Genomic DNA, 118,720 nt, shown 5'->3' with positions numbered 1-118,720 from the left:
ATCCATCGACCATCTCATGAAGGGATAAGGTGACGAAATCGACGACAGCACCTCGGTAGGTTGGTGGATTGTAGGCGCGTGCCGTTGACACTTCTCGCACTTCACCGTAAACTTCTCACAGTCCTTGACCATCGTAGGCCAGAAGTAATTGTGCCGTTTTATCTTGATCGCAAGTGACCTTCCGCTAGAATGATTTCCTGCACGCGCCGCTGTGCACCTCGTGCATTATCTTTCTTGCCTCCGGTCCCTCGACACATGTCATGAGTGGTCATATCGTGCGGCCTGAGCTCTTAATTTGTGGGTTTCCCACTTGTCGGATGGTACTTCTCCATCGGCGATGTATACTCGGATGGCTCCGAGCCATTCTTTGTCGCAGCCGTACTCCACCTCGGCTAGTGAGGCGTCTTCGTCCAGAGCGATTGCTTCGCCGCTCTCTGGTTCCTCCTCGGGAGGATTTATCAGCCAAACTCCTTCTACCTCTTCGATGCTTGGACGTTCGATGAATTCCACTGGAATTGTTCGTCGAAGATCCGGGTCTGAAATTGAGGCAAGTGCTGCTAAGGCGTCTGCCGAGGTGAAACACCTCGGGGTATTCGTGTGAGCTCGAACTCGTCGAACGTTTGCACCAAATCTCGGACCACTCTAAGGTAAGCTCCCATTCGTCCATCCTTCGTCTCGTACTCTCCGTTGAATTGATATGTTACGAGCTGTGAATCGTAAAAGGCTCTTATCTTTCAACTCCTACTCCCTGCGCTAGTCGTATGCCAGCGATCAGTACTTCGTATTCTGCTTCGTTGTTTGAGGCGTGGAAGTTCAGGCGAAAAAACTGCTCCAATATTTCCCCGGTGGGAGAGGTGAGACGGATTCCTATTCACAAGCCGTGTTTTGACGACGAGCCGTCGCCGTGCAGTATCCATACTTCGTCTAGAGTTGGCTCGGTCGTCGCCTCGATCGGAAGTTCGATGAGAAAATCTGCGAGCACCTGTGATTTTGCAGATGACATGTTCCGATACTCGATGTCGTACTCGCTCAACTCTATGGCCCATTTGGCGAGTCGCACAGATTGGCCCGAGCTGTGAAGGATCGAGCGCAGCGGAAGGGTAGCGAGCACAACAATCGAATGTGATTGAAAGTATGGACGCAGCTTACGAGCCGATACTACAACGGCTAGGGCGACCTTCTCGATCTGGGGGTAACGGGTCTCGGCATCGGTCAGTGTCTGACTGACGTAAAAGATGGGTTTTTGCTCGGATCGCTCTTCTTTTATCAGCACCCCACTCACGGTCGTACCAGCACTAATGCACCGGATCGCTCTTGGGAAGTCATCGTGTTGCACCCCACTCACGGCCGTAGCAGATACGGCGATGTAGAGGAAGAGGGACTCTCCTTCAACTGGTTTCGCCAGGACCGGCGGGCCCCTGGAAAGCTGCTTCGCATCGCTCGTCCTACTCAAACTTCTTAGTTTTTCGAAGGGTGTCGTAGAAAGGCAGGCACTTGTCGGTAGAACGGGAAATGAATCTGTTTAGCGCAGCGACTCTTCCTGTGAGCCTTTGAACTTCTCGCTTCGTTCTTGGAGAGGGCATCTCGATTAATGCCTTGATGTGCTTGGGATTCGCTTCAATGCCTCGGTGAGTCACGAAGTAGCCGAGGAACTCTCCCCAGGTTACCGCGAATCTGCACATCGCCGGGTTCAGTTTCATGTTGTGTTTGTTAAACTGCTCGAAGCATACTCGTAGGTGCGTGATATGATCTTTTTTCTCGAGTGATTTGACCAACATATTGTTGATGTATAACTCCATGGTTTTTTCGAGCTGATCTGCGAATATTTTATTGACGAGCCATTGATATGTTTCCCTTGCGTTCTTGAGTCCGAACGGCATGACTTTGTAACAGTATATCCCGTGATCGGTTATGAACTCTGTTTTTTCCCGGTCATCGGGATGCATCAGGATTTGGTTGTAACCAGAAAACGCGTCCATAAACGTTAACAACCTATTTCCCGCGGTGGCTTCGACGAGCTGGTCGATGTGCGGTAGAGGGAAACAGTCTTTTGGGCACGCCTTGCTGAGATCAGTGAAGTCTACACAGACTCGCCACTTGCCGTTCATCTTCTTCACAACCACTGGATTCGCAAGCCAGTCTAGGTATTTTGCCTCGACAATTGATCCTACTTTGAACAATCTTTCCACTTTGTCGTTAACTGCTTTAGCTCGTTTGGGTCCGAGCTTCCTCATTTTTTGCTTGATTGGTTTGAAGGTTGGTCCACGTTCAGCTCGTGACAGGTCACGTCGATGCTTATGCCTGGCATATCCTCCGCTGTCCAGGCAAAAGTGTTGATATTCTCCTTGAGGAGGGAAAGAAGTTCGCTTCTCAGAGGTTCTTCAAGCTTAGTTCCGATTTTGACGCGTCGTTCTGGACACGCTTCGTCTATGCACACCGAGTCCACCGCATCACATACCGGCTCGGTGCGCGTTTCGCGGCTCTCCGTGATCTGTAATTGCTATAAGAGTTTTGAGAGCTCGTTCGCAGGCTCTCGGTCCGTCTTCAGCTTTTTGCGATCTACATCTGCTCGTGCATTGGTGACGGGGTTCCTCAACTTGTGCTCTGCCAAGAAACACATTTGCAATTCCTTCTGGTTTCCCTAAATCGTTTTGATGCCTGCTGGAGTTGGGAATTTAAGGCAGAGGTGATAGGTGGAAGGGACCGCCCTCATCACATTGATCCATGGAGTTCCCATAATCACATTGTAGATTATTGGGTGATTGGTGATGCAGAATTCGACGATCCTAGTGACTCCGCCGGCTACCACAGGGAGCCTAATTGTGCCCATGGTCATTGTTGTTTCTCCTGAAAATCTGGTCAGAGGTTTGGGGATCGCCGTTACCTCGGAGAGATCGATTCCCATCCTTCTGAGTGTCTCCCTGAAAATGACATCTACTGAGCTCCCGGTATCGATGAGTACTCTCGCTACATCGTGGTCTCTGGTCGTCAATTTGATCACCAGTGGATCGTTGTGTGGTCTATCTATCCCTGTCGTTTCCTCTTCGGAGAAGGAGATCACCGTGTTCGGAATATCGGTCGGTTCTGTCGAATTTTCCTTTGCTTTGGCTCGGCGCTGATAAGTCTTAATGGAAGACACCGTATCTTGGTATTATTGGGATCCACCCATGATCATGTTGATTCTTTGTCTAGGCTCGGGTCATTCTTCAGGTTCACCTCTCCTGTCGCGCTTGGTGTTATCGCCTTGCCGGGGAGGATTTGGGGGTTTTGTCGTGCCGCTCGGCTCGGTTCCCTCTTTTGGCTCATTAGGGACGAGGTCTTTAAGATTCACCGCGTTCTGGAGCTCTCCCGCCGCCATCTTAGCCGTAAGTTTGGCTCCTAGAGTTTGGCATTGTGCCGTCGAATGCCCATAGGTTTGGTGATACTCGCAGAACGCCTTTTCTTCGTAGTTGGTGGGTCTTCTTACCCAAGTGTTGCTGCGCGGCTCTCCTATTCCGCGTCCAGCGCCTACATGGTAGTTTTGGACACCTCCGCTTCTTGGTTCGTCCAAGCTCTGCATTGTTGCGTTGTTTGATGGATTGCCTTTCTTCGAGGGGCGCGTCAAAATGTAGCTTCGGATCGCTGCTTTCGCTGCTTCGTACTGTGATAACTAAGGTTTTTTTAGCCTTAGATGGGTTATCAATCCCCTTGTCAAAGTAGTATAAGGGGTGTCAATCCATATGTGTGGTAGTTAGGCACTAGTTTATGTGATAGGTTCTTAAGTCAAGTAATCAAAGATGAGTTTTGTGAAACCAGCAACAAGAAAGCATAAAACAAGAAACAAACAAGCTATGATTAATGAACTAAGCAAGCAAACAAAACAAGATGATGGTGATTAAGCAAATGATAAAAGCTAAACCTCTAGATGTGATCATTGATTAGGGTGCTTTAGATATTGAATCATGATGCTAAGAACATAATGCAACACTTGCTACTCTTTAGTCTAGGCTTCTTAATCAGATTAATTCATTCCCATGACAATAATCCCTTTGCAAATCACTTAATCAAGTCTAACAACCATTAGATATAATCAAGCAATCAGCAAGCATAATGCATCAAGCCTAATAAGTGACCAAACAATCTCTCAACCAAGAAGACTGAATCTTATACAGAAAGACATAACAAGCAATCACATGATCTCAAACATTTCAACTTAGAACTCTAATCTAGACTAATCCTCTCATGAAGGCATTAATCTCTACACTAATCCACTTTCAAACCAAATCATCATTTGTGAAATATGAATCAATGAGCATTAAGAAACAGTTCTAATATGTCATTCATGCATTTAACAAATCATTCCCATGATGAAAAAGGCATAAACCCTTAAGTTAGCTCATTCAGGCATTTCATCAAACACTTTTGGTGCATGAAATGCCTATGAACCCAGATTTCACTTTCCCAAGGAAATCTGGCATTAGGAGCAACTAACTAAGGAAATGGAATGAGAATCTAAACCCTAAACATCACCAATCAAACATCTAAGCACCCTAATCTACACACCTAGAAGTTTAAAAGATGACTACTCACTAATCATGAAGAACACATCTAATCTTTTGCAAGAGATGATGTTAATCATGATTAGAAGCAGAAATGAAATGATGAGATGATGACAAACAGACTTAGATTGATTAAATCCTTGAGATCTCTCTTAATCCAAAACGTTTTTACACTAAAAAGGAAAGAAAACTAGAGAGAAACTAAGAGAGAAGATGATCTCCTTGGGTTTTTCTCCCAAAAAACTATATATACCTAGTGCTAATGGACCGGGTCAGCCCAGGACAAACTGGGTACTGACCCGGCTCAGTTGGGTCAAGTGGGAATCCTGCGGGTCAGTCCAGTATGTCCCAGGTCGCACACCTAAGTCGCAGTAGATGAAGACTTGTCTTGTGAAGCCTGAATCGCCTTGTCTTAGCCGCACGCCTAAGTAGGAGTGTTTTGCGAGTGTTGCTGCGGCTTGGTCTCCTTCCTCTCCAACTCGCAGGGCTAAGGCGGTTTCTGGGGAATGTACAAACTGTGCGGGTTGGTCTCTATTGCACCTAGGTCGCAGGCTCAAGTCGGAGTGATTTGCGAGTGTTGCTGCGGCTTGGTCTCCTTCCTCTCCAACTCGCAGCATCCAGAGCAGCTTAGACCACTTCGCATTCCGGAGAGTGTAACTCCTATGAGACTTGTCCGAATTGAATGATTTCGGTTGCAGAAGACAGAGGACTCATTTATCTCGAACTTTGGTGAAGAAAGCTTCGGTGCTTGGGAAGTGTAAGGCTTCCTGGAGGGCACATCTTTGCAGTGCATGTACACGACCAGAGAGAGGCGTCTAGACATGTGTCCATTCCGGAGACTGTATCTTTCTGCTCATAGATCCGAATTGAATGCTCTTGGACGTTCTGGAAAGAAGGCTCAAATGTCTATGGTTCTCATGAAGGACCCGGAAACTAAATCGGCCTGGAAGTGCACCGTCCTTCGCATCCTTTAGAACTGATCTGCTCGGTCCGGAATACCTGCGAGACTGGGGTTCCTTCCGACAAGCTTATCTCTCTGCTCACGCGTCCAAATTCCACGATTCTACTTGCTAAGAGACCGTGATGCAATGCTCTCCAACTTCTATGAAGCACCCGCCGTCTGAATCGGACCGGAAGGCTCCCCGGACAGGCGATCATTCAGGGGTATCGGATTGCTCCGGAATGAGTGCGAGACCTGTTCGTCTTCCGATTACCATATCTTTCAGTTCTGTGGTCCAAATGCCTTGATTCCAACTGTTATGAACTCTTGACTCAATTATCTCCAATCTTTATGAAGACTCCGACAGCTAAATCTGACCGGAAGGTTCCCCGGACAGGCGATTTCGGAAACGTGTCTGCACCCGGAGATTTTGGCCGAGAGACTTGACCGCGGTACGTGTTATTGGCCGAGAAAGCTACCCGCGGGAAGGATTTTGGTCGAGAACCTTCGACCTTCAGTACACCATTTTGCCGAGAAACCCAAAATTGCTCCTTTTCACCATTTTTGATCATTCCAACTCCATTTCTTCATCTGAATCACATCATCCACTCCAAATTGGCTCCAAAAGCACCTGTTTAACACTCCAAAACATGCAAAACTCTCTTGGACCTAATGCAATCTCCTAAGTCCTAAAACAATGCCTAAAGACCTAAAATGCATGCAAATGAGACATGATTTTGACTAGAATATGTACATTAAATGATGCAATTTATGAATATATCATACTGCTCTTCCAGATTTTTCATCTCTTCTTCGTTTACAACAAAGTCTGACGAACAATGCAAGGCATCTTGAATCGTTTGTGGCGTATTGAGGGCCATTTCCCGTCGGAATTCAGATTTGTACCACAAGGACCGCTTCAGAGCCTAGTCGCTTATTCCTTCTACTCTAGATACGACCGCCTTGAACCTTGCCATGTAATCCCGAAGCGGTTCATTCGGTCCTTGGGATAGCATCCACAGGTCAGCATCAGAAGTTCCTTTATCCATGAACATCGAATATTGCTTAAGGAACAAAGCGGAGAGCTGTTGGAAACTGCCGATTGAATTGCGCTCCTGTCTCGAAAACTATTCGAGCGCGGCTCCCTTGAGATGTTCTACGAATAGTAGGCAATATCCGGCATCTACTTCCTTTTGTCAATTTGCAGTACAAAGGGTATCAATCCATCATGTGTATACACTAAGATGCAAGATCAGTTCTTAATTCAAGCCGAATGAGTGAGGTTTTGATGTTACTTCCACTAAACAAGCTTAAAACAAGAATTAAAGCTAATGATCAACTTAAACAAGCAAGTAAATAGACTAAATGAGATGAGAATGTATAAATGATGATGAGAAAGGTCTTAGACGTGATAGTGGATTAGGGTGCCTTTGGTACTAAACTAATGAGCTAATGAATCATGTGATCAAGCAAACCATTCAACTTAAACATCATTAACTAAGCTAATTCTCTCATGAAGGCATTAAATTCTATGCTAAAACAGTTTCTAACCTAATCATCATTAGTGAAACATGAATTAACAAGAATTAAGAACCAGTTTAATCTGTCATTTAAGCATATAAACAATCATTCCCATGATGAAAAATACTTAAACCTCTAACAACCTTGGTTCAGGCATTTCATCAAACACTTTTGGTGCATGAAATGCCCAGAATCTAGACCACATATGATGTGTATGGATCTAGCTTAGAGAACAGGTTGTAGAGAATGAAATATGAATGATCTAATCCCTAAGCTCACTAATCTAACACCTAAGCACCCTAATCTACATATCTAAGACCTTAATATGGGGAATACTCACTAATCATGATCAATACACTAAATCCTTTGCAAGATGTGTTGTTAGTCATGATTAGAAGTGTGAAAATGAAGAATGATCAGATAGATGATAAGAAACAGCTTTAAACACTCAAAGATCCTTGATTCTCTTTTGGTTCAAACTCATAAAAGCAGATATTTCTCTTCTAAGGAGTTCTTTCACAAAAGAGGCAAGAAACAAAAGGAATAAAGCTTAAGTCCTTGGGGTAAAACCCTAAAAACTATATATAGGTCGTAAAACGAAACGGGTCAGCCCAGAACAAACCGGGTCCTGGCCCGGCTTTAATGGGTAACATGACGAGTGTGCGAGTTGGTCAGGTGCTTCCCACGTCATATGCCCAAGTCGCACAGCTACAGAAACAGTCTTCGGAGCTTTAAGTCCTTCAGCCTCAGCCACATGCCAAACTAGGTGTATTCTGCGAGTCCTTGTGCGATTCAGTCTATCTTTTCTTTAAATCGCATGACCAAGACGAAATCTGGGGAGAAAATGTGGGCCAGTTGGTCCTCCTTTAGTCCCAAGTCGCATGCCTAACTCGCACAGGCCTAGAAAGAAGCTTCAGCGAGATAAAACTATGTAACCAAGCCGCATTCCTCTCTCGGTGTAAAATGCGAATCTTCATGCGGTTCAGTTCTCTTTGCTCCTTAACTCGCACAACCATGTAGCACAGGGCTTCAGAGATATGTGCGGGATGGTCTTTATCACTCCCAAGTCGCAAGCCCAAGTCGGTGTAAACAGCGAACGTTTCTGCGGTTCAGTTCACTATTCGGCCAACTCGCATGACCAATTCGCACATTTGTGGACTTAGTATTTTTCCTGCTCGGGAGCCTTCCTTTGACCTTACCCAGGGTTACCATACTCGCACATATCAACACGCAGCTCAATCCCCAGACATTAATCTCCAGGTATGTGAGTTAACTAAGTCGCAAGACTATCTCGCAGGCTTCAGGTCTCCTCTGACCACTTCATATTCGGGGTAGAGTAACTCCCAGGATATTAGTCCAAATGGCGCAATTTTAACTTCAGTGGAAAGAGCACTCAGATATCTTCAACTTTGGTGAACGAACCTTTGGCGCTTGGGAAGTGGAAGGTTCCCTGGAGGGCTCATATCGCAGTGCATTGACATGGTTAGAAAGAGGCTTCTAGACATGCCTCCATTCCTGAAACGTTATCTTCTTGCTCACAGCTCTAAATGGAATTATCTCAAACGTTCTGGAAATAGGACTCAAATATATAAAATCTTGATGAAGGCCTTGTAGACTGAATCGGTCTGGAAGTGCATCGTCTTTCGCAATCTTCGGAGCTCATCGGGTGCGTCCAAAACGGTAGCGAGATAGGCGTGCTTTCCGGTGAGCTTAACTCTCTGCTCACGCCTCCAAATCCTATGATTCCACCTGCTCTGGAATCATGATCCAATCCTTTCCAACTTTGATGAAGCACTCGACAGCTGAATCGGCCGGTAAGACCTTCCGGTAATGCGATTTCAGAGATGCGTCTGTACCCGGAAATTTTGGTCTAGAAACCTTGACAGCGGTACAGGTTTTGGCCGAGAGACTCACTCGCGGTACATGAAAAACACCGAGAAAAGTTTCCTGTGGTACGTGAAAATCGCCGAGAACCTCCAAAGACCCATTTTCACCATCTTTCAAGCCCTGATCACCGTTTCTTTTCCTGGTTTTACCTTTTCAGCTCCAAATAGCTCATAATACACCTGATAAACACTCCAAACATGCAAAGACTCATTGGGACCTAATGCAACTCCTAAGTCCTAAAACAACACCTAAGGACCTAATATGCATGAGAAATAACATGATTTGAAATGAAATATATAACCTAAATGATTCAAATTATAAACATATCAACTCCCCATGCCACACTTGCCCTTTGCTTGTCCTCAAGCCAAAAGAACAAATGAGAGAGAGACGTTGGATGCATTGGGAGTCATATTCCTTAATGAGAGAGTGTATAACTAAAAAATTTCAAGGCTCACTGTCCTAGTTGCTAATTCTAAGATGCAGTGCTAACAAGATTACTCACAAAACTTTAGCCATACTCATCAATAAATGAATCAAGCTCAAGCTCAAGTTTTCACAACCAGCCATAGTTCCAACCTTTTGACATTCATTAAAGCTCATGTGAATCATGCTTATGCAAATCATGTGAACTCACTTGTCTTGGGACAGGGTTATGGGACAAAGATGATCTCATTCAATGTTTATGGTTTCAGTGCAGCTCAAGGGATCACTCAAGAAGGAATAAACTTTAACAGAATGCTAAGGGTAAAAGGCAACTGGTGCATACAAGAGCAGGATCCCATCTACCCAATACCCCAAGCTGGTCTTTCACCTTAACTCTACTCCCATGAAGATCAAATCCTAGCTACTCCTCTCTCAAGGCATTCATTGCCTCATCAACTCACTCCTAACTTCACTCTCATTCTTTTTTTTTTTCTCACCAGGGGATTCATCTTTTCATCTTTAAACTCAGGCTTTGGGGTCTGAACCTTCCACTAAGCTCTTTCTTACATAAAACTGTCTAGCCTCTTTTCTTTTCTTTTCAAACACTTGAGCGCTTTTGGCTTCTTTTCTTTTCTTTTTACTTAGAGGCTAGACTTTTCTTTTCAATACACAAGAGCTTTTCTTTCTTTAAACAGCAGACCCCAAACTGCTTTCTTTTCTTTTCCATCCCCTGGTTCTCATCTCAAATTTCCTCTTTTCCACTAACTGTTTCTCAAGATCTCTTCCTAGCCTACTCTAGACTCATGATGCAGAGCTAGATCTACATGATACTCTACTCTTGTCGCCCTAAACACAACACTTTCTGTCAAGTTTATTCAGAAAAAAGCCTCACATCTCTCACTATAGTGTTTCAGGCTTCAAGGAAGGTTTGGTTCAAGGCAGGGAACTGTGTCAAGATGAGAGAACAGCTATTTGAGCTAGCAAAAAGTGGTAAAAAGGATAAGAGAGCTCAAAGATTTTCAGGGTACCCATGAGTTCACAATGACACACAAACAATGATAATTAGATTGTCAAATTATGGTTCTCACTTAGATAAGGCTGGAACTAATGAAAGATTGATTCACTCAACAAGTTCAAAGCATGGATCAGTCTTGATTTCTTTCTTGTTTACATGCATCAAAGAACTAGAAACTAGGGCAGTGAAACGAATTCTTAAAGTGATATTCTCTCAAGGAAAAACCTATCATCACTCCCTTGCATTGATGCAGCCTATATGAATATGCAACTAGACTCAATCCTAAAAATGAGAATGCAACTACATGAACATTTTTTTTTTTTGTGAAATTTTTTTGATTTTTCAATTTTTTTTTGGTTTTTTATATGCACTTAGATGCAACTACATGAATGCATGCAAGAATGTGACTCAGAGAAAATATGATTAGTAAAAGATGAAACTTCTCCCCCACACTTAAATAACACAGTCCCCTGTGTTATAAAAGCATGAGAAAGGAGTAAAAGCAAAAGAAACAAGTAAAATGCAAAGAGAAACAGAAAGACTACATGCATATGTACAAGGGTGGAGTGTTACCTAAGAGCTGTGGAAGTCAGACCCCAAGGAGTATGAGGGGTTGGACGTGTGACCAGAGGGAGTCTCCCATGAGTGATGGCTTGCCTCATCAGAACCGTCTTCAAGATCCACCCATGCTGTGCCATATGAGACCATGGCTGTGCAGTTGGTGGAAGTCTCTCCAATCTCTTCTCTGTTCCTTGGTGAAACTGGTCTTCGAGATCCACCTTTGCATGGGTTTTCAAGCTTCTTGATCCTTTTCTTCATCTCCTTGATACACTTTGCCATCTTGTGTATCGTTTTGTCCTGGTACTTGCACCATTGTTGGAGAACACCAATCTTTTGCTGAGCTTTAAACCCTGAAGTGCCTGGCTCCTCCCAGTTGTAGTCATCAAAATGATATCTCTTTCCACCATAACGTTTTTGGGGTGGAGGCAGACCTTCATCTCCAGCACCAGCAGCACTAGCGGCAGCAGCTTCAGCGGTTGCTTTCTTTTCTTTGGACACTTCTTCTCTGCAGGCCTTCTTGTACTTGAGAATTGGTGGGTCAGTTTGGACATTGTACAGCTCTTCCTTCAACAAGTAGAAGTGAATCTTCCTCTTTACTTGGACTGTGGTGATGGAGGGGTTGGGCAGGAGAGTTTGGACTGGCTCATCAATGAAGGACTTGAAATTGTAAACCAGCTTGGCTCCAAATCTTCCTTGAAAGAAACCGATTTTACAAAAATGAGCGTCATTAATCAGGTCAAACCTTGTCTTGTTCTCCTTGAACCTGTACCCTCTTGCCTTCATGATCTTTGTTACAACCCAACCATGGGCCAGCTTTGCATCCTTCTTTGTTGAACCCCAAATGCATTCCTTGTAGAACATCAAAGACCTTGCTAATTGAGAGGCAAGGCAAGGTGTGTAAGCATATCCTTCATAGGGCTTCCCATCTTCATAAGTTGGCATCAACTGTTGCAGCCCCACACCAAGGAGATTCAGATCACCCTTATGAACTCTCCCAACATCAAGTTTGAAGAAGAAGCTGTGAGAGAGGATCTTGTGGACATATCTCAGCACTGGATTTCTTATCCAAGAGGACTTAGCTGCTCCAGCTGTGTACTTCCCAGAAGCTATTGATCTCCATAAAGCTTGAACATCTTCCTTTCTAAGACCGATCTGGTTGGAGAGAGGTATGTTCTTGGGCGCAGAAAACCGAAATATCTCATTAAGTTCCCTGAATGGCACTCTATAGACCTTTCCTTTCACCGTAAACTCCATGTATCCAAGACCATCCCCTTGAAGAATCTTTGAATCCCTTGGGTAGTACATAAAAGCATCAAAAGAAGCCAAGAACTCTTGGGACTCCTCTTCATATGCGATCTCTCTCAGCTCCAAGAGTGATTCAATGCCCATGTTCCCAAGCAAAGTTTTGACATCCTCAAAGATGCCAATCTTCTTCAAAAAGTCCACATCAGGGAACCTCCCTTGCTGGATCCCCATCTGTTGAAACTTGGCCAGATAATCAGGTGTTTCTGGTTCAGTTTTCTTGATCCTCTTTGATGCCTTTTCAATGGTGCCTTGGGAACCTCCAGCTGAGCTGCTTGAGCCACTCTCAGTCTGTTCATCATCAGATACCACAGCCAGTTGTTTTCCTTTCTCCTTGGAACCAGAAGCAACCACCAATGCTTTCTCTTCATTCCTTGTCCTTTTTGGCCCTTGTTCTCCTTTCCCTTGCTTTGTGCTTTTCTTGGTGCCTTGACCATTTCCTTTTGGCTGTGAAGATCTTGAGGCCAAGCCCTTGTCTTTGGATGCAAGACCCTTCTTCATGCGGGCTAGAGCATTGGTTCTCTCAGTCATCTGCAAAGGATTTTCTCAGAAATAAGTTAGCACAAGATCAAGTTTCACAAAGTTCTCAAAAATTTTGAAAAGTTGCTGCAAAAATCGGTTTCTAAAGCACATGAACAAGTTTCTCAAGCCAGGCATCAGTCCAATGAGTTCATAGCAATGCAAAACAAAAGTGCAAAGCAAAGACTCAACAAGAAACAGGTTCATCACTTTTTCAAGAAAAATCAATTTTTCCATGAATTATTTTGCAACAATTTTCAAAATTCAATAACAGTTAATCACCAAGAAGGAGCTCTGTTTTCCATGATAATCTAGCACCCTAGCATTTATAAAAATAATCCCAAGGTCTAAAACAACCTATTAAAATCGATTCCACACTTTGAAGCTCAAAAATCACCTTTTAAGAACATGGAAAAAGATGAGTTTTAACAGAGTGAATACCTTGGGATTATGATGCAAACGAGTTTGAAATGCTAGCACGATGAGATTACCAACTCAAAAACGAGCTCAGAGTACTTTGAATCAACGAATTTGGTGAAGAAATGAGATAGTTATGATGAAAATAACGGAGAGAAATTGGGTTAGAGAGCAAACTCGTGTTTTTGGTGAGGAAGAGAGAGTGTGGGACTCGGCACTGCCTTTGGACTGGTGGTCAATAGATCCAATTTGACCAGTCAAGGCTTTGACCTGTCCGTTTTGTTGACCAGACTCCTTTTCTCTCCTTTTTGCGCCTTGGACCCGTTTTATTCTCATCCCGCACGACCGACTCGGAGTAGTTTGCGAATATGTGTGTGACTTGGGTTGTTCTCAGACCGTTCCGCATGACCAAGTCGCACACAAAACTCTTCTGAGAGCCCTGTCCTTTCCCGTTGTCCTGCGACCCGGTGCTTCCTCCTGATGACCCGCATAACCATCTCGGTGTGTTTAGCGAATGTTTCTGCGACCTGGTGCCTGGTGTTGACTGTCTCGCATGACAAGGTCGCACAGGAACTTTTTTGAACGACGTGAACCCTTCTCTCATGCTGCAACCTGTCTGATCCATCAACTCACCCGCATGTCCAACTCGGAGTAATTTGCGAGTATGTGTGCGACTTGGTCTTACGCACGTCCAAGTCGCATGACCAGGTCGCACGTTCTAAACCTTACACAATATGCTAGCTTCTTCTCAATGTGCGGCGTGATTCTAACTCTGAACCAACTCGAATTTCCAGGTCGGTGTAATTTGCAAATGTTCGTGCGACCTGGGATCTCCTTAGTCTTACCCGCAAGCCCGTCACACACCTTTTTACACTTAGACGCCACAGGTTCCTTCTCCTGGTGTGCGACCTGGCTGCTATTGGACCCTATCCACTCCCAACTGGATGCAAATTGCGAGTTCTGCTGCGGCCTGGTCTTTGTCTTGAACGAGCCGCACGCCCAGGTCGCTGGTTTTGATACTTAGTCGTTTTTGGGTCCTTCTTTTGGTGTGCGGCCTGGGACTCTCTTGTATCGACTCGTAGGACCACCTCGGTGTAAATTGCGAGCATGAGTGCCGCCTGGTCTCTTCTTGTGTTAAGCCGCATGACTATCTCGCAGGATTTGCCCTTGAACGCCTTGGACTCTTTTCTCAGCTTTCTATCATGCTCCATTTCACTTTGTTCCTGAGCCATAACCTCTTAAAATCACCTGGAACCTGAGATCAACTGAAAAAACCCATCAAAAGATCCTAAAACATAAAAGAAAGAAAAGAAATCAAAAGAACTATGTATAAGGATAAGCTTGGGGTGTCTCACAAGAGCACTTTGTTTAAAGTCTCTAAGTTTGACTTTGAAAACCTGTTTAACAGGTTGGTGGTGGATCAAGAAGGGGAACTGATGTAGTTTTCTCCTTCCTTTGTGAAACTAGGTAGTGCTTGATCCTTTGGCTATTGACCACAAACTCTTGACCATCCTTGCCCTCTAACACAACAGCTCCATATGGCCTGACCTCAAGAATCTTAAAGGGACCAGACCATCTAGACTTAAGTTTTCCAGGAAACAACTTAAGCCTAGAGTTGAACAGCAACATGATATGTTCATAATTTGCATCATTTAGGTTGCATAAATCATTCCAAATTATGTTTTATTTCATGCATTTTAGGTCCTTAGGGTTTGTTTTAGAACTTAGGAGATGCATTAGGTCCCAATGAGTATATTGCATGTTTTGAGTGTCTATCAGGTGAATATGGAGCTGAAAAGATGAATCCAGGAGGTGGAATGGTGAGCAAAGCTTGAAAAAAGTGGAAAATTGGGTCCTGGGAGATTACCGGCCATTCTCGCTGGCCAGGAAGGTTTTACCGGCCATTTCCATGTACCGCGGGTGAACGTTTTATTTCATGCATTTTAGGTCCTTAGGGTTTGTTCCAAAATCTCCGGGTATGAACGTGTCTCAGAAATCGCCTGTCCGGGGAGCCTTCCGGTCCGATTCAGATGGCGGGTCCTTCATAGAAGTTGGATAGCATTGGAGCACGGTCTCATAGCAAGTGGAATCGTGGGATTCGGACGCGTGAGCAGAGAGATAAGCTCGTCGGAAGAAACCCCTATCTCGCAGGTGTTCCGGACCGAGCAGATCAGTTCTGAAGGATGCGAAGGACGGTGCACTTCCAGGCCGATTCAGCTTCCGGGTCCTTCATGAGAATCAGAGACATTTGAGTCTTCTTTCCAGAACGTCCGAGAGCATTCAATTCGGATCTATGAGCAGGAAGATACGGTCTCCGGAATGGACACATGTCTAGACGCCTCTCTCTGGTCGTGTACATGCACTGCAAAGATGTGCCCTCCAGGAAGCCTTCCACTTCCCAAGCACTGAAACTTCCTTCATCAAAGTTGGAGATAAATGAGTCCTCTGTCTTCTGCAACCGAAATCATTCAATTCAGACAAGTATCACAGGAGTTACACTCTCCGGAATGCGAAGTGGTCTAAGCTGCTCTGGATGCTGCGAGATGGTCTTGCGACTTGGTTAGCCCGCAGGCCTGAAGATGAACGCCTGAATGCTGATGCTGCGAGTTGAAATGTGCGGGTAAACTATCACTGGAAGAGGTCTGAAGCTCCCGAGCAAGAGAAATGCTAAGTCCACAATCGTGCGACTTAGGCATGCGAGTCATCCGCGCCTGGATCTATGCCGCACGATCACTCGCAAACTACTGCGACTTAGGTGTGCGACCTGGGACATACTGGACTGACCCGCAGGATTTCCACTTGACCCAACTGAGCCGGGTCAGTACCCAGTTTGTCCTGGGCTGACCCGGTCCATTAGCACTAGGTATATATAGTTTTTTGGGAGAAAAACCCAAGTATGTTATCTTCTACTTAGTTTTCTCTCTAGTTTTCTTTCCTTTTGAGTGTAAAAACGTTTTTGATTAAGAGATATCTGAAGGGATTTGATCATTCCAAGTCTGTTTCTTATCATCTCATCATCTCATTTCTACTTCTAATCATGATTAACATCATCTCTTGCAAAAGATTAGATGTGTTCTTCATGATTAGTGAGTAGTCATCTTTTAAACTTCTAGGTGTGTAGATTAGGGTGCTTAGATGTTTGATTGGTGATGTTTAGGGTTTAGATTCTCATTCCATTTCCTTAGTTAGTTGCTCCTAATGCCAGATTTCCTTGGGAAAGTGAAATCTGGGTTCATAGGCATTTCATGCACCAAAAGTGTTTGATGAAATGCCTGAATGAGCTAACTTAAGGGTTTATGCCTTTTTCATCATGGGAATGATTTGTTAAATGCATGAATGACATATTAGAACTGTTTCTTAATGCTCATTGATTCATATTTCACAAATGATGATTTGGTTTGAAAGTGGATTAGTGTAGAGATTAATGCCTTCATGAGAGGATTAGTCTAGATTAGAGTTCTAAGTTGAAATGTTTGAGATCATGTGATTGCTTGTTATGTCTTTCTGTATAAGATTCAGTCTTCTTGGTTGAGAGATTGTTTGGTCACTTATTAGGCTTGATGCATTATGCTTGCTGATTGCTTGATTATATCTAATGGTTGTTAGACTTGATTAAGTGATTTGCAAAGGGATTATTGTCATGGGAATGAATTAATCTGATTAAGAAGCCTAGACTAAAGAGTAGCAAGTGTTGCATTATGTTCTTAGCATCATGATTCAATATCTAAAGCACCCTAATCAATGATCACATCTAGAGGTTTAGCTTTTATCATTTGCTTAATCACCATCATCTTGTTTTGTTTGCTTGCTTAGTTCATTAATCATAGCTTGTTTGTTTCTTGTTTTATGCTTTCTTGTTGCTGGTTTCACAAAACTCATCTTTGATTACTTGACTTAAGAACCTATCACATAAACTAGTGCCTAACTACCACACATATGGATTGACACCCCTTATACTACTTTGACAAGGGGATTGATAACCCATCTAAGGCTTTAAAAACCTTAGTTATCAATTGGCGCCGTTGCCATATTGTGTGGGAATTGTTAGCATTAGTTTCTGATATAGTTTTTGAGATCAAGTTTATTTTGTTTTACTGATCACCTTTCAAGCTCTGTCTTTGTTTTCAGGTTTATGATCACAAGAAGCCAAGCCAGAAGACAAAGAGAAAGAGCTGTTCACTTGGAGAGGTTAGGAATGAATCAGCAAGTTGGGAATGAGCATCAGGCTCAAGAAGCTGATCATGGTCAAAGAGCTGGTAATGGGATTGGAATTCAGGCTCAACAGGCTCAGGTCCATCAGGGACACGCTCAGGGTAACCAGAACCAAGACCGACCTCAGGTTAATCCACCACAGCCCCACCCAAACCCACCCATACGTCATCAGCCCCAACCAGTCTTTGTTGGTGAGAATGACCGAGCTTATGCACACCAGTATGGAGCAGGAATCAGGCCACCTCCTGTCCAAAACAACAACTTTGAGGTGAAGGCCTCTTTGATCAATATGGTTCAGAATCAGAAGTTCCATGGCTTACCTATGGAGGATCCCTTGGAGCATCTGGATCAGTTTGACAGAGTTTGTGATCTAACTAAGATCAATGGGGTATCTGAAGACAGTTTCAAACTGAGATTGTTCCCATTCAGCCTTGGAGATAAGGCACATCAGTGGGAAAAGAACCTCCCAAGAGGATCCATCCACACATGGGAGCAATGCAAGATTGCCTTTCTATCCAAGTTCTTCTCAAGCTCAAGGACTGCAAAGCTAAGGAACCAGATTTCCAGCTTCACTCAACATTCTAATGAGACCTTTGGAGAAGCTTTGGACAGGTTTAGAAGCTACACAAATAAGTGTCCACATCATGGCTTTTCAGAAGCCTCTCTCCTTAGCACTTTGTATAGAGGAGCTGTTCCTAAGATCAGGATTCAGTTGGACACAGCATCAAATGGAAATTTCTTGGCAAAAGAAATCATTGCAGCTATGGAACTTGTTGAGAACTTAGCCATGAGCCAAGACACTTATGGGGAAGATTATGATAGAAGCTATAGAGGAGAAGATTCTGGTAGACACCAAGAGCTGGAAGAGAAGTTTAAAGTGTTGAATATAAAGCTTGACAAAGCCCTAGCTGCCACTCAAAAGCCTATACACTATGTGAGTGAGGAGAAGAGATGCTTCACAAATATCAATGAAGAGGGTCTCACTCAAGAGGAGTTGCACTTCATTGGAAATCAAAACAAGTTCAATGGTTACAACAACTTCAACAACCACCAGAACTTGTCCTATAGGAGCAACAATGTGGCCAACCCCCAAGACCAAATATACCCTCCTCAAAGCTTTGTTCAACAGAATCAGTACCAAGGTAACTCCCAAGGTCAACAGGGTTTTCAGCAACCAGCGGTTCAGAATCAAGGGAATAGCTTCACAAATCAAGTCAGCCTACAGCCAAAGGCTCCACCTCCTGGTTTTGGCCCACCAACTGTTCAACAAAGTCCTGATTTCAATGTTCTTCTCCAACAGCTCTTACTAGGACAACAAAAGATGGTATCTGACCTGGAGACACTAGGTACTGAACTAAAGTCTATTAAAAAGAACAAGGGCATCTGCACTTCTGAACCACAAGTCTCTCTTCCTGGTAAAGCTCTTCAAAACTCAAAAGATTATTGCAATGCCATCTACTCCAGTGAGGACCATTCAGCTGCTGTGCAAGAGATTGAAGACCTCCTTTATGGTCAAGTTTTTACTGAGAATGCACACACTCAAGTAGATGAGGACACCATTATAGATGATTTCTTTGGCTTCTTACATGAACTCAATGAGGACATTGAGAGCAAAAGTGTGGGGGCAGCCGGTTCAGTTTTTTCTGTTCAGCAAGGAAATGATTCAGTGTCTATTGAAACAAAGGAGCATCCAACTGGTCAAGGAAAGCTAACAGATTGTGCCTCCACCTCTGAATCAACTCAGATGAAGCCCACCTCCCTCCCAAAGCTAGGCAACCCAGGGAAGTTCACCATCTCTTGCACTCTTGGAAACTTTAGAGTTGAGAATGCTTTGTGTGATTCAGGCTCAAGTGTGAGTATAATGTCTAAAGATATGATGGAGAAGCTAAAGGTCAAGTCTATAACGTCCTACCCCTCTTCTATCACCTTTGGTGATTCCTACTCCAAGAAACCATATGGATTTTTAGAAGACTATCCACTTCAAGTTGGTGAATGCATAATTCCCACTGATTTTGTGATCATGAAGATGAAGAAGACCAAAGAGCTCCCCCTATTGCTTGGAACTGCATTTCTCAACACCACTGGTGCAATGATTGACTTTGATACTCAAAGAGTGGTGCTTACAAAGGTGGATAAGGATGCCTTTTACCCTGTTCAACCACCTTTAGCTGAATTTTGTGGATCAGTTGTTCAAGAGATAGAACCCCCTAAGGTACTTGAGATGAAGTATGTAGGAAGTGCTGGGATTTTAGGTGGATCCCAATCTCTCTCAGCTGTGGAAATGGAAAAAGAACCTCACACCAACTCTGTTTACAAGGATGGGACTGAACAGCCATTGATCAGAGAAGAAGACATCTTGCTCTCATGGTCTCCTACACTTAGTGATCTAAGGATGATTAACACCAAAAGTGATGGCTCAGCATCAGAAGACAAGAGTATTAAACCTGATCTTTCTTCTCAAGACTTTGATCTCACTCCTTGGGTTGATGATGATGGTTCTCTGAAGTATAAGCTGGATTGCAATGGGAAGCCAGGTCTGTTTGCTGAAGTGAGGGCATGTCTCACAAGGGCCATCTTTGATAAAGACCCAGATGGTATTCAAGAGCTGGTGGACAAAGGTCTCAAGGTGGGATCTCAAGGACAAGGGTCTAATGGTTCCCAAAGGCAGCAAACCAACTCAGCTTTCTTGCTCAGGACCATTGAAGTGCTGAAGAGCATCAGTGCTCAACCTCACCCCAGCTGAAAACAGGTTTTTGAAAGTCAAACTTAGTGACTTTAAACAAAGTGCTCTTGGGAGACACCCCAAGCTTTTCTTTGTACATAGTTCTTCTGATTTCTTCTCTTTTCTTTTATGTTTTAGAACTTTTTGATGGGTTTTGTGAGTTGGTCTCAGGTACTAGGTGATCTTTAGAAGACATAGCTCAGTGACGAATGGAAAGAAGCATGTGAGAGAGCTGAGAGAAGTGTTTAAGGCCAGAAAAACGTTTAAGTCCCAGTTACTGCGGCCTAGGAGTGCGGGTTAGAGCATGGAGAGCCCAGGCCGCAGCAAGACTCGGAATTTACTCCGGCCTGGGCGTGCTACCTGGTGTGAAGGAATCCTGGCCGCACAAAACCTGAGGAAGCCCGAAATGTTTAAGTCCCATTTACTGCGGGATGGGTGTGCGGGTCAGAAGAAAGGGAGCCAGGCCGCAGCAAGGTTCGGAATTTACTCCGGCTGGGGCGTGCGACCTAGAAGCGTAGACGCTGAGCCGCACCAGAAAGAAGAAGGCCGAGGGTTCTAAGTCCAAAATTGTGCGACCTGGTGCTGCGGCCTGAAACCCAAGGAGTCTAAGTCGCACGATCGTTCGGAATTTACTGCGGGATGGTTATGCGGCTCAGAAGAACGATGACCAGGCCGCAGCATGAAGAGAACGGCCAGAATGCCTAAGTAACAAAAGCTGCGGGATGGTTGTGCGGGTCAGAGCAGAGGATGACCAGGCCGCAGCATGAAGAGAACGGCCAGAATGCCTAAGTAACAAAAGCTGCGGGATGGTTGTGCGGGTCAGAGCAGAAGATGTCCGGGCCGCAGCAGAAGAGAACGGCCAGAATGCCTAAGTAACAGAAGCTGCGGGATGGTTGTGCGGGTCAGAACAGAGGATGGCCAGGCCGCAGCAAAAAGATGAACGGCCAGAATGCCTAAGTAACAAAAGCTGCGGGATGGTTGTGCGGGTCAGAGCAGAGGATGACCAGGCCGCAGCAAGGGAGTTCAGGCCAAGCCAAACCCATCTCCAGTGGTGTCTGGCCTCATCTGGTGCAGATACTCACTCCCCTTTTGCACAAGAACCACACCAGGTATCACTCCAAACACTTGTAAATGAGCATTTAGCATTTTTCTTTATCTTTTGCATTTCATGTTTGATTTTTTCTCTTTCTCATGCTTTTATAACACAAGGGACTGTGTTATTTAAGTGTGGGGGAGGGGTTTTGTGTTTACTAATCATGTTTATTCTGCTCTTATTTTCCTTTTCACTTTGAGTCTCATTTTGCATTCATCTAAGTGCATATAAAAACCAAAAAAATGGAAAAATCTGAAAACCTTTCACAAAAAAAAATGCTCATGTAGTTGCATTCACATTTTAGGATTGAGTCAAGTTTGCATTTTCATATAGGTTGCATCATATGCAAATGGGAGTAATGATAGGTTCTTTCCTTGAGAGTACATCACTTTGAGAATTTGGATTAAATATGCTTGTGAAATGACTTCTGTGCTTGCAAGGCTTGAAATGGTTTGAATCTGAGAAGCAATTTTGAATTGAACTCAACTCTAATAAGTGAAAACCTTGAACTTGACATGAAATTATCTTGTGATGCATTGTTTGAATAAGCTTGTGGATACCTATATACATCTTTGAGCTAGAATCCTGTTTTTACCACCCTCTTCCTTAGCTCAAATAGCTGAGTCCACATCTGGATCAGTTTTCCTCACCTTGAACCCATCCTTCCTTCAAGCCAAATGTTTGTGTGTGATTGAAAGGCCACCTTGGATCAAACTTAGCAGAAAGTGTTAGGTTTAGAGCGACAAGGGCAAGTCTCATTGAGTGTTAAGTTCCATCATCAAGGAGCTGAGAGATTTGGTGAGAACTAAGTGTGGGGGAATACTTGTTGGTGAGTGGAAAAAGGAGAGATGAGTGGAAATAAAAGGAGAATGGTGAGAACTAGGAGAAAAAGAAAAGAAATCAGTCTTGGAGTTTTGAGTCAAGAAAGTGAGCTTTAGTGTTTTGAAAAGAAAAAGTCTAGCCTCTAAGTGAAAAGAAAAGAAAAGAAGCCCAAGAGCTCAAATGTTTTAAAAAGAAAGAAAAAGAGGCTAGAAGTTACAAAAGAAAGTGCAAAAGAGCTATGTAAAGTTTGAACTCCAAGACTTGAGTGTGAAAATTAAAAGTGAGTCCCCTAGTGAGAGGAAATGAGTGTGGAAAGTGAGGTTCTTGAGAGGTTGAACAAGTGAGAAAGCTTTGAGTAGAGTGTGGGGTGGGATGAGTCCTTGCCCTTGTATGCATAGGTTGCTTTTTACCTTTAGCATTCTGCCAAAGTTTGATCATTCATAGAGAGATCCCCTTGCTGCATTGAACCCACTCAGGCGCTGATGAGATCATTTTAGTCTCATTACCTCACCCTAGCCAAACTTTGCTTGTTTGAACATTGCATCATTTGATCCACTTGGTAAAGAGCTTAATGAATGTCAAAGAGTTGAGGAATAAGAGAACTTGTGGAGATTACTGTTGAGTTGTTACATCAGAGTATGGTCTTGCATTGCATAATTGAGCATGAACTTGAATTCTTGTCACTTTTCTCTTTCAAAAGAAAATGTGAACTCCCATTGCATACAACCTCTTTCTCTCATTTGCTCTTTTTGCTTGAGGACAAGCAAAGGACAAGTGTGGGGGAGTTGATATGTTCATAATTTGCATCATTTAGGTTGCATAAATCATTCCAAATTATGTTTTATTTCATGCATTTTAGGTCCTTAGGGTTTGTTTTAGAACTTAGGAGATGCATTAGGTCCCAATGAGTATATTGCATGTTTTGAGTGTCTATCAGGTGAATATGGAGCTGAAAAGATGAATCCAGGAGGTGGAATGGTGAGCAAAGCTTGAAAAAAGTGGAAAATTGGGTCCTGGGAGATTATCGGCCATTCTCGCTGGCCAGGAAGGTTTTACCGGCCATTTCCATGTACCGCGGGTGAACTTTGTCGACCAAAACACGTACCGCGAATGAAGTGCATCGGCCAAAATCTCCGGGTATGAACGTGTCTCAGAAATCGCCTGTCCGGGGAGCCTTCCGGTCCGATTCAGATGGCGGGTCCTTCATAGAAGTTGGATAGCATTGGAGCACGGTCTCATAGCAAGTGGAATCGTGGGATTCGGACGCGTGAGCAGAGAGATAAGCTCGTCGGAAGAAACCCCTATCTCGCAGGTGTTCCGGACCGAGCAGATCAGTTCTGAAGGATGCGAAGGACGGTGCACTTCCAGTTCCGGGTCCTTCATGAGAATCAGAGACATTTGAGTCTTCTTTCCAGAACGTCCGAGAGCATTCAATTCGGATCTATGAGCAGGAAGATACGGTCTCCGGAATGGACACATGTCTAGACGCCTCTCTCTGGTCGTGTACATGCACTGCAAAGATGTGCCCTCCAGGAAGCCTTCCACTTCCCAAGCACTGAAACTTCCTTCATCAAAGTTGGAGATAAATGAGTCCTCTGTCTTCTGCAACCGAAATCATTCAATTCAGACAAGTATCACAGGAGTTACACTCTCCGGAATGCGAAGTGGTCTAAGCTGCTCTGGATGCTGCGAGATGGTCTTGCGACTTGGTTAGCCCGCAGGCCTGAAGATGAACGCCTGAATGCTGATGCTGCGAGTTGAAATGTGCGGGTAAACTATCACTGGAAGAGGTCTGAAGCTCCCGAGCAAGAGAAATGCTAAGTCCACAATCGTGCGACTTAGGCATGCGAGTCATCCGCGCCTGGATCTATGCCGCACGATCACTCGCAAACTACTGCGACTTAGGTGTGCGACCTCGGACATACTGGACTGACCCGCAGGATTTCCACTTGACCCAACTGAGCCGGGTCAGTACCCAGTTTGTCCTGGGCTGACCCGGTCCATTAGCACTAGGTATATATAGTTTTTTGGGAGAAAAACCCAAATAGGTGATCCTCTACTTAGTTTTCTCTCTAGTTTTCTTTCCTTTTGAGTGTAAAAACGTTTTTGATTAAGAGATATCTCAAGGATTTAATCAATCTAAGTCTGTTTCTCATCATCTCATTTCTGCTTCTAATCATGATTAACATCATCTCTTGCAAAAGATTAGATGTGTTCTTCATGATTAGTGAGTAGTCATCTTTTAAACTTCTAGGTGTGTAGATTAGGGTGCTTAGATGTTTGATTGGTGATGTTTAGGGTTTAGATTCTCATTCCATTTCCTTAGTTAGTTGCTCCTAATGCCAGATTTCCTTGGGAAAGTGAAATCTGGGTTCATAGGCATTTCATGCACCAAAAGTGTTTGATGAAATGCCTGAATGAGCTAACTTAAGGGTTTATGCCTTTTTCATCATTGGAATGATTTGTTAAATGCATGAATGACTTATTAGAACTGTTTCTTAATGCTCATTGATTCATATTTCACAAATGATGATTTGGTTTGAAAGTGGATTAGTGTAGAGATTAATGCCTTCATGAGAGGATTAGTCTAGATTAGAGTTCTAAGTTGAAATGTTTGAGATCATGTGATTGCTTGTTATGTCTTTCTGTATAAGATTCAGTCTTCTTGGTTGAGAGATTGTTTGGTCACTTATTAGGCTTGATGCATTATGCTTGCTGATTGCTTGATTATATCTAATGGTTGTTAGACTTGATTAAGTGATTTGCAAAGGGATTATTGTCATGGGAATGAATTAATCTGATTAAGAAGCCTAGACTAAAGAGTAGCAAGTGTTGCATTATGTTCTTAGCATCATGATTCAATATCTAAAGCACCCTAATCAATGATCACATCTAGAGGTTTAGTTTTTATCATTTGCTTAATCACCATCATCTTGTTTTGTTTGCTTGCTTAGTTCATTAATCATAGCTTGTTTGTTTCTTGTTTTATGCTTTCTTGTTGCTGGTTTCACAAAACTCATCTTTGATTACTTGACTTAAGAACCTATCACATAAACTAGTGCCTAACTACCACACATATGGATTGACACCCCTTATACTACTTTGACAAGGGGATTGATAACCCATCTAAGGCTTTAAAAACCTTAGTTATCACAACACCAGATCACCTTCCTTGAACTCCCTTTTCAGAATCTTTTGATGATGTAGAGCTTTGGTCTTTTCTTTATAGATCTTGGAGCTCTCAAAAGCCTCCAATCTGATCTCCTCAAGCTCATAGAGTTTAATTATTCTTTTCTCTTGAGCTGTTTTGATATCAAAGTTCAGCAACTTCACAGCCCATAATGCCTTGTACTCCAGCTCAACAGGAAAGTGGCAGCTCTTCCCATATAGCAGATTGAAAGGGGATGTCCCAATTGGAGTCTTAAAAGCTGTTCTATAAGCCCACAATGCATCATCCAGCCTTTTGCTCCAATCTTTTCTACTTGAGCTAACAGTCCTCTCAAGAATGGCTTTAATTTGCCTATTAGACACTTCAACCTGGCCACTAGTTTGAGGATGATAAGGAGTAGCTACCTTATGTTTCACTCCATGCTTCTTCAGAAAACCCTCCAAGTTTTTGTTCACAAAGTGAGAACCTCCATCAGAAATAACAACCCTGGGTACTCCAAATCTTGGGAAGATTATGTTCTTGAACAACCTGACCACTACCTTGGAATCATTGGTAGGGGAAGCAATAGCCTCAACCCACTTGGATACATAGTCCACAGCCATCAATATGTACTGATGCCCATAAGATGAGATTAAAGGCCCCATAAAGTCCACTCCCCAACAATCTAAAACTTCAACCTCTAGTATTGGATTTTGAGGCATTTCACTCCTCTTTGAAATGTTCCCATGCATCTGACAGGCATCACATGCTGAAACAACCCTCTGAGCGTCCTTGAACATCGTAGGCCACCAAAACCCACTCTGAAGAACCTTGGCCACAGTCTTGATGCTCCCATATGACCCCCAAAAGCTGAACCATGGCACTCTTGCAACACAGGTTGCATCTCTTCTTCAGCAAGACACCTTCTATACAGCTGATCTTTGTTCAGGACATACAGGTAAGGTTCATCCAAATGGTATCTCTGGACATCTGTGAAGAACTTCTTTCTGTGGTAAGCATCAAGTTCTGGTGGTTCCACCCCACAAGCAAGAGAGTTCACAATATCAGCAAACTAGGGCATTCTTTTCTCTTGGATGCTATCAACTTCTTCAAACTCCAAATAAGAGTTGAGCACCATAAATGATTCCTCAGGGAGAGAGTCATTAAGAGGGACTTCAGAGTCCACTCTTAATCTAGAGAGATGGTCTGCAGCTCCATTCTCTATTCCCTTCTTGTCTTGTACTTCCATATCAAACTTTTGATGTAAGAGTACCCATCTCAAAAGCCTAGGTTTGGCATCTTTCTTGGTCATTAGATACCTGAGGGCTGCATGATCAGTATATACAATGACTTTTGATCCCATCAGGTAGCTTCTGAATTTATCAAAAGCAAAGACTATTGCCAACATTTCCTTCTCTGTGGTAGCATACTTCTCCTGGGCAGAATCAAGGGTTCTGCTGGCATAGTAAATGACATGAAGCTTCCTGTCCTTCCTCTGACCAAGCACAGCTCCAACTGCATAGTCTGATGCATCAGTCATAACCTCAAAAGGAAGGGACCAGTCTGGAGCCTGGACAATGGGTGCACTGACTAATGCATCCTTGATCATCTTGAAGGCTTCTTCACACTCAGCATCAAAGACAAAGTCAACGTCTTTACACAACAGCCTTGTCAAAGGTCTGGCTATTCTTGAGAAATCTTTGATGAATCTTCTGTAAAACCCTGCATGCCCGAGGAAGCTCCTTATCCCTTTGACTGAAGTGGGAGCCTGCAGATTCACCGTCACTTCCACCTTTGCTCTGTTAACCTCTATGCCCTTCTCAGAGATCTTATGCCCAAGTTCAATCCCTTCCTGCACCATGAAGTGGCATTTCTCCCAATTTAACACCAGGTTATGCTGCTCACATCTCTCCAGGACCTGCGACTAGTTAGAAAGACAATCGGAGAAGGAGGAGCCATAGACAGAAAAATCGTCCATGAAGACCTCCACCTTCTCTTCAATGATGTTAGAGAATATATGCATCATGCATCGCTGGAATGTGGCAGGGGCGTTACAAAGACCAAAAGGCATTCACCTGTATGCAAATGTCCCATAAGGACAAGTAAATGTGGTCTTCTCTTGGTCTCTTGGATCTATGGGGATTTGAAAGAATCCAGAGTAACCATCTAGAAAACAAAAGAAGGGATGGTTTGCAAGCCTCTCTAGCATTGGATCAATAATTGGAAAAGCAAAATGGTCTTTCCTAGAGGCTGCATTGAGCTTTCTATAACCTATACACATCCTGTGTCCAGTTATAGTCCTAGTAGCTATTAGCTCATCCTTCTCATTCCTTATTACTGTCATTCCCCCCTTTTTGGGCACCACATGGACTGGTGAAACCCATCTAGAGTCTGAGATTGAATAAATTATCCCAGCCTCTAGGAGTTTCAGAATCTCTTTCTTCACTACCTCTTTTAAGTTGGGATTGAGACGCCTTTGGTTCTCTATGGATGACATAGACTCTTCTTCTAAGTGAATCCTATGAGTGCATAGGGAGGGTGAGATACCCTTTATGTCATCCAGAGAGCAGCCAATAGCTCTCCTATGTTTCCTCAACTCTTCTAACAACCTATGCTCTTGGTCCTCTAACAACATATCATTGATAATGACAGGATAAGACTCATTGAGACCTAAGAAAACATACCTGAGCCCCTTGGGAAGAGGTCTGAGTTCCAGCTGAGGTGCCTTAGACTCATCCCAATCAGCACTAAAGCTGTCTTGCTCACACGGCCCAGCATGCTCCTTCACCTTAGAACCCACGGCCATGACTGCTTGGACTGTTCCTTGGCTTTTGCTTGAGCTTCTGATATCCAAGACCTAAGGCCACCTTGTTCATGTTCCAAAAACCTTGCCTCAGGACCAAGTTCTCTTGCATTGTCCAAATACAGCTTGTATCCTTCACTTTCCTCTGCTAAGAACCCATGGTCTCCTTGAAGAGGATCGTCAGTTTTCAGTTAACATGAGCATTTTTTTTTTTTTTTTTGTGAAAATTATCTGATTTTTTTTTATATTTTTTGTTTTTATATGCACTTAGATGCAACTACATGAATGCATGCAAGAATGTGACTCATGACTCAAAGTAGAGAGTAAGAACAGAGAAAACCTGAAGTAAAAGATGAAACTCCTCCCCCACACTTAAATAACACAGTCCCTTGTGTTATAAAAGCATGAGAAAGGAGTGCAAACCCAAACAAGCAAAATGCAAAGAAAGAAAGGAAAGAAGTACATGCATATGTACAAGGGTTGGAGTGTTACCTAGTAGATTTGGAAGTCTGACCCCAAGGAGTATGAGGGGTTTGACGTGTTACCAGATGGTGTCTCCCAAGAGTGCTTGCTTGGCTCATCAGAAACGGCTTCAAGGTCCACCCATGCTGTGCCATATTTTACCAATGCTGTGCAATTGGTGGAGCTCTCTCCAACCTCTTCTTGGTGTCTTGGTGAAACTATTGGGGGAGATCCTTGATAGACAAGACTTTTTATGGTCTTAGGGCTATCAATCTCCTTGTCAAAGTAGCACAAAAAAGGTTGTCAATCCAAGAATGTGGTGATAGACACTAAGCTATGTGATCAGTTTCTCAATTCAAGTAAACTAGTGAGGTTTTGATTGACTAATAACAACTAAAAAATTAAAACAAGATTAATGACTAATCAAATGATCAAATAAGAACTAAGAAATGACAAGTGATGTGAATATGAGATGATGGAAGCATGAGATTCTAGACATGATAGTTGGCTAGGGTGCTTTGGTGCTAAACTAGAAATGCTAATGACAATGATGAAACATGATTCAAATGATTTAAAACTCTAATCTAGATTAATCCTCTCATGAAGGAATTAACCTCTACACTATCCATTTTCAAACCAAATCATCATTTGTGAAATATGAATCAATAAGCATTAAGAAACAGTTCTAAAAGATCATCTAAGCAATTAACAAGCATCATCATGGCATTAAATGCAAAGATCTCTAACATAGCTCTTTCAGGCATTTCATCAAACATTTTTGATGCATGAAATGCCTAAGATCTAGACCACATATGATGTGTATGGATCTCGCCTAGAGATCAGCTATTTAGAGAGATGAGATCATGAATCTAGCCCTAAGCATCCCTAATTTAACACTTTAGCACCCTAACCTACACATCTAAAACCTCATTCGATGACTACTCACTAATCATGCTTAACACAATCAATCCTTTGCATGATGTGTTGTTAAGCATGATTAATGATGAGGAACAGAGATGGAGAAGATGGATAATGATGGATTTGCAGATTTAAACACAGAACTCTCTGATTCTCTCTTGATTAAAACTCAAAAGGGAGATATTTCTCTTCTTAAGAGGAGTCTTTCACAAAAGAGGCAATGAAATAAGGGGAATAAAGCTTAGTCCTTGGGGTAAAACCCTAAAAAGGTACTTATAGTTTCTTAAACGAACCGGGTCAGCCCAGCACAAACCGGGTCCTGACCCGGCCTTGAAGGGTAAAGATGAGGTTTGCCACGGTCAGATGATTCTTTGACAGACCGTGGCAAAGTGACCGTGTCAAAGATCAAACGGTTGTTCTTGAACAATAAGGCTGCCTCCGCTTGATTTGGACCGTGATGCATGGCCGTGTCATGTTTTTTCTGGGTTTGGACGATGATCATTTTAAATTTCCACGGTTTTGCTTGGCCCGTGTCTTTTAAACATGGCAAACGAGTGGAACATTCGGTGATTGCCACAGCCTGATGATTGGCCGTGGCATCTTGGTCGTGTCATTCGCCAAAGGTTGGCATTATGAAGCAGCATCTTGCCACGGTCATGTGTAGACCATGGTATTCTGATGTCGTGTCAACTGCGTGAGGGAACAAGTTTTACCCTTAACAAAACAAATGAAAGCCGCAAGTGCACAGCTAATCAGTTGTAGTATTTAGGGATCGAATCCACAGAGATTAGTGTGCCTGGTATTCTTCTACGGTTTTTAACTTTATGTCTAGATTAAATTGGTTTTAAAGGTTGGTTGTTTGTCACGAATTAAACTAAAACAAAAGAAAGCAAATAAATCTATCCTAGAAAGCAAGTACAGAAATCGAATGAAAGGCTAGTAAAGCAAGTAAAATATCGAACTAAAGGAATTGAAATGCAGGTCTAAGTAAGGAAATAAAAATCGATTGGTTTGTAAACTATGGCTAAAAACGCTGAGCTTTTGGGAACTCTAAGGGATCATAATCGGTTTTAACACTAAGCTAGATAGATTGGGATTGAAGGATAACGATATATGGGTTCTAGAGCTAGAGTACGGCGGTATGACTACGTCACTGTCGTGATCATAACCAACTGTTTCTCGCAACCCTGGCCAGTAGGTTTCCATTCTGGCCCTGGAAGGGAGATAACGGAAGAGCTGCACAAGACTCGTCAATACTCACGATCTCGCCGCAGGTAGGTTTCCACTTCTACGGAAAAATCGACTGTTTCATTCTAGGGCTGATACTTAATGAAAACTTTCGCAACACTAACTATCTAGATCAGATACTAGGTGATCAATCAAGCATACATGCAATAAGAACAAAAATAAACAGAGAACAGGTCGAAATCCCAGATCTATAAACCTAGATGTCTTAATCGATTATGAGAGCCCCTTTCGGGAACCCTAAGCCCAACTCGGGATCTACTCAGACATGGCTGAGGTCGACATCATCATCGGTTTTAATAAAAGTAATGAAAAACAGTAAAGAAAAGGGATGAAGAAAGCTTCTCAATTGAAGAACTCGGACTTGAACAATCTTCTACAAAAATCTCATAAAAACGGCTAAAGGAAAAGGGTTTCTGTAAAGTATGAATAAATCCCTCTAAAAACGACCTAAATGACATGTATTTATAGTCTCCAATACTCCGTGGTCTCTAGGGTTCTGGAATTGAGGCTGAGAGTGACTTTGGGCTTCAGATATATGGGCTTTAGTTCGGAGCTTGATGGCCGCGGTCAGGAGTGACGTGACCGCGGGGATTGGGTGGTTGGCCACGGTCGGGAAGCTTCTGACCGCGGGAAATAGGTTGTTGGCCGCGGTGGCGTGACTTGCTGGCCGTCTTCGAGTGGCTCCGGGGCTAATGGAATATCTTGCGATCCAACCGTTGGAATGTCTCCAAACCAAGTGCATTTGAAAGCTGGTTGATTCTTCTATAAGTTATCCAATTTTGAGGGTGATCACATCGGATATAATATAGAAGAGACAACTAGCTTTCAAATGCAATTGGTTTGAAGACAATCCAATGGTTAGATCTCCAGATATCCTTGATGCACTGAAGACATGTTATGCAGTCTCGCGAAGGAAGCACGCACAGAATGAAGATTCAACCTCAAAGACCAATCCCCGCGGGTCCAGGAGCCACGACCGCGGAGAACACACTCTCGACCGCAGTTACGAGTCTCTGGCCGCGGCCAAACCCCAATTCACCGTGGTCAGAAGCCTCACGACCGGTGTCGACTAAAAGGCTGGCCCATGACCCTGTATCAAGCCCAATTCGTCTTTTCTTCATTGGAAACCCTAAGGACGACTGGAGAGAGTTCAAGACCTATAAATATGTGTCTAAGGAGACCTATTTTCGTGTACCTCAGAAGAATCCCTTTTGGGAGCCACCAAATTTAGTTTTTTAGGGATTTTATGCTTCTATGTTCTTAGTTCTTAGTTTAGGGAGATAGAGATTTCTCTTGAACCCTCTTTATGTTCTACCTTAATCTTAATTCGTTTTTTACTCTTATGCATCTTTCAATTTCGTTTTTATCTTCTTCATATTAGATTAGTTGTTTAAAGGATTTGAAGAGAAGTTCTTCTCTGAGCCCAGCTCTTAAAATCGAGATTCTTTTTCTTCTTCTCCTTGTCTGTTTTTCTCTACTTCTTTCTTTTTATTAATCTATGCACGTCTTTTCTATTTACTTTATGCACGTTTTGGAATGATGAGGTATGAGTTTAAAGGCTCGATCGAAGGGAATCGACTATGTTCGATAGGGATCTTCGCGAGATAAACCAAAGCCGAATTCTAGAAATCTTTCTTCTAAACTTATACTTAAATCATGGATCTAACGTCGCGAACTAGAGACTGATCTAGGTCCTTGGTGTTGCGAAATTATTCATCCGGGGCTGGATCTAGTTTGAGAAGAGCAGATCAACCATAGGAGTGGAAACCTACCTATGGGCGAGCTGTGAATGTTGACGAGTCTTAAACATATTGCATATTTTCCCTTCCAGGGCCAGAGTGGAAACCTACTGGTCAGGGTTGCGAGAGATAGTTGTCTATGATCACGACAGTGGCGTATTCATACGTCCCTGACTCGAGTTCTAAGAATTTACTAGGATCAATATTAAGAGCCTTGTTCATCCCTTAGATTTATTATCGATTTATTCACTTTTAGTTTTCAAATCCCTTTTTAAAATACATATATAGAAATCGCACAACCTATCCAAAACACGTATTTCGTCTTAGACTTCGTTTACTAATTCTGGTTTTAAAGTTCTGCAGGTAAAGCGTGGATACTCTGGGGATCGACACCCTAAGTACTACAACGCACTGCTGTGCACTTGCAGATATGTAGGGTTATAAATTTAAAACATGAAGCCGCAAAGTCAACCCTAGCAGCATCACTTGCACGTCTAGCTTTTTGACGTGCGAAGATAAAGATTCAAACTTACCGTTCAGATCATTGTACATGCAGTCAACTTTCACGTTCACGTCTTTAGATGCTTTTTCGTTCCTCATAACGAGCTGTTGGATGGACTGTTCAAGTCTACCGATTTGTGAAGCTAGCTGGTTCGTCCTGACTCCCTGCTGTTGTACAAATTGATTGTTAAAACCCGTACCTTGGTAGTTATATGGTTGTCGCGGTTGATATGATACTATTCCTCCGAAGTTTCCACCTTGAAACTTGTTTTGGAAGGATTCTTGCTGAGGTGGGTAGTACTGATCTTGAGGATTCTCCACATTTGGATTGCGGTAAGAGACATTGTTGTAATTTGCATTCTGGAAGTTGTTGTTGAAGCTATTGTTGGAGCGATTTTGATATGGCACCAGTGCTCCTACATAGTTCACATCTTCTTCCTGAAAAGCTTGATTAATGTGATCGATATCACTAGGTCCTTCATCTTCTGCGCCATTGTTGGTCTCACGAGCATGGATTGGGTGATTGTTGCTCTTTAGAAGCTGGCTCATCATGTTTTTCAACTCGGTTATCTCCTTGTTGTCTATTCCAGCTTGCTTCATCGATCGATCGTATTCGGGACAATCATTGCTATTGGCGTGAGCCAAATTTTCGATGAGAGCTCTTCCTTGGGCTATCGTCTTTTGTCCAAAATCTCCATTGCTAGCTGTATCAAGCGAAAGTTTGTATTTTGGTTGCAAACCTCGGTAAAATGTGCTCAGCAGGCTTGATCCATGAATCCATGGCGAGGGCAATCACGTTCATACTCCTTAAAACGCTCCCAGGCTTCATAGAAAGATTCAGTTGGCCCTTGTTAAAAGATTGAGATCTTTGTTCTTAACTGATTCGACCTTGACTTAGTGTAGAAGTGGTTCATGAAAGCAGTTCTACATTTTTATCAATTAGTAATCGATCCTGCAGGCAAAGATTTCAACCAGCGGTGAGCTTTATCTGCTAATGAAGAAGGGAACAACTTACACTTTAAATAGTCTGGTGGAACTTGGTTTGTTCTCATCATGCTGCAAATTTCTTCAAAGAGCTCGATATGGTCCATTGGGTGTTCAGAAGGAACTCCATGGAACTGGTTTTGCTCACCAATGAGATGATTTGAGGTTTGGCTTCAAACTCATTTCGGTTTGGAAATGGTACTTGAATTGCAGATCGGTTCTGAAAATTTTGAGTAGGTGCATCAAAATCAGCTATGCGATGGTTCCTGGCTTGTCTTCTGTTTTGATTTGCTGGCGGAACAGGATGGTTAATGCGTCCATTCGGCTGCATTCCTTTGTGGTCACCATCGGCTGCATTGATATGTACATCAGGGTCTTCACGCTCTTCTCTATCTCGATTCTGGTGGTTTCTTGGAGGAACCTAATCCTCCTCTTCATTCTGTCGAGCATGATCACCTCCTCTGCGATCATTCTCTTCATTTTCTCCATGTTCAGACCCGTCTTGGTCCATATTTAAATTTCGATTTATAGGATCTCCAGGCTGGTCGTCGTTGGCCATTCCTTGCGTTCGTCTAAGTCTTCGAAGTTCTCTTTCGTGTCTGTCTATCTCGTCTAGAATTGGAATGTCTCCTACAGGTCTACGCCTGGTATTCATGCAATTCAGAGAAAAACAAAAGAAGGGAAAGATAGTTCAGAAGAACTTTAAGAAAGAACTAGAGATAAGGTGTCTAGAACAGAAGTTAAAACAAAAAATAGCAAAAGGCAGCGAAACAAATCCCCGGCAACGGCGCCAAAAACTTGATGTCGTGTCAACTGCATGAGGGAACAAGTTTTACCCTTAACAAAACAAATGAAAGCCGCAAGTGCACAGCTAATCAGTTGTAGTATTTAGGGATCGAATCCAGAGAGATTTGTGTGCCTGGTATTCTTCTACAGTTTTTAACTTTATGTATAGACTAAATTGGTTTTAAAGGTTGGTTGTTTGTCACGAATTAAACTAAAACAAAAGAAAGCAAATAAATCTATCCTAGAAAGCAAGTAAAGAAAATGAATGAAAGACTAGTAAAGCAAGTAAAATATCGAACTAAAGGAATTGAAATGCAGGTATAAGTAAGCAAATAAAAATTGATTGGTTTGTAAACTATGGCTAAAAACGCTGAGCTTTTGGGAACTCTAAGGGATCATAATCGGTTTTAACACTAACGTAGATAGATTGGGATTGAAGGATAACGATATATGGGTTCTAGAGCTAGAGTACGGCGGTATGACTACGTCACTGTCGTGATCATAACCAACTGTTTCTCGCAACCCTGGCCAGTAGGTTTCCATTCTGGCCCTGGAAGAGAGAGAACACAAGAGCTGCACAAGACTCGTCAATACTCACGATCTCCCCGCAGGTAGGTTTCCATTCTTACGGAAAAATCGCTTGTTTCATTCTAGGGCTGATACTTAATGAAAACTTTCGCAACACTTACTATCTAGATCAGATACTAGGTGATCAATCAAGCATACATGCAATAAGAACAAGAATAAACAGAGAACAGGTCGAAATCCCAGATCGGTAAACCTAGATGTCTTAATCGATTATGAGAGCCCCTTTCGGGAACCCTAAGCCCAACTCGGGATCTACTCAGACATGGCTGAGGTCGACATCATCATCGGTTTTAATAAAAGTAATGAAAAACAGTAAAGAAAAGAGATGAAGAAAACTTCTCTATTGAAGAACTCGGACTTGAACAATCTTCTACAAAAATCTCATAAAAACGGCTAAAGGAAAAGGGTTTCTGTAAAGTATAAATTGTTCTCTCTAAAAAACGACCTAAATGACATGTATTTATAGTCTCCAATACTCCATGGTCTCTAGGGTTCCGGAATTGAGGCTGAGAGTGACTTTGGGCTTCAGATATATGGGCTTTAGTTCGGAGCTTGATGGTCGCGGTCAGGAGAGACGTGACCGCGGGGATTGGGTGGTTGGCCGCGGTCGGGAGGCTTCTGACCGCGGGAAATAGGTTGCTGGCCGCGGTCGCGTGACTTGCTGGCCTTCTTCGAGTGGCTCCGGGGCTAATGGAATATCTTGATATCCAACCGTTGGAATGTCTCCAAACCAAGTGCATTTGAAAGCTGGTTGATTCTTCTATAAGTTGTCCAATTTTGAGGGTGATCAGACGGTGAGAAGGTCTTCGTCTCTCCATGAGAGTTCTGACGGTCTGCATTTATCCAAAAGAGTCTTTTTGTTCCAATTTGTGCCTCTTTTATCCCAAATTACCTGAAAAGTCTTTTAAATCCGGAAACATAGAAAGCCTTTGAAAACCTTTGAAAATGGAGTAAAAACACCTGTAAAAGATATTAAAGTGATCCATAAAAATGATCAAAATCCGGTGTTATCATATTCTCCCCGTGTCATTCGCCGAAGGTTGGCAAAACCCTTGCACAATCAAGTACTGACCCCGGCGATATGACCGTGTCATGAGCCTTTTTCTTTTTAGCAAGCATTCGGATGTTGCCATGCCTAAGTATATGGCCGTGGCGCCATAACCAAGTCAAATCCCGAGAGGTGTCATATCATGCCACGACTAACCCCAGACCGTGGCGTTCTCACCGTGTCAGAGTATGACACTTAGCATAATTTCAACCCTTAGACGCCTGATTGACCTGCCTGTCTCCCGCCTTCTGGAACTCGCATCTCACAACTCCAAATGACATTAAACCAAGTCCAAAGTAAAGATGACTCACCAATCTAAAACTTTTTTGAAGAAACCTTTGGTGCTCGGGGAGTGGAAGGTTCCACGGACGGCTCATGTCTGCAATGTATTGAAATGATCAACAAGAAGCGCTTGGACCAGTGTTCACTCCGGAGACTGTATCGTTCCGCAAATAGCTCTAAACTGGGCGATCTCAGCTGTTTTGGAAAGAGCACTGAAATTCCGTAAATATTGATGAAGGCCCCGGCAACTGAATCGGAATGGAAAGGCATCATGCCACGCAATCTTCGTGACTCAATGGATCGGTCTTGAAACTGTAGCGAGACAGGTGTGACTTCCGGTGAGCTTAAATCTCTGCTCAGGACTCCAAATCCAATGATTACACCTGTTATGGATCCGTGACATGATCATCTCAAACTTTTCTATAGACGTCTGTAATCTGAATTGACGTTAAGACTCCCCGGACAGGTGATATTTCCAGACGTTTGGGATTGCTCCGGAATGGATGCAAGAGAGATCTGTCTTCTGGTGGCCGTATCTTCCAGCTCGATGCTCCGAATCTATCGATTCTAACTGTTCTAAAATCTAGACTCAATTAGCTTGATATATTCTGAAGACCGCGGAGGCTGAATCGGCCGGAAAGACCTTCGGGTAACGCCATTTCAGAGATGTATCTGCACCCAGGAATTTTGGCCGAGAAACTTGAACAGCTGGTACGCGTTTTGGCCGAGAAATCCGCCCGCGGTACATGAAAATAGCCGAGAAAAAGCTTCCCGCGGTACAGGCTAGCGCCGAGAACCTCCAAAAGGCTGATTCCACCATTTATAAAGCTCTAATGACCTTTTCTTTTCCTGGATTCATCTTTTCAAGTCCAAACTGCTTCCAAATCACCTGTAAACACTCCAAAACATGCAAGACTCATTTGGACTTAATGCAAACCCCTAAGTCCTAAAATAACACCTAAAGACCTAAAATGCATGAAATAAGATATGGTTTAGGGTGAAATATACAACCTAAATAATGCAAATTATGAACATATCAACTCCCCCACACTTGTCCTTTGCTTGTCCACAAGAAAAAAGAGCAAATGAGAGAAAGAGGTTGGATGCATTGGGAGTTCATATTCCTAAATGAGAGAGTGTATCACAAAAAGAATTCAAGGCTCATTGTCCTAGTTGCTAATTCTAAGATGCAGTGCAAACAAGATTACTCACAAAACTTTTGCCATACCCATCATAAAATGAATCAAGCTCAAGCTTAAGTTTTCACAAACAGCCATAGTTCCAACCTTTTGACATTCTTTAAAGCACATGTGGATCATGCTTATGCAATCTTGTGAACTCACTTGTCTTGGGATAGGGCTATGAGACAAATATGATCTCATTCAATGCTTATGGTTTCAATGCAGCTCAAGGAATCATTCAAGAATGAATAAACCTGATAGATAAGAGTTTTTAGGTCTCAGGGCTATCAATCCCCTTTGTCGAAGTAGCACAAAAAGGTATCAATCCAGACAAGTCAACGAGACACTAGACTATGATGTTTATTCATTTAAGTCAAGACAAAAGGTGAAGGTTTTGAACTAAGCTAAGTAACAAACGACTAAGCATGAAAGGTAAAGCAAATGATTAGATCTAAACGAGACAGGATGTAAATAATAACTAAACGATTCAGATGATGATAATATGTAATAAAGCAAGGGATTTTAGACGAGATACTTGACTCGGGTGCTTCCAAGTTCAACTAGTTGGTTAATGAATCAAAACATCAAGCGGTTTCATTTAACTTTGAACTCAAGGCATGTTAATCTTCTCATGAAAGTATTAAGCATCTAAACTGATTCTCCTTCATACCAAAAATGTCTTTTGAGAAGCATCGAATCAATCAGCAATAAGAATCAGTTCAAAAATGTCATTTAAGAGAACAAACTATCACTCTCGCGATGAAAGACTCTTAAACCCATAACCGAGTGGTTCAGACATTTCTACAAACACTTTTGATGCGAGATATGTCTCAGATCTGAACCTCAAGTGATGTGCTTGGATCCAGCCTAGAGATCTCGTCGGTTAAGGAATGAAACATGCAAGACTAGACACCTAAACCCACTAATCTACCTTGAAAGCACCCTAATCTACTCATCTAAAGCCGCTTAAACGACTACTCACTAATCATAACGAGCTCATTAAGTCTTTTGCAAGACGTGTAGCTAGTCATGATGAGGAGTTTAATGATAGATGACAAAAGAAAATAAAGAAAGAACAAGGTTTCTGATGCAAAAACGAGATATCAGATTAGAATGATCAAGTTTTACCAAAGAGGCAAGTTCTTAAAGCTAAAAACAGATAAGAGATAAGATGATTAGGTTTTTAGTCTCAAAATGTATATATAGCAAAGGTAAAGTGTCGCGGGTCAGCCCGGAACAAACCGGGTACTGAACCGCGTTCTTGGGCTGATGGGTGAGTGCCACGGTGTGTCGGAGAGTGAAGCCGAGGTCTTCATGTCGAGGAGCGCACGTGAGTCCAGATCCAAATGAAGATCTCGTGAAGAACACGTCAAGAACATGCATGAACCCTAGTCTTTGATCCATCTTCACGTGTGTGTTCTTGAGCAGCTTTGTTCTTGATTCTGGGCTTGTGAGAATGGACCTCGGGATAAAATGCTGAGGCGCTTGGACGTCGAGGGGTTCGGGAGAACAGGGTCCGGCATGCACGCCGAGGTCGCTACACCGAGGTGCATGTTCAACACTTAGTCGTTTCCAGCTCCATACTTACGTGTGCATGCCTTGATCCCAACGTGCCGAGGTATCAGTACGAGGCCTAGCTCAGGATACTTCCAAAATATGAGCCTTGACTTGGCCGATGTCGAGGTAATGATGCCGAGCCCTGAAGAAACACTTAGCGCGTATCGCAACATATTTGGGCCCGTATCGACCATGTCGCCTTCCGGAGGCAGTAACTTTCGTCCCACGACTCCAAATGCTCTGAGACCAGTTCCATAGTCAAGGTGACTCAATAAACTCGAACTTTGGTGAAGAAACCGTCGGAGCTTGGGTAGTGGAAGTCTTCCTGGATTTCACATCTTTGAACCGCATCGAAATCACCGGAAAATAAGCTGTTTGGACCGATGTGAACTCCGGAGACTTTATCTTTCAAACCACTCGTCCGAATTGAGCGATCCCTGCTGTTCTGAAAATGTCTTTCACAGATCTCAAACTTTGATGAAGACCGGGCAAGCTGATTTGGTCCGGAAAGACTCCGTCCGCCGTGACCTTTGTACTTCGCCGTTCAGTTCTCGGATGCGCGTAATGTTGGTGCATCTTCCGGAAGCTGTATCTTTCTCCCTACTGGTCCGAATTGGATGATTCCAACTGTTCTGGGATCTTTGTTTGATTATCTCCAACTTTGCTGAAGACCCCGCCAACTGATTCGGACCGGAAGGTTCCCCGGATTTCATATCTTTGAATTGCGCAGACAAGAACAGATTTTGGTCGAGAAAAGCTTCCCGCGGTAAGAAAAATGACCGAGGGCTGTGTACCGCGGTGAGCTTTTTGGTCGTAAAAATTCTTTCGCCTCGGCCAAAACTCAACCCGCGGTATTAACGCCTGATCTTCGACCCAGGCTGACTTTGGTCGATCGGTACGGACTTTGGTCGGTGCTGAACGATCGGTAAGCTTTTTGGTCGAGGTTGGACGATCGGTAAGGATTTTGGCCGGTAATGAGCGATCGGTAAGGATTTTGACCGAGGTTTCTGTCCGTCCGGTACGCGATTTGGCCGAGAAATTCCTCCAAGCGGTTTTCACCATTTTTTACCGTTTTCTTCACCGTCTTCTTCTCTGCTCCTCTTCTTAAGCTCCAAATGACACCCAAAGCACCTGATAAAGACCTCAAAACATGCAAAACTCTTTGGGACCTAATGCAAGCCCTAAATCCTATTTTCATGCCTAAAGACTCAATTTACATGGGAAAACACATGATGAGGACTCTAAAATGCACTCTAAATGATGTAAAATATAGACATATCAAAACCTTAACAGAAGGCTAAGGGTAAAGGGCAACTGATGCATACAAGAGTAGAATCCCATCTACCCAATGCCCCAAGTTGGTCTTTCACCTTAACTCTACTCTCATGAAGGACACAGCCTAGCTACTAATCTCTCAAGGCATTCATTGCTTCAACAACCCACTCCTCACGTCACTCTCACTCTTTTTTTTTCTCACCAGGGGACTCATCTTTTCATCTTCAAATTCAGGCTTTGGGGTCTGAACTTTTCACTTAGCTCTTTCTCACTATCTAGCCTCTTTTCTTTTCTTTTCAAACACTTGAGCCTTATGGCTTCTTTTCTTTTCTTTTTACTTAGAGGCTAGATTTTTTTTTTTCAAAACACAAGAGCTTTTCTTTTTCGTTAACAGCAGACCCCAAACCGCTTTCTTTTCTTTTCCATCCCCTAGTTCTCATCTCAAACTCTCTCTTTTTCACTCAGTGTTTCACAAGATCTCTTCCTAGCCTACTCTAGACTAAAGATGCAGAGCTAGATCTACATGAAACTCTACTCTTGTCGCCCTAAACCCAACACTTTCTGTCAATTTTATGCAGAGAAAGGCCTCACATCTCTCACTAGAGTGTTTCAGGCTTCAAGGAAGGTTTGGTTCAAGGCAGGGAACTGTCTCAAGATGAGAGAACAGCTATTTGAGCTAGCAAAGAGTGGTAAAAGGATAAGAGAGCTCAAATATTTAAGGGTACCCATGAGTTCACAATAACATGCACAAACATGATTATTATATTGTCAAATTATGGTTCTCACTTAGATAAGGCTGGAACAATCAAAGCTTGATTCACCCAATAAGTTCAAAGCATGGATCAGTCTTGACTTCTTTCTTGTTTACATGTATTAGAAAACTAGAAACTAGGGCAGTGAACCGAATTCTGAAAGTGATATTCTCTCAAGGAAAAACCTATCATCACTCCCTTGCATTGATGCAGCCTATATGAATATGCAACTAGACTCAATCCTAAAATTGAGATTGCAACTACATGAGCATTTTTTGTGAAATATTTTTGATTTTTTGATTTTTTTGGTTTTTTTATATGCACTTAGATGCAACTACATAAATGCATGCAAGAATGTGACTCAAGACTCAAGGAAGAAAATAAGAACAGAGGAAACAAAATTAGTAGACACAAAACTCCTGTCCCACACTTTAATAACACAGCCCCTTTGTGTTATCAAAGTGCAAGAAAGGAGTGAAAAACAAAAGCAAGAAAGATGCAAAATGAAAATGATATGAACAAGATGCATATGTACAAAGTTTTTGGGCTTCTTCACCTTCTTCTTTAGTTGCCTCACACAGTCGACTAGCTTGCGAATCGTTTTGTCTCTCCCTTTGCACCATTTCTGAAGTCCATTAACTCTTGAGTACAGCTTCGTTGTGTGATACTCAGGCTCACCCCAAACATAAGGATCAAACTGGTATCGACCTGCTCCCATCTGTTTTTCAAGAATCCTTGGCTCCTCATTCTCATTACCGTCAGCTCTAGCTTCGTTCTGAGCCCTACTTGACTCGGTCTGCTCTTCAGCCGGCTCTTTACCCTTGGATCCTGCAGTCATCTTGCATTTGCGGACTGGTGGGTCAAAAGCTGGATTGTAGAGCTGATCCTTTAGAATAATAAAGGAGACATTGTGTCTTTCTTTGAGAGTGGTGATGGCTGGGTGTGGCAACACAACTTGAACCTTCTCATCTTGTAAGAGCTTGAAGGTGTACAAGAACTTCTCACCATTGCTTTCTTTTAAAAATCCAACTTTGGTGAGGGTAGTTTCATCAATCAAATCAGACTTGATCTCACCATCATCAAAGACAAAACCCCTTGCTTTCAAAATCTTTGTCACTAATCATCCATTGTGCAACTTAGTGAGATTTTGCCTTTTTCCCTCACTCCAAGCAATCTCTTTGTTTATCAGCATCTGGCGCGCCAAGAATGTACCACTAGAAGGGTTATAGTGTGGGAGACGAAATTCTTTCTTGCTCTTCAAGTGGGTGATGAGAGGATGTAGACCAGTACCCAAGAGCTCCATATCAGCACGGTGCACCACTCCATCATTGTGTTTGGTGAAAAAAATTTGGCAAAGCACCTTGTGAGCATAGCGGATGGCTGGGTTTCTTATCCATGAACTCTTTCATCTTCCTCCTCTCAAGTTCCCAAAAGCTATTGTGTCCCACAGGCCAGTGATCATGTGATCTGGGTAGTTGAACTTTAATGTCTCATCCTCTGCAGGTCTTGGAAAGCCAAAGATCTCATCAAGTTCCTTGAAGCTCATTTGGTATGGTTTACCATTGACTGTGAACTCTATGTGCCCAAGACCATTACCCTCTTTGATCCTCGGAACTTTGGGGCCATACCCACAAACTTCAAGGGATGCAAGAAACTCTTGTGTCACTCCTTCATGAGCCACATCTTTCATCTCAAAGAATCCACCAAATCCCATGTTGTTAAAAATCAGCTTAACCTCTTTAAAGAGTCCCATCTTGTTCAGCAGCTCCATATCAGGGAACTTTGTTTGGAACACCTTCACATCCTTGAACATAGCATAGTAATCATCAAAAGTTGGTTCTTGGATTTCAGGTTCTGACCCTTTCTGTGCTTTCTTCACCGGCTGCAATGCCACTTCAGGATCACTCTCGGTCTCATCATCATCTCCAGCCACAGATATCTCTTTTCCTTTCCTCTGGACATCTTCTACCAATGCCAACTCTTGACTAGTAGTTTTTGAACTCGAAGCCTTAGTGCTCTTTGGTGCAGCCACTTTCTTTACTTGCTTCTCAGCCGGCCTCTTTGGCTTTCTTGTTCTCTTCTTTCTTTCAAAAACCTTTCTCCCAAAGGGCAGAATCTGATCCTCTGAAGCACCAGCTTTTTCTTGTTTTGCTTTCTCCATGGCAGCAGTTCTTTTTGTTCCTCCCATCCTGCATTTGCTCAAACAGCTATGAGCACCAAGGCAAGAGAACAACAAAAAATTTCCAAATATTCACCAAGTTCATGAATGGCACAAATTGATTTATCAAGAAAAGATTGTTTCTTTAGCTAGTCATAAATTCAATAAACCCACAGAAATGCCAAGAAGCAATGCACACAAATAATTCGGCTTGAAACTTAATTTCTTCAAAAATAATCGAAATAAATGGTGAATTTAAGGAAATTTTTCAAAAATCACAAGAACAGGTTATTCTCAAGCAAGAACCGAGTTTTCCTATCCATTCAACGTGCACAGCATTCACAAAATTATTCCAAGGTATCTAGCAACCTATCAAAAACGATTCCATGGATTTCAAGTTCCAGAACAATACATTCAAGACATGGAAAAGGTGAGTTTTAACAGACAAAAATAACCTTGGCATCTTCAAAGTTAGAGTGAATGCAATAATTCAGCAAGAAACTAGACAGAACTACGAGTTCAACGCAGTTGCAATTTCTAAATTTGAGTCTGTAATGAGAGAGATATGGAAGTTTTAAGTTCAGGAATGGAGGAAGAGAGATCAAACTCGGGGTGTCTCGTGGAAGAGGATGGCTCGGGTGGGGAACAGCTGTAAAAAGCGCATGTTTGACCGGTCAACATCCGTACGGTCCTCTTGATTTCAAAATTTTTGCCGCGCCTGGGTAACTGTGTCACCGTACCGTGTTAAAAGCAGAAGACCTGCTCATTTTTGCCGCAGCCAGGAGCGTCCCGTGTCATTTTCCCCGTGGCAATCTTTCCCGACTGGAATGTTTTGCCACGATCTGAGGCTGACCGTGCCAATGTCCCTGTGGCATCACCCGATAGTGATTTTAACCGGCTAAAGCACACCTGACACGGTCTGGACCAACCGTGTCAAACTCCCTGTGGCATTTCCCGAAAGATGGTGCATCGACAAACCAAATGCCACGGTCTGCATACTGTCCCGTGCCAACTGACCGTCGCAAAACCCGAAAGTTGTCTCGTCTAAATATACTTCTGACATAACCGGCCTGCGACCCGCATCTCCTGACCGTGGCAAATCCCGAAGGTTGTGTAATCTTGCCACAATCAGGTTTTTAACCATGACTTCCCCTTGTGCCTCAATGTAATGAACATGCCACGCCTGATTTCTGACCGAGCCGGCCACCATGGCAAAATCCAAACCATAACCTTTTGCTTCTCATTTCATTTCCTTGCATCATGCAACTTTTTCATGAGGCCAATTTCCTAATTATCAAACCTGTGACCTGAGTACTCTCAACAAACCCATCAAAAACATCCAAAAACATAAAAAGAAAAGATCTAAAACAAATTTACAAAGGATAAGCTTGGGGTGTCTCCCAAGAGCACTTTGTTTAATGTCACTAAGTTTGACTTTGAAAACCTGTTTAACAGGCTGGTGGATCATCCAAAGGAACTGTAGAAGCCTCCTCTCTTTTCTCAGAAACAAGGTAGTGTTTGACCCTTTGTCCATTCACCACAAAAGCCTTTCCATCTTTTCCCTCCAGGACCAATGCCCCATAGCTTCTAACCTCTAAAACCCTGAATGGTTCTGACCATCTTGATCTTAGCTTACCAGGGCAGAGCTTGAGCCTTGAGTTAAATAAAAGAACCAGATCTCCCACCTTAAACTCCCTCTTGAGAAGTTTCTGATCATGCAAGATCTTTGTCTTCTCCTTGTATATTCTTGCACTTTCAAAGGCATTGAGTCTGATCTCTTCAAGTTCATGCAACTGGAGTAGCCACTTCTCTTGGGCTGTCTTAAAGTCAAAATTCAACATTTTAACAGCCCAGAGAGCCTTGTACTCAAGCTCCACTGGTAGATGACAGCTCTTCCCATACAACAGATTGAAAGGTGATGTTCCAATGGGAGTCTTGTAAGCAGTCCTATAGGCCCAGAGAGAATCATCCAACTTCTTGCTCGTGTCTTTCCTTAAGTTGCTCACTGTCCTTTATAAGATGGCATTGATCTGTCTGTTTGAAACCTCTACTTGGCCACTGGTCTGAGGGTGATATGGACTAGCTATCTTGTGCTTGACCCCATGCTTCCTTAGCAATCCCTCCTGAGTCTTGTTCACAAAATGAGAACCTCCATCACTTATCACCACTCTGGGAACCCCAAACCTTGGGAAGATGGTGCTTTTGAAGAGCTTGACCACCACTTTAGAGTAATTGGTTAGGGAAGCAACAGCCTCAACCTATTTGGAAAACATAATCCACAGCAAAAAGTATGTATTGATTCCCATGTGAACTCACAAAAGGCCCAATGAAGTCAATACCCCAGCAGTCAAAAAATTCCACCTCCAAGATGGGGTTTTGGGGCATCTCACTTCTCTTGGAGATGTTGCCTTGCTTTTGGCACTGATCACAGCTTGATACAACCATCTGAGCATCCCTGAACATCGTAGGCCACCAGAACCCTGATTGTAACACCTTGGCCACTGTTTTGAAAGCTCCTTGGTGACCTCCATAAGCTGAGCCATGACATTCCTGTAGCACTGGTTGCATCTCTTCCTCAGCTAAGCATCTCCTATACAGGTGGTCTTTGTTCAGCACATACAAATAAGGTTCATCCCAATGATACCTTTGCACCTCTTTGAAGAATCTCTTTCTCTTGTAGGCATCTAGTTCAGGTGGCTCTACACCACAAGAGAGATAGTTAACAATGTCTGCAAACCAAGGTAAACTCCTCTCTCTTATAGCATCAGCCTGCTCCACCTCTAAGTAGGTCTTAACAACCATTAGATGCTCTTCAGCAAGTGAGTCATCTAAGGGGACAATTGATTCCAATCTCAGCCTAGAAAGAAGGTCAGCAGATCCATTTTCAATGTCCTTCTTGTCCTGCACTTCCATATCAAATTCTTGCAGGAGAAGAACCCACCTCAAGAGTCTAGGCTTGGCGTCCTTCTTAGTCATGAGATATCTTAGGGCTGTATGATCAGTGTACACAATGATTTTTGAACCCACAAGGTAGCTTCTGAATTTATCAAATGCAAAAACTATGGCCAGCATCTCCTTTTCTGTGGTTGCATACTTCTCTTGAGCAGAATCAAGGGTCCTACTGGCATAGTAGATCACATGAAGTTTTCTGTCCTTCCTCTGGCCAAGCACAGATCCAACTGCATAGTCTGAAGCATCTGGCATCACTTCAAAGGGCAATGACCAATCAGGGGCCTGGACAATTGGTGCACTGATCAATGCCTTCTTGATCTTCTCTAAAGCTTCCTCACACTCAGCATCAAAGACAAATTCAACCTCTTTGCACAACACCCTTGTCAAAGGCCTAGCTATTCTTGAGAAGTCTTTAATGAACCTCCTGTAGAACCCTGCCTGCCCAAGGAAACTTCTTATCCCCTATACTGAATTTGGAGCTTGCAGATTCACAATCACTTCCACCTTTGCTCTGTCCAGTTCTATTCGAGCTTCTGAGACCTTGTGCCCCAACACTATTCCCTCTTGAACCATGAAGTGACATTTTTCCCAATTTAACACCAAGCTGTGCTCCTTACATCTCTCCAGGACCTGAGATAGGTTAGACAAACAAGAGAAGAAAGAGTGTCCATAGACTGAGAAATCCTCCATGAAGACTTCTACTTTCTCCTCAATTAGATCCGAAAAAATAGACATCATAAAACGTTGGAAAGTAGCAGGAGCATTGCACAGCCCAAATGGCATGCACCTATAAGCAAATGTCCCATAGGAACAGGTGAATGTGGTCTTCTCTTGGTCTCTTGGATCTATGGGGATTTGAAAGAATCCAGAGTAACCATCTAGAAAACAAAAGAAAGGATGGTTTGCAAGCCTCTCTAGCATTTGGTCAATAAAAGGCAAAAGAAAATGGTCTTTCCTAGAGGCTGCATTGAGCTTTCTTTAATCTATACACATCTTGTGTCCAGTTATATTCCTTGTTGCAATTAGCTCATCCCTCTCATTCTTTATCACTGTCATTCCCCCCTTCTTGGGCACCACATGTACCGGTGAAACCCATCTAGAGTCTGAGATTGGATAAATTATCCCAGCCTCTAGGAGTTTGAGAATCTCTTTTTTCACTACCTCTTTTAAGTTAGGATTGAGACGTCTTTGGTGCTCAATGGATGACATAGATTCCTCTTCTAGGTGAATCCTATGAGTGCATAAGGAGGGTGAGATCCCCTTTATGTCATCCAAAGAGTAGCCAATGACTCTCCTATGTTTCCTCAACTCTTCTAACAACTTATGCCCTTGGTCCTCTAACAGCTTATCATTGATAATGACAGGCTAAGAATAATTGAGACCTAAGAAAGCATACCTGAGCCCCTTGGGAAGAGGTTTAAGTTCCAGCTGAGGTGCCTTAGACTCATACCAATCAGCACTGAAGCTGTCTTGCATGGTTGCAGATCCCTTGTTGCCAATCTGCTCACATGACCCAGCCTGCTCCTCCACTTTAGAACCCACGGCCATGACTCCTTGAACCGCTCCTTGGCTTGTGTTTGAGCCTCTGATATCCAAGACCTCAAGGCCACTTTCTTCCAATTACAAAAACCTTGCCTCAGGACCAAGTTCTCTTGCATTGTCTAAAAACAGCTTGTACCCTTCACTCTCCTCTGCCAAGAACCCATGGTCTCCTTGTTCTTTGGTTAAAGCAACTTGAAGATGATCATCAGTATTCAATTCCTCAAGCAGTTCATCAGCTAGTTGATCCATGGTCTCTACATAGAAGCATTGGCCTTCTATGGTGGGCTTCTTCATCATGTCCTTGATATCAAACTTCAGCTTCTCTTTAAATAGTTGTGATCTGTAGGCAAGAATGGCCCACCTCCTACATCAATAATTGCTCCTGCTGTGGCCAAGAATGGCCTGCCCAAAATCAGTGGATCAACAGGTTCTTCATCCATCTCTAGAACAACAAAATCTGTAGGCACTTCAAAACCACCTATCTTGACTGGTAAATCCCCTAACTTCCCAACAGGCAGCCTTACTGATCTATGAGCTAGGACAAGAGAGATTCTAGCAGGTTTGAACACTCTGTATCCAAGCTTTCTTGCTATAAAGAATGGCATTAAACTTACAGATGCTCCCAAGTCACAAAGACAGCCTGCAAACATCAATGGTCCTATAGCACAAGGGAGGGTAAAGCTCCCTGGATCAGACAGCTTCCTTGGGACTGAACTTCTCTGAATGATGGCACTACACTCATGGCTTAGCGCCACCATACCCTGTAGCTCTTTGGTTTTGTTCAAGATAGCATCTTTTAGAAACTTTCCAAGCTTAGGCAACATCAGAAATGCTTCAATGAGAGACATTGTTAGTGGTGTCTCATTAAGAGTCTTCTCAAAGAGTGCCCTTGCTTTATCTGAAATCTGCTTTTTGAATCTTCCTGGATATGGGAGCTTAGGTTGATAGGGAGGTGGTGGAACATAAGGCTGATATGTTCATAATTTGCATCATTTAGGTTGCATAAATCATTCCAAATTATGTTTTATTTCATGCATTTTAGGTCCTTAGGGTTTGTTTTAGAACTTAGGAGATGCATTAGGTCCCAATGAGTATATTGCATGTTTTGAGTGTCTATCAGGTGAATATGGAGCTGAAAAGATGAATCCAGGAGGTGGAATGGTGAGCAAAGCTTGAAAAAAAAGTGGAAAATTGGGTCCTGGGAGATTACCGGCCATTCTCGCTGGCCAGGGAGGTTTTACCGGCCACTTCCATGTACCGCGGGAAGCTTTACCGGCCATTTTCATGTACCGCGAATCAAGTCTCTCGGCCAAAATCTCCGGGTGCAGACACGTTTCCGAAATCGCCCGTCCGGGGAACCTTCCGGTCAGATTCAGCTATCGGAGTCTTCATAAAGGTTGGAGATAATTGAGTCAAGAGTTCATAACAGTTGGAATCAAGGCATTTGGACCACAGAACTGAAAGATATGGTAATCGGAAGACGAACAGGTCTCGCACTCATTCCGGAGCAATCCGATACCCCTGAATGATCGCCTGTCCGGGGAGCCTTCCGGTCCGATTCAGACGGCGGGTGCTTCATAGAAGTTGGAGAGCCTTGCATCACGGTCTCTTAGCAAGTAGAATCGTGGAATTCGGACGCGTGAGCAGAGAGATAAGCTTGTCGGAAGGAACCCCAGTCTCGCAGGTATTCCGGACCGAGCAGATCAGTTCTAAAGGATGCGAAGGACGGTGCACTTCCAGGCCGATTTAGTTTCCGGGTCCTTCATGAGAACCATAGACATTTGAGTCTTCTTTCCAGAACGTCCAAGAGCATTCAATTCGGATCTATGAGCAGAAAGATACAGTCTCCGGAATGGACACATGTCTAGACGCCTCTCTCTGGTCGTGTACATGCACTGCAAAGATGTGCCCTCCAGGAAGCCTTACACTTCCCAAGCACCGAAGCTTTCTTCACCAAAGTTGGAGATAAATGAGTCCTCTGTCTTCTGCAACCGAAATCATTCAATTCGGACAAGTCTCATAGGAGTTACACTCTCCGGAATGCGAAGTGGTCTAAGCTGCTCTGGATGCTGCGAGTTGGAGAGGAAGGAGACCAAGCCGCAGCAACACTCGCAAATCACTCCGACTTGAGCCTGCGACCTAGATGCAATAGAGACCAACCCGCACAGTTTGTACATTCCCCAGAAACCGCCTTAGCCCTGCGAGTTGGAGAGGAAGGAGACCAAGCCGCAGCAACACTCGCAAAACACTCCTACTTAGGCGTGCGGCTAAGACAAGGCGATTCAGGCTTCACAAGACAAGTCTTCATCTACTGCGACTTAGGTGTGCGACCTGGGACATACTGGACTGACCCGCAGGATTTCCACTTGACCCAACTGAGCCGGGTCAGTACCCAGTTTGTCCTGGGCTGACCCGGTCCATTAGCACTAGGTATATATAGTTTTTTGGGAGAAAAACCCAAGGGGGATCATCTTCTACTTAGTTTTCTCTCTAGTTTTCTTTCCTTTTGAGTGTAAAAACGTTTTTGAAAAAGAGATATCTGAAGGGATTTGATCATTCCAAGTCTGTTTCTTATCATCTCATCATCTCATTTCTACTTCTAATCATGATTAACATCATCTCTTGCAAAAGATTAGATGTGTTCTTCATGATTAGTGAGTAGTCATCTTTTAAACTTCTAGGTGTGTAGATTAGGGTGCTTAGATGTTTGATTGGTGATGTTTAGGGTTTAGATTCTCATTCCATTTCCTTAGTTAGTTGCTCCTAATGCCAGATTTCCTTGGGAAAGTGAAATCTGGGTTCATAGGCATTTCATGCACCAAAAGTGTTTGATGAAATGCCTGAATGAGCTAACTTAAGGGTTTATGCCTTTTTCATCATGGGAATGATTTGTTAAATGCATGAATGACATATTAGAACTGTTTCTTAATGCTCATTGATTCATATTTCACAAATGATGATTTGGTTTGAAAGTGGATTAGTGTAGAGATTAATGCCTTCATGAGAGGATTAGTCTAGATTAGAGTTCTAAGTTGAAATGTTTGAGATCATGTGATTGCTTGTTATGTCTTTCTGTATAAGATTCAGTCTTCTTGGTTGAGAGATTGTTTGGTCACTTATTAGGCTTGATGCATTATGCTTGCTGATTGCTTGATTATATCTAATGGTTGTTAGACTTGATTAAGTGATTTGCAAAGGGATTATTGTCATGGGAATGAATTAATCTGATTAAGAAGCCTAGACTAAAGAGTAGCAAGTGTTGCATTATGTTCTTAGCATCATGATTCAATATCTAAAGCACCCTAATCAATGATCACATCTAGAGGTTTAGCTTTTATCATTTGCTTAATCACCATCATCTTGTTTTGTTTGCTTGTTTAGTTCATTAATCATAGCTTGTTTGTTTCTTGTTTTATGCTTTCTTGTTGCTGGTTTCACAAAACTCATCTTTGATTACTTGACTTAAGAACCTATCACATAAACTAGTGCCTAACTACCATACATATGGATTGACACCCCTTATACTACTTTGACAAGGGGATTGATAACCCATCTAAGGCTTTAAAAACCTTAGTTATCAAAGGCTTTTCTGGTTCTGATGGTTTTTCCACCTCTTTGTCCTTCCCTTTCTTTGATTTTTCAGCTTCTTCTTCATCCCTTGGAGCTGCCTCCCCACCAATTTGATCATTGTCCTCAATGATCACATTGTTGTGCTCTATACTTGGTAGCTCTTTGCAACTTCTCAATGTAATGGCTTTAGCATACTCCTTTGGGTTTGGTTCAGGCTTACCAGGTAACCCACCTAGGGTCTTGAAGTGGATGCCTGATTCTGTTTCAGCTCCTTGGTGTCTTGCTGCATAGATGCATATTGCCTTGCAAACATTTGTTGACCCTGAAGCAGATGTTGTAGAATACCACACATGTCTGGTCCCATCTGCTGCTGCTGGTGACCCGGTGCTGACTGAAATTATTACTGAACCGGCACCTGCTGCTGAAACTGTTGTGGACTTAACCCTGGGGGCGCCTTGAGCTGTTGCTGTTGAGAACTGAAGTTTGTACCCTGAATCTGGTGTTGTGGCTGACAATATTGCTGTTGAGGCTGGCTGAACTGTGGTTTAGGTTGGAAAGAACTCTGAAACTGAGACTTAGGAGCATAGGCTTGTTGGTTTTGCTTAGAAGGGTACACCTGATCCTGAGGATTTGCTACATTGGGGTTGCGGTATGAGAGATTCTGGTTGGTTCCATAATTGTTGAACCTCTGAAACCTCTATTGATTCCCAATATAGTTGATCTCTTCCTCTGTGAGGCCATCTTCATTAATGTTCTCAAAGCTTAGAGAATCATTAAACTCAGTGAATTGGTTTTTAAAACACCAATTTCAGCTTTTCTAGTTCACTCCTAAGCTCTTTAACTTCTCTAGTAAGCCTTGGATCTGAGCTTGAACCCTCTGATCTGTTTGTCCTGTCATAATCTCACCATATGTATCATTAGACATGGCCAAATTCTCCACGAGTTCCATAGCAGATGTAAACTCTTTTGCTAAGAAATTACCATTGGAGGCTGTGTCTAATTGGTTTCTTATCTGTGGTAAAGCTCCTCTATACAGTGTAGAAAGTAGGGAAGCATCAGAAAAACCATGGTCTGGACACTGATTGGTGTAGCTTCTAAACCTCTCCCAAGCTTCCCCAAAGCTTTCACTGTTATGTTGCTTGAAGCTTGAGATCTGGTTTCTCAACTTAGCTGTCCTAGAAGTAGAGAAGAACTTAGATAAAAAGGCAAGTTTGCCCTGCTCCCAAGTCTGTATGGAACCTCTAGGCAGGTTCTTCTCCCATTTTTGTGCCTTGTCTCCTAGGCTGAAGGGGAAAAGCCTAAGCTTGAAGCTATCTTCAGAGACCCCATTGATTTTGGTGAGGTCACGAACTCTGTCAAACTGGTCCAAGTGCTCCAAAGGATCTTCCATTGGCAAGCCATGAAATTTGGAGTTTTGAACCATGTTTAGCAAGGAAGCCTTCACCTCAAAATTGTTATTCTGGACTGGTGGTGCTTGAATTCCTTCTCTATGATGGTGAGCATTGGCTCTGTCATTTTCCCCAACAAACACTGGTGGAGGATCATGTCTCCTTTGAGCTTGATGCTGAGGAATGTATTGAGCCTGTTGCTAATTCCTAGCCTGCCTCTCATTCCTTTGTGCCATGTTTATATTAACAAAGGCTTGTTGCTCATTTCTGTCAGCTTGAGCCTGATTCCTTTGAGCTCCCTTACCATGCTGATCATGTTGCTCCTCTTGAGCCTGGTGCTCAATGTCAACCGCATGGTGCTCTCTCTGCTGTTCCATATCAGCTACTCTATCTGTTTCCCTTGGACGTCTATCTCTTCTTCTTCTTGGCACTAAGAGATTGATGTTGTCGTTCAAAGGAAATGGTGGACCACAACTTCTTGACCTTGATCTGGTGTTCATACACCTGAAAACAAAGACAGAACTTGCAAAGTAATCAGTAAAAAAAAGGAAAAGACTTGATCTCAAGAAACAGATCAAAGCTTAATGCTAAACAATCCACAATTTGGCAACGGCGCCAATTGATAAACAAGACTTTTTATGGTCTTAGGGCTATCAACCCCCTTGTCAAAGTAGCAGAAAAGAGGTTGTCAATCCAAGAATGTGGTGATAGACACTAAGCTATGTGATCAGTTTCTCAATTCAAGTAAACTAGTGAGGTTTTGATTGACTAATAACAATTAAAAACTTAAAACAAGATTAATGACTAATCAAATGATCAAATAAGAACTAAGCAAATGATAAGTGATGTGAATATGAGATGATGGAAGCATGAGATTCTAGACATGATAGTTGGCTAGGGTGCTTTGGTGCTAAACTAGAAATGCTAATGACAATGATGAAACATGATTCAAATGATTTAGAACTCTAATCTAGATTAATCCTCTCATGAAGGCATTAACCTCTACACTAATCCATTTTCAAACCAAATCATCATTTGTGAAATATGAATCAATGAGCATTAAGAAACAGTTCTAAAAGATCATCTAAGCAATGATCTCTAACATAGCTCTTTCAGGCATTTCATCAAACACTTTTGATGCATGAAATGCCTAAGATCTAGACCACATACGATGTGTATGGATCTAGCCTAGAGATCAGCTATTTAGAGAGATGAGATCATGAATCTAGCCCTAAGCATCCCTAATTGAACACTTTTGCACCCTAACCTACACATCTAGAACCTCATTAGATGACTACTCACTAATCATACTTAACACAATCAATCCTTTGCAAGATGTGTTGTTAAGCATGATTAATGATGAGGAATGGAGATAGAGAAGATGGATAATGATGGATTTGCAGCTTTAAACACAGAAATCTCTGATTCTCTCTTGATTAAAACTCAAAAGGGAGATATTTCTCTTCTTAAGAGGAGTCTTTCACAAAACAGGCAAAGAAATTAGGGGAATAAAGCTTTGTCCTTAGGGTAAAACCTAAAAAGGTATTTATAATTTCTTAAACAAACTGGGTCAGCCCGGAACAAACCGGGTCCTGACCCGGCCTTGATGGGTAAAGATGAGGTTTGCCATGGTCAGATGATTCTTGGACAGACCGTGGCAAAGTGTTAAAGATCAAATGGTTGGTCTTGAAGAATAAGGCTTCCTCGGCTTGATTTGGACCGTGATGCATGGCCGTGTCAGAGTATGACACTTAGCATAATTTCAACACTTAGACGCCTGATTGACCAACCTGTCTCCCGCTTTCTGGAACTCGCATCTCACAACTCCAAATGACATTAAACCAAGTCCAAACGAAAGATGACTCACCAATCTCAAACGTTTCTGAAGAAACCATTGGTTCTCGGGGAGTTGAAGGTTCCCCGGACGGCTCATCTTTGCAATGCATTGAAACAGTCAACAAGAAGCCCTTGGACCAGTGTTCACACCGGAGACTGTATCTTTCAGCACATAGCTCCAAACCGGGCGATATCAGCTGTTCTGGAAAGAGCACTCAAAATACGTGAATATTGATGAAGGCCCCGGCAACTTAATCGGAATGGAAAGGCATAGTCTCACGCAATCTTCGTGACTCATCGGATCAGTTTTGAAACTGTAGCAAGACAGGTGTGCCTTCCGGTGAGCTTAACTCTCTGCTCACGACTCCAAATCTAATGATTTCATCTTTTCTGGATCCGTGACATGATCATCTCCAAGTTTTCTGAAGACCCTATAATCTGAATCGGACGTTAAGACTCACCGGACAGGCGATCTTTCCAGATGTTTGGGATTGCTTCGAAATGGATGCGAGAGAGGTCTGTCTTCCGGTGGCCGTATCTTCCAGCTCGATGCTCCAAATCTACCGATTCCAACTGTTCTGAAATCTAGACTAAATGATCTTGATCTTTTCTGAATCGGCCGGCAAGACCTTCCAGTAACGTGATTTTGGAGATGTATCTGTATCCGGGAATTTTGGCCAAGAAAGTAGAACAGCCGGTACGCGTTTTGGCCAAGAAATCCGCCTGCGGTACATGAAAATAGCCGAGAAAAAGCTTCCCGCGATACAGGCTAGCGCTGAGAACCTCCAAAAGGCTGATTCCACCATTTTTAAAGCCCTAATCACTATTTCTTCTCCTGGCTTCATCTTTTCAGGTCCAAACTGCTTCCAAATCACATGTAAACACTCCAAAACATGCAAGACTCACTTGGACCTAATGCAAACCCCTAAGTCCTAAAATAACACCTAAAGACCTAAAATTCATGAAATAAGATATGATTTAAAATGAAATATAAAACCTAAATGATGCAAATTATGAACATATCAATCCTTCTTTGCAAAGGTTCTCAAGCTTTTTGATTCTCTTCTTCATATCCTTGATACACTCAGCCATCTTGTGTATCGTTTTTCCTGATACTTGCACCATTTCAGAATGACACCAATCTTTTTCTGAGCTCTAAACCCTGAGGTGCCTGGCTCTTCCCAGTTGTAATCATTAAAGTTGTATCTGTTCCCTCCATAACGTTTATGAGGTGGAGGCATACCATCATTTTCAGCACCAGCAGCACTAGCAGCACCAGCTTCAGCGGCTGCTTTCTTTTCCTTGAAAGCTTCTTATTTGCAAGCCTTCTTGTACTTGAGAATTGGTGGATCAGTTTGGACATTGTAGAGCTCTTCCTTCAACAAGTAGAAGTGAATATTGCGCTTTACTTGGACTGTGGTAAGGGAGGGATTGGGCAGGAGAACTTGGAGTGGCTCATCCATGAAGTACTTGAAGTTGTAAACCAGCTTGACGCCAACTCTTCCTTGAAAGAAATCAATCTTGCACAGATGTGCTTCATTAATCAGATCAAACTTGCCTTACTCTCCTTAAACATGTATCCTCTCGCCTTCAAAATCTTTGTTACAACCCAACCATGGACCAGCTTTGCATCCTTCTTCTTTGAATCCCAAATGCACTCCTTGTAGAACATCAAAGACTTTGCTAGTTGAGAGGCAAGGCAAGGTGTGTGAGAATATGATATACTCATATTTTTCATGTTTAGGATTGCATTTTTGTCCAAATATTGAGTCTCATGCATACATTTAGGTAGTTTTACATATATTTGTCTTTGCTTTTCTCTTTAGTTAGGATTTGCATTAGGTCCTAGAGTGTCCTGCATTTTTGGAGTGTTCTCAGGTCATTTGGAGACTTTTGGGAGCAACTTGGAGCTGGGATCATGGAGGAACCCTCACCTGTGTACGGCAACTCGGACAGATGGTTTCGTGCAGACAAAACCCTCACTTTGATCGCACGGGACGAAGGACTTGCAATGCGATTCAACCTCTGGTGTCTTCATCAAGAGTCAAGAGGACTGAGTCTAGTTTCCGGAACACTTAGAACAGACGATTTGGAGCCGTGAACTGGGAGATATCGCCATCGGAAGGAACACATGTCTTGCGGCCCGATCAGGTCTTATGCGATGCGCCTCAAAGAACCGGTGGAACGGAGCCCTTGTAGACGTCACCTAAACCTAAACCCTTCACCAAAGTTCGAGATATTTGAGTTTCTTTCCAATTCAGTTGAAATAATGCCATTTGGAGCCATATCCTGGAAGTTACGCTCCCCTCAATGCAAAGTGATCCGAGAAGGCTTAGGTTGTGTGATACGGTACTGCGACCTGATTAACTCGCACCCATGAATGTTCAACGCTCTGGAAACAAGTTGGGACTTTAGAGATGATGTAAGGAGACTCTGAGAAAGGTAGAGACTTCTAGAATAAAATTTGAGTAAGTCCACAATGCTGTGCGAGATAGACCTGCGAGTTGGACATGAAATGGAACCATGTAGCACATGTGTTCGCAAATTACAACAACTTGGGCATGCGACTTGGGCACGGAACTGACCATTATCTCCATAATGCGTCCTGGTTGTGCGAGTTGAAGAGAAGGAAGCCTGAGTAGCACAAACATTCTCTGTTTACACCTAGATAGGCATGCGGCTGAGGCTAAGGGATTTATGGCGCACAAGGCTGCTTCTATAGCTGTGCGACTTGGGCCTGCGACTTGGGAAGCACCTGACCATGTAGCACACCAGCCACCAGACCCAACTGAGCCGGGTCAGTACCCAGTTTGTCCTGGGCTGACCCGGTCTATTAGCACTTAGTATATATAGCTTTTTGGAGAAAACCCTAAAAATCTTATCTTCTATTTAGTTTTCTCTCTAGTTTTCTTTCCTTTTTAGTGTAAAAACGTTTTTGATTAAGAGATATCTGAAGGGATTTGATCATTCCAAAGCTGTTTCTTATCATTTCATCATCTCATTTCTGCTTCTATTCATGATTAACATCATCTCTTGCAAAAGATTAGATGTGTTCTTCATGATTAGTGAGTAGTCATATTTTAAGCTTCTAGGTGTGTAGATTAGGGTGCTTAGATGTAGATTAATGATTGTTTAAGATTAGATTCTCTTCTCCTTTCCTTAGTTAGCTGATCCTAATGCTAGATCCTTGCACATCACTTGGGTCTAGAATCTGGGTTTTTCATGCACCAAAAGTGTTTGATGAAATGCCTGAATGAAAGCTAACTAAGGGTTTATGCATTAATGCCATGATGATGTTTGTTAATTGCATAAATGAGATATTAGAGTTGATTCTTAATGCTTACTAGTTCATATTTCAGAAATGGGAATTTGGTTTGAAAATGGATTAGTATAGAGATTAATACCTTCATGAGAGGATTAATCTAGCTTTAAACTCTAAGTTGATTGGATTAGAGATCATGTTATTGCTTGCTATGTCTTTCTGTATAAGATTCAGTCTTCTTGGTTGAGAGATTGTTTGGTCACTAATTAGGCTTGATGCATTATGCTTGTTGACTGCTTGGTTATCTCTAATGGTTGTTAGACTTGATTAAGTGATTTGCAAAGAGATTTCTGTCATGAGAGTGGATTAATCTGATTAAGAAGCCTAGACTAAAGAGTAGCAAGTGTTACATTGTTGTTTAGCATCATTAGTTGCATTGAAAGCACCCTAATCAATGATCACATCTAGAGGTTCATCTTTTATCATTTTCTTAATCACCACCATCTTGTTTAGCTTGCTTGCTTTGTTTAGTTCATTAATCATTGCTTGCTTGTTTCTTGTTTATATTTTCACTTGGTACTTTGTTCACACCAGAACTCATCTTTGATCAATTGACTTAAGAGCTTATCACATAAACTAGTGCCTAACTACCACACATATGGATTGACACCCCTTATACTACTTTGACAAGGGGATTGATAACCCATCTAAGACCTGAAAATCTTAGTTATCAATTGGCGCCGTTGCCATATTGTGTGGGGATTGTTAGCATTAGTTTCTGATTTAGTTTTTGAGATAAAGTTTGTTTTGTTTTACTGATCACCTTTCAAGTTCTGTCTTTGTTTTCAGGTTTATGATCATAAGAAGCCAAGCAAGAAGAAAAAGAGAAAGAGCAGTTCAATTGGAAAGGTTAGGAAAGAGCTGCCAACTGGTCAAGCAAAGCCAAGAGATAGTGCCTCCACCTCTGAATCAACTCAGATGAAGCCCACCTCCCTCCCAAAGCTAGGTAACCCAGGGAAGTTCACCATCTCTTGCACTCTTGGCAACTTTAAAGTGGAGAATGCTTTGTGTGATTCAGGCTCAAGTATTAGTATAATGTCTAAGGACATGATGGAGAAGTTAAAGGTCAAGTCTATAACTTCCTACCCTTCTTCTATCACCTTTGGAGATTCCTACTCCAAGAAACCATATGGGTTTTTGGAAAATTATCCACTACATGTTGGTGAATGCATAATTCCCACTGATTCTGTGGTCATGAAGATGAAGAAGACCAAAGAACTCCCCCTATTGCTTGGAACTTCATTTCTCAACACCACTGGTGCAAAGATTGACTTTGATACTCAAAGAGTGGTGCTTTCAAAGGTGGATAAGGATGTCTTTTACCCTATTACACCCCCTTTGGCTGAATTTTGTGGATCAGTTGTTCAAGAGATAGAACCCCCTAAGGTACTTGAGATGAAGTATGTGGGCAGTGCTGGAATTCTGGGTGGATCCCAATCTCTCTCAGCTGTGGAAATGGAAAAAGAACCTCACACCAACTCTGTTTACAAGGATGGGACTGAACAGCCATTGATCAGAGAAGAAGACATCTTGCTCTCATGGTCTCCTACACTTAGTGATCTAAGGATGATTAACACCAAAAGTGATGGCTCAGCATCAGAAGACAAGAGTATTAAACCTGATCTTTCTTCTCAAGACTTTGATCTCACTCCTTGGGTTGATGATGATAGTTCTCTGAAGTATAAGCTGGATTGCAATGGGAAACCAGGTCTGTTTGCTGAAGTGAGGGCTTGTCTCACAAAGGCCATCTTTGATAAAGACCCAGATGGTATTCAAGAGCTAGTAGACAAAGGGTTCAAGATGGGATCTCAAGGACAAGGGTCTAATGGTTCCCAAAGGCAGCAAACCAACTCAGCTTTCTTGCTCAAGACCATTGAAGTGCTGAAAAGCATCAGTGCTCAACCTCACCCCAGCTAAAAACAGGTTTTTCAAAGTCAAACTTAGTGACTTTAAACAAAGTGCTCTTGGGAGACACCCCAAGCTTATCCTTGTATGTAATCTTTTTAATCTTTTCTCTCCTTTCTTTTTAGTTTTTAGGATCTTTTGATGGGTTCTGTGAGCTGTTCTCAGGTCCCAGGTAACTTTTGGAGGCTATGGCTCAGGGACAAAGTGGAATGAAGCATGTGAGAAGGCGGAGAAAAGGGTTTAAGGGATGGAAACTTGATGGACGCCTGTGTGGTACTTGGGTGTGCGGCTCAGTCAGGCCATATACCAACTCGCACAAGAACTCACTGTTCACACCTCCTTGGTCTTGCGAGTTATTCACCTAGCAGCAGAAGATTTGAGCAAGAAAAATGCTAAGTGTTGCTGTTCTGCGAGTTGGGTCTGCGAGTTGGATGCATGAGAGACCAAGCCGCACTAATGTTCGCTGTTTACACCGGCTTGGGTCTGCGAGACTGACCAAAAGGAGACTAGGCCGCACACCAGGAGAAAGAGTCCAAGGCGTTTAAGGATGGATGAGTGCGGGTTGAGCATGCAGCTTAAACAAAGGAGGAACCAAGTTGCAGGAACACGTGCTGTTTACACCTACTTGGTCCTGCGAGTTGGTCCAAGACAAGTCCATGCCGCACAAGGGAGTTCAGGCCAAGCCAAACCCATCTCCAGTGATGTCTGGCCTCATCTGGTGCAGATACTCACTTCCCTTTGGCATAAGAACCACACCAGGTATCACTCCAAACATTTGTAAATATGCATCTAGCTTAGCTTATTTTTCTCTTTGCATTTTGGGATTTTGCTTTGCACTTCTCCTTCATGCTTTTATAACACAAGGGACTGTGTTATCTAAGTGTGGGCGAGGGGTTTTGTGTTTACTAATCATGTTTATTCTGCTCTTATTTTCCTTTTCACTTTGAGTCTTATTTTGCATTCATCTAAGTGCATATAAAAACAAAAAAATGAAAAAAACTGAAACATTTTCACAAAAAATGCTCATGTAGTTGCATTCACATTTTATGTTGAGTCTAGTTTGCATTTTCATATAGGTTGCATCATATGCAAATGGGAGTAATGATAGATTTTTTTTTCTTGAAGAGAGCATCATTTTAAGAGCTTGGTCCCTTAAGGCATTGCAAAACTGGTATGAATAAAGTGGGAACCATGTTTTGAACTGGTATCTCAATACTTCTGTGCTAGCTGATTCAAGTTGTGAATAGCCTCCACCTTGCTTAAGTGAGAACCCTTGAATTTGACATCTAATTATCATTTTTGTGCATATCATTGTGAATTCATGGGTACCACATACATATTTGAGCTTTCTTATCCCTTTTTATCACTCTTGCTAGCTCAAATAGCTGACCTCTCATCTTGAGACAGTTCCCTGCCTTTAGCCAAACCTTTCTTTGAAGCCTAAACACCCTTCTTGTGTGCATGATTTGTGAGGCCTTGTTTCTAGTAGACTTGGTAAAAAGTGTTGGGTTTAGAGCGACAAAGATAATGCTGCATGTAGATACTAGTCCAACATCAAGGGCTAGTCTAGGTTTAGGTGAAAGTGAGAGCATTGATTTTGAGTGTGTGAGCTGAAAAGAAAAAAAAAATCTGAGTGATGAAAGTGGAAAGAACCGGATTGGTTAGGGGAATGAATGCTTCAATGAAAGAAAGTGAGTGTGTGCTGAAATGTAAAACTCATGTGTTGAAATGAAAAGAGTCTCATAAAAAGAAAAAAAAAAGAAAAAAGATTCAAAAAGAGGCTGAATTAAAGAAGAGCTTGTGTGTTAAAGAAAAGAAACTCACTAAGTGCTTGTTAAAGAAACCATTCCCCTAAGAGATGAAATGAAGAGAGTGATGAGAGCTGATTGAGTGTCAAGGATAAAATGCCATTTGGGGTGAGTAGACTAGAGAAAGAATCTTGAGAGGTTTAAAGTTGAATGTGAAAAGCATTTTGGGTGTGGGGTAGATGCAATTCTATCTTTGTATGCATCCATTGCTTTTTACCCTTAGCATTTTACTAAAGTCTACTAATTTTTGAGTGATCCCCTTGCATGGAATACCAGTTACTTGACTGAGATCATTTTAATCTCAAAACCCAGTCCCAAGCCAAATGAATTCACTTGATTTGCATGAACATGATCCACTTGAAACTTTAAATGAATGTCAAAAGATTGAGGTTAGGAATGCTTGTGAAGGTTTGTCCTTGAGTTTGGTTCATTTGGTGACAAGTATGACTAATTTTTATGAGTAAACCAGTTTGCATTGCAGTCTAGAATTGGTAGCTTGAACACTGAGCTTTGAATTCTTTTAATGATGATCTCTCTTTAACGAAATATGAACTCCCATGCATTCAACCTCTTTATCTCATTTGTTCTTGTTTGCTTGAGGACAAGCAAAGGACAAGTGTGGGGGAGTTGATATACTCATAATTTGTGATGTTTAGGATTGCATTTTTGTCTAAATATTGAGTCTCATGCATACATTTAGGTAGTTTTACATATATTTGTCTTTGCTTTTGTCTTTAGTTAGGAATTGCATTAGGTCCTAGAGTGTCCTGCATTTTTGGAGTGTTCTCAGGTAATTTGGAGACTTTTGGGAGTAACTTGGAGCTGGGATCATGGAGGAACCCTCACCTGTGTACGGCAACTCGGACAGATGGTTTGGTGCAGATAAAACCCTCACTTTGTTTGCATGGGACGAAGGACTTGCAATGCGATTCAACCTCCGGTGTCTTCTCCAGGAATCAAGAGGAATGAGTGTAGTTTCCGGAACACTTGGAATCAGATGATTTGGAGCCGTGAACTGGGAGATATCGCCATCGGAAGGAACATATGTCTCACGGCCCTGAACTGGGAGATATCGCCATCAGAAGGAACACATAACATCATCTCTTGCAAACGATTAGATGTGTTCTTCATGATTAGTGAGTAGTCATCTTTTAAGCTTCTAGGTGTGTAGATTAGGGTGCTTCGATGTAGATTAATGATTGTTTAAGCTTAGATTCTCTTCTCCTTTCCTTAGTTAGCTGATCCTAATGCTAGATCCTTGCACATCACTTGGGTCTAGAATCCGGGTTTTTCATGCACCAAAAGTGTTTGATGAAATGCCTGAATGAAAGCTAACTAAGGGTTTATGCATTAATGCCATGATGATGTTTGTTAATTGCATAAATGACATATTAGAGTTGATTCATAATGCTTACTAGTTCATATTTCACAAATGGGAATTTGGTTTGAAAATGTATTAGTATAGAGATTAATACCTTCATGAGAGGATTAATCTAGCTTTAAACTCTAAGTTGATTGGATTAGAGATCATGTGATTGCTTGCTATGTCTTTCTGTATAAGATTCAGTCTTCTTGGTTGAGAGATTGTTTGGTCACTAATTAGGCTTGATGCATTATGCTTGTTGATTGCTTGGTTATCTCTAATGGTTGTTAGACTTGATTAAGGGATTTGCAAAGAGATTTCTGTCATGAGAGTGGATTAATATGATTAAGAAGCCTAGACTAAAGAGTAGCAAGTGTTGCATTGTTGTTTAGCATCATTAGTTGCATTGAAAGCACCCTAATCAATGATCACATCTAGAGGTTTATCTTTTATCATTTGCTTAACCACCATCTTGTTTAGCTTGCTTGCTTTGTTTAGTTCATTAATCATTGCTTGTTTGTTCCTTGTTTATATTTTCACTTGTTACTTGTCACCAAATCTTTTTTGTTTCACTTGACTTAAGAACTTGTCTTATAAACTAGTGCCTAACTACTACACATATGAATTGACACCCCTTATACTACCTTGACAAGGGGATTGATAACCCATCTAAGACCTAAAAATCTTAGTTATCAGAATATCCTTCATAAGGCTTCCCATTCTCATGAGTTGGCATCAACTGTTTCAGTCCCACACCAAGGAGGTTCAGATCACCTTGATGAACTCTACCAACATCAAGCTTGAAATATAAGCTGTGAGCAAGGATCTTATGAACATATCTCAGCACCGGGTTTCTTATCCAAGAAGCTTTAGCTGCTCCAGCTGTGTACTTCCCAAATGCAATTGATCCCCATAAAGCTTGAACTTCTTCCTCGTTAAGACCGTTCTTGTTGGAGAGAGGTGTCTTTTCAGGTGCATAGAATCCAAATATCCGAGTCAACTCCCTGAATGTCACCGTGTAGACCTTCCCTTTCACCTGAAACTGTATAGTGCCAAGACCTCTTCCTTGAATAACTTTTGGATCCCTTGCCATGTACAAATCAATTTCAAGAGAGGCCAAGAACTCTTGAGACTCCTCTTCATAAGCTACTTCTCTTAGTTCCAAGAAGGATTCAATACCCATGTTCCCAAACAAAGTTTTGACATCCTCATAGATGCCAAGCTTCTTCAAAAATTCCACATCAGGGAACCTCCCTTGCTGGATCCCCATCTGCTGAAACTTTGCCAGATAATCAGGCGTTTCTGGTTCAATTTTCTTAATCCTCTTGGGTGTCTCTTCAGTGGTGCCTTGGGAACCTCCAACTGAGATGCTTGAACCACTCGCAGTCCGTTCATCATCAAAGACCACAGCCAGTTGTTTTCCCTTCTTCTTGGAGCCAGAAACAACCACCAAAGCTTTCTCCTCATTACTTGTGTTTTTGGCTTTTGTTCACCCCTTCCTTGCATTGTACTCCTCTTGGTGCCTTGTCCATTCCCTGTTGGCTTTGAAGATCCTGAGACCAAGCTCTTGTCTTTGGATGCAAGACCTTTCTTCATGCGAGCTAGGGGATTGGTTCTCTCAGTCATCTGCCAAAAAATTTCTTAGAAACAAGTTAGCACAAGATCAAGTTCGACAAAGTTCTCAAAAATTTTGAAAAATTGTTGCAAAAATCGATTTCTAAGGAATATGAACAAGTTTCTCAAGCCAAGCATCACTCCAATGAATTCATAGCAATGCAAAACAAAAGTGCAAAGCAAAGACTCAGCAAGAAACAAGTTCATCTCTTTTTCAAGAAAAATTGATTTTTTTCCATGAATTAATCTGCAACAATTTTCAGAACTCAAGAACAGTGAATCACCAAGAAAGAGCTCTGTTTTCCATGATAATCTAGCACCCTAGAATTTATAAAAATAATCCCAAGGTCTACAACAACCTATTAAAATCGATTCCACACAATGAAGCTAAAAAATCACCATTTAAGAACATGGAAAAATATGAGTTTTAACAGAGTGAATACCTTGGGATTATGATGCAATGAGTTCGAAATGCTAACTGGATGAGATTACCAACTCAAAAACGAGTTCAGAGCACTTTGACTGAATGAATTTGGTAAAGTAATGAGAGAGTTATGAAGGAAACAATGGAGAGAATGGGGTTTAGAAGGCAAACTCGTTTTCTCCTTGAGGAAGAGAGAGTGTGGGACTAGGTACAGCCCTTGGACTGGTGGTCAATAGATCCACTTTGACCAGTCAAGGCTTTGACTTCTTCTTTTTCTTTGACCAGACCCTTTCTTGACCACTTTAGCGACTTGGACCCGGCCTGCTCATCCCGCACAACTTAGTTTGCACAGCGAACGTTTGTGCGACTTGGGACCAACTCCTTCCTATCTCGCAGGACCAAGTCGCACATAAAACTCTTTTTCTTAAGCTTTGGCCTTCTCCTTTATCCTGCGACCTGGTCTGACCTCCTGATGACCCGCACGCCCTTCTCAGTGTAGACTGCGAGTTCTTGGGCGACTTGGAACTTGGTGTTGACCGTCTTGCATGCCCAAGTCGCACAAAACTCTTCCTGATGTGCGGCCTAGCCTGATCTCTGAGCTGACCTGCACGCCCTTCTCGGTGTAAACCACAAATACATGTGCGGCCTGGTTTTTTGCTCTGTCTGTCCCGCACGCCTAACCCGCACAAATGACATCTTGCACGATCTGCTTCATTCCTTTATACTGCGAGCTGGGTGGCATTTAAACAAGCCGCACGCCCCAAGTCGGTGTAAACCGTGAATGTTTATGCGGCCAGGGCAGATTCTGAACCATCTCGCACGCCCTTGGCCGACCTTGTTGCTTCTTCTCAGTGTGCGGCCTAGTCTTCTTTTGTTCCAACTCGCAGGACAAGGCCGGTGTAAACAGCGAACATTAGTGCGACTTGGTCTCACATGTATCCAACTCGCAGACCCAACTCGCAGATCAGCAACACTTAGCATTTTTCTTGCTCAAATCTTCTGCTGCTAGGTGAATAACCCGCAGACCCAAGTAAGTTTAAACAGTGAGTTCTTGTGCGAGTTGGTACATAGCCTGACTGAGCCGCACACCCAAGTAGCACACAGGCGTCCATCAAGTTTCCATGCCTTAACCCCTTTCTTAGCCATCTCACAAGCTCCATTCCACTTTGTTCTTGAGCCATAGCCTCCAAAAGTTACTTGGGACCTGAGAACACCTCACAAAACCCATCAAAAGTTCCTAAAACATAAAAAGAAAGCAAAGAAAAGATTAAAAGAACTATGTACAAGGATAAGCTTGGGGTGTCTCCCAAGAGCACTTTGTTTAATGTCACTAAGTTTGACTTTGAAAACCTGTTTATCAGGCTGGTGGATCATCAAGAGGAACTGTATAAGCCTTCTCTCTCTTCTCAGAAACCAGGTAATGCTTGACCCTTTGTCCATTCTCAACAAAACCCTTTCTATCCTTTCCCTCCAAGACAAATGCTACATAGCTTCTAACCTCTAAAACCCTGAATGGTCCTGACCATCTTGACCTTAACTTACCAGGAAAGAGCTTGAGCCTTGAGTTAAATAAGAGAACCAGATCTCCCACCTTAAACTCCCTCTTGAGAATTTTCTGGTCATGCAAGATCTTGGTCTTTTCCTTGCATATCCTTGCACTCTCAAAGGCACTGAGTCTGATTTCTTCAAGTTCATGCAACTAGTGTACCCTCTTCTCTTGAGCTGTTTTAATGTCAAAATTCAACATTTTAACAGCCCAGAGAGCGTTGTACTCAAGCTCTACTTGTAAGTGACAGCTCTTTCCATAGAGAAGGTTGAAGGGAGATGTGCCAATAGGTGTCTTGAAAGCAGTCCAATAGGCCCAAAGAGCATTATCCAACTTCATGCTCCAATCCTTCCTTGAGTTGCTCCTGTCCTTTCTAAGATGGCCTTGACCTGTCTGTTTGAAACCTCTACATGGCCGCTGGTCTGAGGGTGATATGGACAAGCTATCATGTGCTTGACACCATGCTTCCTTAGCAGCCCCTCTAGAGTCTTGTTCACGAAATGAACAAGGACACCATGGGTTCTTAGCAGAGGAAAGTGAAGGACATAAGCTGTATTTAGACAATGCAAGAGAACTTGGTCCTGAGGCAAGGTTTTTGGAATAGGAACAAAGTGGCCCTGAAGTTTTGGATATCAGAGGCTCAAACACAAGCCAAGGAGCTATTCAAGGAGTCATGGCCGTGGGTTCTAAAGTGGAGGAGCATGCTAGGCCTTGTGAGGAAGACAACTTCAATGCTGATTGGGATCAGTCTAAGGCACCTCAGCTGGAACTCAAACCCCTTCCCAAGGGGCTCAGGTATGCTTTCTTAGGTCTCAATGAGTCTTATCCTGTCATTATCAATGATATGCTGTTAGAAGACCAAGAGCATAAGTTGTTAGAAAATTGAGGAAACATAGGAGAGCCATTGGCTACTCTCTGGATGACATAAGGGGTATCTCACCCTCCCTATGCACTCATAGGATTCACTTAGAAGACGAGTCTATGTCATCCATAGAGCACCAAAGGCGTCTCAATCCCAACTTAAAACAGATAGTAAAGAAATAGATTCTGAAACTCTTAGAGGCTGGGATAATTTATCCAATCTCAGACTCTAGATGGGTTTCACCAGTCCATGTGGTGCCCAAAAAGGGGGGGAATGACAGTAATAAAGAATGAGAAGGATGAGCTGATTGCTACTAGGACTATAACTAGACACAGGATGTGTAAAGATTATAGAAAGCTCAATGCAGCCTCTAGAAAAGACCATTTTCCTTTGCTTTTTATTGACCAAATGCTAGAGAGGCTTGCAAACCATCCCTTCTTTTAATTTCTAGATGGTTACTCTGGATTCTTTCAAATCTCCATAGATCCAAGAGACCAAGAGAAGACCACATTCACCTGTCCCTATGGGAAATTTTCTTATAGGTGCATGCCATTTGGGCTGTGCAATGCTCATGCTACTTTCCAGCGTTGCATGATTTCTATCTTTTCAGACCTGATTGAGGAGAAAGTAGAGGTCTTCATGGATGACTTCTCAGTCTATGGACACTTTTTCTCCTCTTGTTTGTCTAATCTTTCTCAGGTCTTGGATAGATGTGAGGAGCACAGCTTGGTGTTAAATTGGGAAAAATGCCACTTCATGGTCCAAGAGGGAATAGTGTTGGGGCACAAGGTCTCAGAAGCTCGAATAGAACTGGACAGAGCAAAGGTGGAAGTGATTGTGAATCTGCAAGCTCCAAATTCAGTATAGGGGATAAGAAGTTTCCTTGGGCAGGCAGGGTTCTACAGGAGGTTCATTAAAGACTTCTCAAGAATAGCTAGGCCTTTGACAAGGGTGTTGTGCAAAGAGGTTGAATTTGTCTTTGATGCTGAGTGTGAGGAAGCTTTAAAGAAGATCAAGAAGGCATTGATCAGTGCACCAATTGTCCAGGCCCCTGATTGGTCATTGCCCTTTGAAGTGATGACAGATGCTTCAGACTATGCAGTTGGATCTGTGCTTGGCCAGAGGAAGGACAGAAAACTTCATGTGATCTACTATGCCAGTAGAACCCTTGATTCTGCTCAAGAAAAGTATGCAACAACAGAAAAGGAAATGCTGGCAATAGTTTTTTCATTTGATAGATTCAGAAGCTGCCTGGTGGGATCAAAAGTCATTGTGTACACTGATCATGCAGCCCTCAGATATCTAATGAACAAGAAGGATGCCAAGCGTAGACTCTTGAGATGGGTCCTCTTACTTCAAGAGTTTGATATGGACGTACAAGACAAGAAGGGCATAGAGAATGGAGCTGCAGACCATCTCTCTAGGTTAAAAGTTGACTCTGAAGTCCCTCTTAATGACTCTCTCCCTGAGGAATCATTGATGGTGCTTAACTCTTACTTGAAGTTTGAGTAAGTGGATAGCATCCAAGAGAAGAGAATGCGCTGGTTTGCTGACATTGTGAACTTTCTTGCTTGTGGAGTGGAACCACCAGAACTTGATGCTTACCACAGAAAGAAGTTCTACAAAGATGTCCAAAGATACCATTGGGATGAACCTTACCTGTATGTCCTGAACAAAGATCAGCTGTATAGAAGGTGTCTTGCTGAAGAGGAGATGCAACCTGTGTTAAGTGCCATGGATCAGCTTTTGGGGGTCACATGGGAGCATTCAAGATGGTGGCCAAGGTTCTTCGGAGTGGGTTTTGGCGGCCTACTATGTTCGAGGACGCTCAGAGGGTTGTTTCAGCATGTGATGCCTGTCAGAGGAATGGGAACATTTCAAAGAGGAGTGAGATGCTTCAAAAGCCAATATTTGAGGTTGAAGTTTTTGATTGTTGGGGAGTGGACTTTATGGGGCCATTCATCTCATCTTATCGGAATCAGTACATATTAGTGGCTGTGGACTACGTATCCAAATGGGTTGAGGCTATTGCTTCCCCTACCAATGATTCCAAGGTGGTGGTCAGGTTGTTCAAGAACATAATCATCCCAAGATTTGGAGTACCAAGGATTGTTATTTCTGACGGAGGTTCTCATTTTGTGAACAAAACCTTAGAGGGATTGCTGAGGAAGCATGGAGTGAAACATAAGGTAGCTACTACTTATCATCCTCAAACTAGTGGCCAGGTTGAAGTGTCTAATAGACAAATTAAGGCCATTCTTGAGAGAACTGTTAGCTCAAGCAGAAAAGATTGGAGCAAAAGGCTTGATGATGCATTGTGGGCTTATAGAACAGCCTTTAAGACTCCATCTGGGACATGTCCTTTCAATCTGCTATATGGGAAGAGCTGCCACCTTCCTGTTGAGCTGGAGTACAAGGCATTATGGGCTGTGAAGTTGCTGAACTTTGATATCAAAACAGCTTGATTCAAGTAAACAAATGAGGTTTGGTTTGAACTGATGATTAAAACAAGAAACTAAACAATATAAAGAGAAGATAACAATGATAAGCAAAGTAAACAAAGACAAGCAAATAACAAAATGATGATGGGAATTTATGTATGATGATGAGAAAGGTCTTAGCCATGATAGTGGATTAGGGTGCCTTCAGTGTTAAACTAGTGAGCTAATGAATCATGTGATCAAGCAAACCATTCAATTTAAACATCATTAATTAAGTTAATCATCTCATAAAGTTATCAACTTCTATGCTAAAACAGCTTCTAACCTAATCATCATTAGTGAAACATGAATCAACAAGCATTAAGAACCAGTTTAATCTGTCATTTAAGCATATAAAAAATCAATCCCATGATGAATAACACTTAAACCTCTAACAACCTTGGTTCAGGCATTTCATCAAACATTTTTGGTGCATGAAATGCCCAGAATCTAGACCACATATGATGTGTATGGATCTAGCATTAAGAACAGGTTGTAGAGAATGGAATATGAATGATCTAACCCCTAAGCTCACTAAACTACCACTTAAGCACCCTAATCTACATATCTAAGACCTTAATATGGGGATTACTCACTAATCATGACCAACACACTAGATCCTTTGCAAGATGTGTTATCAATCATGATTAAAAGTGTGTAAATGAAGATGGAGATGATAGATTAAGAAGTAGACAGCTTTTAAACACAAGATCTACCAAACTCTCTTGATTAAAACGCCCAAATGAGGTATTTCTCTTCAAAAGGAGTTTTCTTACACAAAAGAGGCAAAGAGATTATGGAATAAAGCTTAAGTCTTTGGGATAAAACCCTAAAAAGTATATATAGGTCTCTAAAATCGAACCGGGTCAGCCCAGAACAAACTGGGTTCTGACCCGGCTTTAGTGGATAAAGTGACGAATGTGCGAGTTGGTCAGGAGCCTCCCAAGTCGCATGCCCAAGTCGCACAGATGAAGAAGCAGTCTTGTGAGCCTTAAGTCCCTTAGTCTCAGCCGCATGCCCATCTAGGTGTGTTTTGTGAGTCTTTGTGCGATTCAGTCCTCTTCCTCTTCAACTCGCATGACCAAGACGAAATATGGGGAGGATATGTGTGTGACTTGGTCCTCATGTAATCCCAAGTCGCATGCCTAAATCGCACAACCGAAGAAAGAAGCTAGAACAAGATGAAACCCATGTAAGCTCAGCCGCATTACTCTCTCGGTGTGATTTGCGAACCTTCGTGCGGCCAAGTCTTTTTTGCTCCTTAACTCGCAGGACCAAGTAGCAGGGGCCTTCAGAGATATGTGCGGGGTGGTCTCCTTCACATTCGTGGGAGGGTAGCTCCCAAGATACTGGTCCAAATGGTGCGATTCCAACTTCAGTGGATAGAAGACTCAGACATCTTGAAGGGCTCGAGCTCAGGTGACGTCGGCAAAGGCTCCGTTCCGCCAGTTCTTTGACGCGCGTTGCTTTGGTCTTTTATCAGCTCCGAGACATGCACTGCTTCCGATCGCCGTAACTTTCAGCTCACAACTCCAAATAGGACGATCTCAAGTGTTCTGGAAACTAGACTCATTCTTCTTGATTCTTGATGAAGACACCGGATGTTGAATCGCAATGCAAGTCCTTCGTCCCACGCGATCAAAGTGAGGGTTTTGTCTGCACCAAACCATCTGTCTGAGTTGCTGTACACAGGTTAGGGTTCCTCCAAGATCCCAGCTCCAAGTTGCTCCCAAAAGTCTCCAAATGACCTGAGAACACTCCAAAAATGCAGGACACTCTAGGACCTAATGCGAATCCTAAACAAAGCTAGAACTTGTCACGAGGGTACACAAACTTGTCAAGCGAGCTTCCATTCCTTTCAAACCCAAAGATTTCATCAAGCTCCTTGAAACTGACCTTGTAGTGCACGCTATCCATTTCAAACTCAATGTGGCCGATTCCTTTGCCATGTAAACGCTTTGGATCTCTCTTGGGGTAGATGATGACCTCCAGGGTTGCAAGAAACTGCTGTGTAATCCCTTCATAGGTAACATCGCTCATCTCGAAGAACTTTGCCAAGCCCATATTCTCAAAAATGAGGGTCACGTCATCAAGTATCTCGAGTTTCCTCAGCAACTCCAAGTCAGGGAATCGACCTTGAGCCACTCTTATTGAGTTAAAGTGGTCCAAGTATTCCTCAGTAGTTGGGAAGTGTTTTTCCTCGGGCTCGCCCTTTGGTTCTTTCTTGGACTTTTTGTCACCGTTGTCCACATAAGGGACTAAGGCTCGGGCTCGTCGTCATCCGATCCCACAGCTGCCTTCTTCCCGTTCCTTTTTGATTTGAGAGCTGGTGCCAGAGTGAGATCAGTAATTTTTGCTCGTTTGGGGGTTGGCTCGTCATCAGGTCGCATCGAGGGTTTCTTGCTGGTCTCTCCACTACGTGGCACGGCAACAGCTTTACCCTTCAAAACTCTCTTCTGGCCCGCACTTTTGTTTGTCTCGTGGGCAGGAACGGTTCGGTCTCCGGTCATCTGCAAGGGAGATTCTCAAAGAAACCGTCAGAACCAAGTATATCGTTAAGCACATGTATCTCAAGATTGGCAAGTACAAAACTTTTTCTCTAACAGAACTGGTATTCATAGCTTTTTCAAACATCAAGGAAAGTAAAAACAAGCCGATTAGAGACAAGTTATCTAGACATTTCAGCTCAAACACACAAATCATCATTAAGACCGATTCCAAGCGTATTTTCTCAAGAATTTTAAAAACTCAAGAGCAAGTGATATTAAATGCAAAGACCGGTTTTTCGTGTGTTGTCTACCCTGGTGGAATTTACAAAATTGTTCCCAAAGGCCGATATACTCTAAAAGAATTGATTCCACATTTTACAAACATTTAAGCTCGCAAAGAATGAAGGAAAAAGATGAGTTCTTTAAGATGCAAATACCTTTGGGAATGCAAGATTTAGGCTGAATGAGATGCTTATGCAGAGTAGACAACACCCTAACGAGTCTAGAACGCTTGGAATCACGCAAAATGAACGAGAAATGAGTGAGTTGTGTTCGTGAAATGCAGAGAAAAGAGTCAAGAGGGCAAACTCTGCGTTTTGGCCAAGTATGGAGGTTGGTATGGGCTGGAGCGCGCTTTCCAGCTGGCATTTGGACTGTTGTGGGATTGGTCCCCCCTTCTGCTCCAGCTCCACCCGTTGACCGCGCCAAAAACTACCTTGACCGGGTGTTTAAATTCAAAATGCTGCGCAACCCTTCAAATGGACGCAGTATGGGGATGACGTGGGCTGTACGGACGAAGCCAAATTTTCTCGTGTTACTCTGAGCTGCCTCGACGTGTTCCAACCCGAGGGTACCAAGCCGAGTAGTCTGAGCCCGTGCCAACGAGTAAATCCCCATAGCTTTCACGTCTTTTCTTTGGACCTCGCAAAGCCTCTTCTTCGTTCTAAGTATTTCATGTGTTCTTGCTTTTGATCATCTCTTGAAACCGAGTACCTCGGCACGCTCCACCACGAGGGCATCATGCCGAGGTCACTTCTTTTTAGCAAAGAACACGTGAAGCTTGGGGGTTTAAACAGGCTGGCCTTGGTGTAAACTGGTTGCGGCCTTGGATCAAGGTTTTTTTTTTTTTTGACCGTTTTAAGTGAACATCGCCCCTTGGTATACTTATACCGAGGTGTTTACACCGTGAGCCTCCCCCACACTTAGTTATTTTACCATAGCACTTCTCAGACACGACCATGATGAAATTAAGTCGAGGAATCTAGCTGAGGTTCTCAAGCTTTCACTCGGTAAAAGATGACCATGGTATGAATATACCGAGGGTCGATACCGAGGCTATGTATGCTCTTTGACTTAATTCATCAGGCCGTGTCTTTTTCAAGCTTTCTCTCACTTTCACCCTCAAGGTTCACTGTCTAACTCCTGAAACACTTAACAAACCCTTCAAAAAGCTTCAATCAAAAAGAAAAAGAAGATGAAAAACGAAATATGTACATGGATAAGCTTGGGGTGTCTCCCAAGAGCACTTTGTTTAACGTTGCTAAGTTTGACTTTTCATACCTTTTCAGGCTGATTCCGGTTCAAGTAGAGGAACTGAGGTAGCTCCCCCCCCCCTTGTTTCTGATGCCAAGTAATGCTTTACCCTCTAGCCGTTTACCACAAAACCTTGTCCATCTTTTCCTTTCAAAACCACGGCTCCATAGGGTCTTACTTCAAGAATCGTGAACGGACCGGACCACCTAGACCTCAGCTTCCCAGGGAACAGCTTAAGTCTTGAGTTAAACAAAAAACTTGGTCCCCTTCTTTGAACTCTCTCTTGTGTATCTTCTTGTCATGGAGCGCCTTGGTTCTTTCTTTGTAGATCTTAGAGCTCTCAAAAGCATCTAACCGGATCTCCTCAAGCTCATGAAGCTGTAGAACTCTTTTCTCTTGTGCGGTCTTGATGTCAAAGTTCAAAAGTTTCACTGCCCACAAGGCTTTGTATTCTAACTCAACCGGTAAATGACAGCTCTTTCCATAGAGAAAGTTAAATGGTGAGGTTCCAATGGGGGTCTTGTAGGCGGTTCTGTAAACCCACAGAGCATCGTCAAGTTTCTTGCTCCAATCCTTCCTGGATAAGTTCACGGTCCTTTCCAAAATGGCCTTTATCTGACGGTTGGAAACCTCCACTTGGCCGCTGGTTTGCGGATGATAAGGGGTGGCCACCTTGTGCTTTACTCCGTGCTTCTTCAAAAGACTCTCAATAGTCTTGTTGATGAAATGGCTTCCCCCATCACTGATGACTACTCTAGGTACTCCAAACCGTGGGAAGATGATACTCTTGAAGAGTTTTACCACCACTTTTGAATCGTTGGTCGGAGATGCAACCGCTTCAACCCATTTACTCAAATAATCCACCGCTACAAGGATATATTGATTCCCATACGAGCTTACAAAGGGACCCATGAAGTCAATGCCCCAACAGTCGAAGACTTCTACTTCAAAGATTGGGTTTTGGGGCATTTCATTCCTTTTGGATATGTTTCCGTGCCTTTGACAAGCTTCACACCTCGAGACCACTTCCTGGGCGTCTTTGAACATGGTCGGCCACCAGAAACCGCTCTGTAGAACCTTGGCAACTGTCTTGAATGCACCTAAATGACCACCATATGATGAGCCGTGGCATTCTTGTAGCACCGGGTGAATTTCTTCTTCGGCCAAGCATCGCCTATAGAGATGGTCCTTGTTAAGCACGTAAAGGTACGGCTCATCCCAATAATACCTCATCACATCTCTAAAGAACTTCTTCTTCTGATAGGTATCAAGATCCGGTGGCTCTAAACCGCAAGACAAGTAGTTCACTAGATCTGCGAACCATGGTAGGCTTCTTTCTTTGATCGTGTTGGCTTCCTCCACTTCTAGGTAAGACCTGACTAGCATAAGGGTCTCCTCCGGTAATGCATCATCAATTGGGACCTGTTCTTCAATCCTCAACCTGGAGAGGTGATCTGCGGCTCCGTTTTCAATGCCTTTCTTGTCAAGTATCTCCATATCAAACTCTTGGAGTAATAGGATCCACCTCAACAACCTCGGCTTAGCGTCCTTCTTAGCCATCAGATATCTCAAGGCCGCATGATCTGTGTAAACTGTAACCTTTGATCCCACTAGATAACTCCTGAATTTAGCAAATGCAAACACAATGGCAAGCATTTCCTTCTCGGTGGTCGCGTATTTTTCTTGAGCTGAGTCCAAGGTGCGGCTCGCATAGTAGATCACATGGAGCTTTTTATCTTTCTTCTGCCCCAAGACTGCTCCTACAACATAATCAGATGCATCGGTCATCACTTCAAATGGTAGAGACCAATCAGGGGCTTGTACAATCGGTGCATTGATCAAAGCCTCCTTGATTCTCTTGAACGCTTCCTCACATTCTTCATCAAAGTTGAAATCCACTTCTTTGCACAATAACCTGGTCAAGGGCCTGGCTATCTTGGAGAAATCCTTGATGAACCGTCTATAGAACCCAGCGTGGCCAAGGAAGCTTCTTATTCCTTTCACAGAATTCGGGGCTTGTAAGTTCACCATCACCTCGATCTTGGCCTTATCCACCTCGATGCCTTTCTCTGATACCTTGTGTCCCAAGACAATGCCTTCTTGGACCATGAAATGACACTTCTCCCAGTTCAAGACAAGCCTATGCTCCTCACATCGCTTGAGAACCTGAGAAATATTAGCAAGACATTCGGAGAAAGAGGAGCCGTATACGGAGAAGTCATCCATAAACACCTCAACTTTCTCTTCAATTAGATCAGAGAAAATGTGCATCATACATCTTTGAAAAGTGGCCGGTGCATTACACAAACCGAATGGCATTCTTCTATAAGCATAAGTGCCATAAGGGCAGGTGAATGTGGTTTTCTCTTGGTCTCTTGGATCTATTTGTATTTGGAAGAATCCAGAGTATCTATCGAGAAAACAGAAATAAGGATGATTAGCTAACCGTTCAAGCATTTGATCAATGAATGGTAAAGCGAAATGATCTTTTCTTGATGCAGAATTCAATTTCCTATAGTCAATGCACATGCGATGGCCGGTTATACTTCTTTGGGCTATGAGTTCATCCTTATCGTTTTTCACCACCGTGATCCCACCTTTCTTGGGCACAACGTGTACAGGAGATACCCACCGAGAGTCAGAGATTGGATATATTATCCCTGCCTCAAGGAGCTTTAGTATCTCCTTCTTAACCACCTCTTTGAGGTTCGGGTTAAGTCGACGTTGGTGCTCAATAGAAGACATGGCTTGGTCCTCCAGGTGGATCCTATGGGTGCATATATCAGGAGAGATCCCTCTAATATCAGCCAAGGAATACCTTATGGCTCTCCTGAATTTCCTTATTTCACTAAGTAATGCACGTTCCTCATGCTCAAGCAAGTTATCGTTTATGATCACAGGGAAAGTAGAGTTTAGACCTAAGAACGCATACCTGAGCCCTGTTGGTAGAGGCTTGAGCTCAACAGTGGGTGCGTCTGCCTCATTCCAATCGGCATCAAAGCTGCATTGGCCCAAAACAGCTTCCTCGGCCTTTTCCTTGTTCTCGCGCGGTATACCATCGGCCTGGGCACAAACTGTCACGGCCATGATATCCCGAGGTGTCTCCTCTGTTCCCGTGGATCCCTCGTTGTCTGAAATGTCGAGGCCACTCTTCCTGAGCTCCAAAAACCTCGCCTCAGCTCCAAGTTCCTTCGGTTGGTCCAAAAGAAGCTTGTACACCTCGCTTTCCTCGCTCAAGTACCCGTGCTCGCTTTGTTCCTGTGTTAAGACCACTTGTAACGGATCCTCTGCGTTCAACTCTTCAAGGAGCTCATCAGCTAGCTCCTCCATTACCTCCACATAGAAAACCTGACCTCCAATGGTCGGTTTCTTCATCATCTCCTTCACATTGAACTTCATAGTCTCGGAACCGATGTGTAGTTCAATCATTCCTCCTCTCACATCTATTATGGCTCCTGCGGTCGCCAAGAACGGTCGGCCCAAGATGATAGGGTCTAATGGTTCCTCGTCCATCTCAAGAACTATGAAGTCCGTGGGGATTTCTATCTCACCGATCCTCAAAGGTAGATCCTCAAGCAACCCCACCGGTAATCTAACCGATCTATCAGCTAATACAAGAGAGATCTTGGCCGGCTTGTAGCTTTTGTATCCCAATCTCTTGGCCACCGTGTAAGGCATTAAGCTCACAGAAGCTCCAAGGTCACATAAACAGTTTGAGAACTTCAGGTGACCTAAAGCACACGGCAAAGTAAAGCTGCCCGGATCGGATAGCTTCCTTGGTATAGATCTCCTTTGTATTATTGCGCTGCACTCATGACTCAGTATCACCATACCCTGGAGCTCCTTTGTCTTGTTGAGGATCGCGTCCTTTAGAAACTTCCCAAGCTGGGGTATAGCTAAGAAAGCATCTATAATGGGTAAGGTGAGTTGCGTGTTCTCCAAGTGTTTCTCAAAGACCGCCTTGGCTTTGTCTAAGATTTTCTTTTTGAAACGCCCTGGGAACGGTATCTTGGGTTGATAAGGTGGTGGTGGAACATAGGGCTTCTCAAGCTCGGTTGTCTTTTCCACCTCTTTTCCTTTGTCCTTGATCGGTTCCTTCTCTAAGACCTCTTCTTTATGCGCATCATCCGAGGCTGCCTCCCCCTCTAGTTGCTCATTGGCCTCAATGAGCTTTGTCTTAGGCGTTGGAGTTTGTAATTCCTTACCACTCCTCAATGTGATGGCGTTCACATACTCTTTAGGGTTCGGCTCCGGTTTACCTGGTAAAGCCAGGCCTCTTGATGATGTAGATGCCTGATTTTGCTTAAGCTCCCTGATATCTTGCTGCATTGTCGCGTGCTGGCTCTCCACTCTTTGCTGGCCCTGTAACAGTTGCTGTAATATCCCACAGACATCGTTCCCCATCTTATTCTGACCCGTTCCCTGAATCTGTTGTTGATTACCCATCGGCTGCGGATTGAACCCTGGTGGAAACTTGTGTTGCTGTGGTTGGTTGTTGAAGTTGTTACCCTGAGCTGCTTGATTCTGCTGAGCGTAGCCGTGCTGCTGCCCACTGAACTGTTGCTTGGGCTGGAAGTTATTCGGAAAAGGGGTTTTTGGAGCATAGCTTTGGTGTTGTTGAGCAGGGTACACTTGGTCTTGAGCGTTAGCTACATTCGGGTTTCGATAAGAGAGGTTGGGGTTATTGCCGTGGTTGTTAAACCGCTGATACCTCCGCTGATTCCCTATGTAGTTCAGCTCCTCCTGAGTTAGACCATCTTCATTAACATTGTCAAAACTTGGCCCTTGCTCATCAAACTCGCCTACAAAGTGTATTGGCTTTTGAGTCGCCATCAAAACCTTGTCAAGCTTGCTCTGAAGCTCTCTTATATCCTTTTTCATACGCTGTTCATCACTAGATCCCTCTGTATGGTTTGCTCTATCAAAGTCCTCTCCATACGTGTCATTGGACATGGCTAGGTTCTCGACTAGTTCCATTGCCGCATTGATCTCTTTCCCAAGAAAATTTCCATTTGAAGCTGTGTCGAGTTGGTTTCTGATCTTGGGGAGTGCACCTCGGTATAAAGTACTCAAGAGGGATGCCTCTGAGAAGCCGTGGTGTGGGCATTGGTTAGTATAGCTCCTAAACCGTTCCCAAGCCTCACTAAAGCTCTCGTTGTTGTGCTGCGTGAAACTTGAGATCTGATTCCTGAGCTTATCCGTGTGTGATGTGGAAAAGAACTTTGATAAGAACGCCAGTTTACACTGCTCCCATGTTTGTATAGAGCCCCTCGGTATATTCTTTTCCCACTGGTGTGCTTTATCACCGAGGCTGAAAGGGAACAAGCGTAGCTTGAAGCTATCTTCGGAGACGCCATTTATCTTGGTTAAGTCGCAAACCCGATCAAATTGATCTAGATGCTCGAGAGGGTCTTCTCCAGCCAGACCGTGGAACTTGGAGTTTTGCACCATATTGAGCAGGGAAGCTTTAACTTCAAAGTTGTTGTTTTGAACTGGTGGAGCTTGAATCCCAGCTCGGTATTGGTGCGCATTAGCTCGGTCATTCTCTCCAACACAGATTGGAGGATGTTGTCTCTAAACTTGTGGCGGTGGCGGATGAACATGATGGGCTTGTTGCTCATTTCTGTTCGCTTGGTGTTGGTTTTGCTGAGCAAGCCATTCGTTTCTTTGAGCCTGTTGCTGATTAACATAGGCTTGTTGTTCATTTCTTCCTGCGTGCGCCTGATTAGCCTGAGCCTGGTGCTCGGCCGCCTGAGCCTGTTGCTCCATTCGCTGTTGTTCTGCCATTCCAAGTCTGTCAAAGTGCCGTTCTCTCTCGCGAGCTCGCCTTTCTAATCTGTCGATGTTATCGTCGTATGGGAAAAGCGATCCTGTGCTCCGAGACCTGGTATTCATGCACCTGAAAACAAAACAAGAACTTGCAAAAGAGTTAGTAAAACAAAAGAAAGTAAAGTCTTGATCTTAAGAACAAACAAGAGAATAATGCTCCTACAAGTTGGCAACGGCGCCAATTGATAACTAAGAGTTTTGAGGCTCTTAGAAGGGTTATCAATCCCCTTCAAAGTAGTATAAGGGGTGTCAAACCAAGCTTGTAAACGAGACACTAGCCTATGTCATTTGTTCACTTAAGTCAAGACAAGAAGATAGAAGTTTGGTGACGATGATTAGCAGGCAAATAAGCAATAAAATTAAATAAAAGCAGAGATTTAAACTAATCAAGATGCAAACAACAAACAGGTGATTCAGATGATGATAATATACGATAAGGGAAGAGACTCTAGACAAGATAATAGACTCGGGTGCTTCCAAGCTAAACTAATGGGTTAATGAATTATTTTTTCAAACGATTTCATTTAACTTTGAACTCAAGGCATGTTAATCTTCTCATGAAAGTATTAAACATCTAAACTGATCCTCCTTCATACCAAAATGTCTTTTGAGAAGCACGAATCAATCAGCAATAAGATTCAGTTCAAATATGTCATTTAAGAGAACAAACTATCACTCTCGCGATGAAAGACTTTTAAACCTTTAACCGAGTGGTTCAGACATTTCTACAAACACTTTTGATGCGGGATATGCCTTAGATCGGAACCTCAAGTGATATGCTTGGATCCAGCCTAGAGATCTCGTCGGTTAAAGAATGAAACATGCAAGACTAGACACCTAAACCCACTAATCTATCTTGAAAGCACCCTAATCTACTTATCTAAAGCTGCTTAAACGACTACTCACTGATCATAACGAGCTCACTAAGTCCTTTGCAAGACGTGTAGCTGGTCATGATTAGGAGTTTAATGCTGATAATAAAAGAAGAATAAAGAAAGAACAAGATTCAGATGCAAAAACGAGATATCGGATTAGATTAATCTGGTTTCACAAAAGAGGCAAGTTATTAAACGTAAATGGAGATAAAAGATAAGATGATTAGGTTTTTGGTCCTAAAATGTATTTATAGCAAAGGGAAAGTGTCGCGGGTCAGCCCGGAACAAACCGGGTACTGAACCGCTTCCTTGGGTTGATGGGTGAGTGCCACGGTGTGTCGGAAAGTGAAGCCGAGGTCTTCATGCCGAGGTGTGCACGTGAGTCAGGATCCAGATGAAGATCTCGTGAAGAACACGTAAAGAACATGCATGAACCCAAGTCTTTGATCCATCCTCACGTGTGTGTTCTTGAGCCATTCTGTTCTTGATTCTGGGTTTGTGACAAGGGACCTCGGGATAAAATGTCGAGGGGTCATGATGTCGAGGTGCTTGGGAGAACACAGTCCGGCATGCACGCCGAGGTCATTACACCGAGGTGTACTTTCAACACTTAGTCGTTTCCAGCTTCAGTTCTTACGTATGCATGCCTCGATCTAATCATGCCAAGGCTTTGGCACGAGGTCTAGTCCAGAATACTTCCAAGATATGAGCCTCGACTTGAGTGATGCCAAGGTAGAGATACTGAGGCTTGTGAAAACACTTAGCGCGTATCGCAACTCATTTAGGCTTGTATCGACCATGTCACCTTCCGGAAGCAGTAACTTTCAGCACACGACTCCAATTGCTCTGGAACCAGTTCCACAGTCAAGATGACTCAATAAGCTCGAATTTTGGTGAAGACCGGGTAAGCTGGTTCGGACAGGAGGAGCTCCGTCCGCCATGATCTTTGAAGTTCGCCGTTCAGTTCTCGGGTACGCACAATGCTGGTGTATGCTCCGGAAGCCATATCTTTCTCTCCACTGGTCCGAATTGGATGATTCTAACTGTTCTGGAATCTTTGCTTGATTATCTCCAATTTTGGTGAAGACCTCGCCAACTGATTCGGACCGGAAGGTTCCCCGGATTGCTGATCTCTGAATTGCGCGGGCAAGGACAACTTTTGGTCGTAAAAACCTTCCCGCGGTAAGGAAAATGGCCGAGGGCTGTGTACCGCGGTAAGCTTTTTGGTCGTAAAAATCCTTGCCTCGGTCAAAAACTTGTCCCGTGGTATTTTTGCACTCGATACTCGATTCTGGCCGATCTGTAAGGTTTTTGGCCGGTAATGAGCATCCGGTAAACATTTTGCCCGAGGTTTCCGACCAGCCGGTACGAGATTTGGCCGAGAAATTCCTCCTTGTGGTTTTCACCATTTTTGACCCTTTTCTTCACCCTTTTCTTTTCTGTTCCTCTTCTTAGGCTCCAAGTGGTTTTCACCATATCAATTGGTCTCCAAAGCTCCTGATAAAGACTTCAAAACATGCAAAACTCTTTGGGACCTAATGCAAGCCCTAAGTCCTATTTTGACGCCTAAAGACTCAATTTACATGAGAAAACACATGATGAGGACTCTATAATGCAATCTAAATGATGTAAAATATAGACATTTCAATCATTACTCCCTGCAAGATGCAACCTACATGAACATGCAATCTAGACTCAATCCTAAAAATGAGAATGCAACTACATGATCATTTTTTTGTGAAAATTTTTCAGATTTTTCCATTTTTTTGGTTTTTATATGCACTTAGATGAATGCGAAATGAGACTCAACGTGAAAAGGAAAATAAGAGCAGAATAAACATGATTAGTAAACACAAAACCCCTCCCCCACACTTAGATAACACAGTCCCTTGTGTTATAAAAGCATGAAGGAGAAGTGCAAAGCAAAATCACAAAATGCAAAGAGAAAAATAAGCTAAGCTAGATGCATATTTACAAAGGTTTGGAGTGATACCTGGTGTGGTTCTTATGCAAAAGGGAAGTGAGTATCTGCACCAGATGAGTATCTACAAAGGTTTGGAGTGATACCTGGAGATGGGTTTGGCTTTGCCTGAACTCCCTTGTGCGGCATGGAGTTGTCTTGGACCAACTCACACACTTAAGTAGCACACAGGCGTCCATCAAGTTTCCATTGACGTAAACCCTTTTCTCAGCCTTCTCACATGCTTCATTCCACTTTGTCCCTGAGCCATAGCCTCCAAAAGTTACCTGGGACCTGAGAACAGCTCACAAAACCCATCAAAAGGTCCTAAAACATAAAAAGAAAGGAGAGAAAAGATTAAAAAGATTATATACAAAGATAAGCTTGAGGTGTCTCCCAAGAGCACTTTGTTTAAAATCACTAAGTTTGACTTTAAAAAACCTGTTTTTAGCTGGGGTGAGGTTGAGCACTGATGCTTTTCAGCACTTCAATGGTCCTGAGCAAGAAAGCTGAGTTGGTTTGCTGCCTTTGGGAACCATTAGACCCTTGTCCTTGAGATCCCATCTTGAGACCTTTGTCCACCAGCTCTTGAATACCATCTGGGTCTTTATCAAAGATGGCCTTTGTGAGACATGCCCTCACTTCAGCAAACAGACCTGGCTTCCCATTGCAATCCAGCTTATACTTCAGAGATCCATCATCATCAACCCAAGGACTGAGATCAAAGTCTTGGGAAGAAAGAGCAGGTTCAATACTCTTGTCTTCTGATGCTGAGCCATCATTCTTGGTGTTAATCATCCTTAGATCACTAGGTGTAGGAGACCATGAGAGCAAGATGTCTTCTTCTCTGATCAATGACCCTCCATTCTCATACTTGTAACTATTGGGGTGAGAGTCTCTCTCCTTTTCCAAAACTGAAAAAGATTGGGATCCATATAGAATTCCAGCAGTGCCCACATACTTCATCTCAAGTACTTTAGGAGGTTCTATCTCTTGAACAACTGATCCACAAAATTCAGCCAAAGGAGGTGTAACAGGGTAAAAGACATCCTTATCCATCTTTGAAAGCACCACTCTTTGAGTATCAAAGTCAATAATTGCACCAGTGGTGTTGAGAAATGAAGTTCCAAGCAATAGGGGGAGCTCTTTGGTCTTCTTCATCTTCATGATCACAAAATCAGTGGGAATTATGCATTCACCAACCTGTAGTGGATAGTTTTTCAGAAACCCATATGGTTTCTTGGAGTAGGAATCTCCAAAGGTGATAGAAGAAGGGTATGAAGTTATAGACTTGACCTTTAGCTTCTCCATCATTTCCTTAGACATTATTGATATATTCATAAATTGCATCATTTAATATACATATTCTAGTCCAAATCATGTCTTATCTCATGCATTTTAGGTCTTTAGGCATTGTTTTATGACTTAGGAGATTGCATTAGGTCCGAGAGAGTTTTGCATGTTTTGGAGTGTTAAACAGGTGCTTTTGGAGCCAATTTGGAGTGGAGGATGTGATTCAGACGAAGAAATGGAGTTGGAATGATCAAAAATGGTGAAAAGGAGCAATTTTGGGTTTCTCGGCAAAATGGTGTACTGAAGGTCGAAGGTTCTCGGCCAAAATCCTTCCCGCGGGTAGCTTTCTCGGCCAAAAACACGTACCGCGGTCAAGTCTCTCGGCCAAAATCTCCGGGTGCAGACACGTTTCCGAAATCGCCCGTCCGGGAAACCTTCCGGTCAGATTCAGCTGTCGGAGTCTTCATAAACGTTGGAGATAATTGAGTCAAGAGTTCATAACAATTGGAATCAAGGCATTTGGACCACGGAGCTGAAAGATATGGTAATCGGAAGATGAACAGGTCTCGCCCTCATTCCGGAGCAATCCGATATTCCTGAATGATCGCCTGTCCGGGGAACCTTCCGGTCCGATTCAGTTGTCAGGTGCTTTATCAAAGTTGGAGAGGTTTGGATCACGGTTCCAGAGCAAGTAAAATCATGGCATTCTTACACGTGAGCAGAGAGTTAAGCTCGTCGGAAGGTACGCTTGTCTCGCTGCCGTTTTGGACCGACCCGATGAGCTCCGAGTAATGGGAAGGACGGTGCACTTCCAGACCGAATCAGTTTACGGGGCCTTCATGAGAATCAGAGATATTTGAGTCCTATTTCCAGAACGTCATAGAACATTCAATTCGGAGCTATGAGCAGGAAGATACGGTCTCCGAAATGGACACATGTCTAGACGCCTCTCTCTGATCGTGTAAATGCACTGAAAAGATGAGCCCTCCAGGAAGCCTTCCACTTCCCAAAAACCGAAGCTTTCTTCACCAAAGTTGGAGATATATGAGTCCTCTGTCCTCTGCAACTGGAATCACTCAATTCGGAAAAGTATCGTAGAAGTTACACTCTCCAGAATGCGAAGTGGTCCAAGCTGCTCTGAATGCTGCGAGAAAGCCTTGCGACTTGGTTAACTCGCAGGCCTGAAGACGAATGCCTGGAAATTGATGCTGCGAGTTGAGAAGTGCGGGTAAGCTATCAATGGATGAGGTCTGAGGCTCCCGAGCAAGAAAATTGCTAAGTCCACAATACTGCGATTTGGGCGTGCTACCTGGGAAGCATGAAGATCAAGTCGCACATACACTCTCAATTTACTCCTAGTTAGGCGTGCTACCTGGTGAAAGAGGTCCAAGCCGCAGTAAAAAGAGGAATAGCCGAGTTGTCTAAGTCATAAAAGCTGCGGCTTAGTCGTGCTACCTGGGAACAAAGAAGACCAAGCCGCACAAATGTTCGCAATTTACTCCAAGTTGGGCGTGCTACCTGGTGAAAGAGGTCCAAGCCGCAGCAAAAAGAAGAACGGCCAAGATGTCTAAGTAACAAACCCTGCGGCTTAGTTATGCTACCTGGGAGACACTGGACCAACCCGCAGTAATTCCACTTTACCCACTAAAGCCGGGTCAGGACCCGGTTTGTTCCGGGCTGACCCGGTTCATTAGCACTTAGTATATATAGCTTTTTGGAGAAAAACCCTAGACATCTTATCTTCTACTTAGTTTTCTCTCTAGTTTTCTTTCCTTTTTAGTGTAAAACGTTTTTGATTAAGAGATATCTGAAGGGATTTGATCATTCCAAGTCTGTTTCTTATCATCTCATCATCTCATTTCTACTTCTAATCATGATTAACATCATCTCTTGCAAAAGATTAGATGGGTTCTTCATGATTAGTGAGTAGTCATCTTTTAAACATCTAGGTGTGTAGATTAGGGTGCTTAGATGTTTGATTGGTGATGTTTAGGGTTTAGATTCTCATTCCATTTCCTTAGTTAGCTGCTCCTAATGCCAGATTTCCTTGGGAAAGTGAAATCTGGGTTCATAGGCATTTCATGCACCAAAAGTGTTTGATGAAATGCCTGAATGAGCTAACTTAAAGGTTTATGCCTTTTTCATCATGGGAATGATTTGTTAAATGCATGAATGACATATTAGAACTGTTTCTTAATGCTCATTGATTCATATTTCACAAATGATGATTTGGTTTGAAAGTGGATTAGTGTAGAGATTAATGCCTTCATGAGAGGATTAGTCTAGATTAGAGTTCTAAGTTGAAATGTTTGAGATCATGTGATTGCTTGTTATGTCTTTCTGTATAAGATTCAGTCTTCTTGGTTGAGAGATTGTTTGGTCACTTATTAGGCTTGATGCATTATGCTTGCTGATTGCTTGATTATATCTAATGGTTGTTAGACTTGATTAAGTGATTTGCAAAGGGATTATTGTCATGGGAATGAATTAATCTGATTAAGAAGCCTAGACTAAAGAGTAGCAAGTGTTGCATTATGTTCTTAGCATCATGATTCAATATCTAAAGCACCCTAATCAATGATCACATCTAGAGGTTTAGCTTTTATCATTTTCTTAATCACCATCATCTTGTTTTGTTTGCTTGCTTAGTTCATTAATCATAGCTTGTTTGTTTCTTGTTTTATGCTTTCTTGTTGCTGGTTTCACAAAACTCATCTTTGATTACTTGACTTAAGAACCTATCACATAAACTAGTGCCTAACTACCACACATATGGTTTGACACCCCTTATACTACTTTGACAAGGGGATTGATAACCCATCTAAGGCCTTGAAAACCTTAGTTATCAATTGGCGCCGTTGCCATATTGTGTGGGGATTGTTAGCATTAGTTTCTGATATAGTTTTTGAGATCAAGTTTCTTTTGTTTTACTGATCACCTTTCAAGTTCTGTCTTTGTTCTCAGGTTTATGATCACAAGAAGCCAAGCCAGAAGACAAAGAGAAAGAGCTGTTCACTTGGAGAGGTTAGGAATGAATCAGCAAGTTGGGAATGAGCATCAGGCTCAAGAAGCTGATCAAGGTCAACGAGCTGGTAATGGGATTGGAATTCAGGCTCAACAGGCTCAGGTCCATCAGGGACACGCTCAGGGTAACCAAAACCAAGACCGACCTCAGGTTAATCCACCACAGCCCCACCCAAACCCACCCATACGTCATCAGCCCCAACCAGTCTTTGTTGGTGAGAATGACCGAGCTTATGCACACCAGTATGGAGCAGGAATCAGGCCACCTCCTGTCCAAAACAACAACTTTGAGGTGAAGGCCTCTTTGATCAATATGGTTCAGAATCAGAAGTTCCATGGCTTACCTATGGAGGATCCCTTGGAGCATCTGGATCAGTTTGACAGAGTTTGTGATCTCACTAAGATCAATGGGGTATCTGAAGACAGTTTCAAACTGAGATTGTTCCCATTCAGCCTTGGAGATAAGGCACATCAGTGGGAAAAGAACCTCCCAAGAGGATCCATCCACACATGGGAGCAATGCAAGATTGCCTTTCTATCCAAGTTCTTCTCAAGCTCAAGGACTGAAAAGCTAAGGAACCAGATTTCCAGCTTCACTCAACATTCTAATGAGACCTTTGGAGAAGCTTTGGAAAGGTTTAGAAGCTACACAAATCAGTGCCCACATCATGGCTTTTCAGAAGCCTCTCTCCTTAGCTCTTTGTATAGAGGAGCTCTTCCTAAGATCAGGATTCAGTTGGACACAGCATCAAATGGAAATTTCTTGGCAAAAGAAATCAATGCAGCTATGGAACTTGTTGAGAACTTAGCCATGAGCCAAGACACTTATGGGGAAGATTATGATAGAAGCTATAGAGGAGAAGATTCTGGTAGACACCAAGGGCTGGAAGAGAAGTTTAAAGTGTTGAATATAAAGCTTGACAAAGCCCTAGCTGCCACTCAAAAGCCTATACACTATGTGGGTGAGGAGAAGAGATGCTTCACAAATATCAATGAAGAGGGTCTCACTCAAGAGGAGTTGCACTTCATTGGAAATCAAAACAAGTTCAATGGTTACAACAACTTCAACAACCACCAGAACTTGTCCTATAGGAGCAACAATGTGGCCAACCCCCAAGACCAAATATACCCTCCTCAAAGCTTTGTTCAACAGCATCAGTACCAAGGTAACTCCCAAGGTCAACTGGGTTTTCAGCAACCAGCGGTTCAGAATCAAGGGAATAGCTTCACAAATCATGTCAGCCTACAGCCAAAGGCTCCACCTCCTGGTTTTGGCCCACCACCTGTTCAACAAAGTCCTGATTTCAATGTTCTTCTCCAACAGCTCTTACTAGGAAAACAAAAGATGGTATCTTACCTGGAGACACTGGGCGCTGAACTAAAGACTATTAAAAAGAACAAGGGCATCTGCACTTCTGAACCACAAGTCTCTCATCCTGGTAAAGCCCTTCAAAACTCAAAAGATTATTGCAATGCCATCTACTCCAATGAGGACCATTCAGCTGCTGTACAAGAGATTGAAGACCTCCTTTATGGTCAAGTTTGTACTGAGAATGCACACACTCAAGTGGATGAGGACACCATTATAGATGATTTCATGGGCTTCTTACATGAACTCAATGAGGACATTGAGAGAAAAAGTGTGGGGGCAGCCGGTTCAGTTCTTTCTGTTCAGCAAAGGAATGATTCAGTGTCTATTGAAACAAAGGAGCATCCAACTGGTCAAGCAAAGCTAACAGATTGTGCCTCCACCTCTGAATCAACTCAGATAAAGCCCACCTCCCTCCCAAAGCTAGGCAACCCAGGGAAGTTCACCATCTCTTGCACTCTTGGAAACTTTAGAGTTGAGAATGCCTTGTGTGATTCAGGCTCAAGTGTGAGTATAATGTCTAAAGATATGATGGAGAAGCTAAAGGTCAAGTCTATAACGTCCTACCCCTCTTCCATCACCTTTGGTGATTCCTACTCCAAGAAACCATATGGATTTTTAGAAGACTATTCACTTCAAGTTGGTGAATGTGTGATCCCCACTGATTTTGTCATCATGAAGATGAAGAAGACCAAAGAGCTCCCCCTTTTGCTTGGAACTGCATTTCTCAACACCACTGGTGCAATGATTGACTTTGATACTCAAAGAGTGGTGCTTACAAAGGTGGATAAGGATGCCTTTTACCCTTTTCAACCACATTTAGCTGAATTTTGTGGATCAGTTGTTCAAGAGATAGAACCCCCTAAGGTACTTGAGATGAAGTATGTAGGAAGTGCTGGGATTTTAGGTGGATCCCAATCTCTCTCAGCTGTGGAAATGGAAAATGAACCTCACACCAACTCTGTTTACAAGGATGGGACTGAACAGCCATTGATCAGAGAAGAAGACATCTTGCTCTCATGGTCTCCTACACTTAGTGATCTAAGGATGATTAACACCAAAAGTGATGGCTCAGCATCAGAAAAAAAGAGTATTAAACCTGATCTTTCTTCTCAAGACTTTGATCTCACTCCTTGGGTTGATGATGATGGTTCTCTGAAGTATAAGCTGGATTGCAATGGGAAGCCAGGTCTGTTTGCTGAAGTGAGGGCATGTCTCACAAGGGCCATCTTTGATAAAGACCCAGATGGTATTCAAGAGCTGGTGGACAAAGGTCTCAAGGTGGGATCTCAAGGACAAGGGTCTAATGGTTCCCAAAGGCAGCAAACCAACTCAGCTTTCTTGCTCAGGACCGTTGAAGTGCTGAAGAGCATCAGTGCTCAACCTCACCCCAGCTGAAAACAGGTTTTTCAAAGTCAAACTTAGTGACTTTAAACAAGTTCTCTTGGGAGACACCCCAAGCTTATCCTTGTATATAATCTTTTTTATTCTTTTCTCTCATTTCTTTTTATGTTTTAGGATCTTTTGATGGGTTTTGTGAGTTGGTCTCAGGTTCTAGGTGATTTTTGGAGGACATAGCTCTGTGATGAATGGAATGGAGCATGTGAGAGAGCTGAGAGAAGTGTTTTAAGGACTGAAAAACTTGGAGAACGCCTCAGTGCTACCTAGGTGTGCGGTTTGGATCAAGACAAGACCAGGCCGCAGCAAGGGAGTTCAGGCCAAGCCAAATCCATCTCCAGTGGTGTCTGGCCTCATCTGGTGCAGATACTCACTCCCCTTTTGCACAAGAACCACACCAGGTATCACTCCAAACACTTGTAAATGAGCATTTAACATTTTTCTTTATCTTTTGCATTTCATGTTTGATTTTTTTTCTCTTTCTCATGCTTTTATAACACAAGGGACTGTGTTATTTAAGTGTGGGGGAGGGGTTTTGTGTTTACTAATCATGTTTATTCTGATCTTATTTTCCTTTTCACTTTGAGTCTCATTTTGCATTCATCTAAGTGCATATAAAAACCAAAAAAAAATGGAAAAATCTGAAAAACTTTTCACAAAAAAATGCTCATGTAGTTGCATTCACATTTTAGGTTGAGTCAAGTTTGCATTTTCATATAGGTTGCATCATATGAAAATGGGAGTAATGATAGGTTCTTTCCTTGAGAGTACATCACTTTGAGAATTTGGATTAAATATGCTTGTGAAATGACTTCTGTGCTTGCAAGGCTTGAAATGGTTTGAATCTGAGAAGCAAGTTTGAATTGAACTCAACTCTAATAAGTGAAAACCTTGAACTTGACATGAAATTATCTTGTGATGCATTGTTTGAATAAGCTTGTGGATACCTATATACATATTTGAGCTAAAATCCTGTTTTTACCACCCTCTTCCTTAGCTCAAATAGCTGAGTCCACATCTGGATCAGTTTTCCTCACCTTGAACCCATCCTTCCTTCAAGCCAAATTTTTGTGTGTAATTGAAAGGCCACCTTGGATCAAACTTAGCAGAAAGTGTTAGGTTTAGAGCGACAAGGGCAAGTCTCATTGAGTGTTAAGTTCCATCATCAAGGAGCTGAGAGATTTGGTGAGAACTAAGTGTGGGGAAATACTTGTTGGTGAGTGGAAAAAGGAGAGATGAGTGGAAAAAAAAGGAGAATGGTGAGAACTAGGGGATAGAAAAAGAAAAGAAATCAGTCTTGGAGTTTTGAGTCAAAGAAAGTGAGCTCTAGTGTTTTGAAAAGAAAAAGTCTAGCCTCTAAATGAAAAGAAAAGAAAAGAAGCCCAAGAGCTCAAATGTTTTAAAAAGAAAGAAAAAGAGGCTAGAAGTTACAAAAGAAAGTGAAAAAGAGCTATGTAAAGTTTGAACTCCAATACTTGAGTGTGAAAATGAAAAGTGAGTCCCCTAGTGAGAGGGAATTGAGTGTGGAAAGTGAGGTTCTTGAGAGGTTGAGCAAGTGAGAAAGCTTTGAGTAGAGTGTGGGGTGGGATGAGTCCTTGCCCTTGTATGCATAGGTTGCTTTTTACCTTTAGCATTCTGCCAAAGTTTGATCATTCATAGAGAGATCCTCTTGCTGCATTGAACCCACTCAGGCGCTGATGAGACCATTTTAGTCTCATTACCTCACCCTAGCCAAACTTTGCTTGTTTGAACATTGCATCATTTGATCCACTTGGTAAAGAGCTTAATGAATGTCAAAGAGTTGAGGAATAAGAGAACTTGTGGAGATTACTGTTGAGTTGATACATCAGAGTATGGTCTTGCATTGCATATTGAGCATGAACTTGAATTCTCTTAGTGGTCACTTTTCTCTTTCAAAGGAAAAGATGAGCTCCCAATGCATTCAACCTCTCTCTCTCATTTGTTCTTTTTGCTTGAGGACAAGCAAAGGATGAGTGTGGGGGAGTTGATATATTCATAAATTGCATCATTTAATATACATATTCTAGTCCAAATCATGTCTTATCTCATGCATTTTAGGTCTTTAGGAATTGTTTAAGGACTTAGGAGATTGCATTAGGTCCGAGAGAGTTTTGCATGTTTTGGAGTGTTAAACAGGTGCTTTTGGAGACAATTTGGAGTGGAGGATGTGATTCAGACGAAGAAATGGAGTTGGAATGATCAAAAATGGTGAAAAGGAGCAATTTTGGGTTTCTCGGCAAAATGGTGTACTGAAGGTCGAAGGTTCTCGGCCAAAATCCTTCCCGCGGGTAGCTTTCTCGGCCAAAAACACGTACCGCGGTCAAGTCTCTTGGCCAAAATCTCCGGGTGCAGACACGTTTCCGAAATCGCCCGTCCGGGAAACCTTCCGGTCAGATTCAGCTGTCGGAGTCTGCATAAAAGTTGGAGATAATTGATTCAAGAGTTCATAACAATTGGAATCAAGGCATTTGGACCACGGAGCTGAAAGATATGGTAATCGGAAGACGAACAGGTCTCGCCCTCATTCCGGAGCAATCCGATATTCCTGAATGATCGCCTGTCCGGAGAACCTTCCGGTCCGATTCAGTTGTCTTGTGCTTCATCAAAGTTGGAGAGGTTTGGATCACGGTTCCAGAGCAAGTAAAATCATGGCATTCTGAAACGTGAGCAGAGAGTTAAGCTCGTCGGAAGGTACGCTTGTCTCGCTGCCGTTTTGGACCGACCCGATGAGCTCCGAGTAATGGGAAGGACGGTGCACTTCCAGACCGAATCAGTTTACGGGGCCTTCATGAGAATCAGAGATATTTGAGTCCTATTTCCAGAACGTCATAGAACATTCAATTCGGAGCTATGAGCAGGAAGATACGGTCTCCGGAATGGACACATGTCTAGACGCCTCTCTCTGATCGTGTAAATGCACTGAAAAGATGAGCCCTCCAGGAAGCCTTCCACTTCCCAAGAACCGAAGATTTTTTCACCAAAGTTGGAGATATATGAGTCCTCTGTCCTCTGCAACTGGAATTACTCAATTCGGACAAGTATCGTAGAAGTTACACTCTCCAGAATGCGAAGTGGTCCAAGCTGCTCTGAATGCTGCGAGAAAGCCTTGCGACTTGGTTAACTCGCAGGCCTGAAGACGAATGCCTGGAAATTGATGCTGCGAGTTGAGAAGTGCGGGTAAGCTATCAATGGATGAGGTCTGAGGCTCCCGAGCAAGAAAATTGCTAAGTCCACAATACTGCGATTTGGGCGTGCTACCTGGGAAGCATGAAGATCAAGTCGCACATACACTCTCAATTTACTCCTAGTTAGGCGTGCTACCTGGTGAAAGAGGTCCAAGCCGCAGTAAAAAGAGGAATGGCCGAGTTGTCTAAGTCATAAAGGCTGCGGCTTAGTCGTGCTACCTGGGAACAAAGAAGACCAAGCCGCACAAATGTTCGCAATTTACTCCAAGTTGGGCGTGCTACCTGGTGAAAGAGGTCCAAGCCGCAGCAAAAAGAAGAACGGCCAAGATGTCTAAGTAACAAACCCTGCGGCTTAGGTATGCTACCTGGGAGACACTGGACCAACCCGCAGTAATTCCACTTTACCCACTAAAGCCGGGTCAGGACCCGGTTTGTTCCGGGCTGACCCGGTTCATTAGCACTTAGTATATATAGCTTTTTGGAGAAAAACCCTAGACATCTTATCTTCTACTTAGTTTTCTCTCTAGTTTTCTTTCCTTTTTAGTGTAAAACGTTTTTGATTAAGAGATATCTGAAGGGATTTGATCATTCCAAGTCTGTTTCTTATCATCTCATCATCTCATTTCTACTTCTAATCATCATTAACATCATCTCTTGCAAAAGATTAGATGTGTTCTTCATGATTAGTGAGTAGTCATCTTTTAAACATCTAGGTGTGTAGATTAGGGTGCTTAGATGTTTGATTGGTGATGTTTAGGGTTTAGATTCTCATTCCATTTCCTTAGTTAGCTGCTCTTAATGCCAGATTTCCTTGGGAAAGTGAAATCTGGGTTCATAGGCATTTCATGCACCAAAAGTGTTTGATGAAATGCCTGAATGAGCTAACTTAAAGGTTTATGCCTTTTTCATCATGGGAATGATTTGTTAAATGCATGAATGACATATTAGAACTGTTTCTTAATGCTCATTAATTCATATTTCACAAATGATGATTTGGTTTGAAAGTGGATTAGTGTAGAGATTAATGCCTTCATGAGAGGATTAGTCTAGATTAGAGTTCTAAGTTGAAATGTTTGAGATCATGTAATTGCTTGTTATGTCTTTCTGTATAAGATTCAGTCTTCTTGGTTGAGAGATTGTTTGGTCACTTATTAGGCTTGATGCATTATGCTTGCTGATTGCTTGATTATATCTAATGGTTGTTAGACTTGATTAAGTGATTTGCAAAGGGATTATTGTCATGGGAATGAATTAATCTGATTAAGAAGCCTAGACTAAAGAGTAGCAAGTGTTGCATTATGTTCTTAGCATCATGATTCAATATCTAAAGCACCCTAATCAATGATCACATCTAGAGGTTTAGCTTTTATCATTTGCTTAATCACCATCATCTTGTTTTGTTTGCTTGCTTAGTTCATTAATCATAGCTTGTTTGTTTCTTGTTTTATGCTTTCTTGTTGCTGCTTTCACAAAACTCATCTTAGATTACTTGACTTAAGAACCTATCACATAAACTAGTGCCTAACTACCACACATATGGATTGACACCCCTTATACTACTTTGACAAGGGGATTGATAACCCATCTAAGGCCTTAAAAACCTTAGTTATCAATTATACTAACACTTGAGCCTGAATCACACAAAGCATTCTCCAATTTAAAGTTGCCAAGAGTGCAAGAGATGGTGAACTTCCCTGGGTTACCTAGCTTTGGGAGGGAGGTGGGTTTCATCTGAGTTGATTCAGAGGTGGAGGCACTATCTGTTGGCTTTGCTTGACCAGTTGGCAGCTCCTTTGTTTCAATAGACACTGAATCACTCCCTTGCTGAATAGAAAAAACTGAACCGGCTGCCCCCACACTTTTGCTCTCAATGTCCTCATTGAGTTCATGTAAGAAGCCCATGAAATCCTCTATAATGGCATTCTCATCCACATGAGTTTGTGCAGGTTCACTAGAGACTTGACCATAGAGAAGGTCTTCTATTTCTTGCACAGCAGCTGAATGGTCATCATTGCAGTGGATGGCATTGCAGTAATCTTTTGAGTTTTGAAGAGCTTTACCAGGAAGAGATACTTGTGGTTCAAAAGTGCAGATGCCCTTGTTCTTTTTAATAGCCTTTATTTCAGCTCCTAGTGTCTCCAGGTCGGATACCAACTTTTTTTGTCCTATTAAGAGCTATTGGAGAACAACATTGAAATCAGGACTTTGTTGAATAGGTGGTGGGGCAAAACCAGGAGGTGGTGGCCTTTGTTGCTGGAAGCTGAGTTGGTTATTGAAGCTATTCCCTTGATTCTGAACCGCTGGTTGCCGAAAACCCTGTTGACCTTGGGAGTTACCTTGGTACTGATTCTGTTGGACAAAGCTTTGAGGAGTGTATATTTGGTCTTGGTGGTTGGCCACATTGTTGCTCCTATAGGACAAGTTCTGGTGTTTGTTGAAGTTGTTGTAACCATTGAACTTGTTTTGATTCCCAATGAAGTGCAACTCCTCTTGAGTGAGACCCTCTTCATTGATATTTGTGAAGCATCTCTTCTCCTCACTCACATAGTGTATTGGCTTTTGAGTGGCAGCTAGGGCTTTGTCAAGCTTTATATTCAGCACTTTAAACTTCTCTTCCAGCCCTTGGTGTCTACCAGAATCTTCTCCTCTATAGCTTCTATCATAATCTTCCCCGTAAGTGTCTTGGCTCATGGCTAAGTTCTCAACAAGTTCCATAGCTGCATTGTTTTTTTTTGCCAAGTAATTTCCATTTGATGCTGTGTCCAACTGAATCCTGATCTTAGGAACAGCTCCTCTATACAAAGTGCTCAGGAGAGAGGCTTCTGAAAAGCCATGATGTGGATACTGATTTGTGTAGCTTCTAAACCTGTCCAAAGCTTCTCCAAAGGTCTCATTAGGATGTTGAGTGAAGCTGGAAATCTGGTTCCTTAGCTTTGCAGTCCTTGAGCTTGAGAAGAACTTGGATAGAAAGGCAATCTTGCATTGCTCCCATGTGTGGATGGATCCTCTTGGGAGGTTCTTTTCCCAATAATGTGCCTTATCTCCAAGGCTGAATGGGAACAATCTCAGTTTGAAGCTGTCTTCAGATACCCCATTGATCTTAGTGAGATCACAAACTCTGTCAAACTGATCCAGATGCTCCAAGGGATCCTCCATAGGTAAGCCATGGAACTTCTGATTCTGAACCATATTGATCAAAGAGGCCTTCACCTCAAAGTTATTGTTTTGGACAGGAGGTGGCCTGATTCCTGCTCCATACTGGTGTGCATAAGCTCGGTCATTCTCACCAACAAAGACTGGTTGGGGCTGATGACGTATGGGTGGGTTTGGTAAGGGTTGTGGCTGGTTAACTTGAGATAGGTCTTGGTTCTGATTACCCTGAGCGTGTCCCTGATGGACCTGAGCCTGTTGAGCCTGGATTCCAATCCCATTACCAGCTCTTTGACCGTGATCAGCTTCTTGAGCCTGATGCTCATTCCCAACTTGCTGATTCATTCCTAACCTCTCCAAGTGAACAGCTCTTTCTCTTTGTCTTCTGGCTTGGATTCTTATGATCATAAACCAGAAAACAAAGACAGAACTTGAAAGGTGATCAGTAAAACAAAAGAAACTTGATCTCAAAAACTATATCAGAAACTAATGCTAACAATCCCCACACAATATGGCAACGGCACCAATTGATAACTAATGTTTTTAAGGCCTTAAGAAGGGTTATCAATCCCCTTGTCAAAGTAGTATAAGGGGTGTCAATCCATATGTGTGGTAGTTAGGCACAAGTTTATAAGACAAGTTCTTAAGTCAAGTGAAACAAGAAAGATTTGGTGACATGTAACAAGTGAAAATATAAACAAGGAACAAACAAGCAATGATTAATGAACTAAGCAAGCAAACAAAACAAGATGATGATAAAGCAAATGATGAAAGATAAACCTCTAGATGTGATCATTGATTAGGGTGCTGTAGATATCAATTCATGATGCTAAGAACAATAATGCAATGCAAGTTACTCTTTAGTCTAGACTTCAAAAGCAGATTAATTCATTCCCATGACAATAATCCCTTTGCTAATCTCTTAATCAAGTCTAACAACCATTAGATATAATCAAGCAATCAACAAGCATAATGCATCAAGCCTAATAAGTGACCAAACAATCTCTCAACCAAAAAGACTGAATCTTACACAGAAAGACATTGCAAGCAATCACATGATCTCAAACATTTCAACTTAGAACTCTAATCTAGACTAATCCTCTCATGAAGGCATTAATCTCTACACTAATCCACTTTCAAACCAAATTCCCATTTGTGAAATATGAACTAATGAGCATTAAGAAACAGTTCTAATATGTCATTTATGCAATTAACAAACACTCTCATGGCATTAATGCATAAACCTTTAGTTAGCTTTCATTCAGGCATTTCATCAAACACCTTGTGGGTGGAGATTTGCCTAAGCTCTAGACCAGAGTGATGTGCAAAGATCTAGCATTAGGAACAGCTAACTAAGGAAATGAAATGAGAATCTAGTCCCTAAACATCATAAATCAAACATCTAAGCACCCTAATCTACACACCTAGAAGCTTAAAAGATGACTACTCACTAATCATGAAGAACACATCTAATCTTTTGCAAGAGATGATGTTAATCATGATTAGAAGCAGAAATGAGATGATGAGATGATAAGAAACAGCTTTGTAATGATCAAATTCTTCAGATATCTCTTAATCAAAAACGTTTTTACACTAAAAAGGAAAGAAAACTAGAGAGAAAACTAAGTAGAAGATAAGATGTTTAGGGTTTTTTTCCAAAAAGCTATATATACTAAGTGCTAATGGACCGGGTCAGCCCAGGAAAAACTGGATCCTGACCCGGCTTTGATGGATAGTGGTGTGGTTTGCCACGGTCAGATGATGCTTGGCCAGACCGTGGCAAACTGATAGTGTCAAAGTTCTTGGACAGATTCTTCATGATCAAGGTTGCCATGGCTTGATTTACACCATGTCTAGTTGCCGTGTCTCTTCTTTTCTGGGTTTGGGTGATGAACTTCTTGGATTGCCACGTTCTTGATCTGGACCGTGTTATGTTGGGCGTGGCAAGGTGTTGATGATTCGGTGATTGCCACGGCCAAACATCAGGCCGTGCTTCAAGACCATGTCAAATCCCGACCATGACATTATGGGCGTGTCAAAGATCTTCATTGCTTTTTGTGGTCAGGTCCAAGGCCGTGGCATTGAGACCGTGTCAAACGCCGAGAAAGTGTACAAAGTTGCCACAGTCAAGTCCTAGACCGTGGCATTGAGACCGTGCCAATCGCCGAAGATGAGTAAAGTCCTTCCCGGCCAAATGCTACTTTGCCACGGTCAAGTGTAGACCGTGGCATGAAGATCGTGTCAAGTGCAGAAGGACTTCAATTAAGTGCCACAGTCAGGTGTGGACCGTGGCGTTCCATCGTGGCATCTTTCCCTTAGCTCGCATTGTTCAGGGCTGCTTGGACCACTTCGCATTCCGGGAGGCTTAACTTCCAGGATATTGGTCCGAATTGTGTGATTCTGGTTGCACAGGACAGAATACTCATATATCTTCAACTTTGATAAAGGAAGCTTCGATGCTTGGGAAGTGGAAGGTTTCCTGGAGGGCTCATCTTCGCAGTGCATTTACACGATCAGGGAAAGGCGTCTAGACATGTGTCGATTCCGGAGACCATATCTTCTTGCTCATAGCTCCGAATTGAATTATCTCGGATGTTCTGGAAAGAGGACTCGAATAGCTCTGATTCTTATGAAGGTCCCGTAAACTGAATCGGTCTGGAAGTGCACCGTCCTTCGCATTCTTCGGAGCTCATCGGCTTGATCCAAAACGGCAGCGAGACAGGAGTTTCTTCCGACGAGCTTAGCTTTCTGCTCACGCGTCCGAATTCCATGATTCCACTTTCTCTGGAACCGTGATCCAATCCTCTCTAACTTTGATGAAGCACCCGACAGCTGAATCGGACCGGAAGGTTCCCCGGACAGGCGATTTCGGAAACGTGTCTGCATCCTGGTGCGCGAGAATGGCCGAGAACCTCCAAAAACCCTATTTTACCATTTTTTAAGTCTTGGTCACCATTCCACTTCCTGGATTCATCTTTTCAGCTCCAAATAGCTCCAAATACACCTGATAAACACTCAAAACATGCAAAGACTCATTGGGACCTAATGCATCTCCTAAGTCCTAAAACAAACCCTAAGGACCTAAAATGCATGGAATAAGATATGATTTGGAATGAAATATACAACCTAAATGATGCAAATTATGAACATATCATCTATACACATTCTATGTCCTGTTATAGTCCAAGTAGCTATCAGCTCATCCTTCTCGTTTTTAACCACTGTGATCCCACCTTTCTTGGGCACAACGTGACCAAGAGATACCCACCTTGAGTCAGAGATTGGGTAAATTATCCCTTCCTCAAGGAGCTTGAGTATCTCCTTCTTAACCACCTCCTTGAGGTTCGGGTTAAGACGTCGTTGATGCTCAATAGAGGACATAGCTTGGTCCTCTAGGTGTATCTTGTGGGTGCATATGTCAGGAGAGATCCCTCTAATATCAGCCAAACAATATCCTATGGGTCTCCTGAACTTTCTTATCTCACTAAGCAATGCACTCTCTTCAAGCTCTAATAAGCTATCATTAATGATCATTGGATATGTGGAGTTTAAGCCCAAGAAGGCGTACCTGAGCCCTGTTGGTAGAGGCTTGAGCTCAACAGGGGGTGCATCTGCCTCATTCCAATCCTTGTCGAAGCTGCATTGGCTAGTGTCTGATCCTCTGGTATCCAAAACCTCAGAACCACATTGTTCCAGTTCCAAAAAACTTGTCTCAGGACCAAGTTCTCTAGCATTGTCCAAATACAGCTTGTACCCTTCACTTTTTTCTGCTAAGAACCCATGGTCCCTTCGTTCTTGGGTTAAAGCAGCTTGAAGAGGGTCCTCATTATTCAGTTCCTCAAGCAACTCATCAGCCAACTGATCCATTGTCTCCACATAGAAGCATTGACCTTCTATGGTGGGCTTCTTCATCATCTCATTCACATAAAAATTAAGCTTCTCAGGCCCAAGTTGAAGCTCTATGATCCCACCTCTCACGTCAATAATAGCTCCTGCTGTGGCCAAGAATGGCCTGCCCAAGATAAAAGGATCAACTGGTTCCTCATCCATCTCTAGCACAACAAAATCAGTTGGAACCTCAAAACCACCTATCTTAACAGGCAGATCTTCCAACATCCCAACAGGTAATCTAACTGATCTGTCTGCAAGGACAAGAGAGATCCTTGCAGGTGTGAACACTCTAAAGCCAAGCTTCTTTCCTATGGAGAATGGCATCAAACTGAAAGATGCTCCCAGATCACAAAGGCATCCAGAGAAAAGTAGAGGTCCAATGGCACAAGGGAGTGTGAAACTCCCTGGATCAGTCAACTTTCTTGGAATAAACTTTTTCTGAATGATGGCACTACATTCATGACTTAGTACCACCATGCCTTGAAGCCATTCAAAACTTACCCATCTTTGGCATCATTAGAAATGCATCAATGAGAGGAATTGTGAGTGGTGTCTCATTGAGTGCCTTCTCAAATACAGCTCTTGCCTTGTCTACAAGTTGCTTCTTAAATATCCCTGGAAATGGGAGCTTGGGTTGGTATGGAGGTGGTGGCACATATATCATTTCTGATTCAGGTTCCTTTTCTTTCTCTTTACCCATTTCTTTTCTTGATCCTTCAGCAACTTGATAATCTTTTAAGGCTGCCTCCCCCTCAGTTTGATCATTGTCCTCAATGATCACATTGTTGTGTGATAGACAAGACTTTTTTAGGGTCTCAGGGCTATCAATCCCCTTGTCAATGTAGCACAAAGAGGTTTATCAATCCAGATGTGGTGTTAGACACTAAACTATGTGATCAAGTTCTTAATTCAAGCAAACAATAGTGATTTTGGTTAACTAATGACAACTAACAAACTTAAACAGGATTAAAGACTAATGACAATGACAAATGATATGATGTGAATATGATATGATGGAGGCATGAGATTCTAGACATGATAGTTGGTTAGGGTGCTTTGGTGCTAAACTAGAAATGCTAATGACAATGATGAGACATGATTCAAATGATTAAGAACTCTAATCTAGGTTAATCCTCTCATGAAGGTATTAACCCCTATACTAATCCATTTTCAAACCAAATTCCCATTTGTGAAATATGAATCAATATGCATTAATAAACAGTTCTCAATGATCATTCAAGCATTTAACAAATCATTCCCATGATGAAAAATTGCTTAAACCTCTAACACAACTCTTTCAGGAATTTCATCAAACACTTTTGGTGCATGAAATTCCCAGAATCTAGATCTCAAGTGATTATCAAGGATCTAGCATAGAGAACAGTTGTTTAGAGAAATGAATCAATGAATCTAGCCCTAAGCACTCCTAATCTAACACTTTAGCACCCTAACCTACACATCTAGAACCTCATTAAGGTAACTACTCACTAATCATGATCAACACACTAGATCCTTTGCAAGATGTGTTGTTAATCATGATTAGAAGTTGATTTTGATGATAAGAAGTGATGAACAAGAAGGAAAGAAACTGCAAATCGATTTTAAACTCTCTAAAACAAAGTGTATTCAGTAGGTTTTCACAAAAGGGGAAAGAAGACTAAAAGTAGATTAAGTGTTCTCTCCAAATTAGGTCTAAAAACATTATAAAGGGGGCTTGGGCGAACCGGGTCAACCCGGAACAAACCGGGTACTGACCCGGCCTTGATGGGCAAAGAAGGGTTTGCCACGGTCTGGTGTGTCCTTGGTGTGACCGTGGCATTCCTGACCGTGTCAAAGACTTCATTTGTGTTCTTGGTTCATTTTGATGCCACGGTCTGATCAAGCTTCATCTGGAACTCGTGGCAACCTACCGTGTCAAACGCCGAAGATGTGTAAAGGTTGCCACGGTCAAGCCTCCAGACCGTGGCATTCAGACCGTGCCAAGACTCGCATGCGTGTGAAATCCTTCCCAGCCAAGTCTATGCTTGCCACGGCCAAGTCTCAGGCCGTGGCATTGAAGTCGTGTCAAAAACCGAAGCTGTGTAGAAGTTGTCTCCAGCTACTTGTTCATTTGCCACGGTCAAGTCCCAGACCGTGGCATTCAGCTCGTGCCAATCGCCGAAGGATGCAAGAAGTTCCTCTCAGCCAAGTGTGTGTTTGCCACGGTCAAGTAAAGACCGTGGCATGAAGATCGTGTCGTTGGCCGAGGGTGCACAAAAGTTGCCACGGCCAAGTGTGGACCGTGGCATTGAAATCGCGGCATGTTTAACTTAGTCATCCTGGGCTGTCTGGACCATCTCGCATTCCGGAGAGTGTAACTTCCTGGAGACCTGTCCGAATTGAGTGCTTGATGAAGGAAGTTTCAGTGCTTGGGAAGTGTAAGGTTTCCTGGAGGGCACATCTTTGAAGTGCATTTACACGACCAGAGAGAGGCGTCTAGACATGTGTCCATTCCGGAGACCGTATCTTTCTTCTCAAAGCTCCGAATTGACTGATCTCGGATGTTCTGGAAAGAAAACTCAAATGTCTCTGATTCTCATGAAGGCCTCGGAAACTGAATCGGCTTGGAAGTGCACCGTCCTTCGCATCCTTCAAAACTGATCTGCTCGGTCCGGAATACCTGCGAGACAGGGGTTCCTTCCGACGAGCTTATCTCTCTGCTCACGCGTCCGAATTCCACGATTCCACTTGATATGAGACCGTGCTCCAATGCTCTCCAACTTCTATGAAGGACCTGCCGTCTGAATCGGACCGGAAGGCTCCCCGGACAGGCGATTTCTGAGACTCGTTCAAACCCGGAGATTTTGGCCGATACACTTCGTTCGCGGTACATGGAAATGGCCGGTAAAGCTTCCCACGGTACATGAAAATGGCCGGTAAAACCTTCCTGGCCAGCGAGAATGGCCGATAATCTCCCAAGACCCAATTTTTCCACTTTTTCAAGTTTTGCTCACCATTCCACCTCCTGGATTCATCTTTTGAGCTCCATATTCACCTGATAGACACTCAAAACATGCAAAGACTCATTGGGACCTAATGCATCTCCTAAGTTCTAAAACAAACCCTAAGGACCTAAAATGCATGAAATAAAACATGATTTGGAATGATTTATGCAACCTAAATGATGCAAATTATGAACATATCAACTCCCCCACACTTGTCCTTTGCTTGTCCTCAAGCAAGAAGAGCAAATGAGAGAAAGAGGTTGTATGCAATGGGAGTTCACATTTTCTTTTTGAGAGAAGTGATCACAATGAGAATTCAAGTCCATGCTCAATTATGCAATGCAAAGTCATACTCAGATATATGTCAACTCAGCAAGGAATCTCCACAAGTTCTTCTCTCTCTCAACCCTTTCACATTCATTAAGCTTTTATCAGGTGGATCTCATGATGCAAGGTTTAAACAAGCTGGTTTGGCTAGGGAGAGGCTATGAGATTAAAATGATCTCAATCAGTGCTCAAGTGGGTTTAATGCAGCAAAGGGATCTCTCTATGAATGATCGGCAGAATGCTAAAGGTAAAAAGCAACCTATGCATACAAGGGCAAAGACTCATCACACCCCACCCCCTACTCAAAGCTTCCTCACTTGCTCAAAAATCCTCACTTTTCACTCTCATTTTCCTCTCACTAGGGGATTTACTTTTCACTTTTCCTCTCAAGTCTTGGAACTCAAACTTTACACAGCTCTTTTTCTTTTACAACTTCTAGCCTCTTCTTTCTTTCTTAACAAAACATTTGAGCCTTTGGCTTCTTTTCTTCCTTTTTTTTTTTTTTTACTTAGAGGCTAGACTCTTTCTTTTCAACAAACCAGAGCTCACTTTCTCAAAACACCAAGACTGATTTCTTTTTCTTTCATTCCCCTAGCTATTTTCACTCTCTCTTTCCCACTCATCTCACCTTTTTCCACTCACCAAAAGGTTTTTTCCCCCACACTTATTCCTCGCCAAAACTCTCAGTTCCTTGATGTTGGAACACAACACTCAATGAGACCTGCCCTTGTCGCTCTAAACCTAACACTTTCTGCTAAGTTTGATCCAAGGTGGCCTTTCAATTCACACACAAACATTGGCTTGAAAGAAGGATGGGTTCAAGGTGTGGGAACTGATCCATGATGTGGATTCAGCTACTTGAGCTAAGGAAAAGAGTGGTAAAAACAATGGTTCTAGCTCAAGTATGTATATTGGTATCCACAAGTTTTTTCAAACAATGCATCACAAGATATTTTCAAGTCAAGTTCAAGGTTCCCACTTAATTAGAGTTGAGTTCAATTCAAACTTGCTTTTCAGATTCAAATCATTTCAGACTTTGCAAGCACAGAAAAAGATTCACAAGCATATTCAATTCAAATTCTCAAAGTAATGTACTCTCTAAAAAACCTATCATTACTCCTTGCAAGATGCAACCTACATGCAAATGCAATATAGACTCAATCCTAAAAATGAGAATGCAACTACATGATCATTTTTTATTTTTTTTTTGGTTTTTATATGCACTTAGATGAATATGCAACTAGAATGTGACTCAAGACTCAAAGTGTAAAATAAGAAAATAGAAAACATGATTAGTAAAGGATAAAACTCCTCCCCCACACTTAAATAACACAGTCCCTTGTGTTATAAAGTATGAGAGAGAAGTGAAATCAAAGCAAACAGGTAAAATGCAAAAGAAAAAGAAAGTCTACATGCTATTTACAAGGTTTTGAGTGTTTACCTCAATCGCTGAGGTCTGATCCCAAGTAGTGGGATGGATTGGAGGTGGAACATGATGGAGTGGAATATCTGGGTGGGCTGCTCTCAGGTGAGTCTGGTTGGAATGCTGTGGCCGGATTTACCCAATCTTCTTTTCCTGGTGGTAGCACAAGGTCATTGGCAGCTGAGCTTTCTCCCACCTCTTCTCTTGTATCTCGTTTGGGTGAGGTGGCTGGAGCTGTGAGCTTTTTAACCTTCTTCTTAAGCTGCCTAACACAGTCAACCAGCTTGTTGATCGTTTTGTCTTGCCATTTGCACCATTTCTGAAGGGTGTTAACTCTGGAATACAGCTTCCTTGTGTGATAGTCAGGCTCACCCCAAAAGTAAGGATCAAAGTGATACCTTCCTGCTCCCATCCTTCTTTCAAAATCTCTTGGCTCCTCATGCTCACAACCAGCGGTCCTAGTTGTGTCCTCCTCTTCAGCTGGCTCTTTACCCTTAGAATTAATTGGCTTCTTACATTTGGGAATTGGAGGGTGAATGGCTGAGTTGTAGAGCTGATCCTTTAGGACAATAAAGGAGACATTGTGCCTTTCTGTGAGAGTGGTGATGGCTGGGTTTGGCAACAGAACATGAACTTTTTCATCTTGCAAGAGCTTGAAGGTGTACAAGAAGTGTTCACCATTGCTTTCTCTTAGAAACCCAACCTTGGTGAGGGTAACTTCATCAATCAACCCAGGCCTGACTGCAACATTATCGAAGACAAAACCTCTTGCTTTCAGAATCCTTGTCACTAGCCATCCATTGTGCAGCTTAGTGAGCTTCTTTCTTTTACCCTCACTCCAAGCAATGTCCTTGTAAATCAGCATTTGGCGTGCCAAGAATGCACCGCTAGAAGGGATGTAATGTGGAAGGCGAAACTCTCTCTTGCTCTTCAAGTGACTGATGAGAGGATGAAGACCCGTACCCAGTAGCTCCATGTCAGCTAGATGTACTACTCCATCATTGTGCTTGGTAAAGAACATTTGGCAAAGCACCTTGTGAGCATAGCGGATTGCTGGGTTTCTTATCCATGAACTCTTGCATCTTCCTCCTCTGAAGCTCCCAAAAGCAATTGTATCCCACAAGTCAGTGATCATGTGATCAGGGTATGTGAACTTCACTGTCTCTTCTTGTGCAGGTCTTGTAAAAGCAAAGATCTCATCAAGTTCTTTGAAGCTTACATGGTGTTGTGCACCATCTATTGTGAACTCTATGTGCCCAAGACCTTTGCCCTCTTTGATTCTTGCATCTCTAGGGCCATATCTACAAACTTGAAGGGATGCAAGAAATTCTTGTGTAACACCATCATGAGCCACATCTTTCATCTCAAAGAATCCACCAAACCCCATGTTGTTGAAAATGAGCTGAACCTCTTCAAGAATACCCATCTTCCTCAGCAGTTCCATATCAGGGAACTTGGTTTGCTGAACTTTTGCACTTCTGAACATGTCAAAGTAGTCATCAAAAGTTGGCTCTCTGTCCTCAGAACCTGACTTTGCTTTCTTGGCCCGCTTCAATGCTGTTTCAGGGTCTCTCTCTGTTCCGTCTTCATCCTCAGCCACAGCCACCTCTTTTCCTGCCCTGTGAACGACCTCAACCAATGCCAGCTCAGTACCAGAAGTTTTTGAAGTGGAGGCCTTTGTTTTCTTTGGTGCAGCAATCTTCTTTGTTTTCTTCTCAGCTGAATCCTTTGGCTTTCTCCTCCTTTTCTGTTTCTCGAAAACTTTGTGCCCAAAAGGCAAAATCTGATCCTCTGATTTCTCTTTTTTAGATTTCTCCATGGCTGCTTGTCTTTTTGTTCCTCCCATCCTGCATTTTCTCAAACCATTGTAAGCACCAAAGCAAGAGAACAACAAAAGTTTTTCAAAAATTCACCAAGTTCATGAGCAGCACCAATCGATTTTTCTTTAAAAGAAGGTATTTCAAGCTGATTAAAAACTCATTAAACTCAAAGCAATGGCAAGAAGCAATGCACATAAAGATTTCAGCTTGAAACACAATTTCTAAAAAAATCGATTCACATGATGATTTTCAAGAAAATTTCTCAAAAATTCCAAGAACAGGTCATTCTCAAGCAAGATTCATGAAATCCCTATCCATTCTACTTGCACAATACTCACAAAATGATTCCAAGGTATCAAGAAGTCCATTAAAATCGATTCCATTTGCTTTTCTCTGTTCATGAACAGTACTCTAAAGCATGGAAAAGGTGAGTTTTAACAGATTAATTACCTTGGAATCTTCAAGTTTCGAGTGTAAAACGAATGTGCAACAAGAAACTAGACAGGATTACGAGTTCAATGCAGTTGGAATCACTCAATTTGATGCAGCAACGAGAGAGATATGAAAGTTTAGAGTTCAAGAATGGAGAAGAGAGAGCAAACTCGCGATGAAGAAGAAAGAGTGGTGGGGAACAGCTGGCCTGGCGCGTCTGTTGACCGGTCAACGTCCGTACGGTCAACTGGAATTCAAATTTTGGATCGCGCCCCTTTGACCGTGTCACATGCCCGTGTCTACCACTCGAGGATGCTGCCTCTTTGCCGCGGTCTCGACTTGGTCGTGTCTTCAGGCCGTGGCAAACCCCGAGCATTGTCCTTCTTCTTTCTTCTTGCCACGGTATGATTGTGTCCCCGTGGCAAACCCCTCGTGTCCGTGCTCATTCCTCGGTCAAACCCTCAAAAACTTTGCCACGGTCAGGCCTTTAGCCCGTGTCTTGTAGACCGTGGCAAACACCGAACCTTGGCCGCTTCACTTTTGCTTTGCCACGGTCAGGCCTTTATCCCGTGGCAACCCCTAGTGGCAAACCCCGAACGTTGGACGTTTCGCCTTCATTTTGCCACGGCCTAAGCTTCTTCCCGTGGCAACCAAGTCGTGGCATGGTCCGAATGTTGCCTGGTCCACTTTTGTTCTTGCCACGGCCGCCTAGGTTCCATGTCACAAGGCCGTGGCATTCAACGAACACACGCCTCTTTTGCCACGGCCTGGCCTTGAGACCGTGATTATCTCCCCGTGGCAGCACAAAGAGACTTGCCACGCCTTGGTTTTGACCGTGGCTGGCCCCCATGTCAAAGGCCGAGCACAAGCTTGTCTCCATTCCTTCATCTCTTTTCATTCTGCATTCACTTTCCAAAGGTTCAGACTCACACCTAACACCTGTAATCACTCAACAGACCCATCAAAACATCCTAAAACATAAAAAGAAAAGAATCAAATGATCAAAAGCATATTTACAAAGGGTAAGCTTGGGGTGTCTCCCAAGAGCACTTTGTTTAATGTCTCTAAGTTTGACTTTGGTAACCTTATTAGCAGGCTGGTGGATCAAGAAGGGGAACTGATGTAGCTTCCTCCTTCCCTTGTGAAACTAAGTAATGCTTGATTCTCTGTCCATTCACCACAAATTCCTGACCATTCTTCCCTTCTAAGACAATGGCACCATAAGGCCTTACTTCAAGAACTTTGAAAGGTCCAGACCACCTAGACTTAAGCTTTCCTGGAAACAACTTAAGTCTGGAGTTGTAAAGCAAGACCAAATCACCATACTTGAACTCTCTCTTCAGAATCTTTTGATCATGCAGAACCTTGGTTTTCTCCTTATAGATCTTTGAGCTTTCAAAAGCCTCAAGCCTAATCTCCTCAAGTTCATGGAGTTGCATGATCCTTTTCTCTTGAGCTGTCTTGATATCAAAGTTTATAAACTTCACAGCCCACATAGCTTTGTACTCCAACTCAATAGGAAGGTGGCAGCTCTTCCCATATAGCAAACTGAATGGTGATGTTCCAATTGGAGTTTTGAAGGCAGTCCTGTAAGCCCATAATGCATCATCTAGCCTTTTGCTCCAATCCTTTCTGCTTGAGCTAACAGTCCTCTCAAGAATGGCCTTGATCTGTCTATTGGATACTTCAACCTGGCCACTAGTTTGAGGATGATATGGAGTAGCTATCTTGTGTTTAACTCCATGCTTTCTCAATAAACCTTCCAGAGTCTTGTTCACAAAATGGGATCCTCCATCAGAGATGACAACCCTTGGAACTCCAAACCTTGGGAAGATGATGTTCTTGAACAGCCTCACTACAACCTTGGAATCATTGGTAGGGGAAGCAATGGCCTCAACGCATTTGGACACATAGTCCACAACAACAAGTATGTATTGATTTCCATAGGATGAAATGAAAGGTCCCATAAAGTCAATCTCCCAGCAATCAAAGATCTCAACCTCTAGAATGGGGTTTTGAGGCATCTCACTTCTCTTAGATATGTTCCCATGGCTCTGACAGGCATCACATGCTGAAACCACCAACTGGGCATCTTTGAACATTGTAGGCCACCAAAACCCACTTTGAAGAACCTTTGCCACAGTTTTGAATGCCCCCATGTGACCTCCAAAGGCAGAACCATGACATTCTTGCAACACAGGTTGCATCTCCTCTTCAGCAAGACACCTTCTGTACAGCTGATCCTTGTTCAGAACATAGAGGTAGGGCTCATCCCAATAGTATCTCTGGACGTCTCTGAAGAACTTTTTCCTCTTGTAGGCATCTAATTCAGGAGGCTCCACCCCACATGCAAGATAGTTCACTATGTCTGCAAACCAAGGCATCCTCCTTTCTTGAATGCTCTCTACTTCCTCAAAATCCAAGTATGAATGGAGCACCATCAGAGACTCTTCAGGCAAAGCATCATCTATGGGAACTTTTTCTTCAATCCTCAGCCTTGAGAGATGGTCTGCAGCCCCATTCTCAATGCCCTTCTTATCAAGCACCTCCATATCAAACTCTTGGAGCAATAAAACCCATCTCAACAGCCTTGGCTTGGCATCTTTCTTGGGCATCAAGTACCGGAGGGCTGCATGATCAGTATACACAATGACCTTTGATCCCACCAGGTAGCTCCTGAACTTATCAAAGGCAAAGACAATTGCCAGCATTTCCTTTTCAGTTGTAGCATACTTCTCTTGGGCAGAGTCAAGTGTTCTACTGGCATAGTAGATCACATGCAGCTTCTTGTCTTTCTTTTGTCCAAGTACTGCTCCAACAGCAAAGTCAGAGGCATCTGTCATGACCTCAAAAGGTAGGGACCAGTCTGGTGCCTGAACTATTGGTGCACTAACCAATGCCTCCTTGATCAACTTAAAGGCTTCTTCACATTCAGCATCAAAGATGAAATCCACCTCCTTACACAACAGTCTTGTTAAGGGCCTGGCAATCCTTGAGAAGTCCTTTATGAATCTTCTATAAAACCCTGCATGACCAAGGAAGCTCCTTATCCCTTTAACAGAAGTGGGGGTTTGCAGATTTACCATCACTTCCACCTTTGCCTTATCAACCTCAATACCCTTTTCAGAGATCTTGTGCCCAAGGATTATTCCTTCTTGCACCATGAAATGACACTTCTCCCAGTTCAGCACCAAGTTGTGCTGCTCACATCTCTCCAACACCTGTGTCAAATTAGATAGACAGTCCGAGAAGGAGGAGCCATAGACACTAAAGTCATCCATGAACACCTCAACTTTCTCTTCAATAATGTCAGAGAAAATGTGCATCATACATCTTTGAAAAGTGGCTGGTGCATTACATAAACCGAAGGGCATTCTCCTATAAGCATAAGTGCCATAAGGGCAGGTGAATGTCGTTTTCTCTTGATCCCAGGGGTCTATGGGAATTTGGAAGAACCCCGAATACCCATCGAGAAAACAAAAATAAGGATGATTAGCTAACCTTTCAAGCATTTGATCAATGAATGGTAAAGGGAAATGATCTTTTCTAGAAGCAGAATTCAATTTCCTATAGTCAATGCACATGCGATGGCCAGTTATGGTTCTTTGAGCTATGAGTTCATCCTTATCGTTTTTCACCACTGTGATCCCACCTTTCTTGGGCACAACATGAACAGGAGACACCCATCTTGAGTCAGAGATTGGGTAAATTATCCCTGCCTCAAGAAGCTTTAGTATCTCCTTCTTAACCACTTCCCTAAGGTTGGGGTTAAGTCTACGTTGGTGCTCAATAGAGGACATGGCTTGGTCCTCCAGGTGGATCCTGTGGGTGCATATTTCAGGAGAGATTCCTCTAATGTCTGCCAAGGAATACCCTATGGCTCTCCTAAATTTCCTTATTTCACTAAGTAATGCACGTTCCTCATGCTCCAGCAAGTTATCATTTGTGATCACGGGAAAAGTAGAGTTCAGGCCTAAGAATGCATACCTGAGCCCTGTTGGTAGAGGCTTGAGCTCAACAGAGGGTGCATCAGCCTCATTCCAGTCCTGGTCCAGGCTGCTTTGGCTGGTGACTGATTCCTTGATAGCAAAGACTTCAGAGCCCCTTTGTTCCAGCTCCAAAAACTTTGTTTCAGGACCTAGCTCTCTTGCATTGTCCAGATACAGCTTATACCCTTCACTAGCTTCAGCCAAGAGCCCATTCTCTCCTTGTTCTTGAGTTAGAGCAGCTTGAAGAGGATCTTCAGTGTTCAGTTCCTCAAGCAACTCATCAGCCAACTGGTCCATTGTCTCCACATAGAAACATTGACCTTCAATGGTGGGTTTCTTCATCATCTCATTCACATCAAACTTGAGCCTTTCAGACCCAAGTTGAAGCTCTATTATCCCACCTCTCACATCAATAATGGCTCCTGCAGTTGCTAAGAATGGCCTGCCCAAGATGAGAGGATCTACTGGTTCCTCATCCATTTCCAGCACAACAAAATCTGTTGGAACCTCAAAACCACCTATCTTGACAGGTAGATCTTCCAATATACCTACAGGCAATCTAACTGATCTATCTGCAAGGATAAGAGAAATCCTTGAGGGTTTGAAAACTCTAAAGCCCAACTTCTTAGCTATGGAGAATGGCATCAAGCTGACTGATGCTCCTAAATCACAAAGACATCCAGAGAATAGAAGAGGTCCAATGGCACAAGGGAGTGTGAAGCTCCCTGGATCAGTTAACTTCCTTGGAATGGACTTCTTCTGAATGATAGCACTGCATTCATGACTTAGTACTACCATGCCTTGAAGCTCTTTTGTCTTGTTCAGAATTGCATCCTTCAAGAACTTCCCCATCTTTGGCATCATTAAGAATGCATCAATGAGAGGCATTGTGAGTGGTGTCTCTTTGAGTGCCTTCTCAAATACAGCTCTTGCCTTGTTCACTAGTTGCTTCTTAAATCTCCCTGGAAATGGGAGCTTGGGTTGGTATGGAGGTGGTGGCACATACTTTTTCTCTGGTTCTGGTTCTTTTGCTACCTCTTTACCCTTTTCTGTCCTTGGTTTCTCAGCAACTTGATCATCCTTTAGGGCTGCCTCCCCCTCAGGTTGATCATTGTCCTCAATGATCACTTTGTTGTTCTCAATACCAGGTAACTCCTTGCCACTCCTCAGTGTAATGGCTTTGGCATATTCCTTGGGGTTGGGTTCTGGTTTTCCAGGTAGGTGACCTTGGTTCCTTGAGCTTGATGCCTGGTTTTGCTTCAGTTCCTTGATTTCCTGCTGCATAGTCTGTTGACCCTGAAGTAGTTGTTGCAGAATACCAACCATATCTGTACCCATCTGTGGCTGCTGTTGAACCATTGGTGGCTGAAACTGTTGTTGAACCGGCGCCTGCTGTTGGAACTGTGGTGGACCAAACCCTGGTGGTGCCTTTAGCTGCTGTGAAGTGTAACCAGTGCCCTGAAATGGTTGCTGTTGCTGACCAAAACTCTGATTCTGACCAAATTGATTCTTGGGTTGGAATGACCCTTGAAAGTTGTTCTTGGGAACAAAGTTCTTTGGAGCTTGAGAATTGGGATAGACCTGGTCTTGTGGGTTAGCTACATTGGTGTTCCTGTAAGAAAGGTTTGGATTGGCATTACCATACTGATATCTTTGGAACCTCTGATTCCCAATGTAGTTGAGCTCCTCTTGGGTAAGACCTTCTTCACTTATGTTCTCAAAGATTTGAGAAGGTTCCTCATACTCTCCAACAAAATGTATTGTCTTCTGAGTGGTGAATTTCAGCTTGTCTAATTCACTTCTCAACTCCTTAACTTCTCTGGTGAGCCTCTGTTCTGAGCTTGAACCTTCAGACCTATTTGATCTGTCATAGTCTTCACCATAAGTATCATTGCTCAATGCTAAGTTCTCCACTAGCTCTAAAGCAGCATGTATCTCTTTACCCAGAAAGTTCCCATTGGAAGCAGTATCCAGCTGGTTTCTAATCTTGGGAAGAGCTCCTCTATACAGTGTGCTGAGAAGAGAAGCCTCACTAAACCCATGGTGTGGGCATTGGTTTGTGTAGCTCCTGAATCTCTCATATGCTTCACCAAAACTTTCATTGCTGTGCTGAGTGAAGCTAGAGATTTGGTTCCTCAGTTTTGCAGTTCTTAAGGTGGAGAAGAACTTAGATAAGAAGGCTTGCTTGCATTGCTCCCAGGTTTGAATGGAGCCTCTTGGAAGATTCTTCTCCCATTGATGAGCTTTATCACCAAGACTGAATGGGAATAGTCTTAGCTTAAAGCTGTCTTCTGAAACTCCATTGATCTTGGTCAGATCACACACCTTATCAAACTGGTCCAAGTGTTCCAAGGGATCTTCCATTGCTAACCCATGGAACTTTGAGTTCTGGACCATATTCAGCAATGATGCTTTCACTTCAAAGTTGTTGTTTTGCACAGGTGGTGCCTGAATACCAGCTCCATACTGATGAGCATTGGCCCTATCATTCTCTCCAACATAGACTTGGGGTTGCTCATATCTTCTTTGCTGTGGTTGGAAAGGGTGGGGTTGGTGGTGCACCTGGTGTCTTTGCTGAACATTTGCCTGATGCCTTTGTTGATGAGCTTGAGCTTGTCCTTGGTGGACATAAGCTTGTTGATGGTGCACCTGTTCCTGATGAACATTACCCTGATGAAGCCCTTAACCAACTCCAATACCAGCTCCTTGACCTTGACCCTGTTGCTCCTGAACTGGTTGTTCTATATCTACCACGTGATCTCCTTGTTCTGCCATCTCAGTCTGATCAATTTGTCTACCACGTCTGTCTCTTCTCCTCCTTGGTACCAAAAGGTTGATGTTGTTGTTTAGAGGAAAAGGAGGACCACAGCTTCTTGATCTAGACCTGGTGTTCATACACCTGAAATCACAAACAGAACTTGAAAGGAATCAGTAAAAACAAGAAAGTAAGCACTTGATCTCAAGAACAGATCAGAGCTTAATGCTAATCAAACCACAATTTGGCAACGGCGCCAATTGATAGACAAGACTTTTTTAGGGTCTCAAGGCTATCAATCCCCTTGTCAATGTAGCACAAAGAGGTTTATCAATCCAGATGTGGTGTTAGACACTAAACTATGTGATCAAGTTCTTAATTCAAGCAAACAAGAGTGATTTTGGTTAACTAATGACAACTAACAAACTTAAACAGGATTAAAGACTAATGACAATGACAAATGATATGATGTGAATATGATATGATGGAGGCATGAGATTCTAGACATGATAGTTGGTTAGGGTGCTTTGGTGCTAAACTAGAAATGCTAATGACAATGATGAGACATGATTCAAATGATTAAGAACTCTAATCTAGGTTAATCCTCTCATGAAGGTATTAACCCCTATACTAATCCATTTTCAAACCAAATTCCCATTTGTGAAATATGAATCAATATGCATTAATAAACAGTTCTCAATGATCATTCAAGCATTTAACAAATCATTCCCATGATGAAAAATTGCTTAAACCTCTAACACAACTCTTTCAGGAATTTCATCAAACACTTTTGGTGCATGAAATTCCCAGAATCTAGATCTCAAGTGATTATCAAGGATCTAGCATAGAGAACAGTTGTTTAGAGAAATGAATCAATGAATCTAGCCCTAAGCACTCCTAATCTAACACTTTAGCACCCTAACCTACACATCTAGAACCTCATTAAGGTAACTACTCACTAATCATGATCAACACACTAGATCCTTTGCAAGATGTGTTGTTAATCATGATTAGAAGTTGATTTTGATGATAAGAAGTGATGAACAAGAAGGAAAGAAACTGCAAATCGATTTTAAACTCTCTAAAACAAAGTGTATTCAGTAGGTTTTCACAAAAGGGGAAAGAAGACTAAAAGTAGATTAAGTGTTCTCTCCAAATTAGGTCTAAAAACATTATAAAGGGGGCTTGGGCGAACCGGGTCAACCCGGAACAAACCGGGTACTGACCCGGCCTTGATGGGCAAAGAAGGGTTTGCCACGGTCTGGTGTGTCCTTGGTGTGACCGTGGCATTCCTGACCGTGTCAAAGACTTCATTTGTGTTCTTGGTTCATTTTGATGCCACGGTCTGATCAAGCTTCATCTGGAACTCGTGGCAAGCTACCGTGTCAAACGCCGAAGATGTGTAAAGTGAAGGTTTTGTCTGCACCAAACCATCTGTCCGAGTTGCTGTACACAGGTGAGGGTTCCTCCATGATCCCAGCTCCAAGTTGCTCCCAAAAGTCTCCAAATGACCTGCGAACACTCCAAAAAGGCAGGACACTTTAGGACCTAATCCAAATCCTAAAAAAACTAGAACCAAGGACAAACTCTAACAAAACTAGCTAAATGTATGCATGAGACTCAATATTTGGAAAAAAATGCAGTCCTAACCATGACAAATTATGAATATATCATCAAGAGTTTTTGGTTAATGGCCAAAGGATCAAGCACTACCTAGTCTAACAAAGGAAGGAGGAAGCTACATCAGTTCCCCTTCTTGATCCACCATCAGCATAAACTTGGTATCAAAGTCAAACTTAGAGACTTTAAACAAAGTGCTCTTGGAAGACACCCCAAGTTTATCCTTTGTAAATATGCTTTTGATCTTTTCTTTTCTTTCTTTTTGTGTTTTAGGATCTTTCGATGGGTTTTGTGAGTTGTTCTTAGGTTCCATGTGACTTTTAGAGGCCATGGCTCAGGGACAAAGTGGAATGGAGAATGTGAGAAGGCTGAGAAGAGGGTCTAAGGCATGGAAACTGATGGACGCCTGTGTGCTACTTGGGTGTGCGGCTCAGGCAAGGCATATACCAACTCGCTGTTAACACCTACTTGGGTCCGCGGGTCATTTACCTAGCAGCAGAAGATTTGAGCACGAAAAATGCTAAGTGTTAAAACCTGCGAGTTGGATACAAGGAGAGCCCAGGCCCCACTTATATGTGCCGTTTACGCCGGCCTGGTCATGCGAGACGGTCCGAGAGCAGCCTAGGCCGCACACCAGGAGAAAGAACATGTGGCGTTCAAGTGTTAAAAATGTGCGAGACAGGCCTGCGGGTCAGAAAAAGAAGGTCCCAGGTCGCACGAATATTCGCCGTTTACACCGGCCTGGGAAAGCGTGTTGGTTCAAGGAGGACACTAGGTCGCACGATGAGAAGAAGCAAAAAAATCGTTCAAGTGTCAAAAATGTGCGACCTGGGCGTGCGAGATGGTTCGGAGTTTGCCCAGGCCGCACATTAACTTGCTGAATACACCGACTGGGACGTGCGGGACATTCCAACAGGAAGCCAGGCCGCACCCTGAGAAGAAGCGAACATATTGTCTAAGGCTCAGAATCTGTGACCTGGTCATGCGAGTTGGGTACAAAGACGACCAGGCCGCACGAAAGCTCGCTAAATACACCAACTTGGACGTGTGGGTTTGTTGATGGATCAGCCAGGTTGCAGCAGGAGAGAAGGGACAAGATCGTGCAAAAGAGTTTTTTTGTGCGACCTGGGAATGCGAGACGATCAACACCAGGTCCCAGGTCACACAAGAACTCGCGTTATACACCGATACGGGCTTGCGGGTCATCAGGAGGTCACGCCAGGTCACAGGACAACGGGAAAGGACAAAGCTCTAAGAAGAGTTTTGTGTGTGACTTGGGCATGCAAGATGGTCATTTATTCACAGAACAAACCGAGTCAGTCGTGCGGGATGAGAAAGACCCAGTCCAAGGCGCAAAAAGGAGGGAAAAGGAGTCCGGTCAACAAAAAAGGACAGGTCAAGCCTTGTCTGGTCAAAGTGGATCTATTGACCACCAGTCCAAAGGCTGTACCTAGTCCCACACTCTCTCTTCCTCACCAAAAACACGAGTTTGCTTTCTAAACCCATTTCTCTCCATTGTTTTTTTCATAACTCTCTCATTACATCACCAAATTCGTTGATTCAAAGTGCTCTGAGCTCGTTTTTGAGTTGGTAATCTCATCCTGTTAGCATTTCCAACTCATTTGCATCATAAGCCCAAGGTATTCACTCTGTTAAAACTCATCTGTTTCCATGTTCTTAAATGGTGATTTTTGAGCTTCATTTGGTAGAATCGATTTTAATAGGTTATTGTAGACCTTGGGATTATTTTTATAAATGCTAGGGTGCTAGATTATCATGGAAAACAGAGCTCTTTCTTGGTGATTCACTGTTCTTGAATTTTGAAAATTGTTGCAAAATAGTTCATGGAAAAATCAAATTTTCTTGAAAAAGTGATCAACTTTTTTCTTGCTGAGTCTTTGCTTTGCACTTTTGTTTTGCATTGCTATTATTTCATTGGACAGATGCTTGGCTTGAGAAACTTGTTCATGTGCTTTAGAAATTGATTTTTTGCAACAATTTTTCAAAATTTTTGAGAACTTTGTGGAACTTGATCTTGTGCTAACTTGTTTCTGAGAAACTTTTTGGCAGATGACTGAGAGAACCAATGCTCTTGCCCGCATGAAGAAAGGTCTTGCATCCAATGACAAGAGTTTGGTCTTAGGATCTTCAAAGACAAAAGGAAATAGCCAAGGCACCAAGAAAGGCACAAAGCAAAGAAAGAGTGAACAAGAGCCAAAAAGAACAAGGAATGAGGAGAAGGATTTGGTGGTTGCTTTTGGTTCCAAGAAGAAAGGAAAAAAACTGGCTATGGTATCTGATGATGAACAAACTGAGAGTGGTTCAAGCAGCTCAGCTGGAGGTTCCCAAGGCGCCATTGAAGAGGCACCCAAGAGGATCAAGAAAACTAAACCAGAAACACCTGATTATCTGGCCAAGTTTCAGCAGATGGGGATCCAGCAAGGGAGGTTCCCTGATGTGGAATTTTTGAAGAAAATTTGCATCTATGAGGATGTCAAAACCTTGCTTGGGAACATGGGCATTGAATCACTCTTGGAGCTGAGGGAGATCGCCTATGAAGAGGAGTCTCAAGAGTTCTTGGCTTCTTTTGATGCTTTTATGTACTACCCAAGGGATCCAAGGATAATTCAAGGGGATGGTCTCAGATACATATAGTTTACGCTGAAAGGGAAGACCTACACAGTGACATTCAGGGAGTTGAATGAGATATTTGGATTTTTTGCGCCTAAAAACATTCCTCTCTCCACCAAGATCGGTCTTAGAAAGGAAGACATTCAAGCTTGATGGGGATCAATTGCTTTTGGGAAGTACACAGCAGGACCAGCTAAGTCCTCTTGGATAAGAAACTCGGTGCTGAGATATGTCCACAAGATCCTTTCTCACAGCTTCTATTTCAAGCTTGATGTTGGGAGAGTTCATCAAGGTTATCTGAACCTCCTTGGTGTGGGTCTGAAACAGTTGATGCCAACTCATGAAAATGGGAAGCCTTATGAAGTATATACTTACACACCTTGCCTTACCTCTCAACTAGCAAGGTCTTTGATGTTCAACAAGGAGTGCATTTGGGATTCAAAGAAGAAGGATGCAAAGCTGGCCCATGGTTGGGTTGTAACAAATATTTTGAAGGCAAGAGGATACAGGTTTAAGGAAAGCAAGGCAAGGCTTGATCTGATTAATGAAGCTCATCTGTGCAGAATTGGTTTCTTTCAAGGGAGAGTTGGTGCAAAGCTGGTTTACAACTTCAAGTACTTCATAGATGACCAACTCCAAGTTCTCCTGCCCAATCCCTCCATCACCACAGTCCAAGTAAAGCGGAACATTCACTTTTACTTGTTG

At 42.8% G+C, this 118,720-nt stretch overlaps 7 non-coding genes across 7 annotated transcripts; 5 read left to right on the top strand and 2 right to left on the bottom strand.

The window, feature by feature from the left end:
- Nucleotides 1–17,882: 17,882 nt before the first annotated feature.
- LOC112085749 lies at nucleotides 17,883–17,989 on the bottom strand. Its single transcript, XR_002899048.1, has one exon. It is a non-coding gene; the product is annotated as a small nucleolar RNA R71 (small nucleolar RNA).
- Nucleotides 17,990–33,568: 15,579 nt separating this feature from the next.
- On the top strand, nucleotides 33,569–33,674 carry LOC112085744. The gene has a single exon (XR_002899043.1). It is a non-coding gene; the product is annotated as a small nucleolar RNA R71 (small nucleolar RNA).
- An 18,856-nt stretch (nucleotides 33,675–52,530) lies between these two features.
- LOC112085729 lies at nucleotides 52,531–52,637 on the top strand. Its single transcript, XR_002899028.1, has one exon. It is a non-coding gene; the product is annotated as a small nucleolar RNA R71 (small nucleolar RNA).
- Nucleotides 52,638–79,128: 26,491 nt separating this feature from the next.
- Nucleotides 79,129–79,235, top strand: LOC112085520. The gene has a single exon (XR_002898824.1). It is a non-coding gene; the product is annotated as a small nucleolar RNA R71 (small nucleolar RNA).
- An 8,353-nt stretch (nucleotides 79,236–87,588) lies between these two features.
- LOC112085685 lies at nucleotides 87,589–87,695 on the bottom strand. Its single transcript, XR_002898985.1, has one exon. It is a non-coding gene; the product is annotated as a small nucleolar RNA R71 (small nucleolar RNA).
- Nucleotides 87,696–95,820: 8,125 nt separating this feature from the next.
- Nucleotides 95,821–95,927, top strand: LOC112085771. Its single transcript, XR_002899069.1, has one exon. It is a non-coding gene; the product is annotated as a small nucleolar RNA R71 (small nucleolar RNA).
- A 17,117-nt stretch (nucleotides 95,928–113,044) lies between these two features.
- LOC112085569 lies at nucleotides 113,045–113,151 on the top strand. Its single transcript, XR_002898872.1, has one exon. It is a non-coding gene; the product is annotated as a small nucleolar RNA R71 (small nucleolar RNA).
- The last annotated feature ends 5,569 nt before the right edge of the window (nucleotides 113,152–118,720 follow it).

Source organism: Eutrema salsugineum, unplaced genomic scaffold, assembly GCF_000478725.1.
Source record: "Eutrema salsugineum unplaced genomic scaffold, Eutsalg1_0 scaffold_3, whole genome shotgun sequence".
In the NCBI taxonomy this organism is placed as follows: domain Eukaryota; kingdom Viridiplantae; phylum Streptophyta; class Magnoliopsida; order Brassicales; family Brassicaceae; genus Eutrema; species Eutrema salsugineum.
Note: the sequence above shows the minus strand (reverse complement) of the source record. Positions and strands in the feature narration are given on the sequence as shown.